The sequence below is a fragment of the Abramis brama genome (genome assembly GCF_963993115.1).
Source record: "Abramis brama genome assembly, chromosome: 3".
NCBI lineage: Eukaryota > Metazoa > Chordata > Actinopteri > Cypriniformes > Leuciscidae > Abramis > Abramis brama.
In genome coordinates, this window is record NC_139965.1 from 27040340 (window position 1) to 27184518 (window position 144179).

Consider the following 144179-nt stretch of genomic DNA (forward strand, 5'->3'; position numbering starts at 1 on the left):
ACTTTCCGCAGAGGAAGCAGTTTAAAAAAAAAAAAAAAACTGTTTTGAAGCATATAAATAATAATAATAAAAAAAGTTGTTTTATTTTTTTGGATTAATCAACTTGCCACTAATGCTACTTATTTGTTGAATGTTGTCTTGAACTTGGAATATTCCTATAAAGTAATAAATATTGCCGTAGTATTATGGGATATTCACAATAGCTTTCTTCATTACCTTAATTAAGTTGGGCTTTTATTGAATCCACATGAAGAAAGGCACCATGACAGCGTGTAGAACAAAACAATACCGGATTGAAAAACTGAATGGAGCACAAAGTGGAACTTATGCTGCCTTCATGTGTTATCGTAATTATTGTAAAAACTAGTTTTAGTTAAAAAATTGGACATGAACGCCCTTTCAAGTCAAATTTTGAATGCGATGTGCTTGTAATAACGACTTCAGAAATAGGAGGAAATTTCCAATAGCATGTGAAGGCAGCATTGAATATACAAGTGATGATGACAAAATAATGAGTGTCCATGGCAACTACTGACTGGCGGGAAACAGGAACACATGAAACACATGAAACAGGTAGGCCTAATTGAGGAATACAAACTAAAAGTCCATTAAAATGAAAATGAAACACACAAATCGTGACAGGGGAAAAATTCAGATGCATTAAAACAAATCAAATAAGCAACCGATTTGAAAGTATTTTTATATGAAACATTAGTTTAGCAAATTAAGTAGCGACATATTTGAAGCTATGTGTATTTGTGTGTGTTTGTTCAGATAAAGCTCTTGGTACTTTAGCAGATAGCGCTCTAGACATTTGACACCTTAAATCAGCCTCCTCATGAATTTAAAGTAGCCTATACGTTTAAGTCCCTTAAGCTATTTAGAAGATTCCACATACTTTAACCAAATAAAGCCTAATGTAATGTTCAGTACGTTAATTCCTAAGGCCTCTAAATTATCAACAAGATCAAAACATTTTGCAGAAAAAAATCTATGCCTTCAGTCCTCTGACTGAGTTCATACTTTTTTTGAAGAGAAAAAAGTGTCTTTCTTTTGTGAATTGTTTAAATTATTTTTATAAAGTAAACATATAATATTGTTAGTAAATTTCAAGATGAACACTTACTGGACTGACAAATCTTTATGTGATTCATAATCCATTTATTATGTTTTTGCTTGCAACATGCATGCTTTTGAGGAATGTTTATTGTACATCTTACAATCGTTTGTATTGCATTGCATCATGTGTTTTGCCCTCGATTCAAATTACAGAGCTCCGCTAAGACATATTATTGGGAGATGTTGTGACAACTGATATTTATATGCATTGTATGTAAGTAGACTGCTATAGTGTTATAAAAATCTCATTGATTTACAATCTATCAGAATTCCATCATTTTGGCCACATAAATAAAAACAACTGAACCAAATATTATATATTTGCTCAGTTTGGGCCTCTGAATAAAAAAAAATAAAAAATAAAAAAAATAAAATAAAAAATAAATATATATATATATATATATATATATATATATATATATATATATATATATTTTTTTTTTTTTTTTACTTCTTGCATGTGAGCTCCATATTTTCACAATATCATACAATATGAGCCATAAAAGCCTGATGTATCAAATATAGGCCAAAAAGAAAATTATATGACAAAACAAACTTTAAAAAAAAAGAAAATAATTTAGGGTGAATTCAGGTTGATTGGAAAACTGTTTTTGCCATTGAGATGACAGGGGAAAAATGTACATAATATAATATTGTCTAAAGGTTCTATAAACTGTTCCTTAAAAAAAGAAAATAAGATTTTTCAGACTATTATTTCATTTAGTTAATAGTTAATACTAATAGTAATAGTTAATATAGTTAATAGCCTGAGTTATGAGCTGGGCTTACACAACAACGCACTCTGGCCTGTCATACATGGTTGTAAAGTCATATATATAAGTCACATATTACACACTGCAGTTCCCTCAGAGTCTCCTCAATCTTGCGAACAAATTAGAACAGAAGATTGAGCTCTATAAATTACTCTAGATGTCGAGGATGTCAATCATATCGAACTGACCAATAATGCCGAACATGTCTTACCCCCGCTTTCTTATTGGACGACGTTTCTTGAGTATGATTGGTCAGTTCAGCGCCGTCAGTAGTGTTGTGATCTCGCGATATTTCAGGCATATGTTCTCTCGCTGCAGCGCTGTAGCGGGCTGAGTGTGGGTGCTTGACTGCCAGTGGAGCCACCGTCTCTCTCTCAAGCGAACTGCAACCTGAGACATTGAGGCTGTTTACACTGCCTTTTAACTTTTGAAGGGCCCGAGGAACAGTGTGCTTGAATGTTTCAAAGGTAAGTGATTACTGCTTCTCTGCTTCTTGGAGAATAGGAGTGTTTTCCTCATTTAGTTGCAGTGCTAACATGTCGACAGTGCGGTGCCTTTCAGTTGAGCACCAGGACTGCTAGCAGCTAGTCTCAGTCATTCTAGTTCGTTAAACTCTTAATTGCTGAAAATCAATAAATGACCAACTCTAGTTCCCATAGCAACATCACTGTACTCGTCCCTTTGACAGCATGTCCTTGCGACTCTCAGGGAATGTAAAGAAGTTCCTGTACCCTTGCTAATCAGTGCTAGTGTGGAATAAACAGAGTTAAAGCTCACATTTGTGTGATGACAGTTCCGTAACATTGACTGAACAACAGAAATGAGCTCTTCTATCTCTACACGGTCTGTCAGTGTTTGTCTTGCGTGTACGTGGCTTGTGTTCTCCTATCAGTGATCGGGACAGTGCTCTCTCACTGATAATGCATCTTTGCAGAATTGCCTCGTTTTGCCATATGGTTTTGTTTACAAGATAGTATAGATACATTGATAAGCACGTTTTGTTTGACTATCTGCTTTTCACCGAGATGACAACAGTTATTTGTGCTTTTATCAGCTGAAGTGGTCCTTGGCATAGTGCAGAGATTAACGTTACATGTTGAATGAGCACATAACCTGAAAATGAATTTACTATTATTATTTGATTACTATTGTATTATAAAGGTGTACACTGTACTGTTTCTATAATTTAAAAAAAAGTTTAGTCAAGAAATCTAGTTAAACTTACGTGTACATATGAGATAAAGACTTTAGACCTAGACTCTAGATCAATCTTTTCCAAAAAAAGAAAAGAAAAAAGACGTAGTTTTATTCTACGTCAACATGCATTCGCCGTGAGGGGACATCACATCACATGACCAGCTCCAGTAAGATCATAGCAACTACATTAATAATACGTCTTCTTTATTTATTACATGATGGCGCTGTGAAATACTTGATTCTGATTGGTCAATTGCGGTGAGATATTTTCCAATATTCGCTGTCGTTCACGATCCAGGTAACTGAACCTGCTCAAGTGTTAACTTATTTTAGTATTGTATATATTGATATACTATATTGCGATTTTAAACTAGCCTTTATTTATATTTTTAGTAGCTTTTTTTTTGGTCCTTATTTCTATAAGATTTTATTTAAAAATATTTATATTATTAACCGTTTAACTATAAAAGTTAGATATTTTAGTACTTCAACTTGCACTTATTTCAGTTAGTTTCCTACATTTTCTACATCCTACAGGCAACATTTCTAATTTTCTTAAATTTTTTCCCATCTATATAATATTTATATTTTATTTTAATGCATTTCCACAAAAATTAGCATCGTAAATAGTTTTAATTTTTAAAATATATTTTCACACAAAAAAAAAAATAATTTATAAACGTAACACTATATTTTGTGTTATATTACTCTGGCATTAAATTACAAAACTGCTGCCGTGAGGTTTGTAAAATAGCTACTGAAGGAATGACTGTAAATTTGGCATCCTCCTCTCTTCTCACGGGTATAACCCATCTCTCTCTTTATTATTTCCTTCCGAGGAAATGCAATGGCAACTTTTTTTTTTCTTGCTTTTGAAGGGAATGGGAATAATAATAGGCTATTTGCTATAGTCTCCATTGTAAATCTAAGTTTAGATTTTCAACCTGAAAATGTGAAATTGGTCCATAAAGTGCAAAACCATTCTGTCGAAAGGAGTCAGGTGTTGTAGTGAAGGACTTTTATAGCAAGAATGTTATGAATAGTTCTGTGAATTGTTTCAGATTGCCACTATAATAGCAGCTAGCACCCAATTTGTGAGTATGCATGCTGGGCTAACACTCTCATTTGTGCATGGCAGTCACCTGGAGCTGTAACAACTTGGCTGCGGTATGGGCTTCACATTAGCTAAGTGCTATCTGAAATGGCTACATGAATCGGTTATAGTTTCAGGGATCAGGTGTTCAAACTGGACAGAACGTAGTCATCATTTTTGGGCTGTGTGGAATTGGCAAATTGTCCATCTGATATATAGCCTCAATTGCAGAAAAGAGTTTTTTTTTAGTTCTAGGTTGTGCCAGCTCTGCTGTCTCCAGAAAGAAACAAATAGATAGCCTATTCTGTGCTGCTCTTCTTCAAGTAGAGAGTCTGGAGTCACCACTCGGGTGTCAATGGGGCAGTAAAAAGTAGGTGAAGTCTTCATTTCACAAGTATGTGATGTAAACGTTGGGGTGGTTAATTTGCGATGTTGTGTTTTTCAATGAACTTTGAAATGTTTCTCTAGAATAATGTCTGCATTTGTGTAGGCTGGTAGCAGTAGTGTGTTAAAAACTAAATAAATGATTTAGTGATTATAATTGTGATGGAAGAAAAGCTCCAGGGTTGCTGTGCTTGTTTGTAGGGCTGCACAATTTGGCCAAAGATGGTTGGCGCAAGTTGCATTCCCAACGTTCCCAGTTTTGTCAATGCACGTTATAAGCAACCCAAACTCAGAGCTGATTCAAAGAGTTGCTCTGAGATGTTAAGAACACAGTACATATATTTATTTATTTATTAATTCACAGCCTTTGTTATTTGATAATCACACTAAGCCATATCACGATTTTGTTTTTATTTCAATTAATTGTGCAACACTAATAGGGAGGGAGAGTGTCCCTGACTTTGATAATGTGTCTGTACTGTAACCTGTAACAGAGGCAAACAATTCTCAATGGCTCTGTCACGTTCCACTGTCTCTGATCAGCTTTATCACATGCAGCACATTTGCACAAAGACATGAATTAAAACAATCTAAATTCATTTTCTTACATAAGCATAACAAGTCGGTCTCCACTGATAACAAAACACCACCTTCAATTTTCCTGATCTCTTCTTGCCTTACTTGTCTTTTTTTTATCAACCTTTTATCACAACTTAACGAGATTACTTCAAACCCGCTATAGTTCAGTTTGATTAAGAGGCATATGATATTTTGTCACACTAATTATAGTGGAAGGTGCATGGGAGAATTCTAGATGATTTTGGCCAAGGGGGAAATTTGGAGCACAAAAGAGTGTAGTAAGAAAAGAGGACAAGTAAATTGGCAAGAGCTCGAACTCATTATGAGTCCTGGTTTTCGAAAGGCCGCTGAGACTATGTTGGTGTTCAGCTTCTGTGGCTGCATTGTTATGTGGGTGGAGGAAGAAGACCTTCAGCTGTTCGTAACAATAAAGCACTGTCATAGTCATCATGGGGAAGTGTCTACATAAAGTCACTGCAGAGAATGCTTTCAGGCTACTATTCACTACTATTAGTAGTATTCAAGCTTCAACATGAATAGGCACTATTCACCTGTTATAAAAAAAGTAGTTTGTTGATTTGGAAGGCATTGTGTGTGCCATACTCAAGCTGACAGAGTCTGTTAATGTATGGTTCTCTGTGATACTGTTGTAAGCAAGCACATGGCCAGGGCCTCCTGTGGGGACTAATAACAGTCAAATATGGGAAGTCGGTCCCACTTGGCCCTTGGCTGGACACTTCCTGAGCCCTTGGACACAGGGGGCACTCGTAATTTGGATCACTTGGATGCTCTTGATGACTGGAAAGCTGGCCAAGGAATAGTTCTGGTGCAGGCCCTCTGCCAGCATTGCTAATCCACCGCTGCCGCTCTCCCCCCACACAGGAAGGTTTAAAGGAAACTCGAGCGAAAGCTTGCTCTACCGAACTGGGACAGAAAACACTGAGTATGTAAAGGGCGCTAATGGATTTCAGGCATCCGAGATCAATAACACCAGGAGACAGAAAAAGGTTTATGGCTTTCTTGTAACCAATATGCTAACTGTGTTGCTTGCTTTGAAATTGACATTTTTCTCAATTGAGGAATAGAAGGTTGTACTTCAGCAGTGTGTATGTTCTTCTGTTTGTTTCCTATGAAAGATAATATCCATTATTTTTACAGAGGGTGTGTATTTTGAAGTAGGGGCCGCTTTTAAAAGATGAATTCACTTTCTTAATAGCTTTTTCATTTGCTGTATACAGATTGTGTGTTTTGTATAGTGAGATGCTCAGTTCTTTTCATTGTTTTGTATCTTTTGCACCAATAAGCTAAATTGGTGTTTTATTTAGTGTTTAGACTTTTAAAGTAAAAATTTTGTCGGACGCAAGTAATTTGTCTTTTTGAGATTCAAATGATATAAGGCTGGAATACACTACACCGCTTTTGCCCAGATTTTTTCTTCAGTCTAGACAAGCTGACTCTAGTTATTGCTGAAAGGCAGAGCCAGTGTGCAGATTTAGAGCAGTCTAAGATTGAACGATTCTACAGAAAATAGCATAGTGTATGATGGGCAGTTGGGCACACTTTGTTTCCGTCCAGTCGCACGATATCAAACACGTTTAATATTTCAATATGGTTTTAGAACACATTGTTTTCATTTGCACATGTCTCCTAGAAATGAGGCATATGTTTCTTGAACGTTTCTACATCTTGAAAGTCTGGTAGTGTGTGATACTCAGTCGTTTAGTGTATATAATGACCAATGCAATCTACAAAAAGCAGCGCAAATTAGTGTCTGGTTTAAAACATGCTTTTTTGGGGCGTTAAATAATGGAGCAAATACCAGTAAATTGACTAACGCAAAACCTTAGTAAATCACCTTGCATTATTCATTTAAATACTCTTCTCCCATAAATTTTGCGTCTGAAAGGGAAACTCCTACACATGCATATGCAATAAGGTCAGCCGCAAAAAAATAACCCTGTCCACACCTTTTCAGCATTGTTTTTTCACTGCGTGTCTTTAGTAAATCCTGACAGAAGTTTTTTTTTATGCCAAAAGAGGGATTGCGCTAGCGCAAGGTGTTATCTAGCCCATAGTGTGTTTAAAATTGGTTTTAAAAGTCATGGAGTCTATTCCAGCCTATGGTTGGACTGAAATCATATCTGTTCATTTTTTGCCAATTTGGAATATCAGACCTAAATAATGGGACTGTAGTTTGGCTTCATCAGGCATGTATTCACATTAATGGGCTACAGTTGGCCGTACCATTGTGAGCTTTCTCTGATAGACACGTTGTGTAATGTATTCTTAAACAGACAGAACAATGCTGTTGCTTACTGTCACTGGGGGAACTGGGTTTCATTTCTTCTCTTACTCTGGTCAGCAAGAACAATAAACTTTGTCTTGACTAGCCCTCACTCTCATATCCCCTTTTCAAATATGCATTGACAAGCCTCGATCTTAGTATTTCTCTCGGGCCGTCTTTTGTCCTTTTAGCTCTACAGCCAGTGTTAGCAGTCAATGCTGGATAATTTCTGTCTGTTTGGGAAATTACATTCATCTCATACCTTAAGGTCTGTTCTTAAAAGTCTTTTAAGCTCGGTATGTCGGAGGCCTTTAATGAAGCCGTTTTAGTGCAATGCTGCCTTGTTTTTTTCTTTCAGATCTAGTTTGCTTCTCTTTGAAATACTGTCTTCTGTAGACCACAAATTGGTTGTTAGATTCCTGACTAAATTGCTGCTCAAGTGTAAAACAAGGCATTTTTTTTCTTTGTTTATTTTAAAATAAACATGCTCTGCAAGTTTTTCTTTTGGTTTTCTGCTTTGTAGCCTAAATAAATAATAACAAAAAGTTTGTGTTGTGAGCTGAACTTGCAGAGGGACTGTAGACATCTCATCTTTTGTGCTACATTACATACAGTATGTAAGTGTCATTCATGGTCCATGTGGATCATTAGAGGGGGTTTGTTTATCCTGGCAGTTGAGCCCCTTGCTGTGTCACCCGGGGCACCTCTAGCCCAGTTCGCTTCACAAACGCACCCATTCATATTTGAGTAATGCCAGACTGTCCTAACCTCAATAGTTCAAATCCCACCAGCCATGCAACAGAATTTGGGCCCTGTCTACTCATCAAGAAAAACAGTATTTTAATAACAGTACAGCTGGTGTTGTTCTTTCTCTTATCTATTGTTTTAGCTGCTGAATGAACAAAGCAAACGGAGGGGGTGTCGGGGGGTCCAGTCTAGCAATTTTTATTTGGCAAAGCAGCCACAAGCCAGACTTTATAAGTGCGTGCCAGCTTTGTGACGTTGTCAGAGATATGGAAGTGATCAGACTGCACACACTGGGTTTTGATTGAGGAGTTCTCATTGGCCTGCTATGTTTCCTGCTGTCCAATAAGCTGTCAAGCTATTGACATGACTGTTGGACATGTCACACCCCACCTGCTCTGCTCTGCCACCCAGCTGAGATCAGATGCAAGGGTCTGGACCCTTCCCAAGCTTCTAATTCTTTACTCTCTTTAGTGATCCATATGGCTGGGCGATGTGTAAAAAATATTAGGGCTGTCACGATTCCTAGAGTAAATTTGAATACTGGATTTTTAAAAATCCTCGATTGTAATTAGTCGACTAATCGCACGTTTATAGTAATTTAATTACTTAAATATTGGAATATAGCCTAGGCCTATGTCTTGCGCTCAAGCGCACTGGCAAAAGTAATGATTATGAATGTGTCTGAAAAAATAGCAAGGAGACATTTTAATTGTTTATTAATCTAGTGTTTTCTGAGTCAGCGTTGGCTGCAAAGATGACATTGACGATGCTGACTCGTCATCTCTGTGCCTTTAGAGAGAAATGCACCTTTTATACGGTAAAACCTTACATAATCATAACGGATGATTTTTAGCATGCCCGGGAGCCACCATCATTGCGGAACATAAACAGTGTGACGAATCGATGCATTCCACATAAATCTACGCCATTGATTACGTTGACGCATCGTTCTAGCCTTAGATTAATCTATATAATTTATACAGCGAAGACTGACAGTTTACTTTTCTTTAACAATATTTTATATTTTTATGAGTTAGGCTAGTAGTTTTTGGTGTCACAACCTCATTTATTAAGGTTATGGGTCAAAAACAAACGAAGACAATAACTAGGCCTATTTTACTTATTACTTTAATTACTTAATTTTATTTTGTGAGGAGAACTGTTGAAGAAAATTGAACCGAATGTTAAGTTAAGTTCAGTTAATGTTAAGTTCATGGTGAAGGTGGACATTCTGGTGGGGATTGTAAGAATGATTAATGCATGCTGATGCCACATAGCAATGTCTTGCACAAAAATAAAATGGATTTCATGATAATATGTTTAATTTCCTTAATTATATCATTTGTAGCACTGGTTTTAAACTTGTTGTCAATCTATAATGTACTGAACAAAAACGGATAAGGTTATTTTTTTCATTCTGACAATAAAAATAAAAATAAATACTTTATTTATTTAGAAATAGAAGTAATTTAAAAATGTTATTTGTGTAATTAAATTTAAAAAATATTTAGGCTGCAGCTAAAGTATAACGCTCCCGAGCATGCATGAGATATTTAAAGCATGCATGAGATTAAAGCTTTTTGAGATTAGAGATTTAAGATTTAAAGCACCATCATTTCTTCATCTGCCTGCAACAAAGCTATATATATATATATATATATATATATATATACAGTGCAATGCATAAGTTAATACACCCATGCTAAAGTTGACTAAAAAGAGGAATAAAAATCATATTTTGGAAATTGAACTTAATGCCTTAATTTAAAAAATTAGGAAAAATCCAACCTTTTAGGACACCAATTTTCTTTGTGAATGAATAATGTATCGTAAATAAATAAATGTTCTTCCTTAAAATACATGGTGCATAAGTGAGTACACCCCTATGTTAAATTCCCATAGAGGCAGGCAGATTTTTATTTTTAAGTATTTTTTTTAAATTAATTTTTAGGATACTATGCATCCTGATAAAGTTCCCTTGGCCTTTGGAATTAAAATAGCCCCACATCATCACATAGCATTCACCATACCTAGAGATTGGCATGGTTTTATTTCAGTTAGCCTAAAAGCTAGTTTGATTTGCATTGAGAGATGATCTTATGGAAAGTACCCCATGCCAATCTCTAGGTATGGTGAATGCTATGTGATGATGTGGGGCTATTACCCTCTGTGGGGCGATACATTATTCATTCACAAAGAAAATTGGTGTCCTAAAAGGTTGGATTTTTCCTAATTTTTTAAATTAAGGCATTAAGTTCAATTTCCAAAATATGATTTTTTATTCCTCTTTTTAGTCAACTTTAGCATGGGTGTATTAACTTATGCATTGCACTGTATATGTGTTCACCTTAGACAAAGTCGACTGTGTTTACGGTGATATTTTGATATAATTTTGTGTATTTGTCCGTTCAAGCACAAGAAGACTAAGTATTTGCGCACTTTATGAGAGGCGGCTCTCTCTGCGCGCTAAAGTGTACAGCACAGAAAACAGAGCGCGAGTACAGTGAGGTTTCTCTCATATCTTGTGCTTAAAGAAAATAACATTAAAATACATACAGGAATCGATAAGGAGAATCAAAATTTGTATTTTATAACAAGTATTCGATTCTTGACCTTACATGTCCAGTACCAAAATTGCTTACACAATTTTGAAAATTAGAATCGATTTTTGATTCCCAACTAGGGCTCGGTATCAAGTTCGATACTTTTTAGGCCCCGACCGAATTGCCTCAATACCATCGAGTATCAAAAAATCTCTTGTGGTTCAGTTCCAAATTCCGATACCTAAGGGGTTAATCTCGTCAGTGAGCCAATAAGCATGCAGCATGATTGGCTGTGGCGAGGCATTAAGGAAAACACTAGTTTACTCCGGTTACGCCCAGAGACGTTGCTCACATGTGAGGCTGTAGTGTGTAACCCCCATAGATGTAAAAGATGTGAAAAAGATCAAAAGTGTGGCTACATATCACCAGGCTCGATGACAACAGCATGCAATGCAATATTTGTGACAAGATAATTGCTGCCAAGACCGGCAACACGACAAATCTGATGAAGTACTCGACTAATAAACTTAAGAGCAGAAAGTCTTCGACTGCAGGAAGAACTGGAGCACATCACAAATGAACTGAAACTCTGCGTATAGGCTTCTTGCCTCACAGACATGAGAAATAGGCATATAAAAAGCTTGAAATGTCTTTTAAACGAACCAATATGAATCGAAAACAAATTCTCTCTGATTATGTATCCAAATGAAAAGTGCATATATCTCTATAGGCGCATGCGTGCATTCACTATACTGCGGAGATGACGAGTCAGCAACGTCAACTGCATCTTTGCAGCCAATAGTGTATGCCTGATCAAGTTAGTCGCTGCACAGCTGTTGTTGTTGTTTTTTGTTTTTTTTGGACAAAATTTGCTGTTTTGAAACCAAAGTATATCACTTAAAAGAGTCCTGAAGATTTGAAGAGTTTTTTTTTTTCTTTAGAAAACATTGTACTTTTCCTGTTGTTTTCCAATTTTCAGCCAAGGTATGTTGTCCTCGGACCTCCTACAAGGATCTACTTTCACGCCATGTCGCCTCTCAATAGTTTGCAGGTATGAAGAGAATGCGAATGTCTATGAAAGACAAGGTGCAACTGTAGAGCTTTGCCTTGATCTTCAGCAAATATTGTACTGGTGATTATCTTGAAGCTTCTTAAAATCCATCAAAGGCTTGTCACATGAGAGCTTCGGTGTCTATGACAAGCATGAACCCTTTGATTTCAGATAATACAAAGAAAGTTTCACAAATCTGTATTGCAATTTTGATTTGATGTTGGCCTGTTTTGACTGAAAAGGCTGCATTTTTTGAAAAGGACAGTTCTGTCCAGACACTGCTAGGCATTGTCAATTCAATTTTGTTATTGCACCTTTTTAACAATGCATGTTTTCTGAAAGCAGATTTAGAAAGATCAATGCTTTAAACCCCCAGTGACAGTAGCAAGAAAACTCCCTTCCTTCCTATATTATCTATCCTCTGGATGATACTTATTTGTCCTTTATAGTTCTAGCCATATAATTAACAGACTACGGCAATAAAGAGTACTGGAGGAAAGCTTTGAAGTCTTATAGTGTTATTAAAGGGATGCAGAACGTAGATGAAGGATCTCCACACACTGTTTAGGTCTCACAAACACCTCTTGAACCAATTCATTTAGAGAGTCAGTTAAATATAGTTAAGAATAGTTTCTATAAAAAATCCTGTCCATTTTACATTTTTTAACAGGCAAACTATTCAACCACAACTATATCAAGCAATTCTGTTCTTGGCAACTTAAAAAAAACGACACCTAAATGTTTTAAAGTCTACAAGAACTGATGACATTATCCAAGATATTAGTGCATTGAATAGACATAAGATCACATTTAGCAGAATAAAGATATTGATCTCAAAAATCTATTTATCATTTCCTGAGCCCCTCAGTGTCTGTAATAAGACTGTCTTATGATAATTGATAATGATTTCATATGAATTCAGGTGTCCTTGTTTCTAAACTTCTATTTATAAAGTTTGCCAGTTAAACAGACTTTTTCCACAGGGAGAAGTAATGCTTTTTTACAGTGCCTCACAGGGGCTTTTGGAAAAATCCCATCAAAGTGCACAGCTCAATCGTCTGCACTTATTTGCCCATCTCTCTGCATGCATAATAGCTCTTTTTTAAGCGTCCTTTGTGCTGCTTTGTCGTCTTTGGCTGATGGAGTGCTTTGAGGTCAAGAGAACCATTATTTATCAGGCCTTCTTTAGTGAAACCTATAGGAGTGTTCTTGAAAAGCACATTTAGCCAGCACTTTGAAGCTATCCCTGAGCCTGCTGCCTGCCTAAAAGAAAGTCCTGTTTCATGAGGTCCATGTATTGGCCTGTTTGCAAGCCTTCGGTCTTTTGCAGAGAAGAGGAACAGTTAGCTCTAGGGGTCTAAAGGGCGTTGGGCAATGTCCAGGCCATTTTTGAGTGTCGGTCGGCTTAGTGTTCTGCAGCGTTGGCTATAGTCGGATGAATCGGCGGTGGAGCTTGTCAGTGAGAGAGATCACTCTGATTGGCTGGTTACCTTAGCCAATCAGCGCACGAGAAAAAAACAGAACTGACGAAAGCAAACAAAAGACGGAGTAAAGAGAGAACACAGTACACTTGTCATTCTTGTCATTTCATCTCATTTGAAAGGTGATTTTTAATAATAATAACATGGCTTTTTGGAATCAAGATGTCGAAGCTACACGAATCCATCTGTAATGAACGAGACTGGTGTAAACAATGGTAAAAACAAGCGCTGCTTGCTTTATATATCCACAGTTCTAGCTCTTCCGGTTTCTCTTTTTGAACGCTGAATACAGACTACTGCCACCTGCTGGTATGGGAGAGTTATATCCGCTCGCATAGGCGCAGAATGTACATGTTAGTTGGCCATCGGCTGTAGTCTGTGCTGTGTGTGCAAGCTCAGCTTTTTTGCCCTGACGCGAGACAACGCCACGGCTTTCATCAGTGCTAGTTCTTTGGCGTCGGTTTGTTGTATCCCTAAGAGCAGTTCATATGAACTTTTACTCACTTGAATGCTTCAAACTAAATTAAAAATGATCTGAACTGACAATTTCAAGCAGTGGTCTGAGTATGGTTTGCTGTAAGTGAAGCAAAAGTGTGGTGTGGTTAGCTTTTAACATGCTTTCTCAATGCAAAACCAAAGAGTAAAGCCACTTATTTTAATCTAACAAGATTGAATTTGCCTCTATATTCAAATATAGTGTGTTCTATTTTAATGCTTTCATTTTATCTTTTAGTTTTTAGAAAAGAAAATAATAAAGATTATTTTATTGATGCCAAACAACAATAAAAGATGGGCACCTGTGCTGGTCATTATTTATAGGGTGCTGATGAACTATTTACATTAATCCAGATAAAAAAATTTTTATGTGACTGTCCTTATTGAACTCAAATATATAATAAAAAATAAAAGTAATCATCATCATAATCCACAAAAAAGATGAAAGGAAAATTAACTGAGTCCCTGTCACAGGAAGTGAACAAATAATGAGATTTGAGGCAAGGTGTGGAACAGTGTGAGTGTAATAAAAAACCTTTTTCATTTCGTTCACTTTTTGGTTCATTTAAAGGAACTGTCATGACTATTTACTTGTTTGTGGTGTTACTGGCAGATCCATATCGTAAAAGTCTGTTTGCAAAGCCTCCGCCGAAATTTACCAAATAATCCACAGTGAAATACACCGAATACAAACAAAAAATGCACTGCTGAGACATTCACATTGTTGGGAAACTATCCTAGCATTAGGATCGTTTGGAAGGTAATGGTATTGATCCTGTATCGATCTTTTCTCGTTCTCATGTCACTGTTCACTAATGCTCCAGTGGGCGGGGCCAAAGCTGAAGTGTGACGTCACAAGTCTCCACTTTTTAGTGCAGATCCTGTTGTTTGCTGGCCTTGGTTTCAATAAAAGCAGTTTTTGGAATAACAAGAAAGTTTTGAGTTTTGAAACTTACAGGGTATTTTTATAGTATAACGAACTCTTAACTGTCAAAGGATCAAGGAACATTTGAATTCTCATTCTATGATCCCTTTAAGACTTTGTGGGAAAACATCCTATATCACCTCTTTCTAAAAAAACAACTCTCAAACAAGTTTGCAAAGTTACCAGCTGCGATAATGATCGGAAACGGAATTGTCTCTATTTGATGATTGCTTTCAAAATAAGCCTGTTGTCTTTTTCTTTGGCAAGAAACAAAGTTGTTGAGAAAACTGAGAGTTTTCACCAGGAAGTATTTTCCAAGCAGACAGTCTTGAATAACCCCTGCTGTGCATCCTGTCTTCAGATATTTTGCAGAGAAACACTCATATACACGGGCGTGGTAATCGTAAACCTTGCAAATACGTTTTTGTGCTCACTTTGAAGAGGAGCAACAGCTTAGAAATCTGTTATTGTGTTGAGTGCCCTGAAAGCCCTCTGACTGAAACATGTCATTTCCATAGGAAGTTTAGATTCAGTTCCAGCAGTGTACATCAAAGAACGCTCTGAAATCTGAAAAAGCTCTCTGTGGACGCAGGATGATATGACTCATATTGGTGGATGATTACTTTGCAGTGCTCTCCCGTTAAGTGCCCTTAAAATACAGCTGAGATTTTTCAGGATTAGATTTCAGCATTTCAGAATTGTTTTAATAATCAATATTGGCACTGTCTTTCTAATTTGCAGTTAGGTGCAGACAAGAGTGAGTTTTGCATTTTGTACCGTGCCAGTTTATTCCAGGTTCAGCGGGGCTAAAGCACATTTTCACCTTAAAATGACCCACGGTGTTTCAGTCATGCACTTAAATTCTTCACTTTGCTCCTCACAGTGCTGTACTGCAGGCACACACACGCTCTCAGAAACCCATCGCACCTAGTTAGTTGTCTCTCTCCCTGCAGGCCTGTGGAATATTTCAGCCTGTTTGGAGAGTGGGGGCTGGGGAGCCCAGTGTGGGCTCTCTCACTAGGGAACAGAGTTGTTCACATGCTCAGTAAGAGGATGTTTCTCTCTGTTTACTGTCATGATGCCAGGTAGGGAGCTCAGCAATGGGGGGTGGGGTGGCGGACTTTTATCAGAAGGTTTAGAAGACGAGTATGGTCGAGAAGTCAAGCGGCTTCCTTAGATCACCTTTTGCTCATTGCTGCTCCAGAGACAAACAGAAAGAAGAAATCTGCATTCTGTTTTATGAATATTCATGAATGTTTTGTAGCATCTCCTTGTTAATATCAAAAATAACATCAACTTTCATACCAGGGTCCGGTTGCAAAAACTTCCAAGACTAGTCTTACAAGTTAGTCATCATATTTATTTTCTGTTAGACTGTTCATAAACTTTTTAACTATTCAGTTATATAAAAATGTAGATTGGTCTAATTTGATACTGCAAGACTGCTTACCCCTTGGCTAATTTCTAGTTGGTCAGACTAGTTCTTAGGACACAGTCTGTTTATGCAACTGGCCCCAGTTGACGGAGCTGTAGCTCAACTCACTGTACTTGCGTTCTTGTGTAACTGTGATTTTGGTAATCATTTACTGTGGTTTTATTAACCAAGACATCTGGATCACATGAAACAGTTTTTTAATAGTTTTGTTGTAAAAAGTTTACATTATCTTCTAGACTGTCATAGTTTTTGTTTTTGAGTATGAAAATGAGTTGTAGTCATGCAAGTATCAGAAATATTTGATCATTATAAATAAATAAATAAATAAATAAATAAATAAATAAATAAATAGGCCATTTTTGGCACCATATAACGAAGTTTTCCATTAAATTATAGTTCATAAATTTATAGCTGGCATTGAGTTTCATTTATGAGTGTGAAATAGCTTGTTGTTATTGCTAATTACAAATAAATTATTGTGTATATAAAATATTCAATGCTTTAAATAATAAATAATTTATATATATATATATTTTTTTTTTTGTTGCCATTTCAATCCTCTCTACGGTAGCGCACACCAATAGAATCGCCATTGGCTAGTAATTTTTTTTAGTTTACTCGCCAGACTGAAAAATATATATCTCATCTCATTGAATATATATGTCAAGAGTGTATGTTCAGATACTTAAAAACATAAACTTATTTGGCGAATCATATATATATTCGCCAAATCAGTTTATGTTTTTAAGTATCTGAACATACACTCTTAACATCAGTCAATCAAGCATTATATTATGATTATCAAGCACTATTTAATGATAGAACTTTAGTAATTAGAAGTAAAACTTGGTAATGTATGAATACATATTTGTCATTTTAACTCAACAAGGACTGGTGATGCTTAAGATATTGTTTGTCATTCAGTTACTGTAAAAAAAAGATGATAGTAATAGATAATATAAATTATTATTAAAAGGTAATACTAGGCTACTACTACAAATTCTACTACTAATAAGAATATACAACGCACTAAGGATTGATTAGCTGCTGGGTTCATGAATATTAATCATGTTGTCAGCGTTCGCTCAAACTGATTTGCTGAAATCAAAACAGGGATTACCATCCCAGCCAATGAGATTGCCATTTGCGCATTAGTTCCGCCCACTACCGGAGAAACCGACATATCTTCTAGTGAAGGGCATTGCGGCTCTTTTTCATGAGCCGGCTCGTTTGACTCAGCTCACTTAAAAGAGCTGGCTCTTTTGGCTCACAAACGGCTGTTTAAAAAATAAATGTTTTAACTATGACTTTGACTATGATGGGTGTGAAAACAAATCTAATTATATTATTAAATTAAATCATACTCATAATGTCTTACAATTTCTTTAAAAATGCATTGATTTGTTATGAAAAAAGAATACCATTAAACATTTGCATTTAAATGTCAACTTTTTAATGTATAGAAACAACATTCAAAACAAATACAATCTGAATCTGAACGACATAATAGAACCCATATTAAAGAAAAATAAATAACTGAAAGGATTAAACTGGTCCCTCTTTTTCTCTCTTCTTTATTGCCATGTTATAACCAGCATGAACTATCTCACTAGTTATGTAATGTATAACTATAGCATGAACACACACACACACACACACACACACACACACACACACACACACACACACACACACACACACACACACACACACACACACACACAATGCTGACCATATTTTTATTTTATGAGAGATTTGCATTCAGAAATGCAAGCTGCCTCACTTTCGAGGGGCTGATGCGGTTTCTTCTCTCAGTAATTATTTGTCCTATTTTCGAGAAGACCCTCTCAGAGGGAACGGATGTGGCACTGGCCACTATGCAGAGTCTCCCTGTCATGACTTTAGTAAGCCATGGGTAGATAGAGGCCTTGTTCTCCCACCAGCTCAGAGGATCTGCAGATCTCTGCTGAGGGATTCCTTCGTGCTGCATCCCCAGTTGCTCTCTCATCAAACAGCATCCAAACAGCAGATGTTTGTGGCACTACTGCTAGTGCATCTGCTGCTTCTGATCCCTCTGCTTCCTGTTGCCCTGGTGTCTGAGCCAGCTGACTGCTGGGGCTGTCCCTCTCTGCTGCTGAGGTGATTCTTTGAAGAGCCTCATCAATCGCTCTGGCATCACTGAAGGCTAACTTCTTAAACCTGGGGTCAAGTGCAGCGGATTCACGTGATTATATTCCATTCTATGGAACTTTCTGTCCATTGATGAACATAGGGTGTCCATCAACTCTATCACTTGTCCTGTGGTAACATTTGCTTCTCTCTGGCGGTTGGCTGTGATTTGCTGCAGACCCTTACATAGGAGTATCATTTTTGAGGCTGTCACTATAGCTAAAAAGAGAATACAGATTATTTATTTATATATATATATATATATATATATATATATATATATATAAAATACAGGATAAAATGTTGAAATAACTGCTTACTGTACCTCTCTCCACTGATCTCCAAAGTAACCTGCTAAAAGGGCTCCAGGACTCTGCACACCTCCTCCACCACCTCCCATTCCTCTTGGGTCAGAGGATCAACAGGTGCATTGACAATGGTCAGGGTATAGATGATGGCATCCTTTGACTCAAGAAACCGTTTCAACATATAAAATGTTGAATTCCACCTTGTAGTGCAGTCTTGTTTAGGCCTTAGCTCAGGCATTCCCATCTGGCATTGTGTAGACTTCAGTTTTTCAGCACCTACTGTGCTCCTGTGGAAGTATTCCACAGCTGCTTTCACTTTGTCCACAGTGGGCTTCATCACCTTCAGAGCATCTCTTACAATCAGGTTGATTGTGTGGGCAAGACATGGATGATGGGTCCACGTTTTAAAATTTTCACGGCTTTGGTTATGTTAGCTGCATTGTCACTAACACAGCAGAGCACTTTTCCATCTATATGTGCCATTCTTTTGCCACTCTCAACAGTTCCAGAAGACAGCTAGACATTGAAAGATCTTCAATGAAGTGGCATGTAACTGACATGTAATTAGTGGTTATCCTTGATGTCCAGCACTCAGTGGTAAGGCAAACTGCAGTAGCTTTTTTGACTCTTTCCTGTACTGAAACCCTTGTGCTCTCATACAGTTGTGGAATAAGTGATTTTGAAATTACTTTCCTGCATCGAATTGTGTACATTGGATTTAGACTACTGCTATAATTTCTAAAACCTCTGTCCTCCATGATCGAAAATGGCTGGAAATCCGTGGCAAACATTTTAGCCAATGCAATATCAATTTGGCCTTGTTTTGCTACAGACATTTACTTTTGCATAAACTGGTCCATTATAGAAGACTGCGTTGCTGTGGGTCGTGGAGTAGGCCTACTTGACTGAGTGGATACATCTCCACGTGTGGAGGTGCTGGCTCCAGTCGCTCCACCACCATCACTAGCGGGACCGCTAGTTTCTCGAAGCTCCGCTAGCTTCACAGTTGGGTGCACAGTTTGCATATGCCATTGTAGGTTGTGTGTAGAACTGGCTGTATATGAGATATTGTTTTGGCAAATTCTACACTGTGCTTTAACATTGTCTACATCATTAAAATTATTCCAAATGCTGCTGTGCTTCCGACTCATTTTCCTGCTTTTGTTTTCACAGCTGTTTTTCCTCTCCTCTGAGTTTCGACTACTCGTCTGACTGTGTGTGTGTGTGTGAGTTGGCTTGGCCCTCCTCCATGCAGTATAATTGGTTGACACCACGTGTATGATTGACAGGAACAGAATGTGAGGCTGATCAGACAGTCGAAACGAATGTGTGTGCGATATGCGACCCTGCTCCCGACGTTCACCTACAAGAGCCGGCTCATTGGCGAACGACCCATCACTAATATCTTCCGCTTGTTCTTAAAAGCTGAATAATTCAAAATGAACTGCGTTATTTTGACAGGAGAATACAACAAAGAATATCGTTTACATGTAGCGCGTCGATTCTGCGTGGTATGTAAGGCTCTGGCTCTCACTCTCTTTCTCTTTGCGTGTGTGAGAAACCCAGCGCTCTCAGCAAATCGACCGCGAGTTGTGCGCCTTCAAATTAGAGTGTACTGTCTGTCAAATACAGGTACGCTGCACACATCCATTGAGCTGAATAGAAATAGTAGGCTACAGATCGCTTGACAGAGCAAAACTCTCAAGCGCTCAGTCTGGGTGTTCAGCGAGTGAAAATATAAACTTCTATTTATCCTCTAACACACACACACACTGGCGAGTAAAATTTAAGAATTTATTAGCCAATGGCTAATGATAGACATTACTTAGTCGCCCAGAGTGAAGATTTAGTCGCATATGCGAGTGATTTACTCGCATTGTAGAGGGTTGGGCCATTTGAAAATGTTGGCATTGGCAAGTATAAAAATCTGAAACACGAATCAAGCTTGCAGAAAGAAAACCTGAATAAAGTGAATATTTATATACATTTCATGTAGGGAGTGTTTTTGGGAGAGTTTGATGAGATGGAACTAAGTATAATGCAGATTTAGGAACTAATGCAGATTTAGCCTCCATGCGTTGATGTTTTTGCATTTGTGCTCATGGTTTCTGTCACAGTCACTCATGTTCGGCCTCTGAGAACTTGCCATATGCTGCTGTCTGAACGCATACCAAAGACTTTATATAGACTCCGATGTGTCAGCACTGTTTAATTCTGTTTTGTTTGCTAGTTTGTTGTCTCTAATTAATGTCTCTGAGTGGTTCTGACTAGTCATAATGGTTGTTTGAGTAAGCTCTGAAAACACTGGGAAAAGCTCTGAAACGTCTAGGCTATAGTGTTGCAAGTCCCTGCTATGGGATTAAAGATAATTCCTAAATGTCACCCTCTGTCATGCGCTTCATCTTATCCATCAGAAAGGACTTTCTTTGTTCAGTAGTTTTTCTTTTTGTCGCTGTTAGATAAGCTTGGCTAATCAAGCCGTGGCGGTCCTCTGAACGTCTGTGTCTGAACTCTTTCCTGATTTTTACATCGGTTAAAAAAACGGAGTCTGAGCTGCCATTTCATTTTCCTCTGGTTTCTATTGGCTGTATGATGAGAATTGGGGATGATTTTAGTGACACATTCATCTCACCTCTAATTTAAATGTAAAACGCCGTGAACCTATTATAAAATATTATACTTGACATTGTGCATTTGTGTCTCTGAATGTGTGAATTCTTGCATATACCTAACCTCATATTAATGTGCAGTTATAACAGCCTCCTGCCTTTTATTTGTGTTCTATATAGGAATTTACCAGTATTGACCTACAAATGCGACTTTTTATTGTTATCAGTGTTGGTCTAATATGTAAAATAAGCCGCCTATATTTAATCAAATTAATTTACGCACATGATTGTAGGACCCTATATCTCATATGACCAACCTCTTTTTTGTTATTTTATTTTACAGATGTTATATTATTCTTTGTTATAGACTTAACAAAGACATATAATATAAACAAAGGCACTTACTAAAACCCCTATTTATGTTTTTTCTTCTGCATTTCTAGCTTGTTTACTAATCTAGTTTATATTTTAAACTTGACATTGTGTAATTTTAGGTTTTGGCATCGATCAAAGTACTATTGATGTTGGTAGATTGTAAATAGTGGATTGGTGTAATGGTATATTTGTCCCGAACCGTCACGTTATGGACTAGGGTGTAGGCTAACGGTGCGGTACGCATTTGCACCGTGGTTCACCTCAGATCTGATAAAGGTTTGTTGAAAATAACAAAGCGTAAAACAGACAGTTCCGCTAATGTATGTTTCTTTCGAATGATGCACATGATGGCTCACCATAATAATACATTACAACAGCGATAATCAAAAAAATGTGAATTAAGCGGTCACTCTCTGTAAACATTGTTCAATGAGAGTGCCGTATGCTCGAAGATGACCAGTCATTTACGTCATCATCACCCGGGTGTTCATAGCGCGCGAACGCAGTGAGACCTGAACAGCACACGTTTCTATCTGTGTTTAAACTAAACTCATTCAAGCCCTGCCAATTTAAACATTCGAGCGCAAGACTTTAAAGAGAACTCGCAAGCCTGTGTTTGTGTGTGTGTGTGTGCGCGTACTCATCCGAAGCGCGCACACACCTCAGATAGCGTGCAAATATGTAGTTCGCTTTCAAGTCTTGTGCTAGAACAGACAAATTCACACAAAACTTATGTCAACATGCCCGTCTCGATTATCCCATTATCCTAGTCCGTTATGCCATAAGTGAATTTATACAGTTGAGAAAGACAACGCATATGTAACAGTATCAGTATTTTGGATATGTGGGTTATGACTTAAAGGGACAGCAGCCTAATATTCCTGCTGTCTGTGTTTTAATGGTAATCAAACAAAATACAAGGAAATCACTCACTGCTCTTTTGTAACTTTAATAAGGATTAGCCTAATCTTTATTTTATACAGTCAAATATGTAATGTTATTTTACATTTGATTACTTTATTCGATTTATGTACCTGAAAACTAATGTTAGACCTACCTGAAAAACCTGAAATGCACTGTTTATTTTATTAGTATCTTTGCTCTATTGTATTTATTTGTGCTGTTGCTTATAGTTAGATTATTTGTTCTTATTTTCTTTATTTTTATTTGACTGTAGTCCTTTTCCCCCTGAACATAGCACATACCGAACCGTACAGAAACCGTGAACTTAAAACCGTGATACAAACCAAACCGTGAGCTATTTGAACTGTTACACCCCTAGTATGGATGTCACAATTCGGTGCATACAGTCAGACAATGAATATGTAGTCAGTCACAGGTGAAGGGGGTCCGCACGGTAATGCAGCGCTGTTTGCTAATCGCCACAACAGGAAAAAGAGCAGAAGAAGAAGAGACAGTCTATACACCAACCCAAAACAAGAGTTCAGATGGCATGCAAGAGCTTGCTAGTAGCCTATACACTGAGTTACGATTACTTTTTGCGATGCGCTCCACTAACTTTAAAGAAAGGAATCCGGGCGGCAGAAAACGGCATCCTGTTTGTTTTCTTTATTGCACAAAGACTCAAAGACCCTTTACCTTATCTGTATGACCATAAGGACAGAGTATTTTAGGGCCCTTTCACACCTGAAAGTCCGCACCAAGGTCCGAACCAGAGTTCATGTTTTGATACTTTGTATACATTTGGTTAGTTTTGGTTTGGTTTCACATTGCAATTATGCGAGCGCACTAAAGAACTTTTCATGACGTACTTGCGTCCTGTCGTCATCATCTACATGGCTGCATATTGACATTGATTGGTTTGTACGGTAAACGGACGTGCGTCTGACGTCAGCGTGTTGTCAATTCGGCGGGTAACTTTGACAAGAATGAATGAACAGACGCATATCGTTGCCAATATACTGTTATTATTACGGCATTACTCCCTCCAGCACCAACTATACTCGACGCTAGTTCAAATTCGCCAAATGAACGTCCTCGTTGTGCGAACATTTTATCATCGCCGGCAGGACGCTGGCCAAATGTGTGTGTGTGTGTGTGTGTGTGTGTGTGTGTGTGTGTGTGTGTGTGTGTGTGTGTGTGTGTGTGTGTGTGTGTGTGTGTGTGTGTGTGTGTGTGTGTGTGTGTGTGTGTGTGTGTGTGTGTGTGTGCGCGCGCGCGAATCAAGAAACGCTGTGGGCAGGACTGACAGATCTGCACATAAATATTCTTCTTCAGTTGTTTAGGCTACGCGGGAACCACCGGGACTTCCTGTAAATAGTCCGAAAGTCCGAACCATACAGAAAATGCTTTCACACTAGAAACGAACCAAACCTTTGAACAGTTTGATCCGGACCGAGACCACCTCTTTTCGTCGGACCAAATTTCGTCTGTTTGGTCCGGACCGTGGTCCGGGGGAGGTTTCACACCTGTAATTTTGATTCGGACCAAACTGAAAAGTCCGAAAGTCCTGACCAAACAAGGTAGGTGTGAAAGGGCCCTTAAATTGTTTCAGCTATTATAATGAGACAAAATCATTTGGCATTGTGCCATCAGGAATCAGAAATGTACCGAACTCGTATCGAACCATGACCAAAACCGAGGTACATACCAAACCATGACTCCTGTGTGTGCTGCCTTTTGCATAGAAATAGCATTAAGAAACTGACAAATAGTACAGACATGCTAGAAGACTTCCAGCTGTCGTTTGTAGCCTCTGTGCAGAGAAAGCTTTGTCACAATGACAAGAATAGGAATTTTCGACAGTTCTTCTGTACTTTTGGGGTTTTGTTTCAAGCATTTGATTCGTGTGGTGTCAGCCCCAGGCTTGGTAACATCCATTTTCTGCACTGAAAAGACCTCTGGAGAGACTGATGGGAAGACTTGATTCCAGATGCTCGCTGAAGATCATCATCATCTATATCTATGAAACTGCTTCTTCCATCCCCATCTTCTTTCTCTCTCTCTCTCTCGCTCTCTCTCTCTCTCTCTTTGATTCCCCCTCCCACTGTGACAGTCTCTTCTCATGGAGTATGAATTATAAATCCTGATATGAATACCAAGCCTTTGATTAGTAAATAATGCCTGGCGCTTATGCAAAGTTCAGATATGGATGAATAATCCTCTCCCTCTTCCTGTCTGCTCCTCAGAAGCTCTTTCCTGCTGCAGTGCATTTTGTCCTTGCCCTCATATCACCCTTACAGAGATGCTGTGATATGGCCCTGGCTTTTTGAAGCACTCTTCGCTCAAAGGCTTTTGATTTCAAGCATCAGCTGATAAATATTCCATGCAAGTTCCTTTCATAAGCAAACAAGGTGCAGAGAATGCGGCGCTTATCTCTTTGTTAACAGCTGGGAGACGTAGCCTACTTCCGCTCTCAGGACTGACACAAGGGTCGGAGGTCACAAGATGCTCCTGTGCCTTTTTGTGTTTTTGTGTTTCGTATCTCTGTAATCGGCAGAAGGCTGCCATGAGTAACACTCTGCTCGGGCTGGTGGGTTGCGAGTGGGTCTGTTCGGTGCTGTCACTGAAGCATTAGCCCATCTGAACTCGTCATCAGTGAATAATCGCACGCATATCCCGGCAGCCAGGCATGAGCCCACAGCCGTCTGACCGAACGTCTGTTTGTTTTGTTTGTGCGATCCCACGTCTTTGGTTTATGAGGAGGATGAAACAGCCTCCCTTTAAACCAGAACTTTGAAATCTCAGCCTCAGTGCAACTGTTTAATATGTAAGAGTTCGAGTCTGGACTTAAAAAGGTACTTCTTTCTTTTTTTATTTGCCGGGCTTGGGGGCTTTGGTGACTCTGATGTAGAGCTGCACGATTTTGGATAAATTGAGAATCACATTTTTTTTTTCAAATAGAGATTCTATAACATGTAATTTACTAGTGGTTCTGACAAAATGATAATTGCCGCACTCTATTTAAATTGTTTAATGAATCTGAATGAATTATTAAAAAAAAAATTGGTTTGAAATGAATGATTCAATGACTTACTCATAAATACTTCATTGTTCCCGTTTAGTTGGTTCACTCAGTACAACACATGACTATGGGATATCGCGCTCACTTGTGGGCCGATCTTTGATCACGCGACACTGTTACTATAGCACTGGGAGATCCAGTGAGAAATCATTTTAATTCACCGCAGAATTAATAATATTGCCGCGAGATCTATTGATAAGCATTCAAATTCAGTGCAGAATTCTCTTTTATAAACCATATCAGATCAAACAGCAGTGACGTGGATACTAGGAGAAATGTTTTGCCATGAATGAACAAGTTATAGAAGACTTTCCTGTCCACAAATCACCAACATTCATCATGGATTTAATGTAGTAACGCTAACTGTAACCATTGGTAATTACATTCAATTCAGGGTTGGTACAACCTTTTGAGAGTGAAATTCAAGCACTTTTCAAGAACTTTCAAGCTCTACACAGCTTTTTCCAGCACTTCAAAGCTCTAAATGTGAATAATTTTGTTGCAGCTTGATTTAAGGTGTGCCCTTATACATTTTCAGTAAGAAAAAAGTCAGTCTGGAGCCCTGGCACTCTGTGTATATAGTGTTACTAATGAGTTGTCACTTGTCAGCAATCCACGTTTGCTTTTGGTGTGAGTAGCCTTTAAGCTTCCTTTTGAGCCATGTCTGCACTTGAGCACTCCAAGAGTTTCCTTCAAGGGTGTTATTTTTCATGGCAAGAGCTTTCAGGAGAATGCCTTGGGTCTTCAGTTCACAGTGGTGCTGCGGAAAAGGTCTCTTGTAATATGGAATGACTCTGCTTTGAATTGATTTGTACTTCAGCTGAACTTGATTGTGACAGTGCGAGATGTCAAAAAACGAAAGGAAAAATGCATTTCCATTGCATTCTTTTTCTCACTTGAAGGCAGCTGCCTAATTTACCATGCCTAACTCTTGCAGGGATCTGAGATTTGATAATGAGTGGAAAGAGAGATCACAGTTATGAGAAACCAAGTTAAAACATCTACCACAAAATCTGCAGAAGGCGAGAATGATGGATGAATGAGAGGGGGAGGTTGTGAGAGAGAGTTCCTGAAAATCATGAGATCTCTTTGAGACACTCGGCAGGGAAGCACTTATGAAGCAGCTGCTAAAGTGTCGCAGGCCTTCGATCGAGAGTGAGGATCTCCCTTCTCCATTTATGGAGAGATGGCAAGAGAAAGACCAGAGTCCAAAATTAACACACGCAAGCTCCAAATGCAAGTTTCAAATTTATTTATAAAGCACATTTAAAACAACCTTGGTTGACCAAAGTGCTGTACAAAATTGCCTAGATCTAACACCAAAATTAAAATAAACATTCACAAGACTTTAAAAGCTCAAACTTTAAATTATCAAAATACTTTTAAACTCAGACACTGTGGTCGCTGCTCTGATAGAAAGTGGCAATTTTTTCCATAACTTGGGGCCAGCTAGTAGTAGTCTGGATCTGGGTACCCATAGTAGATGACTTGTCTGTGATCTGTGCAATCTGACTGGATAGTGTTCAGTAAAAAACTCTGAAAGGTACTGAAGAGCGAGATTGTTTAACGCTTTGTAACAACTACATTTTGAATTCAACACGATAATGAATAGGTTTTGTTGAAATTTGTTTGTTCAGCTTTAGGCCACTATCCAGAATAAAACCCAGATCCTTTGCTACAAAAGAACGATATGGAGTGAGAGAACCCAAGTCAACAATGTATGAATTGACTTGAATTGTATTTCGTCATATTGTCCAGCCCTAAAACTTGTATAGTTTTTGTCAGTGTTTATTTAAAAACATCCAATTATGCAAAATAAAAATATTTAATTGATGAGTTGTCAATACAATATATAACAATGCAATCTATAGGGTTTTTTTTACCCCAAAATTCAAGATATTGACACAAAATGATAGCTGCAAATCCATGTTTCGCTGCCTGGAGTCCAGTTGTTTCTGTGAATTTCAGCGATCCATTTGCTTTCTGTAGCTTTCGGCAGTCTGTACAAATATACCTCAGATTTCTTGTCAAATCCATTTGTACAGTCAATCTCAAAGCTCTTTCCCGTTTTAGATGTGTTTTGTGTTTTTCGCGCCATTCACGCTGAAAACCAATGCTGCCACTCAGTGGGCGTAACCGCTGTCACTCCGTCATGTGCATACCCTCTATAAGTGACTATACAAATCAAACTGTCTAATTACAGGGCACAACAATAACAATGGCCTATACTAGCAATAAGAGCATTTCAGGCATGTTAACAAAACATTCACTTGCTCTTTCTAGTCACTTGGTCTGTGCTGCACTGCCACTGAAATTTTGACAGTCATTGATCTTGTACATCCCCTTTTATAAATTTAAAACTTCAATATGTGTTTTTTATTTATTTATGTTTTCTACATTATTATATTAATTACTTTTTGACTTTGCTGTTTTTTTGTATACACTACCAAAATTATAGGGTCAGTATAAAAAAAAAAAAAAAAAAAAAAAAAATATATATATATATATATATATATATATATATATATATATATATATATATATATATATATATATATATATATATATATATATATATATATATATATTTATTATATTATATTATATTATATTATATTATATTATATTATATTATATTATATTATATTATATTTTATTTTTGAAAGTCTCTTATGCTGATCAAACATACAGTAAAATGGCAATATTGTGAAATATTTTTTTTAGATATATGTGACCCTGGACCACAAAACCAGTCAAATGGGTCAATTTTTTTAAATTGAGATTTAAACATCATCTGGAAGCTGAATAAATAAGCTTTTCATTGGTGTATTGTTTGTTAGGATAGGGTGATATTTGGTTGAGATGCAACTATTTGAAAATCTGGAATCTGAGGGTGCAAAAAATCGAAACATTGAGAAAATCGCCTTTAAAGTTGTCCATTTATGTTCGCGATTGTGCTGCATTCACTCACAAAAATAAATGTTTTATATATTTACAGTAGGAAACTTTACAAAATATCTTCATGGAACATGATCTTTATTTAATATCATAATGATTTTTGGCATAAAAGAAAAATCGATAATTTTGACCCATACAATGTATTGTTGGCTATTGCCACAAATATACCCGTGTGACTTGTGACTGGTTTTGTGATCCAGGGTCACATATAATAAATGTATTTCTATTTAAATATATTTTAAAATCGAATTTATTCCTGTGATGGTAAAGGGGAATTTTCAGCATGACATGCATGAGAGTGTCACATGAAATGATCCTTCAGAAATCATTCTAATATGCTGATTTGGTGCTCAAGAAACATTTCCTATTATTACCACAGTTGAAAATGATTGTGATGCTTATTATTTTTGTGGAAACCGTGATGCATTTCAGGATTCTTTAAATAGAAAGTTCAAAAGAACAGTATTAGTTTGAAATATAAATATTTTGTAACATTTTACATTTCTTTACTGTCACTTTTGATCAATGTAATGCATCCTTGCTGAATAAAAGTATTAATGTCTTTAAAAAATCGCATTGACTCTACGTTTTTTTTTAAGACATTAATTCTTGACCCCACACGTTTGAACAGTAGTGTGTATTGTTAATTAAATCAATGTAAACTACATTTTCATAGCTGGTAAAAGAGCCAGTTACCCGCTGTTAGCATGTGTGGCAAAAAGTTAATTTTGGACCCTGAGAAAGACGGTGAGATGAGACTAAGAATCCCAGGAGGCAGTGCAGAGATAACGGGAGAATGTATGCAAAGCCTCTTCAAGAGCCATTGGAATTTTACAGATGAGCACCATATCCCTGAGAGACTATGACAGGCCCCACACATCTCCCCTACTGCGACACTCAAACTCCCAGCTTCTCTTTGTTCCCATAATCCACTGTGACGGTGAGGGTCGCATTTCCACTGCGAGAGGGCCTGACTGGAGGAGGGGCTGTCGGATCACACGGGCCATTTATAGGGCCACAAAAAAGTGCTGGGGCTCTGGTATGTGTCCACAGGGTCAAACAAAGAGGTCTTTCTCCTTTTTGAGACACTTGATGTTGCTTTTGTAGCTGTTGTTTTGGCTCTCTTATTGTTTTTAATGTTGTCCGTGGTATACATGGGGCAAGACGAAGTAAAGGGATGCTGGGCAATATTCAAGGAGGGGTCGGTTTCTGACTGTTTTTGAAAGTGTTTATTCTCTTTTTCTGTTTGAACAAAAGGCTGACCGCTTCCAGGCTCCTTCGAATCAGATATTAAGATGTTCTTGTCCAATCCATTCTCACAGGCTCTGAATCTGCCAGCCTGCAGTAAGTTAAGAATGGGGTGCTTTCAAGTGCACATCTGATAACTGGCCATATTTTATCCTCCGCTCCTCTTTCAGCTTCTTTCTACCGCACTCCCACCTTCCCCGCTTTTATTCTTTCTATCATCTGAAGCTGAAACCTCCATTACTCTCGAACACAGTCTACGCAGACAGAGCTGGGGAGATGAAGTGTGAGATGATTTCCTCCGAATGTGGCCATGTGCTGACTCTTGTTACTTTCGCTCTTAATGGATTCCACACTTCTGCACATTGTGAACGTACTTGACAAGGACTCCTGGATATGTCCTTGTTCTCAAGAACATCATAGTTGCTTTTATAGAGTAGACGTGTGTAGGTGTTTTTTGTTTTCATATTCAGTGCATGTCTACTGAGTCTCTATTGCTATGTTTGGGAAATTGAACATATATTGCAGCTGGAAGTAGGGGTTATGGCTTGGCGATATACCGGTAGACACGATTAACCAGTAGAAATTTGTCAACCGGTAGAGAATTTGGACTATGGTCTCTATCGTGGTTACGCTAACATGACGTTGCTGTGCTAAGCTGTCATGAAAGCTCATGTTTGCATGCATTTTAAGTATTGCGGTTTAAAAACAAGTGATTTTAAACCGTTGAAGCGCAGTAAGCAGCGAAAGACAACTTATTTCGCTATATGCGCATGCTAAACATGAAGCCGCTGCTTCTAAAGCGCGTGAGAACTGAACTGAGTGCTTTGAGCTTGAACTATTAAATGCACATACTTATGTGTCAAAGTGACCATGTCTTTGCAAGTAAACAGTCATTTATGTCTTAAGTAAACGTAAACAGTTGAGAAAGAAAGCGCACAAGTATTGGATCCGTGCAGTCGGTCTTAAAGTGGCAGCATCTAATTTACCTACTGTCATTATTAATGTTCATCAAACAACAAAAAGAGAAAATCTCTCACTGCTCTTTACCGAATCACTTTTGTAACTTTAATAAGAATAATTGTATAATTTACACAGTGAAGACTAGTTTTTTTTTCCATTTAATTACATTATACAATTTATGTAGTGTTTCTTATTTCTAGTGCTTGAAGTTTTGAAGGTAGGTCTATTTCATGTGTATTCTAATGTATTTTGTTTTCCTATATGCTTGTAATTAGTTTATTTGCTCTTTCTTTATCACTGTTTACTCGTCTTCAGTAAGATTGAGAGTTTTTTTTTTAACTTAGTCTAGTATTAGTTTTTTGTGATATTGAAAATGGTGACAAGAATTATGAAATTTCAATGATATCAAAACCTTATTTAAAGCAAAAGAAACTGATATCGTGAAATACAATTTCTCATATCGTGATGTAAGATTTTGGTCATGTCGCCCAGCCCTAATGTTAATGATAATTTTTCCTCTCTCTACAAAAGGAGAATTGAAGAAGCTTGTTGTATATTCTTCAGAATAAACTCTTCAACCTCAAACTCATGTTTTCCCCCGCCCCCAACATCTCAACTCTTCAAAATCTCCTCCTCTCTTAGTCTTTTAAACTCCACTCTCTTCTTTTGAGATTTGTCTCAGACTAATTTCAGTTAGCTTTTTAATTGCCTTTTGTGTGTATCTGTGCGTGCAGATGTGTGATGGTGGCTGGATTTAGAAGAACCTCAGTTCATTCTAGGGATAGACGTGACCTGAGGGAGCTGCCACGTAAATGAGTGCATCTCTCTCTCTCTCTTTTTCTCTCTATCTTTTTTTCAAGCATATGGCATGTGCTCTGAACAGTAACTAACCCTCTAGGGCTTTTAGCTAAAGTACGTCCTTATTTGGTGTATGGAAAACATGAAACGCTACACATGGACAGGGTTGACAACCTGTATTTAAATGCATCATTCATTCACTTTGGATATGTTTTTTTCCCCTTCATATCTTGACAAACATGAATGAATAACAAGTTTGTGTGTGTAGAAGAAACAATGGAGAAAGTATGACCTGTTAAAATAAATAGTTAACCCCAAAAAAAATGTCTATACTGTGTGTACTGCGAACCTATGTTTTGGTTGCTTGGACTTTCAGAGGAGGGACAAAAATAACATAAATTATAATAATAAATTGATAATTATTTTTGATTAATGATAATAAATTATGAGATTTTAAAAATAAGTTAATTTGTGTTGCAAAGATGAACGAAAGTCTTGCAGTTTTAAACGACTTGAGTGTGAATAATAACATAATTTTCATCTTTGGGTGAACTAACCCTTTAATGTCACCATGAAATCAAAATTGACAATCTTCTTTTTTATGGAAAATTGCAATTTATGACTTGTAGATTGGCGGGAGGGCTGGTCATAACAGTTGTCCAATAGCTCGACAAATTTCAATCCCTCCCCTCCAACAACCTGGCTCTCACATGAAACGATCATAAAAATGAAAATATGACAATTCAATTGATTCCTGATGGACAAAATCCCACCCTATGTTTTTTTTCTCGTTTGAGTGGTTTCACTCAGATGTGCCACAACAGGGAAGGAAACGGCATTCACAATTTCTTGTTTGTGCTGACTTGAAAGGGTAGTTGAATCCTAGTATTGAGCTAATTAAATTTGAGCTAAATAATTTTGTAATTTACTCACCCTCGTTTCATTCCAAACCCTCATATGATTTCTGTTTTCCAAATCTTCTGAAGTCATCTGGTAGTTTTGAATGAGAAACAGGATGAAATTTAAGTTATTCACTGAAGACTTATGATATTTGCACTAGCCTTTCCTTGGCATGTCTATGAAGTGATGTTTGATTTGTGAACTGATTTCTGAATCAGACTGAATTTGTGAATGGGATAAACTGATTAATTGAAAAGATCATGCTCAAAAGAATGGTCATTTCACATATTAGACAATGCATCATATTTAAGGGATTACTATCAGTAGCTAGAAGAAGTGACCTGGCACATTGAGCTTAGCTCAAGGCTCTCATTGATACGTGATGTCACGCTTCTTTTGTTTGTAGCCCTCCTCCTTCTAGTAGTCCATCAGAGTATGACATGGAGGAATTTCTAAATTGCTGGGATTTCATCTTTCAGCTTCTGTGATTTAGGTGAGAAACAGGCATAAGAAAAGGCTTTTAATAGTAACCGTCAACAATGCCCAGCAGACAGCCGCACGTAAATGAGGTGTTAACTAGCACTGACTCCAAGACAGACAACCTAAAGATCAGCATCTGTGAAGTGCAATGAGAAGCATTAAATACATTTTACCATGAAAATGTGTGTTGCTTGCTTTGTAGCCTTTTAAAACCCTACTTGGCTGAATCGTCATGAATTATCTACATCATGTCTAATCATTACTGGTATATCTATTTTAATATTTTTTTTATATTCTATAACATTTTTACTTTGTGACGGGTGGGAGCCCTGCCAATGAGCCTTGTATCCAACAGAATGTTATAAACTAGAAAATATCAGATTTAAGTGCTTTGTCAATATTCCCATTTTATGAAAAATGATCAATACCTTCTTTACGGTGTGATTTACTGCAGTTTTTAATTTAACAAGCCTCTCCTCGGGTGCCGGAAAACTGTTATGGTGGAGATTAATTGTGGGGTGAAGAGTTACAGTCACTCTCCACTCACTGTGGTTGATGGATCGTCACTACATTAACGACCAGGCTGTCGACAAGCCTGTAAATTCATCATGAATGCAATTACTAATATGTATTTGTTTCTTCTCCATCATTTATGGTCTATTTAAAGACTGTAACTCAGTGTTCCTTGACGTGAAAGTGTACTTAACGCCTAGGCCGAATGTGCTGTGCCAGTTTCATTTTCCCTCACAACAGATTTCATTTATGGATAACTGGCCAATTAGCTTGGAGTTGATCTCCTCTTAACATCTTACAACAGCATTAGCTTTGCCATTTTTTCATTTAGTCAACTAAAACAACCGCCAACACCATCAGATGATATTTGATAGTACATTTAATCTGTGGGTTGATTTTGTCCTCCTGTGGAAGCAGTTAAAGCTGTTTACAATCAAATGTTTATCCCAGGAAGTGGATATGCCATCGACGTAAACGAACAACAAATATACAGGCTTAGCTGGTGTTAATAGATGATATCTGAAATTGGCCACCACCTCAGAAGAGATAAGCTCACAGTGATAACTTAGCCTTCAGGTTGCAGAAAATATTTTAGTGAGCTCCTTCGTTAAGTTAGGTTTGGGTACTTTACCTTGTTTTGCAGTAAAATTATATGATAATAGCATCCATTCTTGACACAAAACACACATACACATAAACACACATACACATAAAACACATATAATATATGACAACAAAATAACAATAACATGATACATGTGCTCAAGACTCCTCCACTCAAGACGTATCATAAAAAATAGTTATATACATATATGCCCATATACATGTATACCTATATACATATACAAATATATACACACACATAATACCCCTACCGCTTATTCATCAATGTTAAAACGGCAGGAACAAAGCTGTTTTTACACCTCTTTGTTCTGCACCTTAGGACTAAAAACCTCCACCCAGAGGGAAGAAGCTGAAACTCACTGTGCAAAGGATGGGAGACATCATTTAAAATAGAAGTAGCCATCATCTGTAACTGTCTACAGGGATGCTGGATACAACTGTGACTCACCAACCAATCAACTAGACCATTTAACTATGTGGATTAAGGAATTTCTTCGAATGACCAAACCATACCACCAAGGAAAAGGACAAAACTGTTAAAAAAAAAAGCATGATAAAACATATTCATTATCATTTGGTCAATATGAAAGTGTGATAGTTTCCTTAAACAATTTAAGCGCTGGCGACCCTTTTTGCACATGGCTGTACTATTAGCTTCAAAGTTAAATTTTGCATCAATAATAGTCCCAGGGTTTGCACATACTCAATGGTCTGACCTTTCATTAAAGTAGCTTCATTCATGCTATTGTTCCTACTAAAATCAATGACCATAGTTTTTGATATGTTAAGCTGGAGGTAAGATTCCTCTCACCAGTGTACAAAATCATCAATAACTGGGCAGTGGCTGATCTCATTCTCCGGAAGCAGACTAACAATAACCGAATCATCTGCATATTTTATGATGGTTCCATTGTCATAACTGCTCTGACACATATTTGTGTAGAGAATAAATATCAAAGGTGACCACACACACCCTTGAGGAGACCCTATAGAAGAGCTTTTTCGGTCAGACAAAATACCATTGACCCTCACTCTCTGTGTCCTATTGGTTAAAAAGTCAAGAATCCAACCCACCAGATTATTACTTAACTCAAACTGTTGTAAGAGCCTTCTGGTTAAAATGTGTGGTTGGAATATATTAAAAGCCAATGAAAAGTCTATAAATAGAAGTCTGGCATGTGTCCCATTTCCATCCAAATGTCTAAAAAGCAAATTAAGCAATGTTACTGCATCTTCCACTTCTCTGTGGCCTTTATGCAAACTGCAAGGGGTCCAGTGCATGTTCAGTCTGCCTCAAGATCTCGGACCTGACCAGTTTCTCAAAAATCTTCATTAAAACTGAAGTCAAAGTGACCCGGACTGAAATACAACCACAGTATCTTTCCAGAGGGGACTTTTGAACGTGATTTAAGTAACCGGCCACAGATATTATCAGGACCAGGGCTTTTGTTCACATTTACTGAATTAAAAGCATTGATCCTGAAGATCAATGTTGAAATGCTGATTATCCATAAGTTTAAGACTCAATTCCTGAATTTCTTTGCTAAAATCCAAAATTATCAAAAAAGACAATTGAGAGTATTTGCAAATGTAATATCTGAGTTAAAACCATCTAACATAACAGTGAACAGTGCTGCTGTTTAAATTGTGAAGGCCTGCTATAATTTTAATACTCGCCCAAGCTGAACCAGAATTTTCTTTTTCTCCAATTCTACTTTGTAGTTTTGTTTAGTTTTCAATCTTCAACTCTTTTGTAATTCGTTACATTTATATAGCGTTTTTCTAGGTACTCAAAGCACTTTACATAAGGAAGGGGGAATCTCCTCAACCACCACCAGTGTGCAGCATCCACCTGGATGATGTGACGGCAGCCATATTGTGCCAGAATGCCCACCACACACCAGCTTATTGGTGGAGAGGAGACAGAGTGATGAAGCCAATCAGTGTATATATGGGGATGATTAGGAGGCCATGATGGACAGAGGCCAATGGGCAAATGTGGCCAGGATGCCAGGGTTAAACCCCTACTCTTTTTCCGAAGGACATTCTGGGATTTTTAATGACCACAGAGAGTCAGGATCTCAGTTTAAAGTCTCATCCGAAGGACGGTTACTCTTTGACAGTTTTAGGGGCTTTCGCACAGGATAGTTCTTAGTTCTAGGAACTTAGTTCCAGGAACTAACCACCATGATGGTTCCCCGAGAACTAATGGTTCCCCTAGGAACGTTTTCTGGTTGCATTCGCACCGCCAGGCAGTAAGAACTCTGAAGTGTTGTTGTGACTTTTATTTTGACAGCGTGATGGACCTTTATTTTGATGGCGCTGAGAACGCCAGAGCCTGAGCAAACAAACAATGCTTGCATTCTCCGTGTTCATTAGTTTACGATCTGTCGAACTGTCCTGTCCTGTAATATGTTATTCAATAGAACTATTATACATAGAAATTAGACAGTAATGAAAAGTTAGTAGCGTATGCCGTGTGGTTCATGTCCAGTGATGCTAGCTGAGCAGAAATACATAATCATGTTTCGCTTGGTCCCCTCAAAGTTGCGTTGGATTTTATCCTCAGCGTAAAGGTTAAGAGGTCCATCTATCACTGTTTTCCATGTTCGTAGAGTTAGTTTGTGGAGTAAATATATAATCTGTGTGTTTACACAGCCTTTTTAAAAATGGCGGGTACTGGTGTTTTGCGTGCGTTCGGCCAATCAGCGTACACTAATGTCACGGATATAGTGCTGGTTTAGAGCCTACTCTGAAGTAGGAGCTAAATTAGTTCCTTCAAAAGAGTTTCTAGAACTAAAATAGTTCCTAGTTCCTGCATTGCGAACGCGCCAAAATCCGGGTACTTCCGCCAATAGTTCTAGGAAATATGAAAAGGCTCCTCCGGTGCGAAAGCCCCTATAGTGTCCCCATCACTTTACTGGGGCGTTAGGACCCACACAGGGTGAGCGCTAGGGATGGGAACCGAGAACCCAGTGAATCGATTCCTTGGAACCGTTAAGGGATAGTTCACCCAAAAATGAAAATTATGTCATCATTTACTCACCCTCAAGTTGTTCCAAACCTGTATGAGTTTCTTTGCTCTGCTGAACACAAAGGAAGATATTTGGAAGAATGTTTGTAACCAAACAGATCTCAGTCCCCATTGACTACCATAGTATATTTTTTTCCTACTATGGAAGTCAATGGGGATCGAGATCTGTTTGATTACAAACATTCTTCCAAATATCTTCCTTTGTGTTCAGCAGAACAAAGAAACTCATACAGGTTTGGAACAACTTGAGGGTGAGTAAATGATGACAGAATTTTCATTTTTGGGTGAACTATCCCTTTAGCATGCCTGCTTAACGATTCCGCTTATCGGTTCCGCTCGTTCAAATGTGACACGACGTCACACACGTGCTGCGTTGTTTTGGTTCAGAACGTAGCAAACACTATGATACCCCTTTTCCACCAAGGCAGTGCTGGTGCCGGTTCGGAGCCGGTGCCTACTCGCGAACCAGTTCTTTGTGTTTCGACAGCCAAAGAACCGGTTCTCGGCCAGGAAAATTGGTTCCAGAGCGGCACCAACTCTTTACTGGACTAGAACCGTTCTTTAACCACGTCATGCTGGGGGCGGGGTTATTGTCGAACTTCTTCTCGAACGTAACCTCCGTCCGAGCAGCACAAATGTGTTCTAAACGTCTTCTTCTGACCCCAATATAGGATCGCAAAGCAAGGAGAAACATTTGCAGAAAGACGGTGTAGTCCGCCATTGTAATTGTTATGTTTAAATTTGGCGCAAGCGTTTCTAGGGAAGCTAAAGGGGGTCGCACACCGGACGCGCAGCTCAGCTCAGCGCCGCGCCACGTCTTTTAAATTCAAACACATTATTCTCTAAAAGTGTACACACACCGGCGGCGCCGTTCGGCGTCTGTCCGCGGCGCCCAGCAACGGCTCAGGACCGTGTTCAAAATCCTGCCGCGCAACAGAGCGCCATTTAACCGACGTTACATAGTTTTATATTAAATTTGCATGTATGTGTCTCATATCGTAGTTAATGTATACTGACTTCACCCTGTGCTGCAATATACATTTAGTTTAATATTCATTTACAGAAATCAAAATTGCTGATGTTATCGGATTTTCAGGTGAGAGATGTAACGTTACTAGACGCGGCGCTGCGCGTCCAGTTTACGACCCCCTTTGTAGTAGCCTATGGCAACGTACACAGTGATGACGTCGTTCGCTGGGCTCTCTAGTCAGTGGAAAAACAAACAGGTTCTGAGAAGGTTCGCAAGTTGAACCAACTTTGAACCAGCACCAGTTCCGAACCAGTTCTTTTTTGGTGGAAAAGGGGAGAGAGCATGGCATCGAGGCAGAAGCGCTCTGGCCGCGTCCTAACTACATGCGACGCGACGGCGCGACACGCGATAAAAAGTATCATTTTCCATGTTAATCAAAGTTTAACCAGCCGCGACACGCGACGATTCTATTTGAAACGGATCCTATTTTACTGCGACGTCGCGCTGGAACAACAATCTCAAAGTGTGGCAATGATAATATCAGGTACTATTTTTGTGCTTTATTTAATGTTAAAAGCGTGTATAATGTGACTGAATATCATTTAGTGCTCCCAGCTTTGTAACTGTAAAAACAACAATGGATAAGTCACATCAGATCTTGAAATTAAACAAATGGAAACAAAAACGTTCAAAATGTGAAGAAAACCCGTGTATTATTTGACAAAGATTGTTTTAGTAACTCAGTAGCCTAATCCAAATGAGCACTGTTAATATTCCAAAAGGCACAAGCTCTTCCTTAACTGTTTTCAGTCTGTGTTTTTAGTTTTTATGGCACATAAATGGCAGTTTTATTTATTTTTTTGTCTGGACCAATGAATGTGAAAATTATCAATTTCCTAATCCTAAGGCACTCTTCTTGATAATCTTTCACACACTAGCGTGCCATGGCATACTGGTTGAGAAACACTGCCCTAGGCTATAGGTCCCTGGACTTTACTTTGAGAAGTAGCTCACCTACTTTTAGGTTTGTTCTGAGGTTGCTACACATAATTTGTGTATACTCTGTGCTGTGTCTTCTGATCAGATATTAAAGCGAGTTAATACAAACAAATTTGTACTTATTCCCTCACCCAATAAGAATCGATAAGCAATATCGATAATGGAATCGGAATCGTTAAATTCTTATCAATTCCCATCCCTAGTGAGCGCCCCCTGCTGGCCTCACTAACACACCTTCTAGCAGAAACCTGGTTTTCCCAGGAGGTCTCCCATCCAGGTACTGACCAGGCTCAATCCTGCTTAGCTTCAGTGGGCAACCAGTCTTGGGCTACAGGGTGACATGGCTGCTGGCAACTAATTTGTAGCCATATGCAATCAGAGGCTGATCCCTGTTTAAAGGCGATTTTTATTTTTTTTAGCAGGACTTAACAGATTTAATAACCCATGATTTGTTATTAGAATGTAATTTAACACGTTTAATTATAGGGAATTTCCATGTCCCTGCAAAAAGCAACATATGAGCATGTTACATCCACCAGTGAATCCAAATCATCACCACAGGACTGTGTAAAAATGTCCCAATCAGTATAGCTGTAACATAGCTGTAACAATAGCTGTAACATTCCTGCAAGCAGGACATAGTTTCTTCTGACCATACTCTTATGTCCTTGATCTTTGATCTTTGTTCCTTGATCAAGAGCATGATCAGAAGAAACTGTGTCCTGCTTGCAGGAATGTTCATGGATTAGGTTACAAGTTTCTTGAGTAAAAGGTCAAATTATTCTGTAAAGATTGTCTTATTTTTCTCACCTTATTTCTGTTTCTATTTCATCTGTTTCAGGTATGACAAACTGTTCTGTGAAGCAGATCCCTAAATGAACCGGAGCAGAGTATCCTAGCTGTGGCATAGAGCACAATGACGGCACAGTCAGACGTTCACTGATGATTGGAGCTGGGTAAGAAACAAGAAACAGTATTGCCATTTACAAACCTGAAGTTAACAACTGGCTAAATCACTATTGTGTTATCCACTCACTTTTGTTAGACACTGCTTATGATCAGTTACTCACTCTAGTGTTGTGCCCTTTGAAATGGTTGAAATCACTAAATAGTTTCAGTACACTATTGTTCAATAGCTTAGGGTCAGTAATTTTTTTTTTTTTTTTTTCTTGTTTCAAGTTTCTTATGCTCAGCAAGGCTCCATTTATTTCATCAAAAGTATTTTAATGTATTTGATTCCTTTGATAAACTGTGATAAATGTTTTTCATTCTAACATTATACATTTATTTAATGCATCCTTGCTGAATAAAACTATTAATTTCTTACAAAAATTTTACTGACTCTAGAGTTTAGAACAGTGGTGTACTTGTATTTTACACTGCTTTGTTGTAAATATAGACAAAGCCCACATTTAATTTACATATTACAGATCTAAGCTACATAACAAGGTACTTTGCACAAATGAAGCAAAAGTAGATTTAGCAAGGAGTCAGTGGAGAAAAGGACTTTTATACCTCCTCAGTCAGTCAATACAGCACACAATTAAGTATATGTAAATGTGGGGTGATCTGATGTAAATTTAAGCCTCTCTACCCATAAAGTCTTGTTCACACCAACAGTGATTAAATCACTGGAAGTCGCAGTTTCTGTACTAATAGATGATCTAGCCTGTGTCCAGTCTGCAATTTTGGTAGTCGTTTATTGTGAGATGCTGCAAAAGACACAAGATGTGAGTACAACGGTTAACGACACCCGTCTTGCGCGTTTACATTGAAAAACAATGGAAAAGTAGTGCAGTGGAATGGAAAAACACATTCTGTGTGAACAGCCCCTAAAAGTGACTGCAGTCTGTTTGCTTGTGCTGTTTGTGTATGGGGTCATAATGACTCTGTCAGATGGTTTGCTTCTCCTGTCTTCATTTTATGAGAAGTGTTTAATCCCTCCGTTGGCCGTAAGATCGTAAGCTTTTTGGTAATATAACGGCTCTAATCCCCTGACTGCTGATGAATTTGATGAGGGGCATTACTTTAAAGCAATTTCTCTTCTCACCCACTGCAAGAAGAGATATGCCTTGAAACACTGGTTTATGACACAGACTAGTTTAAAGACAATTTATTGGTGCATTTGATTTGGTGAGGGTATTTGTTTTATTTTAGTATTCTGTAATTTTTTTTTTTTTAAAGATACCAGATAATGTGCAATCATAATATACCAAAATGCTGTCATCCTGGAAATGTCCTTAATAACCCTGTTTTTTTTAGTTACCCCAAACAAGAATAGATGGATTTTGGGATGTAAAGAACTTTCTTCCAATAAAGTGATGTATAGACCAGTGGTTCTGAACTTTTTTGATTAGAAGGCCCCCTATTGTCCAACACTTAGAACCTGTTTACACCTAGCATTACGATGCGTTTTGGACGATCGGATCACAAGTGGATGACCTACTCTCCGCCTACTGATCTAATGTGTAAACATTATGAGAAGCGCACTAGCCAGACGGGATTTTTGAACTTTGTCGGCTGAAGACGCAAGTTTGATTTGAAGATGAAAAAAGTAACAAACACTTTATCTCACCTTTCCTAATTTGTAACATGCACTGAAGGCCATGATATACTTCAAGCAAAACCGAAGAACGAACGGCTGTGACATCATTTCAAACAAAATCAGACCAAAACGAAGTTCGTTTTGAGAGTTCGAAACCACTTGCCTAAGCGAACTTCCCAGAAAAGTTTAAGGCTGGTAAATAACTTTTAGTCCAGTCATTTTATGAAAAAAGGTTGAACAAACTGCAACAGAAGCAAACTCAACTGATTTTGTATCCTCAATATGTCCTGAGTAAGGAAAAAAAAGCCCTGAAGAATCCCATTAGGGGAAGTTTTGAAAAAGACCCAAATATAGCCTATTCATACGCCTATTCATTCTTTTTCTTACGTGAATAGGGTAAAAAGTTTAACCTTTAGATATCACCATGACAATTACTGAGTTGATTACATCAAGTAAGTAAAAACACAAGTTTTTTTAAATTGTTTGTTAACATGAACAAACGGTGCATAATCTAATTATGTATGTGCTAATTTGTATAAATACCACAACAGATCTAAACATTGGGTATAGCCAGGTGAAAATGTCTTGTTGAATCTTGTTGACACATAACAGTAAAATACTTAATGTTAAGGTCTGAATGGAACCCATTTAGGTTACCCATGAGCATTAATAAACAGAGGCAGGAAGAAGTACTTTAAACCAGCCTTTAATTATTATTGCAGAGGTGGGGTTTGGGGCTGGGTCCGTGTCCTTACTCAGGACATATTGAGGATACAAAATCAGTTGAGTTTGCTTCTGTTGCAGTTTGTTCAAGGTTGACCCCCATTTTGGCTTAAAATGACTGGACTATTTGTACTACCATTGGTCCATAGCAGTTAGATTCATAGCTAGCATTTGTTTAAAGAAGCATGTGCAGTTATAGTATATATCGCTGGTCCTGTATTTCGAACTTCATTTTATCCCTAAGCAAAGAAAACGAAAAAATTGCTGTGCCTACATTGGGGTTTTCGGCGGGGTTTTTAATCAGAGCAGAAATTAAAGCTGCTTGTAACGAGGTTAGTTGTCCAGGGGAAGAAGGATGCGGGAAACAGCGAACATTTAAAGACTTTAATTATAAAATAAACAAACACAAAACGAAAGTAAAAGCAGCAGCCCCTCACGGACGACTGCCGCACACACATAAACAAAACATAGCCTAACATAAAATAGTTTAACTCTCTCGTCCTTTCCTGTTGTCACTCCTCATTTTATGCTTTCGAAGCTCCTCTGTGAGAGATACGAGACCGGTGTAGCGTGCAGGTGGCACTTATCATCAATCAGGCCACCAGCCTCGCGCCACTCTCTCACGGTTCTGCCCCGCACTGCTTGCCACACTGCTGCTCCTGGGTGTTTTTCTTCCGGATCAGGTCACGTTCATTTGTAAATCGGTTGAGCTCATTTCTATCATTAGAAAGATCTGAAAAAAAAAAACAACAACATACATTTACCTGCACATAGACCCCTATCCTCGAAGAAATCAGGACAGAAGTGGTTGAAAGTGGACAAAAGAGACAACACCTGGTGTAAACAAGGATGTGTCTCCCTCGTCTACTTATGATCCGATGAACACATCTTAATACCAGGTGTAAACGGGGCCTTACTTTAACCCCCATATAAGGTAAGACATATCCTCCAGTATTTCTGCTATAATTATGACAAAGCTCCTTGTTTTAAATAATTGGAAAATAACTGGAAATGAAATGGAAATAATAGGGGAAAAGCCTGGTCATACAATTAATACTCCACAGGATCTCATTGGCTTCATTAGCACACACTAGCAAAAAATACCAGTGGTTTTAGGGTGCTCAGAGACACTGCAACAAAGTTTTCCTCCAGGGATGAACAGCAGTATAGTCCTTGCAGTGTTCTTTTTCACAACAATCGCCTACATTTTACAGTATGTGGAGCACAAGAGAAGCTGCATATTTTAAGTTTGAATATTAAGCTCAAGATCTTTTTTTAATTTTTGTAATTTTTTTATACGGCATACATAAGATGCGATTCATAAAAATTGTCCATGACCCCATCTGCATTTCTGGTGTCTCAAAGGTTGAAAAACAAACAAACAAGGGGAATAATAGTTCTCTCTTTTAGTAATAGTAATTTCTCTCTTTTCAGTCAGGTATCTTCATGAATTGCACACCTCAGCTCTTTCAAGCTGTCTTTAGTGTTGCTCTTAATTGCATTCATGTAGAAACCAGTGTTAATTGACTTCATGTACTAGCCAAAGTTGTTTTTCTCAGGGCCTTCATGGTGCTGATGAACAGGTGTGTTGATTAGATCATGAATCACAGCCAGAAGGAGATCTTTGCAACATCTGCTCTTTGATCATCTTGCATTTCCAGCTATAAACTCTGGATTTGCACCGTAGCAAGAGAGTAAATGGCACTGTACCTTTGTCTAATATCAGATCAAACCTGCAATGAGGTTCAGTCCTAGTGCATCTGATTGGCTGCGCTTGAGCCTTACTCTCCTGATATTACACCATTATGAAGGTGTAATATTAAGACTTGACCCCAGATGCCATGTGTGTGTGTACATTTATGTGTGCGTGTCTTCTATAACTGCCGGGAGTTCTTCCATGCTCTCTTTCTAATGAGAATTAGACTAAATTACATCCAGTGCATTATTATTAGCCTGTCAACTGTGCTTATTATGGGCTGCATCTGTTACACAGGGGGGAATCCCTGTGGTGTCCCTCTGGCTGTATTTTTTTTTTCTGTAATGGGCCTAATAATGTAGCTGTTTCACACTGGAACAAAGGGGATCGGTGTGTTTTCGTTTCATTGGTTTACTTCTTTCATTTATTTTCACCCATCCTTTAGCTGCCAGGTCTGGTATCAGTAATAAGCTCCTTTTGAAGCTGCTGATTGCCCTTGATTCGTCCCCAGACTGATCAGCAGCTCAGAGGAGTTGAAATGTCCAGAGTTTAGTTAGATCTGACACACCTGAGCTCATACACATGACTCGCTTCTCAGTGCTGGCCAGAGGGCAACACATTTCCTTGGCATTGGACTTGTAATATTTCTGCTGTTGTTGGCAGATCAGACCCCTCGACTAGGAGCATGCCAACACTTGACCCTGACCATTGTGCCATGAAGTAAGTTTTGCAGGAAATTATTCAAGAACATTGCAGAATATTCTTATTTTGCAGTAAAGTGGAAGCAAATTTTGCTTCACTTTTTCACATTTCCTTAAAGACAAGATGAACATTGATCTTATTGACTTTAAACATTATTGTGTACAATTCATCAGTGCGCATTATTCTGAAATGGTTTTATAATTTTTTCATCAAAATGTGTTAACGTCGTTAACCACCTCTAAATTGACACGTGGATGGAGAAAAACGAATCAACAAAAATATTAAATCAAATCCTGATGGATAAAATCTGGCTGTTTTGTCAAAATGAATTACTCAGATGCATAAAATCTTGATTTTTTTTTAGTGCTAAGTAGATTTGTGTTGTCTTAAAGGGAATAATGATGGTTTGTTTATACTGAAAAAATAAAAACATCAGCTAACATTTTTCTAGTTCTCAGTTGTAAAGGTTGAAGAAAGAAAGTCGGTCATTAAGCGCTCACCTCTAGTTGGGTTGCCATGATCCAGAGCTGGATTCCGACTGCCAATTTAGCCAGGGATTATGCTAACAATTTTGTGCAGCTGTTTGCAGGCAGTTGGCAAATTGTAGTCTACAGCTCCAACCGGCCAATGAGTGACAAAAGACTTCAACATGGGCGTAACAGCCCTTCTGAGTCTTGCTCTTCGTTTCCAGAAGCCATATTGTGTATGATCGAAATCTTACCTCAGGAGACTTGAGGTAATGTCTTTCCTGTGTTTGGTTTGAGATGTACGAGCCAGCGCAATGGCTCATATTTGAGGTATTCTGTGATTAATATGTTGTGTAATAGAGCAGGAAATCCTATTCCCTGTGGCATTTCAAAATGCGGTTGGATACCATTTAACCCTTATTAAGTTTCCTTAAATAGGTCTTCGATTCGCTATCTGTTTTTTTCACTGCCAAACCCTTGTCACAAAACCTTTCAGGCTTGAAAGAAGTTTCATAGTGGATTAAACATGCACATTAGTAAATATACCCTGTGGTTAGATTTGTCACTTTGTTTCCCATTCTAAGATTGTCTAATTCTAAAGCCAGCATTTAAAGCTTTCATTCTCTTTAGCAGAATTGATTGTGATTACCATAACTTACTCATTATAACATGTAGCATAAATGTAAAAAAACAAAAAAAAACATCAGTGGGGCTCCAGCTCCTCTCTGCATTGTCTGGTGTTGCATGAAGAGCCTGTGGCAGGCAGGAGTAGGGAGGACAGGCGTGCAGTCTCAGGAGCAGGTCTGTGTGGGTTGTGGTGACAAATGAGCTGAAAGCTTGGTATTCATTGCACCCAGCTCTCCTGTGCCAGCCCTGTCCCCCCTTCACTGACGGCCTTTCATGTGTCAACAATACCTCCCACTGTTCCCTGAGCTCAAGGTGCCAGCAGAGGACAGCAGCCTGGGATGGTGCGGCCTAAGGCTGGGCGGTAAGACTGTATATACCATGCGATCGTAGACATGTCAACCAGTAGAGATTTCACTGTCTTTCACACTGTGGTAGATATATTATCAGTGGGCTAGACTGCTACATATGATCAATAAACAAAGTAATGTAGAAACAGATCAAGACAAGGAAGACTTTGCTATTAAAGGTACTTGCACACTGAGTCCAAAATTTTCGTATGCGTTTTTTCTTATTCGTGATCCTAAAAATTTGTCTCACACAGAAACCTTGCGCTCTGAGCCAGATGCATATTAAAAATCGCAAAACAGTGCAAAATGGAGTCTTCAAGCCTATGCTTTGCTAGCTATACTGGAGCCACATATTAAAAAAAAGACCACCAATTTCTGTGAACTAATTGATCCTGAACAGTTCTGGATTTTGGCGTTCGCTAATATAACTATTTGGGGTTTTTTTGGAACTCAAATGTTACATCATCTAAAGATACTTTTGCACTAATTAATACCATTATATTGATTAATTATGAGATTACAGTTATACTGCTGTTTTTGGATTGACCAGGGCAACTGTGTGTGTCAAGGTCCTGATCCAGGTAGCAGGAAACAACTAAAGATGCGGAGAATCGATAGCAGCCTGCATTAGATGAAAGAGCAGCTCATGAATCAACATAATGAGGATTCAGAGGGGGCGTGACCAGCGTCAGGTTGTCGCTGCGACTGAGACAGCGCTAAGCGCATTCTAATGGGGACCGCTCTGCTGAGATGGATGTGCTTGTTTTGAATTCTGTTTTTGAGAGCACTGCGTTAAATAAGTCAGCTCAGCTCTGTTTTCCTCAAAGGAGTCGCTCGGCCACAGCTGTGGCTATCGGGACGGCACAATGTTAAACTGCATTCATCCCTGACTCCTATTACCAGCTGTAAGCCCCTCTACAAAAAGCCATTTTCTTAAATCTAGCGTGGTATGATGCTCTCTAGGACATGGTGTACTCTTCCTTTAAGTCCGCAATGCCACTTGTTCAGAGAAGGGATTACAACCATGTTCCTCCTGTTTTTAGCTTGATCTCTGGATTATTCAGAGCTCAGCCATATCTCCTGCATATTAGTGGATTTGAATGCAAATTATCCTTGTACACAGATGCACCCTGCACTGCGTTGGGCCGCCTGATCCAGATGCTTCATCAGGCAGGCTTGATCAGGTGCTTTGCGGTAGGGTTCAGACAGCACTTTCTGAATATGTCCCTGAATCTCAGAGTAACGGCATGTGAACTCTACCTGTGAAAGCCAGAAAGATCAAATTATTTATAGCCTCAGCAAACAAGATGAGCTGCTTATCTTTCACGATGCAGTCAGACGCTGCTCTGCTCTGCATGCTCTGAACTGAGGGTGCGGAGTCAACGTGGGGAAGACGAAGTAAAGGGGAAAGAGATTAGAAAGAGATGAGAAAGAGATGGAGCGCAGGTCTGTGAAACAAGTGCAGACTCTGCAAAGAGGATTAAACGGGAAGATTGGAAGAAAGAATGATTCAGTTGCTCTGATCTTCCGTAGCAGTGAATATTTCAGAATTATATGAAATCAGGTTTCCACGTAATACACATGTAGGCCAGGATGAAGGCGTGTATGTACGGCTACCATTCATCACGTCTGGGTCCTTTTTGCTCGGTTCGTTAAGTATGGAGTGTGTAGCAATATTTGGCACTTCGTTTGGGTTGATGGATTGATGCGTTTTCGTTCTCTGTTGACCTTAGTCTTAGCTGTAGTTTGACAGTGGTGTGGACTGCTAATGATGGCATTGGCATGTTGTCCATGCTAAACCCAGCACAGTAATTAGCTGTAGTGAAAGGCAGTGCTGTTCTGTGTATTGATTTTTATTCTTTGCGAAGAAGATAACATGCCAAAGAGGGAAGAGATGATATGAGTTAGAGGCTGCTGATTTGCCTTATGAGCTACGTTTACGAAGTAATGTGATTCTCTCCCTAGTACAGAAACCGCAGAAGCACAATATGGTTTGTGAAAGAGGAAAGATGTGTAGAGAATATTGAATTCTTTCTTTCCTGTTATACTTGTCACTATTTCAAGAACAGTAGTCACAATAAACTACCTTTTGGCTTTGCATCCTAATATTTTTATGCAGAATTTGGGATATTACATAAAAAATGATGCATGTAAAAACCAAAATGTGAAAAGTATCTAAAAAGAAAAAAAACTTCTATGCTTTCTTGAAATGTATACCTTTTTTTATTTTGTAAGAAGACCACATAAACTGTGTTACAGGTTATATGAATGAATAATTTATTCTTAAATGAAAATATTATCAGACCAGTATCATTATATATCATCTCATAAGCTTTATTCAGATTATTTTTGTGATATTACGATTTTCTTGAATGGAAACATTGTTGACTGACTGGAATGCAGAGCTGTTATTGTTAACCAAACTTAAAATTATTTTTGTTCATTTAAATGAAGGCTAAAATAAAATACAAATATTAACTTTATAAATAACGTTGAATATAACGTTAATTTACAATACTTACATTTTGCCTAGGTAACTAACTGAAATTAAATAGTTTTTTAAAAATGTACAAAGAAAATAAATAAAACTGAAATAAAAAATAAAGCTAAATAGAAAACAAAACAAAACTAATCAAAAACAGAATTAATAATACCTAAACTAAAATTAAAATAAAAACAGAATAAAAAAATAAAAGGTAATGCAAAATATTGATAAATATTATAATAGTATATAAATAGTTCTTAAAATAACACTGCCGCCAACATTGTCAACAGAAGAGAATTTGCCTCTGACGCACAATAAATCCAGAAAAAGTCTCCATTGTGAAAGGCTACACATTATACCCATAACGATAAACAAACATAGAACAAAAAACAAATGCTTTTCCCCTGCTGCTATGAATTCTAAAAGCAATATGCAAAACCGTGTACACAGTCATCCAAGACAGATATTGAATTTCTCTAATGCTGCATTTGATTATTCATGCAGAGGGAAACATATTGATTGGACCTTTTAAACTCTGATTAATTCCATGTAGGTATGCATAAAATTTTCTCTGACTGTAAGTATATTATTGAATGTTTGCCAGTCATTGCAGTTCATGCAATGGGTGTTTCATAGAATGTGTGTTAATGTACGTTTGTGTTTACATTGTAGGTAAGCAGTGATGATGCGTTGTCTGGCAGCCCGTGTTCACTACAAGACCCTGATAGTGATCTGCGCTCTCCTCTCTCTGCTCACGGTCGTTCTGTGGAACAAGTGTACGAGTGAGAAAGCGCTGCGCTTCCTGCCCCGGCACCCCCAGCCCCCTCCCAGCCCGAAAGTAGACAGCCATCCGCAGCAAGCCCAGCCCCCCGAACCTCCACCTGTGGTCGGCGGAGTACGCTACGAAGAGATTGACTGCCTGATCAACGACGATGTCACCATTAAGGGCCGTCGAGAGGGAAGTGAGGTATACCTGCCCTTCAGCTGGATGGAGAAGTACTTTGAGGTATACGGGAAGGTGGTGCAGTACGACGGCTACGATCGATTCGAGTTTTCACACAGTTACTCCAAAGTATACACCCAGAGAGAGCAGTACCACCCCAATGGTGTCTTCATGTCCTTTGAGGGGTATAACGTGGAGGTGCGTGACAGAGTCAAGTGCATTAGTGGAGTTGAAGGTGAGTTTTGTTTTAATAGTGATACCTTTTCACATTTGATCGGTCTTATCTGATAATGGTTTCTTAGAATTGCTATTCTGTGGTGTCTGTTGTCAAATGTGGCCATATGCATGAACTAGGCACTGTTTACAACTGTATTTAATAGTGATTAAATATTTGACTAAAACAGCAGAAACATAAATATTCGGTTTCAGATGAAATCATATAATTAATTGATTGTTAAATTAGCACTTCTGTGATGATGAATGTTGACTTTTTTATTGTCTATTTCATGCACACAACTTGTCAACAGTGTGAACACACTTCACCAAAAATGATGGTAGAGTAGCAATTTAAAAGTATAATTTGTAAAATTTGTTTGGATGAAATATCAGGAGGCAGGTCGTTCCTGAAGAACTTCACTACGACTGGTTTAATTTATCGCGTTAGAAAACAATACCCCGAACAGCATACTGGGTTCAATTACCCAAATGTAATTACCGAAACTTTATTTTTTGGTATTGGTAAAAAAAAGTCTTTTTATAATTTTGGTGCATTATTAGTATTTAAGAATGCTCCCATGTGATGTCACCACCTGAGATGGATGTTAAAGGAGTAGTTCACTTTCAAATAAAAAATTCCTGATAATTTACTCACCCCCATGTCATCCAAGATGTCCATCTTGGATTTTTGGAAAAACATTCCAGGATTTTTCTCCATATAATGGACTTCAATGGCAACCAACGGTTTGAAGGTTCAAATGTCAGTCTCAATGCAGCTTCAAAGGCTCGACACGATCCCAACCGAGAAATAAGGGTCTTATCGTTTTGCTAGATAAGACCCTTATTTCTCGATTGGGATCGTGTCGAGCCTTTGAAGAAAGAAAGACATGGACATCTTGGATGACATGGGGGTGAGTAAATTATCAGGAAATTTTTATTTGAAAGTGAACTAATCCTTTAATACCAGATATTCAGTGGGCTAGGTTGCCATCGGTTGTTTGGGCTATAGGTGATGATACACGGGGCAACTTTTTGGCTAATGTTGCCGTCAACGGGCAACCAGGTGAGACACAGGGCCAACGACCGATCTAAAGTATCCAGATAGAAATTTGTTGCCCATTCTCAATGGGAAAGTGCCCGAGCAACATTGCCCAGAAACATTGCTCAAAAAAGTTGCCCTGTGTATCATCACCTTATACATTCGGTCACCAGTATGTATTCAGCTACCAATAAAAGTAGAGTATTCTCAGCATACCCGTTTTACCATGTTTAAATCTGTTCTGCTGGTTTTACCCTTCACAATTAGAGCAGAAAATGTGAGAAAAGTCAGCATATTCTGCCTGGGCCTACTCATAACTGGCTCTCCTAATGTGTGTCAGTAAAATCACAGTTACTTTCTCCCAGTCTCCCATCATCAAGATTCACCTAAATGCATGTCACATTAAAGCAGCACTTAATTGTGGCACACTGGGAGAAGTGAGAGGCAAAGCGACCTGCCTCAGTTCTAACACAACTTGTTAGTGGCCATTAATAGTCATTTAGTGCAGTCCAAGAGGAGTTTCCTGGAAGCCAGGCTTGAATGATCTACTTCTAGTTCTTAGTGAGTAATGCACCCTCAATGGACTTTACATTAAGCAAATGAAAGTGGGATTGATTCAGCCAAGAACTGAATCACAAGAGCTGATTTGATGACCTTAGACGTAATGGAGAATAATTTTGCACTCAGACTCACATGTGTCTTCTAGTGAATCTCAATGAGAAAAAGCAAAATCAAATTAAAGCAGAATATTTTGTCTTTTTTGTTAAAGAACCTAAATGACAAGCATTTCAAAATGAACTGAGAGATGACACTCCTTGACGAGAAAAAGCTGATTATGGTGGTCTGGGTTTTGTCCTTCAGAGGCGTTTTACGCCTCTTCAGAGACTGTGTCAGTGATCCATCACTGTTTCTCTGCCCTGACAGATTACTTTCAACCATTTCCTGCTGGCTCACTCTTCTCTCCATCTCTCTATCTCTTCGTAAGGACCGTCCTTCAGTAGACAGGGTTAAGTGCCCTGTTCAAGGCATCACAGTGATAGAGCTAATCTCAGTCTCACTACATTTCTTGGATCACCTGGAATTAAACCTGCAGGCTTTGTGTTAAGAGCTCAGACCTCTGACCATCAGGCTACCACCACCATCATATCAAAGCTATTAACACAAAGTTTGTAATGCTTTCTGAAGAGAATAGAGATTCATTCAGTGCCTTTCACTCTTCTGTGTTCCTTTATAATGAGACTGGGTAATGAAGTAATCACTTCTTAAGAAAGTATTGAAAATGAGGTTGGTCTGATCAATACTGGAGTATAAAGCCTTCCAAACCACAACATTACTATTCACTAAAGATGGTGAAGTCTCTCGCAGTGCTTCACAGGATGGCAAACAAAGTGGAAGAATTTTCTAAGAAATGAAAATGAATCAAATACAAAGAAGACTGCCTGTGTGTTTGCATATGCGAGTGTACATCGGTGTAACCAATGACAACCTTGTGAGCAAACCATTGCACACTTGCTTAAAAAAAACCTGAAAGCATTCTACAGTACTTTCTTAAAATGCTGAAATGCAGCACACCCAGGCATACTGCTCTGTAAAGCTTTCACTTTTTGCAAAGTTATTGATCAGCATTCTGGTGAAAGCTTTTAAAACATGTGGACCTTGTTCCATGTGCGCATTCTAAGAACCCCCTTTTTTGTAGCACCGCAAAGAAGCACATTCATACCATATTCCTGTGTGTCAGGTGGAAAAATTGGGTTGTCTATAAGTAGAGATGAAATCTTCAATGTCTGTGGCAGTCCAAAAACGATGGAGTTTGTACCAGCCCCCTTATGTTTTCTTTCTAGGTTCCTCTCCTCCATAACCAAGAGCCTGTCCATTACTCAGAGGCTGTTTACATGGAACCGCTCTCTGTTCTACATGCTACAAAGAAGCTCTGTAGCAGTAATGACTGTGTTGGAATGAAGGTGCCTGTAGGGAATCATCTGAGGTTTAAAGCATTGCCTCTGAATCTCCTCTGGTATCCATGGAAAATTAAAGCTAGAGCAGCCTCAAAGTACAAAATAACATTTAAGCTCAGGCTTGAGTCCAGTGTATAAGGAATGTTATGGTGCCGGTGTGAAGGTCGTGCGACCTGCTCTGTCTGTCATTTTTTGATCTCACTAAGGTAGTGTTCTGTTAGCATGTATTTTAAGGTGTTACAAATGCACAAAACAAAGATTAATTAGAGGTTCTGTTCCCCTCGTTCTCATCCCGGGCATCAGAGACACAAAAACAGTGTGTTGAGCTCCGAGGTAATAACCCACATGAGCCTGCGGCAGTGTGTTAGAGCAGAGCCTATTATCAGAGACAGCAGACAGACTCATCAGTCTCTACTGAAGGAGAGAGAGAGAGAGAGAATAAAAAGGAATGAAAAGGAGATGAGTACGGATGGTGACAGTGAAAGAGAGATCCTTTTTCCTCCTCCTTCAGTTTGAGGGATGGCATCTCCTCTAGCAGAGGATCAGAGTGCTCTGAATAGTATCTAGGCCAGAGAGCGCCTCCACAGTGCCCATATGCCTCCTGATACAGGTCCCACTTAGAGCCAGTGTGTGTGCGTCCTGGAAAGCGGGAGGCAGTCTCATTGGTGTGTTTGTCATCTATATTGCCTTGTTTTGTCTGTGTTTAACCCTGCATGTGTTTTTTTATGTGTATGTTTGTGAATAGACGCTTTAAGGCCAGCAATAAACCAGCAGCGCAGTCACAGTGTTTTGCCTATGGCTTGATTATTGTCATGCCAGGCTGTAGAATAGATGAGCTGTGGTTAAATGGAAAAAAAGGATAGAGAGAGAGTTAATGAAAGCCTGCTGACCTATAACTCTGACAGCACAACTTCATGCTTGAGATCAAGGTAACTGTTTGCTTCAGTGGCTTTGTCCTCCCAGTGTTCGCCGCTCGTTTGTACATCTCTGGCTAATTGAAGGTTTATGTTTTCACTTGTCAGTACTTGCCAGTAAAATTGTTTAGAAGTCATGAAACCAGAAACAAGATTATTTATAATGAATGAAGATGGCATCAGTGCAGAAACCACTGCTTCACATTATCAGACTCGAGTTAAAAACAAAAGACTCAACAGTAAAGCTATTATTATAAAACGGTTAACATCTTAAGACACATATTAAGCCTAAAATGGTCAAGCTAAACAGTTGGTATATGTACACTTGTTAATTTTGAATTTTGTGTTAATAAGGCAAGTTGCTAATGTTGCTTGGCAACCGAAAAGGAAGTCTAAAGGCTAATAACCTATATTACTCAGAGAAATACTTATTTATTGTTGTTTTTTGTTGGATTCCAATGTTGTATTTGGGTCTATATTGCGGTTGTCGCTTTCCAAAAGGTTTTTTAAGGGGGCTTTTAAGCACTTTGCTTTATTATGTGCATCACATTAGACTTCTGAGATAAGTTTGTTGGCCATATCAATGTGAGTACCACTGTGATTACTAGCGGCAGATGTTTACAAGTGTAACCGCCGTAAGAAGGTTTTGAATGGTGGTGTATATAAATTTGCTACTTTTCTCTTTTCTCTGTTTAACACCCAGTCTCTCATATCTCTACTTCTGTTTCTTCCCTATAGGAGTACCTTTATCCACCCAATGGGGCCCTCAAGGGTATTTCTATGCTATCCAGATAGCTCAGTATGGCCTGAGTCATTACAGTAAAAACCTGACTGAGCGGCCGCCCCACATGGAGGTGTATGATACAGTGGAGGAGAGAGACAGCAGGTCTAGCACATGGACAGTCCCTAAGGGCTGCTCTCTCATCAGAGTCTACGACAAGACCAGAGCCACATCAGTACGACAGTTCAGCGCTCCCGGTAAAGAAACAGATATTGAACTACATGTTTGCAATTTATTTCATTGATCTAGTATTCTTATGTTCTTCATACACTGCATTCTGTTTTTTTATTTCTGTAGGATTCTCTGTCCTCCAGCTTCACACTTAGTATGTTTACAATTCAATTTCAGTATCTTTTTAAAATGCCATGTAAATACTTTAGTCTGATGAAATCAAACCAGTACAGTTTTTTGCATCCCTACCTGTTTCCTTATCTCTTCTGTATTCTTCTATCAGCATCTTTGCATGGCCTCTTACAGTCCTGCTCCACTGGGTATTCACATAAACACCCTCAAAATGTCAAAACACACTCAACTAATGGTGCCTCATGCACTGCTATTCAAACTTTTAGGATCGGATATATATATATATATATATATATATATATATATATATATATATATATTAGGGCTGGGTATTGACACAAATTTCACAATTCGATTCAATTTCGATTCACAAGCTTGCAATTCGATTCCGATTCTGATTCGATTCAGTATTGATTATTTTGGATATCAGGTACAATACAATAGCGAATTTTGGCAAATCCAGGAAAACAAATCTCTTAACTAATGCTGTAAACTGGGAGTCCGTTGTTGGCAGGCTAGTAGGCTTCTTTAGCCTACTATAATATTGGAGGTAAAAATTAACTGATTTGTATACAAACACTTAAATTACACTTTTATTTATTTTTATAATAATAAAGTTATATTAAATATAAACATTTAAATGGTGGCTGTCATAAAAACTTGCCAAATTTATTCAAACATGCATTAAATATTGAAGAACATTAAACATTATAATGAATATGTAATATGGTGTATATATTTAGCAAAATGCTCCTTTCTAGAGTTAATTTTTCTAGCTGACTAACGGGTTTATGGTCACTAGATATGGTTTTTCTGAGGTAAATGTGACCTTACATGACATTTGTTTACAAGCTGTTTTACTGACGTCTTTCCACGGTTGAAACACTGATTGAGCGATTCCATGTCACATGATTCGGATTTCGGTAAGTTTTCAATCATGTGCTCTGCTGCTTCTCTTGAGCTGAGCCAGAGCGATCTCACGCCATAGCGCCAAAACGGTATTTATGTTTTTGAATTTCGTAAGAAAATGGACGTAATTTGAAATCTGAGACTTTGTTTCATATCAATAGTAACAAAGCACAAAGATTATTGCGATTTACTGGATGGGATGCGCGCTACAATGTTCCATTCATTCATCAACTGAAAACAGGATGACTAGACTAATCGATTCTTGATTTAAGAATCGTTATCGGTTCGTAAAATGAGAATCGATTAAAATATAATTATATATATATTTTACACTATCATATATGGCATATATATATGAAGAGTTCAGATGCAAAAGCCTCTAAGTGCCATCTGAAACTTTCTTCTAGAATGATAATTTTTATCAATCTCGTATATTTAAATTCAGTAATTTCACTTAAATGGCAATGAATATTACCTATTATTTGTCATTTAAGTGAAATTACTGAACTTAAATATATGAGCTTGATAAAAAAAATGATCATTCTAGAAGAAAATTTCAGATGGCACTTAGAGGCTTTTGCATCTGAAATCTTCATATATATATATCTTATTTATTTACTTACTTACTTACTTACTTACTTATTTACTTAATTTTTTTAACTTTTATTCAGAAAGGAGGCATTCAGTTGATAAAAAATGACAGTCAATGCATTTATGTTATGCAACAATTTATTTTTCAAAGAAATGCTGTTTTGAATTTTCTATTCATCAAAGAATCCTGAAAAAAAAAATCACAATTTCCACAAAACAGTTTTTAACATTGATGATAAGAAATGTTTCTTGAGAACCAAATTGAATGTTAGAATGGATCATTAGAATTTCTCAAGGATCATGCTGAAAATTCAGCTTTGCCATCACAGGATTTATATAAATGTATACAACCGCCACGGTCATCAACTAACAAAGAGGCTATTTAATGACAAAATGCTTGTTTGTCTGTAAAAATAGAATCATATGCTGAAAAAAAAAAAACTTCTTTCATCAGAAAACATATTTCTTTCAACATTTGTTTGCCAAATTGCACACACAGGATTATAGGGTATCGCAGGTAGTGAAGGAGACATCTATGCTGCCTTCAGAAATCGACCAGATGTAGGCATCACAGTAGACAGTACATTATGTTCCTCCCTCAGGATACTGCATGATAAGGCAGCATTTCTGAGGTCTTGGACACACCGTGCTGCTTTTTAGCATTGAGCTAATCAATAGCCATTAGAATTAGCAGGGCTGTCGTGCTGGCAGGCAGTAATTGGTGTCATCACCCAGAGCATTGATTAGAGCGGAGCCAACTAGGACACACTGGGTCCAGAGCTCCAGCAGGGCGCTGCCTCCCTCCCGCTCTCTCCGTCCTCCACATCACTGCTATTGATGCGAGGGTAATCAAAGCAGGACAGTACAAATCCACTTAGTCTCTACATTGCCTTAAGTAATGGATTTATGAGTGCATTAAATAGTGATAGGGGCTGTTTGAGCCAAAATGCCCTCTACTGCCTTTTTTCTTTTCCTTTGATTAGCTTTTGTCCTTTATCCCTCTCCTGTCCCATTATCTGTCTTGCTTTTATGTTGTTGATATTACTCTGTCTTGGGTGTTTACTCTTGCTTAAGTCTTCAACCTTATTCTTATTCTTTTTCTCTTGTTCTTTCATGCCTCCTTTTCTCCTCTCAGTTGAGGGTATGAATAGGTTTCCTTTTTTGTTCTGCATAACCTTGTCAGAAGGCAACACAGACAGAGGCAACGAGAGGGATTTGACACTAACAATGAGAGATGACTTTAGGATGAAGTGTTGAATGTGCATTTCTGTAAAAAGAGAGATAAAGTACTTTGACTGAGAGTTGAGTAACTGATCTGCTCGCTTTGCAGTGAGTTGCACTGCAGTGTGTACCAAACAGTCTCCTGGAGGAGAAATGAGTTTTAGCACTGTCCAATGTCAGATAGATTGTTTTAAAGTTATTTCACGGTTATTTCACTTTCTGCCTCTCTGACACCAATGTGTCTGTTTAATTAACCCCAAGAGAAAGTGACAAATGAAACCTTGTGGTTTCAAGACAACCTGTACCATCACTATTCCCAAGTACTATCTCTTAGTGTGTGTGTGAATCTGTACAAACAAGTGTGTCTATGCATATGATACCGTAAAGAAACGGGAGAACGTTTTTGTAGGTGTTGTACGGATAATAATACTGTGATGCAAACATTTTCAAAGATGATGTGATATCAACATTGCACAAATTTTGTTACCAGACAACAGTTTGGTAGTTTACATGGTGTGAAGTGCAGCACATGGTGATAATGTGAAATATGGAATTTTTGTGCACATACAAAACTAATATGGCGAATGCAAACAGACTCCATGTCATGACTCCAACATGACTCCATGTCATGCCAGTGTGCTGCTATACACAGGTTGACATTCATCAACAAATTAACACTTCCCTAATAATTTCAGAAAACTTTTTTAGTTTGAGCTGCATGTTTTATATTAATAATTAATCTAAAAATGAAAATTCTGTCAACAATTAATCACCCTTGTGGCATTTTATAATCAATAAAAAAAAAAACAACAGCGGAAAACAAAGTTTAAGGGTTATTGAAATTAAAATGCTTGGAAAAACATGCAACAAACCCTTGTACTTGCAATGGTTTTATACTGTGCGTATAATTTTCAGTTTAATCTTAATAGTCATTAAGGTTGATTATTTGTTGTTTATGGCATCGATTTAGTATCAGTACCATGAGTTTTTTGTTGTTGTACCAAAGCCAAAATTTTGCTATGGATCCAAGATTAGTAGACATCCTGTTAAATGTGTTGTAACATTTCCTTTTTCTGTTCCTTGTGTTTTAGAAAACTCAGAGGGCGTCTCACTTCCTCTTGGCAACACTAAAGATTTCATCATCTCTTTTGACCTGAAGTTCACATCTAATGGTAGCGTCTCTGTCATCTTGGAGACCACAGAGAAAGGGCCTCCGTTTGTTATCCACTATGTCACCACTACCCAGCTCATTTCTTTCAAGGACCGCGACATCACCTATGGGATCGGCCCTCGGACAGCATGGACCACGGTCACCCGTGACCTTCTCACTGATCTACGCAAAGGCATTGGCCTCTCCAACACCAAAGCGGTCAAAGCCACCAAGACCATGCCCCGACGTGTCGTAAAGTTATTGTTGCACGGCCACGGGACGATAGACAATATCACAATCTCCACCACTTCACATATGGCGGCTTTTTTCGCCGCCAGCAACTGGTTGGTGCGCAACCAGGACGAGCGTGGTGGTTGGCCAATCATGGTGACTCGTAAACTTGGGGAAGGTTTCCGTGCGCTGGAGCCGGGTTGGTATTCGGCCATGGCGCAGGGGCAGGCCATGTCCACTCTAGTGCGTGCCTATCTGATGACAAAAGATGACACGTACTTAAAGGCTGCCCTGCGTGCCACCGGACCTTTCAAACTGCCATCAGAGCAGCACGGCGTCAAAGCCGTGTTTATGAATAAGTATGACTGGTATGAGGAGTATCCCACAATCCCTAGCTCCTTCGTTCTGAACGGGTTCATCTATTCCCTCATAGGCCTGTATGACCTGGCGCAAACCGCAGGTGAGAAACTCGGTCGGGATGCAGGTCAGCTGTACAGCAAGGGTATGGAGTCTCTGAAAGTTATGTTGCCCCTATATGACACGGGGTCGGGCACCATCTATGACCTGCGCCACTTTATACTGGGCATGGCGCCCAACCTGGCCCGTTGGGACTATCATACAACGCACATCAACCAGCTCCAGCTGCTGGGTACTATTGACAACTCGCCCATCTTCAGGGACTTCGTCAAGCGCTGGAAAAGCTACCTGAAAGGAGGGAGGGCAAAGCACAACTAGAGCGGAGCACACCTCTAAGATCTCTTTAAACCCTCACGTCCTCTTCCTGACTGCCTCTGTGAGGGCCACTGTGTCTTGCATGAAGGAAAAAATGGCTGAACACTTCGGTAGTCCTCTGATTTTTCTGTTTGAGACAGTAATTGAAGTGCTTCTGGTGTCTGTGCTGAGGTTTTAATTAGGTACAAACGCAGCTGCTTGCAGCATGTGTCTGGATGAGGAAGAGGGAGGGCTTAGGTATTTAATATTCAAAGCTCCAGATCTGCAGGTTTTTTGAGTGAGAAACAACAGATTTGCCACATTTGGGCCCACTTCAGTCAAGATGTGGGATTGAAAAACAGCTTTCAGAACCTTCTTCCAAAGTACAGCTCAGAAAATAGTCAGTCACCAGACAGGCAAAAATATTGAAAATAAATTGTAGAGAACAAACTAAAGTTTGCTGCAGTAGTCATTTAAGTTCGTAGCCTGTGAGCTTAACAGTAATGCATATAAGCTACGGAGAAAAATGATGAAAAAGTGTAGCATTATTATGTTTCAGTGAAGGTTTACTTAATCGGTTTGACATTAGAAGGAAACACAGCGCCTTTTGTTCAACCTACTGTCCAGCCTTCAATCTGCATTTCATGATCCTTCGCTCTGTCAAAACCTCGCCACAATCAGATTGAGCTGTCACTAATGCGGCCCAGTCCTGCCCATAATGCACTTAAAGCTTTAGAGAGTAGGTCGTAGGTCAGTTGCTTCATGTTTACAACAGATTTCAGGAAACATTGCTATAGGTATTAAAACACCACTATCCTAGAATAGATTATCAAACACAAAGCCTAGATTATAACAGTTTGGTTGCTTTTTGAGAAACCAGAGGGAGTCGTGGTGGTCAGGTAGCCTGTGTTCACCCCAATAAGTCAAACCTCAGTTGAATTGTGCTACATGTAGACTGGTCATGCACTTTACTTGTGTGGCATGCGTGTGTGGTGAGGATGCCTTTATACAACCATGTGATGAATTGTGACTTAATTTCTGACATCAATCAAGTTTTTTTTCTCTCTCATGCCTTGATGGCAGTGAATCATTTTATAAGGGAATTTCCACCTTTTGTTTGCCGATTGCAAGGTTATTGTAGCTGTATCCATTTCCTCAATTTTCCCTCAATTATTATTATTATTTTTTTTTATATATATACAAATTGTTTTTGGGCAACTGTATTAGGTCTTGTAATATTTCTTTTTTTTAGGTAACATCTAATTCCCTTTGTTTTGAGTGTCAAAAACACAGTTGCCATTATGTAGAGCAAAAGCATGTTTCTTTCACATCCAGTTCAATAATTAGCATCTTAGCCAAGCAAAAGATGCAGTTTCATGTATTAAAATAAACACATTATTAGTACTTCCTCATTAAAATAGTGAAATGATTTGCATGTAAGACTATAGCATCTGTTTTGTTTTGTTTTATCCAAAAGCGTCTCCTCACATCAATATAATACTATACAGCCCTCTGACTAGTGCAGCCAAGTGTTTGAGACTGCAGATGGGAATATTTTCTCGAGTTCAAGAGTTTTGGCCGTGTCACTTCCTAATGTTTCTCAGAGCGTTCAGCCTCTTGACCTCAGCAGTCAAACCTCCACCTGGCTGAATCCTGTCGATCTTTATCTCACATAACTACAGCCGTTAAGATGGCGAGATATTATCTCATTATCTGACAACCTGCTGTTCAGAACCATCTCAAACAGATGTTCATATTCCAGTGTGGGCTTTTGGCTTCAGATTTTCAGAAAGTAAATGTCAGAGAAGAAAAATGTGACATTTCTAAATGTTTTATTTCAAAGCTTCTGGTTTGTTTGGCAGAGATAGCTTTTAGAGACTATGGGTGCTTTAGCCTGGTGGCATACCTTTGTGTTGACCTTTTTGGTTTAAAAATCATTTTTTCCCATTAAAATCTGGTTGCTCGTAGTTTCACCGACACGGATCTCACATATAATACTATGCACATTTCATACTTGTTGCTTAATGGGCAGACATATGTATGTTGAAAGGCAGAGAGCTATTTCATTTATATTGTACCAAAGTCTCTAAAGTTTGCGTTATTTTTATCTTAAACTTATATGGAAGTATGGAAGGCCATGGAGCATTTCTTCTTTTTTTTTTAGTTTGGAAAGATTGTGATTAATGGAACATTTTGAGGTGGTGTATACATGCCTTCCTCCTCTGAAGAAATGCCTTTTGATACAGTTGTTTTTTTGTTTTGTTTTTTGATCTCCAGTATAGATTTTTATAATATAGAATGAATATAGAAGGGAACTGGGAATTTAATTAATCACTGCTATCTATGGGCATGTGTGCAAATCTTGATGTAGAGTTAACGCTCAGCGCTACATATATCAAAAGGGAAAAGAGAGACTTGGAACAGCATGTCTGATCTTGAAAGCCTGGTTTCAAAGCAGCCTCCTTTTTGAGTTGTGTTTACCAAACGTTGTTTGCATTTTAGTGAACTCCTTTGAATAAGCAATGTTAAAGCACAACTATAGTTTCTTGAATTAATTTATTCTCTTTCTCTCTCTCTCTCTCTCTCTCTCTCTCTCTCTCTCTCTCTCTCAAAATATATATTTCCAGTCTGGACAATGTGCAAAGCCTTCCTCTGCAAGCTGCTGCATTGTAGAATTGTAAAACGGTAGAAATGTGGTTGATCTTTTTCCCTCTTCTTTTTTGTCACTTATTTTTCATTCTTGAGTTATAAATTGACATGTGTACTTCATGTGTATGCAATAAATGGTTGAACTGGATCGCAACAGCTGCACACCCAGAGGTTGTACAGACTTTGCAAAGGAAGCACAATATGCGATCGTTTTTATGCAGGACAAATGTTTATTAAAGTCTTTGTGCTTTAAATTGCTTTTTTTAAAGTTGTATAAATAAAGGCATTTCGTTTTATACATAAATTAGTCTACTGTGTTTATTTTAATAAAGCAGCATTTTTGACTTTAGCTCATTCATTTAGAAAGGATGTGGTTTATAATCAACTATAAATGTATTTAGTCCCTTATCTCATTTTTAAGTCTAATCCGGTCACTCATACATACTCCCTCACTAGCTGAGCAGAAATGACCGGTGTTGAACACTGCCTTAGGGGTCTACTGCATCATCCCCCAAAAACATATATCTTGGATGTCCCTGTTCACTATAATCCCTGTGACATTCTCTCTATCTCAGTCACACATATGGTCACTGTGGTTTAATTACTAGCTGCAGCCTGGGGTCTGATCCAGCACATTAAACTCCATTCTCATTCTTCTGTCCTGTCTCTGCCTCTCTCAGTAGTCTGTATGTTGTTTTAGCCAGCATTAGCTGAGCTCATACCACTGCTAGACTGTGGGTGAAGGCGCCCCATGGAGCTCATCTTTTAATGACTGTCTGATCAGATTATCACTGTTTTAACCCAGACTCAGCCAGCTGACGCTTGTGGTCTGTGGTTTATATGAGTTTTTTTCTTCGTCTCCTCTTTAATGCTGGGTAATGATACAGGTTTCAGTTTGATTCATTTTGGCATCTGGATTTTTAGAATGAAGATCTCAATTAATAGGCAAATAGATATCTTTCCCCCCAACCCTACAGTTTAGTCTTTTAAGGCAATACACTACAGGCAAAACCATAGGTTTAATCTAAAATAGGCATGTTTTGTTTTTGTTTTTTTAACACTTTTTCCCTATTTATTTCATAATAAGTATACTACAAATCCATTAACGTGTTTACTGACGTATCGCCTGACACTGATATAAATATTATAATTAAACTTTATTTGGAGTATGAGTACTTCTTTATTGCACATTTCTTAATATTAAGCCTAAAATGTGTAAAAAAATAAAATAAAATAAAATAAAAGCCACTAATAAGGATAGTATGATCTCTGTATAATATCAGTCTTTAAATGCAAGATATTTAATATGTCCACACACTCAATCAAACAGTCTCCAACCTCTCCACAATGGCCAAGACCAGAGAGCTGTGTAAGGACATCAGGGATAAAATTGTAGACCTGCACAAGGCTGGGATGGGCTACAGGACAATCTGGTCAATGACCTGAAGAGAGCTGGGACCACAGTCTCAAAGAAAACCATTAGTAACACACTACGCCGTCATGGATTAAAATCCTGCAGCGCACGCAAGGTCCCCCTGCTCAAGCCAGCACATGTCCAGGCCCGTCTGAAGTTTGCCAATGACCATCTGGATGATCCAGAGGAGGAATGGGAGAAGGCCATGTGGTCTGATGAGACAAAAATAGAGCTTTTTGGTCTAAACTCCACTCGCCGTGTTTGGAGGAAGGAGAAGGATGAGTACAACCCCAAGAACACCATCCCAACCATGAAGCATGGAGGTGGAAACATCATTCTTTGGGGATGCTTTTCTGCAAAGGGGACAGGACGACTGCACCGTATTGAGGGGAGGATGGATGGGGCCATGTATTGTGAGATCTTGGCCAACAACCTCCTTCCCTCAGTAAAAGCATTGAAGATGGGTCGAGGCTGGGTCTTCCAGCATGACAACGACCCGAAACACACAGCCAGGGCAACTAAGGAGTGGCTCCGTAAGAAGCATCTCAAGGTCCTGGAGTGGCCTAGCCAGTCTCCAGACCTGAACCCAATAGAAAATCTTTGGAGGGAGCTGAAAGTCCATATTGCCCAGCGACAGCCCCGAAACCTGAAGGATCTGGAGAAGGTCTGTATGGAGGAGCGGGCCAAAATCCCTCCTGCAGTGTGTGCAAACCTGGTCAAGAGCTACAGGAAATGTATGATCTCTGTAATTGCAAACAAAGGTTTCTGTACCAAATATTAAGTTCTGCTTTTCTGATGTATCAAATACTTATGTCATGCAATAAAATGCAAATTAATTACTTAAAAATCATACAATGTGATTTTCTGGATTTTTGTTTTAGATTCCATCACTCGCAGTTGAAGAGTACCTATGATAAAAATTACAGACTTTTACATGCTTTGTAAGTGGGAAAACCTGCAAAATCTGCAGTGTATCAAATAGCCTACTTGTACTCCCCACTGTATATTAAGTACATAAATATGTAAATATATTTGTAGTTTACTTAGCATAAAATAAATGTATTTCAAATACATTTTGGTATATTTATTTTTTCAATAGGGTTTCAATTACAATATGAGCTGTTTAGGAATTCTCCACTTCAGTAGCACTTACACCAGGCTTTCCAGTTGTATTCTCATCTATTTTCTGAAGGTTTTTACAGAGTGATTTCTTTTTCTTTTTCATATATAATTCGCCTGATTTATTTATTAATTACAATGTGGTGTTTTTTTCTGGCTGTATCATTCCAATGTATGGAGTGATAAAAAAGAGAAATCAATAATCCTCTTTGTAAAAACCTTTAACTCTGATATGTTAACAAAATTAAAAAAAGAATTTGAAGAAAATGGCTTTATCCAATGTTCATAATTGTATACTTCTTCTGGAAAGTTATGCACATTAGTGCATAAGACTCATTTGCTTATTTAACCATAGTATTTCAATAACATTCAAATGTCTAATACAAAACAATTATCTTAATGTTCTGTGGTGGTTAATCGACTGTCTATTCATTTTTTCTGTTTTGTTTTTACCTGTGGTGTACCTTTTTAAAACTCCACTTGCTCAGAGAAACACTTGCTCACCCAAACCTGCAATGCACAGGAAAAACAATTCCCAGACTAACACCGAGCTGTCAAATATCAGTTTATTCTTGAGTGTTTCATTACATTCAACTCATGTCTGCCTCCCCGATGTCTGCTTGGTTTGCCATTGTAACAGGACACAGTGAGTGATGTGTGCTTTTGTGTCTGTGAGAGATTCCCACACACGCTTGTGTCATTTCCCATTTATGACCTAATACCTCAGCTTATGCAGAGTTCAGACTCTTCTCATCTGAGATGTTCAAATATATTTTACCCTTGGTACACTTACTGTGTCCGAGGCGACAAAAATATCCCTGCTGCAGAGCGAGACAGACAGATGTGGAGGCAGGAGTTGACGCTTGCATATTGTGCCAGTCTGGGGGGTCGTATAGGCCATGCCCATCTCTGCAGCACTGTTTGATTCGGTCTGTCTGCATCTGGCCTTCACACCGCCGCTGCTGCTGATGTTTAATTATGCAGCAAGCAAGGCCGCACACACACACATAACCCTGCTTACTCCCACAAACATCATGTTTGCCCTCCAGACGATACACACACAAACACACAGACACACTTAATGAAGCAGAAGAAAAGTGTTTGAGCTGAATAGAGAGAGAGGGGTAATGAGAGAGCTGCTGCAGTGATAAAGCAAATGTCCTTCTCTGCTAATCTAGGAACACTGCACAAGTGCCAGAGTTATGGCGGATATGTTTCTTAAATAGCCTTTTGCATCTCGATTCATTTGCAACCCTCTTCTTAAAAGATAAACTCCTGATAAACTCCTGATAGGTTCAGTCTAGACTGGTTGCACTTTATTTTACAGTACATGCACTTTCAATGTTACAGTGTATTACCCACAAAAGTACTGAGTAGTGTAATGTAACTACATGGGTTAAGTCAAGGTTTAGGTGTAGGTTCAGGGTTAGTACCCAGTTATTACTCAGTTAGTGTCATTACTACAATATATGTTCATGTGATACCGTAAGTAAAGTGCTTCTGACAGTCTTATAACATTAAATTGCAACATTCTTAAAAAACGAAATATCATATTAGCATTACTGACGTCATATCAGTAAACATTCAGTTCTGCACCTACCAGTTTATATTCTTCATTGGAGAATATAGAAAGAGACTGATTTAATTACTAATGATGCTGTTCACTTCATTTAAACTATTCAGTTTAACTGCAGTTTAGTTCATCTCACGTGAAGTATTTGAGTGGAGATAACATCGGTTTCCATCATGTGGAACCACTGTCCATGATTAAGTCAAGTTTAATCAGAGTTTTTATAAAAATAAATATAATATTATATTAATATATATAATATATATAATATAATATATATATATTATATTAATATAATATAATATTAATAGTATAATGGTGGAACAGGGAGCAATAATTTTTTTCTCTTACCCTTATATATCTGTCCCTTTTAATGGGTTTAGACCTTGTATTTATTTTATTTATTTTATTTTATTTTATATTACTTTATTTAATTTGTACAGTATTTACAGCATACTATCTCAACGTTTCTGACTTTTAGTTATTGTGTTACATGCAGAGCAAGGTTGAAGAAAGTTCAGGGAGACATTCAGAGAGGATTTAAGAAACATAAATCAAACAAAGCCGAAAACAAAACTTGACAACCAGAGGAATACGAATTGTCAATTTTGACGCTGTATACTGTACAGAGAGATGTGATGAATATAAAATAAAATAAATCAGAAAATGCTGCCATCATTGGGTGACATTTGGCATTGCCGTTTAACTGTTTCATAACCACTAAAACCGCTTAACCCACACCTTCACTGTAATATTTAAACACCTGCTGTTGTAATATTTAAACATATTATGCAATGTCTGCTTTACAGTCATCCATCATTTCATTTCAAAATCTGCACACCAAAATCACAACATGCCCACGTTGATATGTTTTTAAATGGAAACAAATTCCATACTCGTTTGACAGGATATGGTTGATAGTATATTATGTATCCCCCCCCCCCCCCCCCCAACACACACACACACACACACACACACACCCTCTCTTTCTCTCTCTCTCTCTCTCTCTCTCTTCTTTATCCACCTTTGCCTGCTGTAATTGTGTTATTATTATAGGGATGGAGCAAATAAATAGCAGACAACAAAAGATAGAAATACATATAGGATGTTAATGATACTGACACACACCTCCTCTCCCCCCTCTCTCTCTTCTTTATCCACCTTTGCCTTCTAAGCCAAGTTCATTTTAGTTTACCACACTAACATAGGCTTACTATTCACTTCTGCCAAGGTAAGAGGTAAAAAATTATTTACCAATAATTACAGTTTGCTTAAGATACGTGTTCTTGAATGGAAATAACGTTTCTGCATTGTCATTGGATTAGAACAGACAGAAGAATGACATTGTCTCTGTTTTAGCGTTTTAGCATGTTACAATTAGCATTGTAAATATAAGTTATTGCACACCCTCCATTCACTACACACCTTCACCTGCACTGACTGAAATGCCTAAAACACCCCACCCTGAATGAGCAAGTGGGGTATGTCCCAGAAAAGCACAACAAGCTCAGTTTTCCATGTAGGCTATAGGTAGACTGGGGCAATCCAGTGACCTTGTTTGAAATATAATAATGCAAATCTTTGTTATTTTGTGCCAATCATGCATGATTAGCCTGAGTTCAAAGTGAGAAAGGGGAACTAAAGAAGGAGAAAGCGGGAAATAGGATTTTAAATATTTGTATTTGTCCTTAAACTGATCTTATATATGCTGCATTTATTGAGAAATATTATTACAATTTAAAGTAATGTTTACTATTTTAATATGTTAGTTTATTCCTGTAATCAGTGTATTCAGTGTCACATGATCCTTCAGAAATCATTCTAATATGCTGATTTGCTACTCTAGACATGTCTTATTATTATCTATGTTGAAAACCGTTGTGTTGCTTTATATTTTTGTGGAAATCGTGAGACATATTTTTTCAGGATTCTTTGATGAACAGTTGATTTAAAATGGATTATTTTGTTAGAACTTTTGATTTACTGAATGTGTTCTAAATACAAGTACTACATTTCTTTCAAAACATCTTACTGATCCCAAACTTTTGAACGTATAGTTCTATGCAAGACTGTTGTGTACACGTTTGGAGTTAAACTCTCGGATTCTAAAACAATGTGCTTCTGAATAGTTATTGTGAGCGTTCTCACCTAGCCGGTGTGTCAGGTATATGTGTGTGTTTGTGCCAGGTGTGTGTTTGTGCCAGGTATGTGTGTGTGTGTGTGTTTATGTTAGAGGTTGATGTCTTTAGGTGTGATGACAAGGGCAGGGCTAACCAAGAGTCTGGTCAGGTGGAGTGGAAGAGTGTCTGTATGTGCATTTTTCTCTGTATCTGCTGGTGTGTCTATGTATCTGCCTCTGCCTATCTATCTCTGAGGGCCATTCATCTGGGGAACATGTTCAGCTTGATCAGACTACGGCGTGTCTTCACCGTCCACCAGGTGCCCAAAGTAAGTTCCTTCATTTAACAAAACACAAAACAGATATTGTGAGATTTTAACTAGTTTAAGGTATTCTTTAAGTAGATAAACAGAAGGAAAGAATCACTGGATTTGTATTTTCTTTTATTACTGTGCAACCTGATGTGCAACAGTTTGAAGGTCTGTAGCCAAACATATCATCATATTCATATTAATGCTTTGCGTTATTTTGTTGGCTTGATATTTTACCTGTAGAAAGAGCTGGTTTGTCTTTATCTTACTAAATGAGGATTTTCTGTGACTCTTTTCCCATGGTAGGCATTTCATGAGGACAGTATCATCTCTGGATATCGACACCCTCGTAGTTCGGCCACAGACTGTGTGTTGAGTCTTTTTCAGCTGACCAATGAGACCCTCAATGTCTGGACACACTTTCTACCAACATGGTATGTTATCTCTCGTGCTTGCTTTCTCTCTATGTATGCATATCGTCCTCTCTTTGCCACTTTCTCAGTATGGCTTTTACAATAAAACTTGTTATCTCATAACTTACACAACTACAGTGATACAACCCTGGGTTCCATGGCAACAGTATGGGTGTGTATCCATGTGCGGTGCGCTGAGACTTACAGTAGTTTGAATTACTGTTAGAGATCCTCCACAGTGGATTCTCACGTCCCTCACCGAGGGTTAACCCAGCCGAATCGTTCTCAGGAGAGTTCACCTTGCTGGATGAACACAGAAGGTCTAATTCTCACCAGAGCTTTCTCCAGACGTAAACATGTCGAGAGCTGCTTATGTCACCTTTGATTCTTTAACCTGTGTCAGTCTATATGTCTTTGTTGTAAACATTTTGGTATGGTAATTTACTATATTAGCTGTAATGGTCTGTTATAAGTGTTTTATTTTAGATAAATGCCTGCTTGTTGTCATTGCATTGCTTATTTTTCCAGACAACTTCCATCAAGGTCTGTGAACGGAACTGAGATCATTCAAAACCTTATTCACTCATTCAGTTATTACATAAAATGTCTCAATCCAGCCTCGTGTTAACCAATGCTCTACAAAAAGTCACAGACATGCAAATGCTAACTTTTTCTTGGGCATGTAATGAATGGAACACATTTAATAATGAATATTATATTATTTTTATATTATAAAAATTATATATCTTATGAACATGTATACAGTAAGATATTATGGTATACTCCGTACTGGCAAATTCCTGCATGATAAAATACTTCAAATCTTCTTCTTGCTTTGAATAAAAGCATCTGCTAAATTATTAAATGTAAATGTAGTTCACAGCAAAAACACATTGCCATTACTCGTCTATTTAAAGTATGCCATATCTCAAAGCTAACACATCCTCTGATCCCACACAATGGTTAAATACACAGTCAACTGACAGTAAATCAATAGGACAAAACTTGGAATCTGTAACTTGACTCCGTGTTAATGTTTGGTTATATTAAACTCTCTGATCCCTCTAAAGCAAACAAGAGTAAATCAGACCTGTAAAATTCATCACTTAAGAATCCTGAGATTTAAAACCTAGATTTAGTACGACACCTTGTAATATCAAGGCAGGGCTGACATTGCTAAAGCTCTGATGCTCTTTGTATGAAGGAAATGTTATGTTCACGTGGATATAGCAAACATTTGAATGTTTTTTCTTTCATAAAAAAAATCCTCTTTGTGACTGCAAGCAATATTTGTTAACTTTTAATCTCTAATGACTGCAAGACAAAAGTTGACTGGGGTGCATGGGAACACTGAATGTAAGGAGTCTGTGCCATCTGTATTAATTCTTATCTTTACTGTATAGCTTAAAAACCAGCTTTACCGGTGCTCTTTACAGACCTATAGAAACTGATAAGACGGTTTGTTTCTGCATCCACCTGTCAGACACATCCCTAGAAACAAACTCTGCGAGCAAGTCAGGGCAGGTTAAATATTTCAATACAATCTTCTTACTGGCCTTTGTCATCCTAATCTTTTGTTCACTTGCCAAGATATAGATTCTGTAGTTTCAATATCAGCTATCTGGTGTGGAAACCATGCAAGAAATTGTCCGTCCAGTCTTTCTGTGGAAAAGAGAGGAAAATACATTTTAAATCTCATGCGTAGAATGTTGAATTCCACTTTTTTGATGTGAGTTGCAGCATTGCAGAGCTGTCAACATCATTGTCTGCCATCTCCCATCTCTCCGTCAGGTATTTTCTTTGGAAGTTGATGACAGTGTTGTTGATGGAGGATGCGTGGTATAACGAGTACACATGGCCTCTGCTGGTCTTCTTGTTCTCCTGCTGTGTGTATCCACTGGCCTCCAGCTGTGCCCACACCTTCAGTACCATGTCTACCCGCTCTCGACATATCTGTTACTTCTTTGACTATGGAGCACTCAGCCTGTACAGTCTCGGTAAGAGAGGAACACACAGACGCATTCACTTAAACACTATTAGTTCCTTGGCTTGTTATGGGAAATATTGCCATAAAGACAATAAAGACATTCAAGGTTGTGCAATGCATATATTTAAAAGACACAATGGATTTCTGACACAATTAACGCAAATACAATTTACATTACACAACCATATACAAAGTACATCAATTCTGTACATTATTTCCAAGAATGACCTGATAATAAAAATCCATCCAACACAGATAATTATTAAAAAATGTGGCCAATAACTAATAAATGTCCGAAATATAATATGTTTTGTGTAAATAAATAAAAACTAAAATCAACCATTTTAAATCACAATGTTATAATGTATACAGCATGGAAAAATAGATGGTTATTATCTAAAGCTCACTTAAATTATTCATTTTTAAAGTTAAAATTTAAGTGGGCTTTAGATGATGGCAAAAATGATAAATTATCTAAATTATAAAATGAGAATACACAATTAAATAAACAGATCAATTTAGAAATCAGCCAATAACTGGTATGGTACTGATATACTGTATTTTTTGCATATCTAATCATTTTGAACAGAGTAATCTTCATCTAATATGTCTATGAATAAATTCAATAGGTAAGCAAAGTACATACAGTAAGTACAATACAGACAAATTGTGACTGCACTATTTGGAAGTTATTAACTAATAAGTAGTATTTATGTGTATTAAACAAAAAAAATCTTACAGAATCACACTACAAATGAACACATTTTCACACGTCATTACCAAATCCTCCCCACCAGACTGAGATGTATTTATGTGACTGATTGTATGTTGATGCAGGTTCAGCCATCAGTTACTCTGCATATGTTTTTCCTGACTCATGGGTGAACAGCACATTTCATTCCTACTACATTCCTGTAGCTGTACTAAACACCATCCTCTCAACCAGCATGGCCTGTTACTCCAGGTAAGGCTCCTCCTTGCTAACAAACACGCCACAAGTTACACTGAATACAGAAATGCAGTTTGCATAATTGCAGGTTACGTATAGGTGTGGAACAACCTCTAATAATCATTACATCAGTTAGGGTGACTTTTAGGGTAAATTTATACTAAATACTACTAAAACACACTCATTTGTATAACACAATTTACATATATAATTCAAAAACTTAGTATAGTGCAGGGACTAGGAAATATAATTGGTGAATCTTTTTTGTCAATCTGTTTATTTGAGTTGTCTGTTGTTAACTGATTCACTAGAAAGATTCACTTCCAAGCGCAATGACTGCGTCCGGAATAGTGTTCACTCTCTGAGCAGGTACTTTTCGTAAGTACGCTGTCATTATCATGTGACCAACCAGGATCAGTTGCATCGCTTCACTGCTTTTCACAACTCCTCTCCCGTGGCCTTAATGGGATAGTAAAAAAGTCCACTGGATGCGCTCTTCAAAATCTCGACCCGAAGTATTAGGTCATTTGGGGACTGTTTGTTAGTATACTGTTTAATGAATATGAATTTGGACATACTGCTCTTTCCACATATTTTTCACCTGCTGCAGTATGCAGTACTGTATGCATATTCACATGCAGCCTATATATTAGAGAGGACTGTTTCCCTAAAATGAATCGACCTGAGACAGAGGACCGTTTAGATGAGTGTTTTACTGTTTCCTCAGATCAGATATTAGCAATGTAGCGTTTGATCATACATTGGTACTCGTTGGATAAAGTTGTTAATGGAAAATAGCTATGAAAATAGCTTAATCATGCTACTGTAGTTAAGTTGGTGTACCCTACTTTTTAGTGTAACTCCCCAACACTCACGCAAATAGCACCATGAAAGAAAATCTTCTACATTTTAAATAATGACATATTATGTCTGTTCTACAGTTACTTGTTATAAACATGATACAGCATGGCTGCTTCATAGATTAGATTAATAATATTTTAATTTCCGCTTTTTTGCTAAGGCTTGGCCTACCATTCCTACACTATAACCATGACATCGATGAAAGGTAACATAATGTGTCAGAATTCTCTGATACTCGCTAATGTATTTTCTAAATCTGGCTCTTTCTTTAAATGCCTTCTAACCCAATAAACAAATACTCTACAATATTATCAATGGAAAACACTTCCACCACATGTGGTTATGTGTTATTCTGATATGAACAATCACCCACTTCTGTCTGCTACTAACAATTACATAACACCTCACCTCTGACACTGAAACTTAGCATTAGTGAACATAGTGAACATAAAAATATGTCTTTCACTTCCAACCTTTCAGATTCTCGGAGAAACCGAACCCAAGGCTGAGTAAGGTGTTTCGAATTCTTGCCTTTGCCTATCCTTACCTGTTTGACAACATTCCTCTCTTCTACAGGGTAAGTTTCAGCATACTACACAGTACAAGTACATACTGTAAGTTTCAGCATACTGCACAGTACAAGTACATACTGTAAGTTTCAGCATACTACACAGTACAAGTACATACTGTAAGTTTCAGCATACTACACAGTACAAGTACATACTGTAAGTTTCAGCATACTGCACAGTACAAGTACATACTGTAAGTTTCAGCATACTGCACAGTACATAATTCTGCCTACCTGTTTTTAAACATACTACAGTGCAAGTGATGTTTAAGCATGTTACATATTTATAGTTTAAAGTGAATATGTATACACTTCATGGTGTGACCTGTAATTATTTTTGTGTTGCCTCTTTCCAGTTGTTTCTGTGTGTAGGTGAGGGTTGCAGTGATAATGAAGCAAACTCCATTCATGTTCCCCATATATTGTTTGCATTTCTAACCGCCTTCCTGTTTGCAACCCACTTACCTGAGAGACTGGCACCTGGACGCTTTGACTACATAGGTAAGTGATGAAAACATAAATATTTTGTACATCGTATATCTGTGCTGTGTATTTGTGTATATTTCATACATTATCTCTTTTAAGAAGACCCTATGGGTGTGAACTAGTTGATTACCGAGCATTTTTATAATACAGACAGTCTGAATTATAGTGAATGTTAAATTATCAAGTTTAAGTTTCAAAGTTTGCAAAGAAAATTCAGAAACCATACTTAAAGCTGCAGTATGGACTTTTTGCTTCTCTATCGCCATCTCTGTTTGAAACATCAAATTGCAAGTTGTCGCAATCCAGTCAAAAACCATGCCAATATTTACCCTCATTTTAGCACGGGCTCTGTCGCTTTCCCTTGGTTTTGTTTTGCAGTTTCTTGGTTTTGACAACAGAGGATTAACCAGATGTCAACAATGATTATCGTTTAGACCTTTCTATTAAAAGGAGCCATCTAGATGATAAGTGTATATCTGAAACAACTGCATCCTCAGCACATGCCATTTAGTACTCAGGTCTTTTTTTCTTCTGTAAATGGATGTGACGTTTTTAATTTATGTATTTTTTTATTTATTTATTTATTTGTTACATTTTTGATGTCTGATTGTTGTTGTTTTTTTGTTGTTGTTGTTGTTGTGAAAAATTCAATAAATAAATCTACATATATATATATATATATATGTATAAAAAAAAACATATGTGACGTAACCACGCAAAGGCAAATGCGAAAATCAGACCTGACAGCTTAAATTATAAATCATTTTTATAAGCTCACCGTTGTGAATCAGGGTAAGCTAGAGAGAGGGTTTTGAACACTTATGTCGTATGTACTTGCTCAATAACAGATTTTTGTTATTTGTTAACCCAAAAAAGTTACATATTGCAGCTTTATTTCAAGAAAAGTCTTTAACACAGGTCCACAGGTATTCCTTCAGTATATCTTCATTCAGTGTTTCTCATGTGAATGGCTCTCTTCTGACCCCTACAGGCCACAGCCATCAGCTGTTCCACATATGTGGAATAATTGGAACACACTTCCAGATGAAGGCCCTTGAAACTGACATGGTGCTTAGACAGTCACAGCTGCTGGTCACTGCTCCACCTATTACCTTTAACAACACATTTGGAGCAGCTCTGGTCTGTGTGTGCATCAGTCTGGGGATCATATGTCTTCATAGTCTACCTCTACTGTACAGCCACCCAGATACACACCCAACAAAGAATGAAGGAAAGAAATGCAAGCACTAAAAATCTCCTTAAAACAAGGAGTCTCTGAAAGATTCATTGCAGTCTTGCACAAGTTACCAAAGTTATTATAAAAGATATCTAGGACACTCTTATTATTACATTATTAAAATCCTCAAGAGGGGTTTGTTTGTTTACTGAAGCTATGCAACCTGAGATCGGAAAGAGTAATATAATGAATGTGTTAACTGCATGAACACTACTTCTCAGGGGAGAGCAAAAAAGCCACTGAATCTCGGGACAATATAAGTCATGGGTATAGTGAATAGAAATACACTCACTGAATTGAGTGTATCATGAACAATCATGATTAGGTTTACAGTATCGAACTTTAAAATGTTAATGTAGAGTAAATTCAACAGCAACATTCTAATGTATATAAATGATTAAATAACCTACTGTAATCCATGGACTAAAATTGGTGAATTTTAGTGAATCGGTTCATTTAAATGAATTGTCCATCCGACTAAGCTGCATATGAAATAGAAGATCAGTTGGGGTGACCTGATTCACTAGAATGAAACAAACTCTCCTATGATACATATGAGAGAGGAACATTTGGAATGAACCGATTTCACTAGAATGAATCAGATTTAGGAATGAGAAAGAAGGAACATTTGGGTGGGTGCGTTTTATTTTTATTTTTTTAGACATTAAAAAACAGTGATGTAGTTTTAGGTCGTAATCTCTGGACATGCAGTATATTAGGTCAATGGGAGGCTGTGTTCAACCTGGTCCCATTTCTTTTATGATGTACAGACAAACACACTCGTATACGCAGATCACAGACCTCAACAAATGAACTAACACTGTTGTAAGAAAAAAAAAAAAGTAGCAATGTGCCAAATCTGCCAAAGTCCACCACAGGGACAACAATGATTTATCATACTTATTTCTTTTTTGTAAAACTGCATAATACTTTACGTGGGATCAACAAAAAATAGTGTGGGGTGTATTACATATTTTCATAGCATCAGGTCACACCTTGTGTAGCCAAATCGAAACTATTTATTGTTTCCAGGATTCTTTATAATAAAATATTTATTTATTATCAGCCTAGTCCTGTTTTTATTCCTAATTGAGACCTAGCTATTTTTATAAAGGCGATGCAAAGAGAAGTCTATTTTATATACACTGCCCTCTACAGCCTGCAAGCAGCAATAAACACGTTCTGAGTTGATGAGGGAGATATATGACAGAAAGTCTGACAGGCTTGTCAGGTTAAGTTTCTGTATACATCTACTCAAAGCTCGAAATGCCCACATGTTCGACGGAGGACTGGTGGCAGTAAAGTATTTGTATTGGAACTAACAAAGGCCTTTTGTTTATGATGTCATACTGTATTTGCTTATCAATGGTGACACATTTGATAATGAACAGCCCTTCTCAGTATATATCCGAAATTTACTAGGCTAAAGTACACAATGTAGTCCATTATTTGCCTTTTTTTTCACTTTACACAATAGAACAGACAGATAAAAATACAATGCATAGATAACAAACTGGAATATAAAAAAGGTTAAAACAATCAAGTAAAAGGTAACTTAAAAATGTGTTTTTTAGATTAGATTTAAAAATGCATAAATTCTGTGCATCTCTAATATTAGAAGGAAGCGTGTTCCAGAGTCTAGAAGTATATGAGAAAGCTCACTGCAGAGTCAAATGACATCCAGCTCCTCCTCTCTGGACACCTAATGGGGTGGAGGGATAGAGTTGTGGGTAGGATTAGGGTGTGGTTGGATATTCTAGCTCCACCCATAAGGCCCAAATTACATACGCTCCTCCTCACTGGACGTCTATCAAGGGGGAGCTAGACATAAGCTCCACCCATTTGCTCTGCAGGCCTGACTCTACAGATCGCAAGCGTATCTGTGGGACAAAAGACCAGCCGCAAATGACGCTTGGGAGTATGAAAAGGGCAGACAGAGACAGAGGGGCTAGACTATGCAATGCCTTATATGCAAGCATAATAATTTTTAAATCAACATGGAACCTGACCAGGGGCCAGTGCAAGGACTTCAAAATTGGAGTGATATGCTCATTTGTCCTGACTCCAGCCAGGATCATAGCTGCTGAATTTTGCACACATAGCAATTTGTTAAGTGTTGTTTTAGGGACCCCTGCAAGTGCGTTGTAGTAGTCAATGCTAGAAAAAACAAAAGTATTGATAAGCCTTTCAGACACAGTAAAGGATAGCAATGTATAGGGCGTAGTCTAGCAATATTTCTGATATTAGAAAAGGAAGTCTTAATTTTGCACATGTGGATCAAAAGTAAAATATAGTCAAGTATAATTCCTAAATTCTTTTATTTAGTTTGAAACTCCAAAACAGAGCCATCCATGTTTAATATCAGTGAACCAGCATTACAAAGCTGATGAGGAGAAGAGCCAATGAGCATAATCTCAGTCTTATGAGTCTTAAGATACAGAAAATGTTGGGTCTTAAATATTTTTTATCTCAGAAATGCACTGTGAGAGAAAAGAAACATCCACATTTTGACCAGGCTTTGAGTGGACATAAATCTGAGTATAGTCTGTGTAAAAGTGATAATTAAACCTGGGTGATCTTACGAGCAACCAAATGTTAAAAAGTAAGGGGCCTAAAATTGAACCCTGGGGGACACCAGTATGGACAGCGCTAATTCAGACTCATTAAAACAAACTGGCGGCAAACAGAGATGTAAGATCTAAACCAGGTTAAAACAGTCTCAGAAACACCAAAGACAATTTCAAGACAGTTAAAAGGTTGTGATTGACAGTGTCGAAAGCGACACTAAGATCAAGAAGGTTAAAGATGGATAAAGAACCAAAATCTTAAGCTTTTTTTGTTATGCTTTAACATTATGCTTTTTTGGGACTGGGTTTACAGCAGTAGATTTCAGTGCTACTGGCACAACACAAGCATTTATAATGCTGAGAACAGCCAAAGAGGTAAAACAAGATTTAAATAAGCTGTTAGGGAGGGGGATCAAGTGTTTAAGTGATGGCTTTCATATGTAATACCTCCCTACTAAGCATAGCAGAGTCAATTTGAGAAAAATTAGAGAAGGATGTGCCAGAGTAACAAGGCAAGCAGAGTTTTGTTTGTTTCAATGCTTAAAAAGGTCTTGCTAAACTGGCACATTAAAAAAAAAAACCAAACGGCAAAAATCTGAGTAGGCCTAAACGTCCCTGCATCTATCTAACGAGGACACACATGTGATTAAATTGTTGTAATAATTGCCAGTAGTGGCATAAAAAGTATTCTTCATATCTTTGTTACATATTATACAGTTGAGCTGATTATTTAGATTCATCTCAGTGACTCGAATTTTTTTATTCACTGATGATTTGTTCAGTAGCCGTTCTTTATTTTACCTTACCAGTAGGTGGCGACCAGTGCATATCTTTTTGCAGAATTTAGTAACTGAATGTTTAATTCACGTCCTTCATAATTTAAACAATTCTGTTTGTCTTTTTGTAGGCTATGTCCAACTTTATGTCCAACTAAGATGCTTACAAAGTTTGCTAGGTGTTAGTAGGCTATATTTATTATTTGGTTTAAGAGCTCAGTTTGTATTCACGCTTTGAGTAGGCTACTTGATTTGAGATGTGTGTATAATTTGACAGATTGCTTTTGAATATGTAGCATATGATTAAGGGGAATCTACCTGCCCTTTGTGTGTATGTGTGCGTGTATGTGCCTCACGTCACCACCCCACACCACACGTACTCTTTTTGTCACATGGTTTAGCTACTGTGCACACACTCTGACTGATGCTGTTTGCTCAGCATTCTGCTTTGTTGGCAGAAGATGAAAAATTACTAAGTAAATAGTGAATTGCAAACACACATGCTGACAAAAGCACACATAAACACATTTGACAGTATATTTTAGTGCCCCACTAAGAACGGCTTGTTGGTGGAGATTTAACTGCTGTTCTCACTCTCACGCATTCAAAGAGGCTTGATGAAATGACAGCTTGAGATCTTTTCATTGCAGTATTTGTATGTGTTTGTTTTGTTCAAGTGCAAAATGGTGTGAATGGTTTGCTGGTGAGGAAATCCCCCCAAAAATTATGATCAAAATTAAAATTTAAAAACTTTCCTTGACAGAGAATATTGATCGTTTATAAACTAACCTAGGCAATTTCCTCAAGGACTCAGGATTAATCTGACTTCAAAGGCTTTGTAATTAGAAATCCCATCAGCAGGGGGCAGCATAGGACAGTGTTTGTTCTCTTGTAGACACCAAAAATCAGTTTGGTAAATTAATAAGGTTGCATAATTAGTAATTATTTTATCAAATTCTCTAGAATTAAAAGTAGGCTAAATAAAGTTAGAAATTTTCAATGATATAAGATATCCTTTACTCCAGTTTTAATAGGTGCTAATTTATCTTCAAAGTCCTTATTCACGACATGTAGGAACTGACATCCTGTCATGTTTGATCAGGGAACAGGGAAACAGCTGTCAGTTCTTCCTCTGCTCCATAGTCTCACTGTTCCAAGACCTCCTTGTAATAATATTGACCTTCCCTGTACTGTTTGCTCAGGCTGCCTTTAAACACAGCACCAGCAAATATCACACAGGGCTGCCGCTGTCTGCAGCACCATTTCACTCTCACACTCGCTAATTACTGCCTAAATAGCCTCTTATCTCCCTGTGCTGCCTGTTTGTGTTAGCACACAGCACACACATTTGGCCACTTAAATATCTACTGAAGCATTGTGATAAATATGACTGATTGACTCTTCAGTGTCTGCCAGCTGGGTGTTTTAATTTCTCATGTATTTGAGGGATTTAGGAACTGAATTCAGAGACAACAGATAAATAATGTGGTGGATGACATTTCAAAACAACAACGGTTATAATTAAACTGATTATAATAGGCCTTTGTCATGCCCTGCCTCACCAATTGTAAAATGCTAAAGAGATGAGTTAGCATATTTTATTGCTTACTCTATGGATTCATTTGAGTTGAATTATTTCGAGTGACCCATTTGATCAGTATAACTCAGGTAATTTGCATTCCAGTAGACTATATGCTGGATTTGCTCCAGAAAGCCACACTGCTGGTCCTGACGCTCTGTGTTTGTGCACGTTGATAGATTCAGTTTGGCTGTGTTTGTTTAGCCCTTAGCACACTACTCATATAAAAGCCTAGGACTCAGCGGTGATAGAAAATATATCCCCATCGCTTTCCTGCCCTCTTTCTGTTTTTCCTAATTACACAGTGTGTGTTTGTACAGCCAGCATGATGTTTTGAAAGTACACAAGCAGGTTTTGAAGCTTTTGTTGGACTTGTTTCCTGTCTTCTCATTCAGAGGCTGCTTTCACCTGTTAAATGGAACAAATCCCATGAGTGATTGGTGCAATGTTTCATTCTCAGGCTCCGTCAGGATAACTGTCACAGCTGTGGGCCAGCGCGACAAAGAGAACAGGTGTGTGTAAGCGTAAGTGTTGAAAATGACTGCAGAGTAGCTTATTCAGTGTAGATCAGTGGTGTTTTTTTACTCCCATTGTCCACAACAATATTCAAAAGCCCCATGACTTTTCCAGTCATTTGTGATTTACTGAATAATTAAGGATAAGATAAAAAAAAATAATAATAATTTTTAGTACTATTATTTATTTTACTCATTCATACATTAGTTCTTTCAGCCTATTTTAACGCGTGCTTTATCATCTTGAGGCCCCAGTAGTTCCTTTAGCTTAAACAGTGGGTGTTTGCACCAGAAAGGGTTTGATTCCCATGGAATTGAAGGTGCATTAAAAGATGCTTGGATAAAAAGTGTCTGGCAAATGCATACACATAATGTAAATGTAAATGCAAAATAAACAGGGTTTGAGAAATGCGCTCTAAATGCAATACACAAGTTGAAATGCACAATATATTTGTACCATGCTGATTACAGACTGATATTAGAGATTTTTTATTAATCGGTTTTATATATCGGAAATATAATTGTGCATGCTCATTTTCCCAGTTTTTACATTTATCTGTCTCTGCCATCATCTAGTGCTCACTTAAAGTTAATCTTTAAAAAAAAAGCAAAAATAGCAAATAAGTGTGTATATGAATTATGTGTTTGTTATAGTGCCAGACAGAGGCTCTGCATGTGTGTCTATGTATTGAGCATATTACCTTGGCAGTATTATCACACATCATAATGAATTTTTGAGAAAAACCCCATAACTCTTTCTAATCTGGGCTACAGATATCTGACTGGCTGCCTGTTCTGAACTCCACTGTGTATCTCTACCCCAATCACAGGCAGCTGTGACTATTTAGTGGGCAGGAAACCACCAAAAGCAGATAATTCTCCATTTATAACTTCTGGTTCGCTCTGTTTATTTTCTTGTTGAGTGAGTCAATGCTGGCTGTTCCGTTAGCTGGCATGTGTTGACCAAGAGCCGTTGTGTGCTGTCCTCTGTGTTGATTGCTGGATATTGAATATCCTTGAGCTAATATCAGGCAGGCCTAGCTTGCTTTCCATAGTCATTTGTCTAGTGAGGCAAACCACAAGTCTTATTTTAACCACCTCTGAAAGGGTTTGCTTTAAGTGGCTTGTTAAAAAAGGGAAAAGGAAAAGCATGAAAACTTTGGGGTTTTGGAGGCAAACCATAATAGGGCAAGCCACCAAGTATACCAATTAGCCAGCAACGCTAACTGTCAGAGTGACATGGGGACAGAGCTGTGTGAGAGAACGACACAGAAACCAGACACAGACCACACAGAGCAGCAAAGCACTGTGGGACATTCACAGGAAAGCCCAAATTAGATGAAAAACATCAATCTAAATTATGTTTGAAACATAAAGCACATATCCAAGCTGACAATTCAAAAGAAAAATGAACATGAGAGGTAAATATAGCAGGAAACAATACTGCGAGACTGCACACAGTCAATCAAGACGACACTTTAGAAATGTTTAAGTGTCACCTCAGTGACAGAAGAATAATTGTTTGCCAAAATTGGAACCACTGAACAGAACACACATGAGGTGACTGCCATTTTTAATGTGCAGTCCCTGTAGCAGAACCTGATTTCACCAAGTACAAAATGTTCCTGGATCAACATCTTTGTTGATCCTGGAACAACATTACAATCAACCAATCAGATTTAAGGGCCAAGTTTACAATGTATGTCAAGTTTAGGCTTACAATCAGGGTTTGGTGCTTATACATCAGTGTTATTCACCTATCATTTCCCCCTGATTTTAGGGATAAATTATGGGTAGGGTTATGTTTAGGGGTAGGGATGGGGTTAGGCTAATATTGTTTCTGGATAAAAAAAAAAATATATATATATATGTTGACCCAGGAACGCATCTAACTCGGCAAAATCAGGTCACTGTAGTATTCTGAAAGGACCCTATATATGCAGTGGACTCAGAGGTTCCCTTCTCTGTGGAGAATATTAAAGAGTTATTAAATTAATCTTTGATTAGTGGCGCATGTTATTGTGGAGGACAGATTTGCGGTGAATGAAGCTGTTAGGCTGTCGCTAAGCCGATTTATTAAGGTCACTAAATAAACCTTACAAGCTGTTTTTATTTTACATAATTAAAGTGAAATGTACTTTCCATGAAATCTGTTTCTATATGACTCCTTTTTTGTTTTCATATTTTGAACAAAGTCCATGTCAGGGTAAACTATTAATGAAGTCTTTATCCAACTGACAGTGAAAGCTAACCTAACCTTGAGTAAAGTAATTAACATACTTATTTTTAATTTCAAAGTAATTAAATATTTTGTCAGAATAGAAAAATTTGCACATTGCAAATTACATTGTTGCGTGGATGAATGAGTCATTCGAAAAAGTAGATCACAGAGTATGAAGTTAATTTCAATTAACTGTAAAAGTGAAGACTGCATGACAACACTTCACAATAACGTTCAATTTCTTAACATTTGTCTAAACGTATAAACTCTAAACTAATAATGAACAATATTTTACAGCATTTATTAATCTACAGGTTAAAGTTAACTTTTAGGCTACATGTACTACAAATTTCAAATCACAGTATATCTTAACTAATTAATGACAAGCTGTGGTTTAATATAAAATAAACATTTAAATAATGCTGACACATAAGTAAGATGGTTAGATGACCCTCAGAACTCCACTTTCTAATTTTAGTTTATGTGGCTGTTTAAGATCATTATCGCAATTAGGTGATTTCAACTTGTAAAAAGCTTTCATGTGCTCGTAGCGCTCGAAATTACAATTTCTTAACGAAAAAAGAACCTTAGTTTTTGGTTTGTACAATGTTATTGCAACGTTCCCCTAACGTTATCCTCTAAAGTTCCCCTGATGTTATATTCTAACGTTTCCCTAACGTTATCTTGTAACGTTCCCCTAATGTTATCTTCTAACCTTTCCCTAACATTATAATCTAATGTTCCCCTAACATTATCTTCTAACGTTAAGTATTCACTGAATTCACCATTAAGTAATGTAGTTTGTCTAACCAATATTATCACTTAAACATGTTTTCTATATAAATATTTTGAAACAAATTTCCATGACTTTTCCAAAACTTTCTGGGTTTATTTATTTTTCCAAAACTTTTCCAGGCCTGGAAATTGCTATTTTAAAATTACATGACTTTTCCAGGTTTTTCATGACCGTACGAACTCTCTATTTCATAAGCTATTAACATATGAGCATATAGATTGTGCATGCAGATTCAATTTCACATACAACCGAACCACATGCTCTCACACAGTAAGATGCGTATACGTTTTCAGGGTGTAAGGAAAATGTGTATTTATGAATTATAGATTATATCCTAAATTTGATGGAACCTGGCAAATTGATGACTGTAATATATATATATATATATATATATACACTAGGCATGCAGAGTGAGAAGGGGGTCTCCAAACTGAGCGGGTGGACTCAAATGATCCTGCACTGGGCCCGCAGCCCGAGTCAGGACGGATGGTGCTGCTGGAAAGAGGGCATCTGTGTTGTGGGAGCCCACAGTGACACAATCACTGGGGACAGAACTCACTGATCCAGGGCTGGAATTCAGCCTCATTTAGCCAACAGTATAAACACTTAATCCAGCGTGAGATTTCCAGGCCCCGATGGGTCAACAGTTTAGCTCTTTATTTCTCCCTCACCATCTTGTTATAAACAAAGTTGGCTTTCAGTTACTGCTGTGAAATTGTTTTATAGGGTACATGCATGAATGAATATTCATTATGTTAAACTAGGCACTTTCTTTGTATATAAATCCATATTAGATTTCGCTGGCAGGCTGCCTAAACCACATGAGATGGATTCTTTTCGTAAAAAGGCCCAAACTCCTTAGCAGCTCTTTTCTTCACGGTTTATTTGTTTTTGTACTGATGTAAATGACGACTTGTTGATATTTTCCTGCCCAACCTCTCGGCCTCCCCCTGTTTTCTTCCTCCTCTCTCTCTATTTCTTGGCCTAGGAACACATGGATCCTTTCAGAGAGGGGAAATGTCAGAATTTGTGGTAGGCATGGGAAAAATAAACAATCGTGTCGGTCTGTTCGGCAGCAGAGGACCGGTGCTTCATGTCTGGCGGTGGTGTGGGGGAAAGGAGAGCCAACAATTATTTTTCAACCAGGGGCCAGCTTCCTTGAAAATATTTATACATTATTTTTCCTTGTCGGCGAGCAAAATTTACCTCGGGATTGAGGAGCTCACCTCTAATACCGCAGTGAAAATAAACCCCCTCCTCCTGAGGTGCACTTTATTTGACGAGAAACAGCCGCGTATTCAGGCCTGTTTTACCTCAATAGACAATTTTAAAAAGCGTGTTAAAAAATCATACAGATGAGTTTCCTAAAGCAGGTGGATATCACATCTTGCAGTCAAAACCACAACAACCTTGTTGTACTGCCAGGTTTGAATATTCTACATCTGTTTTTCATTTTAAAAAGGCTGCAAACAGGTTCGTCAGTCTGGTGTTCCAGCACAGCATCCTACAGTAACATCTGTGACTTGGCAAGAACTGCAAGGCCAGACTGATTTCAAACCTGCACGCCGGATTCCTCTCTGGACAAAACGTAGCAGAGAAGTAACACTTTCAGAGCGGAAAAACTGAATGAGAGCATTTCGGTACCCCTGCAGGACTCGTTTTAAAGAAGAACTGCTGTTGTATGGTTTCTTTGTTTTAATGCCCCCAATCGTTTACAGATACTGAAAAAATAATTCTTCATAAAGATGAGAGATAATATTTTACAAGCTCTGAGTAAAGTTGAAGTTCTCAAGCAGGTCCTTGTCCTTCTCAGAATCCAGTAATTCACATCACTGGTTTTGAGCTGCATGGCATTTAAGGAGACCACACACTACGTCTGAGAGAGAGAGATCACATGACCCAGGGACCAACCACAGTTACAGACAATCACAAACATGTGGAAGAAGGAAAGGCAGGGAGAAAAAGAATTAAAAAAAAAAAAAAAAAAAAAAAAACGGTTTCTTTTCACATTTTGTATGTAAAATATTTAATTCATCACCATTAATGAATGTTATGCAGAATCAATACTTTGAGCCATTTGGTCACATAAAGTAAAACAAAGTAATGGTGTCACCTATGTTTTCTTGTTTCCATATTTTAAAAACGCTCTTTCCTGGTGAATGTGGAGAAAAGAAAATCAAAATAGCAGTTGCTTTACCTTTATTTGTCCTTGACCACAGTCCACAGAAAACAGGACAGAATAAGAATAAGAATTAAAAAAATCACATACAAAATGAAACTTCAATCAATGAATGTGTTAAGTACTGATCGGCATGTTTTCTCTCTCTTTATGTGTGTGCTCTAAAACCTTTGAATATGGACTAATATTATGGTCATAAATGTACAGTATGAAGTCAGGGACTTTGAGACTAATTTGATCTTTCTACCCTAATAACTTTTAGTTTTACCCTTTGAAACCTTTTCATTGACCCAAATAATAACACCCATCATTCCATAATTGGATGTTTCAAAAAATGTTCTCAGGTTACCAAATTCAAATGAAACACTATCAAGTCCTCTCTCTCTCTGTCTCTGTTTGCCTTTATGCTTTTATAGTAGCATTTATTCCTCAGTGATCTCCATTTAGATGTGTGTGGGTGCTTACGTGTGCATGTGACTGTAGGTAAAATTCATTTGGCTCATTAAGTTTCCTTTCTCAGTTCACTGAGCACAAATCTGTAGAACAAGGTCACAAGACTGTAGGTAGTTTATGGCACTCATGTTCTTAACTGTAAAAAAAAAAAAGTCTTTAAAAAAAGGGCACAATGTACTGTATAAATATAAAGGAATTTTCCTGGATGTTTTTTTTTTACAGGTGTTTTACCTGTATTTTGAATTATGCATTGCATTGTGTTGTGTTTTAGAGTTAATGGAAATATCCGTAAAAGTACTGGATAATGTCCTGGCAGGAAATTAGGAGTACATTTTCCGTTTTTATACAATATTACAATGAAATCATCTGGTAATTAATCTCAATCAATGCTTTAAATTTGTTAGATGGCGTTTCGTTTCCATATGTAGTAGACATTGTGTACAGCAGACTTGTGGTGTGATGTGAATAAGGAGGTCTAGTAGAAAAGTATTATATGTTGTGATTTATCTTTGGCAAACATATGGTTTTGTCAGAATAAACAGTGACTTGAGAAAAGTCCTCAATGGAAAAATACACGTTTTGCCTGGAAAATAGAATTATGGCATCCACCAGAAGGGGTTTAGTGCTCAAACTATATCCTGGGGTCTGGCAGTTTAGGTCCCTTGAATCGGACAAATGCAGACATTTTGACAATTTGAACAGTAAGCAATTATCACATAAGATAATCAGCATAATTAGCCTTGGGAGCAAAAGCTATTCAAGCTTATTAAGTGATTAAATGAACTCCAGTAAAGCTCAACTTGTTTTCTCAGAACTAAATACAAAATCACATGTCTTTGAGAATGGCAGACAAATTCTGGCAATTATTAGAGTTAAACCACGTTTCATTTGAAGCCATTAAATTACAGTGAGCGCAACACAATTAAACACGCCGGCGAAACATCACCTTTCTGCTTGAATTCACAATGTTAATTAGCTAGTGCTTGGATTTTTAAAAATGAATTATTGCTCTGCTTTATCTAAGATGTGGGTGAGTGAGGATTATGGGATGCTTCGCACAATAAGAGGGGACTGGATTTGGCTCAAGAAAAACTGACACTAGAATTTCTAATAAAATTGTGCACAATATCCATCTGTTCTACATAAAAGTGGATTGTAAGTGATATCAACATGTTTGCTATTGTGAACATTTAAATTCCTGTCTGTGTGCTAATGTTCAAACTGGCAACTTCTGGAAAAAATATGGAAAAATGTTATTTACTGATTTTTCTCAGACTGATTGAGCAAAGGATTGATTGACTGTTAGTGTTCACTGACTTGATATCTTATTTTAAACATTATTAAAATTATTTTTAAATCATTATTATTTAAATCATTATTTTATAACAGACTAGTATGGTATTTGGACAGACCTCTGTGCAGATGTGTGGGTGTACTTCTGAGGTTGCGTGAGAGCGTGTGGGTTCATGTGCATCAGGGAGGTTCACAGCAGGTCACCCGCTGTCAGGTCTGACCTTATGAGCGGCCAGCTATCATCTATCGGGATCTTAACTTTCACTGTGGACTCAAACACTCACAGGAGAGCAGTCGCTGACATTAAAACTCAATTAGGGTCCCACGCACTAAATAATGCAACAGGACAGTGCATTACCCACACGCTCAATGCCCACAGCCCTACATCTCAATATGTCAAAAGCTCTCCCAAAGCCAGTGTATTTGCATATGTGTGAGTGAGTATATGAGCATGTGTAAAGAAAAAACAACGATGATGTAGGGACCAGTGAGCTCTCTCAATTAGATGAATGTCATTTAGCAAAACTCACCTATTCATGGTAAATGTAACGAATCACCACACCCTCTTACTGTAGGCTTTGTTTTTGGCCTTGTAATCTTAAACAGTATGACATGCATCACTACACTAACATTAACAAGTTTTAATTGACATTGCCTATGTTAGCCTAAGCATGTATGGGGGTTGTATCAACTATTTGCACATTTTACACATGAATATACTGATGTATATATTTGAAGTTACACTGGTGTACACTGGTGCTCAAGAAACACTTATCAATGCTGAAAACAGTTGTGTCGCTTACAATTTCCACAAAAAATAGTGATACATTTTTTGTTCAGTATTGTTTGATGAATAGAAAGTTCAAAAGAGCAGCATATATATACACACACACACACACACACACACACACACACACACACACACACACACACACACACACATACATAATGACTTTCCCAGGTTTCAATGAGGCCTCATATAATTTTCAAACTATTCTACAAATTTAAAACCCAGTAAACATCTCCCTGTTGTATTTAACAACACTGAATAAAATGCTCTGCTGATTTTAATATAACGCAGGATGTATTTTGCCTGTTGGCTTGTCAGAGCTCTGTCTCCACAATTACTTCTATTAATGTAACTTTCATTACAGATTAATGTAATCACACAACCCAAGCATTTAACATCATTATGCGGAATGTTCTGTTAAAATAAACAGCATCCAATGAAACATCTAATAAAATATTTAACTGCACTGGGTAACATTTTATGGTGACTACCAATTGCAAATTAAAAGTCTACTGAATTTTGACTCTAAAATACATTATTATTAGGGCTTTCAAAACGCGTTAATTTTGCTATTATATTTAAAATATATCGTCTTTATGTAAATTCATTGTGAAGGTATTACAATATAAAAATAATTTATAAAAATGTCAATGTTATAGGTGCGATTAAAAAATAATTACAGAAAAAAAATGCGATTAGTTAATTTTTTCAATCAACTGACAGCACTAATATATATATATATATATATATATATATATATATATATACATACATATATATATATATATATATATATATATATATATATATATATATATATATATGGTATGTCAATTTATAAAATTAACATACCAATATACCAAGCTTTATTGTCTGTTAAGATGGACAGCATCAGCACTGTTCACACTGAACAGAACATTGTGAACAGCTCTAACATTTCCTTACATAACATCCTCTCAAATTGCTCTATGGGAATTAACGTCATGTCTAATTAACTGATGTAATAAACAAACTACAGTTTAAATGTTAAACGCCCTGGAACCTTTTCCGTTTGGAAAAAGCACTAAGTGAATATAACAGCCAACCACATATCCTGATGAAGTAAAACATTAATTTGAATACAATCTCACACGGTAATTTTATATCACCTTCTGCTGAATTTAAACACCCCCAATGAACTCTCTCTGCATGTGTTTGGAGAAATGGAAAACTTCCACTGAAATATCTCCTGGCATCTAACACAGATCACTTCATAACTTGATAGGAGGCCTGGATACTGCCTAATGTCTTATGAAACAACACATAGCTTAAAGTTGTCTCTGCACATTGAATTAATCACAAAAATGACATGAAGTGTTAAAATCTGAGTTTCTTTTTCATTTCCATTAGAAGGCGCTCATGCAAAAGAGTCATTTCAGAAGAAAAGAAAACAAAGCATCTAGAGGCAGTGTTTCGCAAAATGGTGCAAAGGTGTTAGCATGCATGATTTGAGAATAACAGTCTGTGGTTCGTTTAGCCGACGTCCACGTCAGTGGTGATACCTGTCTTTTGCCAGCATTAGATGTTTGGTGTGGTAGTCCTGGGAATCGCATTAACCTGTTTTCAGCGGCAGACATAGCACAACCATTCACAGCAAATAGATTAGAGCTGCTATCCGTCTTTCGCACAAAGCTCTGGCCATGTACGGCTTCAAAATGTGTTAATCTGTCTTTGTTTGCTAAGCTGTCCCGTCGTGCACCCCGCTCCATGCCAAAGAGTGTTCGGCTTACTTTAATACCCGCGCAGCCATGAAACAAACGATTGTGTTTTTTTCTGGCATCAGGACTTAGCTGATTTCAGTGGATAAACAATCCTACAGTCGAGGGCTTGTAGTAATGCTCTGCACTTCAGATGAATGACGTCAGACTTCCTGATACAAAGAGTGATGCAACTCCATTGTGGTAATGAATTGTGAAAGATAAAGACATTTATGCCGTGTAAATTTATGCGAGATCCCTTTTGTTGAGGATGGCAGAGCTGCCAAAAACAATACAAATGAAGGGTAGTTTTCACTACACATTGTTGGGAGGATAATCATTACAGCCCTCTCTCTCTGTCTCTTATTTTCGCTTTCACATTTGTCATATACTGTAACAGTGATTTCTCCCTCTTTTTCTTTCTCTCCACTGAATCACCAACACTGGAATCAAAAAAAGCCCAGAAAACACACAAACAAGTTTGACACGTCCCCCCCCCCCCAAATGTCTCATTTAATTTGTTGTGGATTCTAGTTTAGCATCTAATTCACTATATGCACGGAACGTTGGTCTTTCTGTTTAAAAGTTGTCCACTCATAAGTCTGTATTGTTATATGACGTTGGTTTATTATAAAATGTGATTGCCTATCTTCCCAGAATCTCTTGTTTCTTTATTGCTAGTTGGCCAACTTGACAAGCAGCTTACAGCTTTAATGAACATCAGATGCAGAAGTAAAGTTCAGCCTTTTTAACACTGATTGAGCGATTGCATGAGACACAATACTCAGTAAGTCGTTCTATATCTTCCAACATACCTTCTGATGTTCATTCATGCTTATTTCCTGCTGTAGGGGCGTAGAATTTAGTAGGGACGCTAGGGACGTGTCCCTACCAATATCCAGTGACACTGATATATCCTTAGCAATAATTTCGATCAAAACTTAAAATATTTTTATATTGATGTCCCCGTCCCCACCAATTTCAAAATCAAACCTATGCCACTGGCTGTAACTAATAGTAAAGGGGAAGAGATGATCAGTTCACGTGCGCTCTGCGCTGCAGCTTCGCTTGAACAACAGCGATTTGTCATGCCTCAATCATCAAAATTTGAATCGATTAAAATGTTGACCTTGAAGGCAGCGAGTACAGAATGACATCTTGACAGATGACAGTTCACAGGAAATGCCCGAGCTGGCTTATCAAAAACCAGGAAATAACCGTGCATATAGCGAATTGACCTTTAAGATAGTTAAACCAAAAATGACAATTCTGCAAATCATTTGTTTTGAACACCACTGACTTTCACTGTACAGACAAAAACGTTCTTCAAAACTTCTTTTATGTTCCTCCAAAGAGGGAAAAACAGGTTTGGAATGAGAGGGTGAATAAATGATGGCAGAATGATCATTTATGGTGAACTATCCCTTTGCAACTGTGCACTGCTAAACTTAATTTGTCAAATCCTGTTACTGGCTCTTCTAGCATTTCACAAGTAACTATTATAGCCTACCACAAAATTTGGGCAGTGAAACTCAAGTGGTCCTGAAGTATTTGGGGAATGTGTTTGGCTCAAGCACCTGCGCTGGGAGCTCACAGTGGAGCCTGTGCAGTGGATTAGTGTTCCTAGAAATCCCCTGCTGATTGTGTTTGGAATTTAATAACTGAATAGGTGACTCATTTATCTGTGAAAAAGAGCAAATCATCATATTTCCTTAGTTGTTGTGGTATGAGAGGAAGACAAAAAAGCTTTTGCACACAAAGAAACTTAAGGCAGCTTAAAAATGACTTTTTTTTTTTTTTACAGCTATTTTACAGCTGCTGTACAACTGGACTGATTGAGTGCGTAAGCGAGATAAGAATGTGTGCATGACTGGGAGGAAGAGAGATAATGAACATGCACACGACAACTACAGTAACAGTTCAATCCAAGTGAGCTTTAGTGTCTGCATGGTAAACTTTCCTCTCAAATGATAAGTTTAATAGTTGATACAGAGCATGTGCAAGAAATGGTTATTGCTTGTCATACAATAAATGTTTATTGGCCAATTGTGCGATTTAAAAAAGCTGTTTAGTAAAAATGCATAGCTTGTATTCTCCTTGCATTAGTTTATGTCTTGTATATTTTGAACAAAGATGTTTGCAAATAACTTAAAAATAACAACCTGATCAAGAAAACTTACTGGACCTTCTTGCAACAGTAATGTTTATAATGTATAATATCAAGTATAGACTGAATCCAAACCAGATGAAACTATTCCCAGCAGGTTTATATTACGAACATTAATGTTTAACTAACTGTATTTAAACCTCACCATCACAGACCTCATTTCATTCTTAATGGCAGGTAATGACAAGTTAACATATGTGTGTGTGTGATGATATAGTTCAAATGAAAACATTGCTTAAAGGACTAGTTCACTTTAAAATGAAAATTAGCTCATGATTTACTCACCCTCAAGCCATGTGTATATGACTCCTTCTTTCAGATGAATACAATCGGAGTTATATTAAAAAATATCCTGGCTCTTCCAAGTTTTATAATGGCAGTGGATTGCAACCAACAGATTGAAGCCCAAAAACGTGCATCCATCCATCATAAACAGACTTCACGTGGCCCCGGGGGGATAATAAAGGCCTTCTGAAGCAAAACGATGAGTTTGTGTAAGAAAAATATTCATATTTAAAACTTTATAAAGTAAATTAACTAGCTTCCGGCCAAACGAACATACAGATTCCACTTAAGTGTAAAGCGCAACTTATGCGAGTGATGCGGCGTACTGCTGATATTTACGCTACGCCATGACGCACTACGCTACTTCCGACATCACAAGTTGCGTAAGTTGTGCATTAGGCGCAAGTTGACTGCCATTATAAAACTTGGAAGAGCCAGGATATTTTTTAATATAACTCCGATTGTATTCGTCTGAAAGAAGAAAGTCATATACACCTAGGATGGCTTGAGGGTGAGTAAATAATGGGCTAATTTTCATTTGACAGTGAACCACTCCTTTAATATTTTAACATGCTTCAGTAGAGATTTGTTAGGATTACATCCAGAAATGTATTTATACTACACACATGCATACTTGTTGAATGTACTTCATCGAATTCAGTATACAGTCTTTCCTGAAAGTTCAGAAATTTGCAGCAAACCTTTTGCAAAGGAAGAATATGTGGATGGAAAATGCATTGTTTGAATTACCGAAACTTCAAGACAACGACTCTTAAGATTCTACAATGAGCCTTTCACACCCTCATTAAAATTAGTTGTTTCTATGGCAGCACACATAACAGAAAATAGATTCTTTTTACAATACTAAAATCACCTCTATTTTTTTCATATACATTTCAAACTACAATATGTGGCTACAGAACTACTTTTAACAGTTGAAGCTTTCATAAAATTTAGTTTCCAACATGTTACTGCGAATCCAAAAAAAACATGTAATTCTGTAGCATTACTGTAATAAAATCATGCCCCATACATAGTGCTAAACAGATTAGGTGTGTGTGTGTATGTTTGAGGAGGGGGTGCGTTTGGCAGAGGGAGCTCTGGGTCTGTTTGATCACCAGCAGTAGAGCCAGCTGCTGCTTCCAGTAGAGAAGTGAAGACCCTCGCGCTGGCTCGCCGGTGCCCCTCAGAGTCTCTCTCTCTCTCTCGTTCTCCCATATTCTACTACCTGCCTCACCTCAATCGATACCTACATCAAAGGGCCAGGAGGAGGTGGCCACATTCTTTGAAGCTGTTTGCACAGAGCTGGGTTTGCAGAGCTAACACCGGGCTGAGAAGACTCCTCCAATAACCCTGTTTGCACAGAGCTCCTCGTGTTTGCCAAAACACCTAGTGGATTCTAATGGAGAGCAGACTTCACTTTTAGGTCTCTGTTTTTCTCTCCATCATTTTTTCCCCAAGAATCCATAAACCAATCAATGGGGCCTCTTATTGTGCCAACCTGATGTGTTCTGTGTATGCTGCATGTTGCCAACTCTAATATTTATTCAGCATTTTATTGGCAGAAGCTTGTTGGAAACACTGAAAAGACATGCTGACTTTTTCAATAAGGACACAATTAAGACTGTCCATTTGTTCCCTCCAACTGCAGCTGAATTTGATAATTACTGTAGTGAACTACATATTATTATTTAGTTTTTTTCATATAATCTTGTAAGGATAGCAATGAGAAGACTTTGAACTTGATGACTGCATGGTTGCAACTCACAAATGGTTCATTCAGATAAGAAAAAATGGTGTGCAAATGATTCTGATATGTGTAACACATTTGAAATATGTAAGGTGATATGAAGTGAATGAATTGTGATAGCATATTTTTGTTATACAATCAGTTAAGATAAAGGGCATTAAATTCACTCTCTCCAGGAGATGGCAGTACCGTCTATCAGAGTTTCTCTCTCTCTCTCTCTCTCGCTCTCTCACACACACACACACACACACACACACACACACCCCATCTATTGGTCTCAATCCTAGTATTTATCCTGACCAGATAAAGCGGTTATAGCTTTATTAACATTAAGAAACATCTCAGCCAGAACACACTATCCTGGTCATTGCTCTGCAGTATAGCTGATAAGAGACTGATTATAGTGTTTACGCAAATTTATGGCAGTTTCAATAAAGAACGATACTGAACTGTACAGTTCCTCTTGTTAAGCATTAAAGGCCATAAACTGTTATCGAGTCTGTGGAAAATCATATCCAAACACTCACAAGGTTATTATTACCCATCCTTCTTCGAGAAATTCATCTCATTCATATCAGTTTCGATAGCAGTCATGAAGACAGGTAACTGAAGATTTCACAAAAAAGACAGTTTCAGAAACAGTTAACGTTCAAATGCTAGCGTCATACAGCAACACCTGCCCACTGTGACATCACTTCCTGTTCTGATCAGCCCCAGGCAGGGCTGTTATTCCACTGTATCTCTAATGCTCTTCAAATAGTATTTTAAATGGCCAAACTCAATAGTGGCAGTGTTTGGCAGCAGAGTAAATATTGGCTGAGCACACAGACAGAGAGGAGTTGCTATGTGCGTTACTGTGTGTTAAGTGTACGCTCCTCGCAAACCTGGCAACAACAACAAAGACGGGTAAAAAAGGGAAGGAACTCAAACATTCTGCTTGCTTCTTCATGATGTGATTCCTTGTTTGACAAAGAACAAAGAAAGACATTCCCTCTTTTCTACAACTATCAGTTGTGTGCATTGGATATTGTTAGCTTACATTCCTGCCATCTTTGTTGTGTCAACACGTCCCAGCTCATGTTCAGACAAACTTCAATAGAGATTCCAGGATTTTTGGGTCTTTGGCTTTGTCCTGTGAATGTATTCTATTTATACACAAACACATTTGGAAAAGTCAATGAACAACTGAGGGCATGTCATTGTGCGTCCTTGTCATACCTAAAATTCTAGGCAAGAAGCATCTTTTCATTGTAACTGTTTGATAAGAAAGGCTCTTGAAAAAACAACACTGGAAAAAAATATCTGGACTAAACTGGACTTTGGTGCAGTCAGAGTAAATAAAAGAACAAGCGTAAGAAAAGATAGCAGTTGTGAAATGTTTGTGGAGATCTTAATCACTTCTTGTCTAAGGCGCAAAAAAACAAACAAAGAGAAGACAGACAGTGTGTTTAACCCTTTGCTTAACTGACTCTTCAGTGACAATGTTGATCTAAGCCTCAGCTGCAGCTGTTGTGAATTTGTTCAGCTTTTTAGGAAAAGGCGGAGACGGTGAGAGAGATAAAGAGAGACAGAAAGAGGGAATCGATGTATTTCAATAATAATGTGAAGAATGTGTGTGTTTGGCAAGCAGAGAAACAGAGTTATGGCTGAGAGTTTTTAACTTGCTGTGAACTGACAGCACATAAACAAACACACCACAATAGATGCTTTTTGTTCTAAATGCTGTTTGGCATTTTGTAAACTCTGAAAGGATTCATCCAATCTTAATTCAATGATACGATGATATACATCACTAAATACTAAATGAACAATTAGGGTAGGCAATTTCAGAGAGGCTAGCAATAGCAAGCTAGCTTTGAAAGCATAAGATCAAAGCCACTTGAAGGCAAGTCTGCAACCTGGAAAAAGCATAACGCATGCTAACGCTGCGGTAAGCAGTAAAGGAGGCCATTTTTTATGACAGGAGCTTCACTACGCTGAATAAACCACTTTTGTGAGGAAATAGCTTATTTAATAAATCGACAGCCCATCGGCTAATCTTCAACATGTTTACTCTTAAACATTTGTTTACAGCAGAAAAAATGCTGTTTTATTAGAGAAATCACTGACAATTGAATTGCGTAACAGGTATGATTCAGTTTACGCCATTTATTCATTTCTATGGTATCCGCAAACAGTGACTGTCTGTCGTACAACTCTGAACGAAATTCAATGACGTCAAGGCTGTAATGCGATTGGTTATCGAGGCACACATGATACAAGTTAGCGGTTACGTTTTTTTCCAATGGTAGAGCCACGGACCCTCGTATCTCCCAATAATAAGACCATCTCTTATAAGATCCCACCCTCCTTTCAGAGTGTCTCCAAACTGAGGCCTCCTCCAAAAGACGTGAACGCACACAGCTAGAGCAGAGTCTGCAGAGCGTCATGAGAGAGACGGCATTAAATTATCTCATGTCTAAGCACATAACAGTGAACAGTGGAGTGAAGTTTTCTTAGGTTTCATGAAAATGGTTCCCTGTGAATAAGCAAACGCTGAAATCTAAAGTTACAATAAAATGACTGCACAACAACATGAAATGCCAAGTGTAATTATTATTATTTAAAAGATCTTGAAGTCAACAACAACATAGCCTACAATAATAACAGAAAAAGAGAGCTGCTCAATAGTAAACCATTCATTTTTGTCTCATATTTACCATCGAGATACTTTCAAATTTCACAAGCTTTTGGCTGGCTGGTAGCTGGTGCTAATTCCCATCTGTGCCTAGCTGTGACATTAGTGGCATTGATGCCCGGAACATGTCCATTATTTTGGAGCATTTTGCTGCCTCCTCCTCCATATTTTTTTTTCTCCTCCCTATTTATTTTTTTCCTTTTGAGTCTGACCTTCTCAGCACCACCTTTCCCTTTTCTTTTTTGTCTTTCCATCATTTGGGGCTGTTTACACCTGGCCACTTAATGCGTTTTCTCAGATCGGATAGCTATCTGATTTAATCAAAACGATTCCATTTACACCTGGTCACATAAATGTGTTTTTGCAAAAACGGATATAAATCCGATCTTCGATTCCCATGCTATACGCAGATTTAATGGAGTGCACGTCACCAAAAGCAACAGATAGCCTATGAACTGCATTTTATTCATCATTAGCTAAAATTTCAGGGCATTTACACCTGGTCTTTTCACGATCGGATAGCTATCCGATCACAGAAAATGCATTAAGTGGCCAGGTGTAAACAGCCCACTCACTCACACACTGTCTGTTAACGTTAGACTTCCAAAACGTGACGAGAAAAAAAAGAGCTGTTCGATGGCTTTACGTCATAGGCCGACAGGCTATGCCATTTGGGGAGGGGCCGATCACTGATCCCCCTATATTTTTGAAAATCCTAGACATGGTTTGGACCTGCACTTCGTTAGTGCTTTCTGATTAACCTGTGTTTCTATTGAAATAAGAGGCTGATGCGGTCCACCGTACGGGTTTAGCAAAGAGGCTGCACAGTTTGACCGGATGGTGTTGCTAAGAACTTGCAATGTATAACTATTATCAGACCCTCACGGCCTCAAAACACTTCCAGCCCACCGGGAAAAGTCCCGACTCTCCCAATTGCCACTCCGCCCCTGAGGGTGAGTAAATCATTGGCTAATTTTCATTTTTGGGTGAACAATCCCTTTAAAGAGCACCTGACTTGTACCACCTGACTGCTGCAGATTTATTTTGCCGTTGATAGTGTTGTCATAGAAACGCATAAATCTTAGAACATCTCAGAGAAGAACATCATGGGTTGCCATCTCTAACTGTAATTATGACATGGCGTGAACTCGGCATAAGCTTGTTGTTTTGGTTCAAGAGGAACTGTAAAAGGTGGATGCTGTTTCTTTCTGCCGCTCAGTGACTGTCTGTCTACAACTCTGCATAGCCTTACAGAACGCACTGATGATGTGTGATGTCTACGCGAGCAGGGAGTGCGAAATACATAGGAAATACATATGTTGACAGGCAGGTTGGACATCCTATTATTCCATTCGGACTGAATGCAATGATTGGACGAACATTTTTTGGTCCTGAGATTCCACAGAAGATATATGTACTTTTTTTTTAAATATTTAAATAAATTCTCAAGGTTCTTCTTGTGAAGCCATGTGGTAGCTTTTTGTGAGATACAGGTGCTAAACAAAATTTAAGTCCTTATTCACTGAAATTCAACAGAATATTTTTTTTAAATCAGATCTGTTCAGTGAATCAATTAGATTTGAGTTCAATTCACTGACTCGATTTGTTCACAGTGTTCACAAAGTGGTCACAAAAATTAATTTCTGTCTTTTCGTCACAGAAAGCTATTATATAACTTCAAAAGACCTGGAATAAGTACAGGAGCCGTATGGACAACTAATATGATAATTAATTTAACATTGTGTTTGCATCATTTTAAATGTTTGAAAGCTCCAGTCACCAGTTATCAGTGGAAACATAGGCTTGCCATGCACAGCGGAAAGATGTTTGTGTGTGTGAGTGGCACCTTTCAGAACAGCGAGCACAGTTAAAAGCCTCTGTTTTTGTTGGCCTCATTCAGGATTGCTCTGTTTAAACACCAGCTATCCACATTTCCTCTTCCAGTGAGCAGAAGTAGTCATGAAAATGTCAGTGGTTTTGCATGATTAATGAAGACCCAACCAGATTTTTGACATGGCGTTGACAGCATCAGCGGCCTAGCAAAGATCTCTTAATCAGATCATATGTGACCCTGGACCACAAAACCAGTCCCATGGGTCAATTTTTTTAAATTGAGATTTATACATATCTGAAAGCTGAATAAATAAGCTTTCCATTGATGCTATGGTTTGTTATGATAGGGCAATATTTGGCAGAGATACAACTATTTGAAAATCTGGAATCTGAGGAATCTGAAAAATCGCCTTTAAAGTTGTCCATTTATGTTCGCGATTGTGCTGCATCCACTCACAAAAATGTTTTATATCTTTACGGTAGGAAATTTACAAAATATATTCATGGAACATGATCTTTAATTAATATCCTAATGATAAGAAAAATCGATAATTCTGACCCATACAATGTATTTTTGGCTATTGCCACAAATATACCCGTGCTACTTGTGACTGGTTTTATGGGTCACATATAATAACACTCTAAACCTCTAGCTGCCATTGGTTTGCTTGTTTACTTCCCGTTTGGAACGTTTCAACCCATTCTTGCATTTTTCATGCCACCAAGATCAACCTAATAGTAATGCTCAAAGTCAGGTGAGAGGGAAACATGCCTGTCAGCTTGGTAAGAGTTGGCTAGCACTGATCAGTTCTGATGATGAAGCATAGGGGAACTGATATAATTTGAGGGGGAAATTGAAGCTCTGAGCGTGAAATTACCCCTCATTAATCATGGATGTCTTTTTAAGGAAGAAAATTGTAAATTAACTCTCATTCACTCTAATAATTCTCAGTCCACAGACACAAACTGCCAAAAGAAACAGCTCTGTGAATTTTCCATGTTCTCTTTGATCATTTTAAAGGGATTGTTCTCCCAAAAATTTAAATTTAGTCATCTTTTACTGACCCTAATTTTGTTCCAAACCTGTATGACGTTCTTTCTTCTATGGAACACAAAAGAAGATATTTTAAAGAATGCTGGTAACCAAACAGTTTTGACCATTTTCATTTTTGGGCGAACTATGTTTTTAATACAGGTGTTGTCCAACCAGTCTGACTTTTAGGAAAAACTCCAACAGTTTTGCTCTAAGAGCTCATTTGGGCACAGGCCGAAATGTTTGTTAATGCACAATATATGCAAGAATAGTCACACCTAGTTTATTATTGTTGAAAATAATTATGTAATAATAAAAACTTTACTCTGTTCATTTAATTATCTGGGAAAGAACAATAGGAACTTATATTTGTTGTAAGGGGAATTTGTTACTTCCTGATACATGCACTGTGGGCGATAAAAAGTTCTGTTTCAGGTTTCTGTTTTATGTGTGCATTTGAATACACATTGTTAAATACACACACGCCGTTCAAAGGTTTGGGGTCAGTATTTTTTTTTTTAAAGTAAGTAATACTTTTATTCAGCAAGGATGCAATAAATTGATCAAAAGTAAAGACTTCTACATTTTACAAAAGGAATCTATTTCAAATAAACGCTATTCTTTTCAAACGTACATCATCAATCTTGAAAAAAAGGCTCTACAAAAACGAGACAAAAAATACTACAAATAATACTAAAAAAACAATATTAAATAAATATGTGACCCTGTACCACAAAATCAGTCACATGGGTAATTTTTTTGAATTTATATATTATATATTTATTTCTGAATAAATAAGCTTTCCATTGATGTATGGTTTGTTAGGATAGGACAATATTTGGCCAGGATACAACTATTTGAAAATCTGGAATCTGAGGGTGCAAAAAAATTGAAACATTGAGAAAATTGCCTTTAAAGTTGTCCATTTATGTTCTCGATTTTGCTGCATTTACTCACAAAACTAAATGTTTTATATATTTACGGTAGGAAATTTACTAAATATCTTCATGGAAAGTGATCTTTACTTAACATCCTAATGATTTTTGGCATAAAAGAAAAATCGATAATTTTGACACAATGTTTTGTTGGCTATTGCCACAAATATACCTGTGCGATTTGTGACTGGTTTTGTGATCCAGGGTCACATATGAGAAAATCAAATCAGCATGTTAGAATGAATTCTGAAGTATCATGAGACACTGAAAACTGGAGTAATGATGCTGAAAAATCAGCTTTGTCATCACAGGAATAAATTACATTTTAAAATATATTAAAATATAAAACAGTTATTTTAAATTGCAATGCAATTTCACAATATTATCAATTTGACATATACATACGTACATACAGTGGGGAGAACAAGTATTTGATACACTGCCGATTTTGCAGGTTTTCCTACTTACAAAGCATGTAGAGGTCTGTAATTTTTATCATAGGTACACTTCAACTGTGAGAGACAGTTGTTCTCCACTCATTACCTGTATTAACTGCACCTGTTTGAACTTGTTACCTGTATAAAAGACACCTGTCCACACACTCAACCTCTTCACAATGGCCAAGACCAGAGAGCTGTGTAAGGACATCAGGGATAAAATTGTAGACCTGCACAAGGCTGGGATGGGCTACAGGACAATAGGCAAGCAGCTTGGTGAGAAGGCAACAACTGTTGGCGCAATTATTAGAAAATGGAAGAAGTTTAAGATGACAGTCAATCTCCCTCGGTCTGGGGCACCATGCAAGATCTCACCTCGTGGGGCATCAATGATCATGAGGAAGGTGAGGGATCATCCCAGAACTACACGGCAGGACCTGGTAAATGACCTGAAGAGAGCTGGGACCACAGTCTCAAAGAAAACCATTAGTAACACACTACGCTGTCATGGATTAAAATCCTGCAGTGCACGCAAGGTCCCCCTGCTCAAGCCAGCGCATGTCCAGGCCCGTCTGAAGTTTGCCAATGACCATCTGGATGATCCAGAGGAGGAATGGGAGAAGGTCATGTGGTCTGATGAGACAAAAAGGTGGACTGATGAGGTGGTCTGGCATGGCAACGACCCGAAACACACAGCCAGGGCAACTAAGGAGTGGCTCCGTAAGAAGCATCTCAAGGTCCTGGAGTGGCCTAGCCAGTCTCCAGACCTGAACCCAATAGAAAATCTTTGGAGGGAGCTGAAAGTCCATATTGCCCAGCGACAGCCCCGAAACCTGAAGGATCTGGAGAAGGTCTGTATGGAGGAGTGGGCCAAAATCCCTGCTGCAGTGTGTGCAAACCTGGTCAAGAACTACAGGAAACGTATGATCTCTGTAATTGCAAACAAAGGTTTCTGTACCAAATATTAAAGGAGCTGTATGTAAGAAATGTATTTCAATTAATCATAAAAAGGCCCTGATATGTCACTAGACATTAAGAAATAATGTTCATTTCAAATACTTATATCACTGACAACAGTAGTCCGGCCAGGATATTGTCATTTAAAAAGTGAAGTTGCAGCCCTCAACTGATGTTGATGTTGTCATGTTGTGTTTTGGCCTGAAGCGCCACCCTCCACCTATCTACCAATCACGAAGTCAGTTGTGTTTCGGCATCCGGGTTGCCAGCTCAGCTCTAGTTACCACAGCTGCAGCTACAAACGTTCGTGCTGGATCTGGCATCCTATCTGGCAACCTCGAGTCTGGGGGGAGGGGGAGGGGATACACCGCTCTACAGTAATTTGAAAGTGATTGCAGTACCAGTTTTGGCCACAATCTTACATACGGCTCCTTTAAGTTCTGCTTTTCTGATGTATCAAATACTTATGTCATGCAATAAAATGCAAATTAATTACTTCTGGATTTTTGTTTTAGATTCCATCACTCGCAGTTGAAGAGTACCTATGATAAAAATTACAGACCTCTACATGCTTTGTAAGTGGGAAAACCTGCAAAATCGTCAGTGTATCAAATACTTGTTCTCCCCACTGTATACACACACACATACATACATACACACACACATACACACACACATACATACATACACACACACACATACATACACACACACACACACACACACATACACACACACACACACACACACACATACATACACATACATACACACATACATACCTATTAAAAAAAGACACAAAGAGATAGCAAAGTAGTGCACTGGCAGCCTGACACCACACCTAGGTTGAGAGTGTGTGTGTTTAGTTAAAGCATGCTGCTGGCCCAGACCATGCATTAATGATGAGACTGTAGGCCTCACAGACCTCACATCCCCTCGGCCAAACTGTCAATCAAAGCCTCCTTACAGCCTGCAGGAATTACAAGAGCTACATATTCCAGCACTATCTACTGCATCTGCAAAGCTATTATGAATATATATTGACCCTATTTTGATAGCATACTAGCGTGTATGTGTGAGAGAGAGCCTCGGCCAGTGAAGCATACTTTCTACAAATTAAAGAGCAACTCTTGTGTAATTTGTGGAATGTTGCACAAGCAAAGAGGACAAAAAGGTGTGAGGGTGAAGAGAGAGATAGGGAGAAAAGTAGTGTGATGAAACATTAATAACATTTGTGTGTTTTTCCAATGCAATGTGGGAGTGTGAATGATTGGCACATTGTATTCTATTCAAAAGTTTTAATTGAGTCTGTCACACTCATTTCATTCATATTTTTATCCACTCATTCATAGACAATTACCCCAACCTAAAATAAAAACTTTTTTGCATTTTTAAAATTGAGAAAAACATTAGCTTTATTTATGAATTTAAACACAATTAAAAATATATGTATATAAATTCAATAAATGAATAAGTATAACGTGTCCCTTTGGGGACACCCGAGGACATCTTGACAAACTTTAAACAGGTTTTTGGAGATTTAGCAAATTTCTGTAGAATATTTTGTGCAAGTAAACCCACATCTTGCTCTTCGCCCAGAGATCACGTCTTGCTCTACAAATCGACACCTCAGTGCTTGTATTCTATGTTAAGTTTCAAGGTGAACCTGAGACAGTGATGTGGTGATCGTGTTCCTGAGCAGACGAAAGAATAAGTACACACAAACACACACACACCTCCACTTAAGTGTGTGTGTGTGTGTGTGTGTGTGTGTGTGTGTGTGTGTGTGTCTGGGTATGTCTGTCAAGACAACTGAGCTGACACAACCTCAGGAGGTGGATGGTTTCACAGGGTAAGGGTGACAGTTTCTTGTTTCAGCCAAGTTAGATTGGTGTCACACTAAATTAAGTCTGGCAAAGCCTCACATGCCACTAAATCAGTATGTAGAATTCCTGAGTTGCCAAATATCTTTCCAACAGCTCTTGAATGACATAATGTGATAGGTGGCCTACATATCTACTCTTATGAATTTAGCTGGTGGGAGAATAAAAAGCAAAACATACACACAATTTGATACTGTGTTAGTCGCCGTTTACAAGATTGACAAACAATAAAAAGCGTTATGCTTAAACCAACACTGTCACACTGCTGTTAAACTATAGCGTTATTAAATCAAGAAGATTGTTCTCATTTTTCCAGCTTGTTCCTCTTCCTTTAGGACTTACAGCTTTGTTTGTTTTGTGTGCTGGTATGAGGTATTTTGACATATGATTACTGCCTCATCCCACACCTGTTCTTCTCTCTCGACCCCTAAATGACCTTTGCGCTTTCAACCGACTTCCCCACGGCCAGCAAGAGCCTCAAACGCTCTTTCTAGCTCTTTAGCAGGTCTGCAGCTGCTCCAAAAACAAACAGCAGGGGAGCAGGAGCAGGTGCTGAAGGTTATGAGGGCTAAAACTCCAAGATGAGTGAGAGGAAGCCCAGCGTCGACTGAAAACACACCCACACGATGGGAATAAACGGCAGGTTAACAGTCACACAGTGATGTTCACGGGTCAATGAGTACATGGTTCACAGCCTGTATGTGCACGCGTTTTCTCAGAAGTCCTTGTGTAAATCACGCAGAAAAGCTGTTAGAATGCAGCTCTGTGGTGACTGACAGGAGTTTTGATTTGAAGTGAACCTTTTCAAGACTGTGTACATGTGGGTGTGAGACTTTCCAGAGCAAACTGACCTTTATCATGAAAGACAAGATAACTATCTCTAACCCTTTCCTTCCCTTCATGGTGTTTTGATTACGGTGGTTGAATTAGAGTGTCTTTCGTGTGGGTTGGACACGGCTGCTAAAACACCACAGCATTATCTGAGCACCAATCAGAAAGCAGTCTGCTGGCGAGGGGGATATGGGGGTACATGTCCCGTACAACAAACATACTGCGTTACAAAACACGCTCACCAGGAAGTGAGTCATTTTCAGGAAATTGTGTTTTAAGATTTGGAGAATGTTAAGATTACACAGATGCAAAAATGCACTGGAGGAGTGCAAGCGTGATGTGGATGAAAGAGAAATGTGAACGTGGATTGCTCAGTTTGTTGGCAACGTTTGTGCTGTTTGCTTAGATCTAATCTTCTCTGATCAGACAAATGCTCCATAAGCACAAAAAATGTCTTGACTGTCAGTCTCATTTACCTCCTATTGAGAAAGACTGTACGGGCAGCCCGTACAAACCATCACATTCCACAGACTGTGAGCGTGATAGTTTCTTTTCATCCGTGAGCTCTCTTTAACCTTGCTAAGATAGTGCACCTGCATTGATGTTGCAAAAACTTGAGTGGTTAGCCTCAGAGAAAGCAAAGCTTCTCTTTGAATTCCAGACAAAAACAGAGAGATAGAACAAGAAGCAGACTGATAAAATCCACTGTCAAATTATCATTCTCTAAAAAAAAAAAAATGCTGAAGTTCCAACCTTTGATATGATTTTTACATTAAATTCATTCAGTCTGTTAGTCTCTGTTACACAGAGTAATTAAAAAAATAAAAATAGAAATTAGAATCTGGAGGGAAACTTTTTGTTTTATAATGACAGAGTTCACAATTAAAAACAGATTCACACTGTGAGTGAAAACTATGGGGGCTATCTAAAATTAAATTTCAGAATAAATAGCATTTTCATGAATAATATATGGAGAGTAATACTAATAACACTACATTAATATAAACAATAATCAATAGTAACAAAATAAAAACAATATAAATTTACTACATTTATATAATTAAATATTAATTGAATTTTGAATTAAATATGAAATAAATTAAAAATATATATATTTTAATATAATCCGAATTTAATATAAAAAATATGAAAGAGTAAATAAGGAGTTTTAACACTACAACAATATATGCAGAGCCCTCTGCAGTAATATTAATACAAAAAAATATATTATTTTTACATTATAAATTATAAATACATTTATAAGAAAACAATGAACAAAGTGAAACAAGCAGTCCTGTTTTCTGACTTTAGAGAATGAATGTTTCAAGCTATAATAAGCATATTTCAGTCATTTATCATTACAGTTATTAAAATGTTATAGTTCCCCAATATATTATGCTATTTTAAAGGTTCCTAATTTTGTTTTGGAAGTCTCTTATAACAGGTAGGAGATTTCTCATAATATACATTACACATTAATTAATATACATTTTCATTAATTTTCTCATAATATACATTACACATCACCACATTTTTCATTGATTCTTAAATGACAGGATGGATGAATCAGTCTCTCTAAATCCCACCTTTCTGATTGGCCAGATAGCCCTGTCTGTTGTGATTGGTCTACCGCTTACAGTGCATCTCGGAAACAAAAAGCCCATTACCATAACTGAACATCAGCTTCGGAGGCTTCCTAAAGCTCAGCGATTGTACACACTGTAAAGACAGTAACGATGACATCGATTTTACCATATCAATCCGAAGCGAGTCTGATGATGAAACACTGAAAGAACAAGTTACTCAACCCGAACCTCCATCGCAAGAATGACTTGAGCAGAACGTTTCTCAGTGATACGCTACTCAGTTTGTCGTACATTATGAGGTGTTGAAACTGTAATTCCTCACCATCAGCATTAGCAAGAGTATGTCCATCAACAAACTGATGTGTATATTTCTAATTTATTGCGGTGCACATGTAAGAACTGTATCATTAACTGTATCAATAACAGCGCATATGGTTAGCCGGAGACTTACACAATATAAAACACAAAACGATGTAGAAAGTACATAATTAATTATATTTACTGTTATTCTGAGGAGCAAGTTGGTACTGTCCCATCTTTAATGGATAAGCATTTTGTAAATCCCATTTAGACCTCACAGAGATTTGAGAAGCAATTGTCAGAAGGTTATACTGCTGTTGTATTGCTGTGAAACTTTATCCACTGGCAGTCTTCACATCCTCATTCTTTGTAAGTGTTTACAAAGAGAATTTGCTTTTGCAGAGCAGAATACAGCATCTTCTCGACGTGTACACAACACGAACCAGCTACAGCGTTTGAGGACGGGACGCTGTTCGCGGTCAGCCAATGAAGACCATAGGTGGGCATTATTTAAACGTGTTACTGCGTTACGTATGCAGGTCATGGAAGTGAGGCTGGATTTCCTGACTAATCGTTTAGGCGGTTCAGAGCTGATTCTTTCTTTTGGGAAACAATACATTTATTTATCTTTTGACTTTACAACTTTGCAGACCGTTTACATTCACAGACAGCTACATTACACACTGCATAAAAAGGTAATATTCTAAAAAGCATAATAGGGGCACTTTAAAGCATTTGCAAAATGTTTAATTTCCTGTTGTTCAACTAAAACTCAAAAGTTCATAAACCCATTTCCTCCAGCCTTGGAGCAGTATGTGTGCGTGAGTAACATCTGCCGTATGTCTCTGCAGTGCAAGTGTGAATGTTTTTGAGCATGTGAGTCTGAAGCTGCCTATGTGTTTCTCATTAATAACTGTGTGGCTAGTGCTGACACTTGCTGATTGGAAAGGAGAGCCTGTTATTTACAGTACAGTAAGCTGCCAAACTACCGTAATAAGAGTAGTAGATGTACAGACACCCAGAGACTCTTGTCTTACACATGTTCAGTATTCCATTAACTATATTACAATTTACAATCATATTCAGATCCTAAAATCATGTTGCTGTAAAAATGATACATAAAATCAATCAACAACTTTCTGCCCCTTAGCTTTAACCACTACGTCATGGTACAAACACACACACACACACACACACACACACACACACACACACACACACACACACACACACACACACACACACAAATCATAGTTTAAGTTTCCTCTGCTCTTTGCAGCTTTGTACACTTTGATGAAACTGTCATTGTTGTTTATCACAAACATTTGCTCTCTGTGATCACATATCTAATGTTCTCCATCTTTTGAATCTTGAATAGTGAAAAGGGCAGACTGTGTTATTTAGTTGCTAATGCATGAAAGAAAGAACTGAAAGGACGATGAAATGTCTGTCAGTGCGAATGACTTAACAACACACTGCTGTATAAAGCAGTGACCATTGGCTGTCAAATCCCTAGCAAAAACAATGTAAGCACTTTCATCCTGCAGTCTTTTAGCTCTCCAGACACCTCTTCTGTGTTTGAATTGCTAATGTGCTCTCACTCTTTTGAGCCAAGTCTCTCTCAGTATTACCTATTCTGTTGGAAGGGCTGCCAAGCTACATGCAAGCTAGCTTCCATCAAGACACACAGGCGAGTTCTTTAATACAGCCTGAAAAACATGCATGATGCACAAGATAGTGCGAAATTCCCAGAGAAAAAATGAGAACTGTGATGGGATTTAACAAAAAGATTTTAAAAAAATAGTCTAGTAAAAGCTCTTTAAAACTGCCCTATCAGAATGCGTCACCTCACTATGGTTAAAATAAGTCCATAAGTGCCATTATTAGTGATATTTAGTATCCACATGATGTGACACAGGTGTTCTTCAATCTCAATAAAATCATGGTGTTTAAATCCATCTGCCTGTCTTATAAAGCTATAAATATTCCAACAAGTGAGTACTGCAGTATACTGTCAGAATAGCAGCGCTTGACACTTCACCGCAGTGAAGTTCACAGTGCAACAGCTTTTTATAACAAAGGACAGCACAGTATAAATACATTTAAAAGTTTGGGGTTGTAAGATTTTAAATGTTTTTGTAAGTCATCATTCATTTTTATCAAAAAACAGATATAGCCTATTATAAAATATTATTACAATTTAAAATAACTCTTCTTTAATAACATTTCTTTTTAATATATTTTAAAATATCATTTATTCCTGTGATGTCCAGCATTATTACTCCAGTGGCACATGATATGTACTGATTTGGTGCTCAATAAGCACTTCTTATTATTACTTTATTCTCATTATTTTTGTGGAAGCTATGATACATTTTTAGTGAAAACAAAAAATTATTTTAAAATAAATCGTACAGACCTGAAACACGTTTTGTTTTCAAGTTTTATGGGGACTTTCCATAGACATCATAATTGGTATACTGTACAAACTGTATATTCTATCCCCTAACCCTAAAACTGCCCATCACAGAAACCTTTATGCATTTTTAGATTTTCAAAAAACATCACTTAGTATCATCTTAACATCACTTAACATCCCGATCTCCACAGTGGAGGGCTTTTAGCGAAGGATCAAGTAGGTTCTTGCAGAAGTGGTAGGGACTACCTTGAAGCCTGAGCAGAAGCTGAAACTCCCCATCAGCAGCCTAAATGAAGAATTTATGCTGACCCGCACTAGGGAGGTGCTGCAATACCGTGAGTCCTGTGACCCAAAAGTCTCCCAGGCGGGGTTTGATGTCAGGACAGGGCAGAAATGGCAGTTGGTGATGGTGAATCACGTCAAAGCAAATTAAGTTTCCAGAAACTGTTGCCATAACGTCACTAAGGCCAGATATGGTGCTGATCTCAGAATGCTCCAAGCAAATTATCCTCTTAGAACTTACAGTTCCCTGGGAGGACCAAGTACATTGAGCTGGTACAAGAGTGCCTAAGTAACGGCTGGCAAGCAAGGTGCGAGCCCACTGAGGTGGGATGCAGAGGGTTCGCAGCCCAGTCTCTCTGCAGGGCCAATAATATGCTGGGCATCAAAGGCGCCAGTAGCCAAAGTGGCATTAAGTCGGCCACTGAGGTAGCGGAAGTCGCTTCAAGATGGCTATGGATCAGGAGAGGAGAGCTGTGGCTGGGGTAGTGCTACCTGGACACAATTCGGGGTGTGATCAACCCCGGCTGGGTCGCCTAGGTGTCTGATTGTCTCATTGATCCGAAACACCAGATGACCCAGGTAACATCACTGATGATGTGTCCAGGTGGATCAAATTGTAATGTAGGATAAAAGTATGATTTATAAGCAGTTTTTCTCAAGGGGACCAACAAAAGTCCACAAGGACAAGGATTCCAAATATTGCCATCTCTGTGGGGACATTATGTCCTCATAATTTAGGGTATACCAGAACCACACACACACACACTTTTTTGCAAACACAACCTCCCAAAATAAATCAATGCAATGTGACAAAGCATCACTGCAACTGATCATTTAAAAATGAAATATGTGGCCATAATGTGCCACTTAATGGTCTAACTTTTATGCCTTGCTTTTGTCCTCTCCTAAATTTAGTGTCAGAGAAATTATTAGTGCACAACCTATCAAATGAACTGGAAAATAAATAACTTTATCTGTCACAAACAGTATACATTCTCACCAAAACTGTGTGTTTTTTGAGGTATGAGAAGAATAAATCGAAGCTAAGACAAACAAACATGCAGCAGAGAACTCCAACCCACGTTTCTCTATCATTGCTGCTTGCTTGTCCTGACTTCAAATCACTTCCACGGTCTGCTTGTCATCCATCGCAACAATGCTCACTAATGACACACCAGGCCGCTGACATGTCTTATCAGTTTTACCGGCATATGTAACAGACATCTGTGCGTAATAAGGGATAAGGGACATTTCTCTCTCTCCTTCATCAGAGAGAGCGAGAGGCATCGCTGTCAACAAGACTGGGGAGCAAGAAAAGATACGGACCCTCATCACTTCTAAAATAGCATGAAACTGCCTTCCGTCACGGATTAGCCAGCCAACACTTTTCATTACCTGCCATTCAAAGAATGGTATTTATGGCGGCAGGGGGTGCAATTGTGTAGGCAGTGTATAAGATGAATACATGTCTTGCAAGACTTTTAGCTTGCTGCTTTCGGAAACCAAGCACAACTGTTTAATTCTGCAGCCAGAATTACGACAAAGACAATGATTATATACATTTAAGCATTATTAAGGATATATAACAGGGAGATCTTATAGACCTTATGCGCCAGAGAAACGAGGGCGCTGCCATCTTTAGAATATTGTCTTTTAACTTCCGTTTTGTGGTCGCTCTGTATATTTCTATGGCATTGCTGTTCAGGAGTAATTAGCTTTTGAAGTGGATTTACTTAATGTAAAGTTAACGAAAGTTATCATGAGGACTGTAATGTTTAAAGCAGATGACTAAACAAATGTCAGTCGACGGAAGATTTTAAAACGAGCCGTTCATTAATAAACACGCAAAATCTCTGTGAAAATACAGACCGGAAGTCAAAAGACAACGAGCGCAGCGCTGAAAAGGGGCGGGGCTACATAAGGTCTATAAGAAATATTTTTTCAGGTTCAGATGGTACATTGACAAGAAAGGCTATTATCTAGTGTTTGACATGTTTTACATGTCTAGCAGATGCTAACAGGACAGATTACAACAGAAGAAAATTTAAATAATAGCCCAAAAAATACACTAAAAATAACTAAAAAATAAAAATAAACCATCATTTCTGACCACTTCTACTAACATGTTCCTAATACTTATTTGATTATACACTATATTATATATTTTATTATTCATTATTCTGTTGACAACACTACAAATATATTGATGTTGTGTTTTGCCTGGTAATTTGTATTTATAGGTCATGTCACAAGAATTTATTAAGAAAACACACACACACACACAGTGTCACACACACAAAAATGTTTTTATATATACAATGACTTGAACACATCTCTTCTATGAGAAACATTTTCTGAAGTAAAATTTATTTTGATGTTTTTTTAAGTAAAAATTCTCAGGGTGATACAACAGTCCTGATATCATAACTGATATCGTAAACTTTACAATTTTTAAAAAATGTTTGTCACACACACATGCACGCATACACGCACGCACGCATGCACGCACTAACGCACACGCACACACACACAACATGAAAAATTAGCAATGAAAGTTATTTTTATGTTTGTGTCCTCAACAGACAAAGTGATGTGCACGATGTAGAAACCAGACCTAGAGAAGAGGGCAGGAAATGTTTGGGCATGAGGGGGAAATAGAGTGATGTCCACAGCAGTTGTCCTTCACCTCCCACAGCAGCAGCTGCCTGGATTTCTTAATGGTCTTTTCATGCTCTTGGACACTGAGTGTCTCTTTGTAGGCCGCTAGCTGTGGCCAGGGTATAATATTACTCCACTGTCTACTGCATACTCGGCACCAGGCGCACTAGCTGAGTCGGTGGCACTCAGTAAAGCATTACAGAAGCCCAATGGTGCATGGTTGAATTTAGAGCTACCGGTACTTCGTTCACTGGTGACCACAGAGAGTGTAGCATTTACACTTCTGGGGAAAACAAACATTATTTTAGTATTTATTGATATTTTAAATTAGCTTTTATTTTTATATTTTAAGTATTTTTATTTAATTTTAGTTTACGTTTTTATGTTCTATGTAATTTTATGTAAATGTTTATTTTTAGCTTCAAATAATTTGTTTTAATTTCAGTTTTAGTCATTTTAGTACTCAAAAATAATTTTGAAATGCAACATTTAAAAAAATAATTAAGTTTAAGTTTATTTATATTCTATTTAAGATTAAATTTGATTAATGATTTTTGATATTCTTAGGTGTAGTTAACAATAACAGTTAGTTTTCACTTTCTTTGACTCTAGTAATTGGCTTTTTATTAAACTGTATAAATATTTTCTGTCAAGGAGAAATATGACGCTGTGTTTCTTAATGCTCTGAAGAGCAGAGAGCAACTATAACACACACACACACACACACACACACACACACACACACACACACACACACACACACACACACACACACACACACACACACAGTTGGCCCATCTGCCAGGTGACGCTTGGTCTCCTCAGCAATCATACCTCACCATGGCTTGCCCAATCTGTCCCACCACAAGCAAAGTGGCAGTAAGCCACATACCACAAGCTTATTAACAAACTCAGCTAGAAGTAACTCTCCACAGCTCTCAACCAAATGCTAACATCTGATACTTCCAGCTATAAAAACTGGTGCACAAAGATCACATTGTTGTATTAACATACAAACAAAAGATTCATACTCTTCGCATGATACTATAATAATGTGTGGGAATTAGTCACTGCTGTTAATTTACTTTATTATCTATTTTCTCATTCTCCTTGACTGTTTATCTGTACCTATATGAGCAGGTGTGGCCCTCTCAATGGATGTTGAGCTAAATATGGTGACGCGGCAGGCATTAAAGAGTGCCAAGATATGCAAAAGGGAGACCTTGGCAGTAGCAATGACACCCATTGTTAAATAATCAGGGGAGTGGTCTGCACTTTTTTTAGCCAATCAGAAAACGGGCCAATCTGAAACATTATTTTGCACAATGATTGCTTTTTATATAGTTCAAGTTAGGAAAATGCAGACACCAGTGCTTTTGCATTATAGCATGTTGAGGTACATATAGCAACAGTCAAAAATGCACACTGGAATTGAGGAGTTTGGACATTAGAAAAATGATAAAATGCAATATAATCTATCATCCAAAAGTCTGGGGGCAGTAAGATTGTATTGCATTTTTTTCTTTTAAAGGGGTGGTATAATGCCCCTTTTTACAAGATGTAAAATATAATTTTTTATAGCATGTTAAAATGGTCCCTTTTTGAGGGTGAGCGTCATTTTGTGTGTGTCCCTTTAAATGCAAATGAGCTGCTGCTCCCAGCACAGTGGGTGGAACTTACAACAGCTTGTCCTTAGCAGCTTGCAGACACACAAGCTAGCAGCTTGCAGACATGCAGACACGCAAAAACTGTTCCGCCTTTTATGTTCATACCGGAGTCATGGATTTAGAATATATAGTTCACACTTATACTTCATACTATAATGCCCGCCTACGTTCCGCGTGGACAGGACATCTTGCTGTAGCTTGTTTGTGTGGATATCATGTCGTCAAGACGCTGTGCTCTCCGCTGTGAAAGTAAATTCCGTTTATTTTCACTTCCAAAAGATGAGGCCGTGAAGAATCAGTGGTTAAAATTCATCTTTACCACGGTACCACAGCAGTATAATCCCAAGCTTTAGCTGTGTTCCCTTCATTTTACTGACGACTGCCTCTCAAATCTCAGTTCAATGCGGGATTCGCAAAACGCTTGCTCTAGAAAGATGGGTCAGTACGGTTTATTTGGACCAGTTTGCTCTTCAGAATCACAACCTGTAAGTATGACTAATTATTGATAGCCTATATATATTTTCGACCAGGTGTTCAAAATACATAGTTTTGTTTTTTATATTGTGTAAGTCTCCTGCTAACTGTCTTACTGAAATACTTCTGCTAATCAGCTGTGAGCCACTATTACCTAAAACTGTGTATTAATGCAGATTGTCTGTTGTTCTTACTACTTTGAGTAAAGATAAAGGATGGAGCAAGATTTGTTTTACCAACGTTTATGTTACATCAGTCATTCACGTTAGAGCTCGGCTAACGTAGGCTATGCACTGTTATTGACTGTTATGTTCATCGAAATATACACATCAGTTTGTTGAGGGACATACACTGTTAATACTAATAGTGAGGAATTACAGTTGCAGTATCTCATAATGTACGACAAACTGAGTAGCGTATCACTGAGAAACGTTCTGCTCAAGTTGTCCTTGCGATGGAGGTTCGGGTTTAATAAGTTCTTCCAATGTTTCATCTTTGGACCCACGCTCAGATTGATATGGTTAAATCGACGTCATCATTCGTTACTGTCTTTAGTTTACGGTGCATAATCGCTGAGCTTTAGGAAGCCTCCGGATAGAGCTGATGTTCAGTTATGGCAATGGGCGTTTTGGTTACCGACATGCGGTGTACACAGTAGACCAATCACAACAGACTGAGCTGTCTGGCCAATCAGAGAAGAGAAGCTCTCGGAAAGGAGGGATTTAGAGACTTTGGCTGTGTCCGAAATTGCCCCCTATACCCTTAAATAGGGCACTATTTGAGGGGACAGCCATTTGTAGTGGTGTCCGAAACCATGGTGGACGTTATCGAGTGAGCTCATTCAATCCCATAATGCACTGCAATAACGATTGTACAACTGATGTACGCTCAACTGCTAGAGAATACCCATAATGCACTGTGACAGTCGCGCACTGAATGAATGCCCACGTCTCGCCAGGAGATGGCGTCTCAGCTGAATCAATCATCCATCCATTTTCAAACCGTGCTGGTCCAGCGTATTATCATACAGGTATAAATTCCTTTTTAATTGATTATTAAAATTAATTACGGTTTGTACATGCTAGTTTCCATAGCAGAGTTCAGGATAAATCTTTCAATTACTACTGGAGCTGCCAGTTTGCTACATTTCAATTAATTATTAAACAACAAAGCACAAAATATGCAAGCAGGAGCCCTTCCGGCGCACTTATTGTCCGAATTCACAGTGTTTTCATTCACTCCTTCAAGTGGACTATATTAGTGGAGTAATGTAGGGAACAGGGAATGAGGGTATAGGGGGCGATTTCGAACACAGCATTTGATTCATCCAACGAGTGGTTTGAGAATCATTGAAAAATGTGGTGATGTGCAATGTATATTATGAAAATGAAACCTTTGATGCATGTAAACCTGTTCTAGGAGACCTCCAAAACAAAATTAGGAGACTTTAAAATACCACAATAGGGGCAATTTAACTTGTTTACAAAGAAACTGTTTTATCATAGGTTTTCAAGAATGACTTGCTCATTCGTTAAAAAAAAGAAGAGGAAATAAAACACTTCATATGTGGGGATATTTCTATTTCCAAGAATCTCTCCACACTACATGCCTGTGGACACTATTTGCATTTTAATGACAACACCATAAAAAAGCAAAACAGTCATCAGCTCAGAGATGAGCAGTGTACTGAAACCACAATGTTTAGAGTATTTCTGTGAATGCTGCTAGGGGGCTTCCTGAGGCTTCAGAAATGACCTCACTAAGCAAAGTTTGGATACATTATCTGAAACCAAACAACAACACACCTTAGGATATAGCCAGGAGAACATTAAATATAGAGCTTTCCTTTTTCCTGATGTTAAGTCAGGCATTTTTTTTCCCCATTCTGCTGGATGTTTTTTTTTTTTTCTTTCTCTGACAGCTCCTGGCAGGAATCCCCAAACCTCAGCGTCTATCCACATTTTAACATTCTCAGTCACTCTCACATCTCTTTCTCTTTTACTCCCTCACTTTCACTGAATTGTTATGCATACTCTGAGCCAACTCATGGTCTGAGCCAAAAGAGCTTTATTCTGCAGAGTAAAACTGACACATAATAGTGTGTATATTATAATTATTGCTATTACCACTCACATTATTACAACAACCATCTATGGAAGATGCATATGATTCTGAATATTTGCTCAGAACTTTCTCTTTTACCTCTGAAAATAACAAAAGACAGGGACAAAAAGATACACTAAAGCACCTGTTGTACTTGCTTGCGGTGAGAACCAGAAAACAACCACACTTAGATGACATCTCATGACTCCCTAAGTGAGGAAAAACTGGTTTGTAATTACCATAATTGTGCTTTGAGAATGGTGTAAACATTTCACCACATCTGATTATGGCTGAAAACATAAGACTTTGGTAAAAAGCTGCTTGTCCGGAATCAGGTAGAAGGTGAGTGCGCTTTGAATCCCTCCTCCAGCCTGCTTCGGTTGATCACTTCACATGGCATAATGAGCAAAGATAGCAGATTAGACAAACGCTCATGAAACCACACACCAAAACACTCTCACAAAGAGGGAATCATAAGAGGCCAGTGTCCATTGTCAAGAGAGCATACTGTACCAGAAAAATGAGTTAATTACAGGATCAGCCCACCTGGAGCATTTTGAGGTTAAGAACACTTAACATGACTTACACAAATAGGACACTTTCCTGGATTAGCATCCTTTTTTTTGTTCCTGGAATAACATTCCTCTCATCCAGTCGTTTTAAGGTTAGGGTTAGGACTGTGTTTGGAAGCTTCCAGGAACAACAAAGGTTGTTTATCCATAAACATATTCTATTAAACACCTTCTTAAAGGGATAGTTCACCCAAAAGTGAAATAATACTTTCATAATTCTTTGATACTCTATAATAATTAATTAATATTATTAATAAATAATAATAAATACGTAGAATAATAATTATAATAATAATAATAATAATTCATATTAAAAATAATTATATATTTTTTTAATTACTTACAATATTTAAGCATTTCCCAAGCGGATATTCATTAAATCTTCTTTTGTGTTCTGCGAAAGAAAGAAAGAAAGAAAGAAAGAAAGAAAGAAAGAAAGAAAGAAAGAAAGAAAGAAAGAAAGAAAGAAAGAAAGAAAGAAAGAAAGAAAGAAAGAAAGAAAGAATAATCGTTCCACTGTAATTCTATAAGAAGAGTCCAACACACAACTACAATGATAACAACATAAGAGGAATGATATCACTGGAATCACTTTTAGAACTTTTGTTCAGCTAACTCTAAAGTGCCAGGGATCACATTTAACCATTATAAACCAGCATCTGTTTATAAATGCCACATACAACTTATGGGAAATGAATGTTATGGAATTACATCAGCTGAGATGACTCACAGCAGAGTTCATCTCCTCAATGAGAGAAGCGCATTAATGCATAAGTACCTAAGAGAGCAGCCAAAAGCACCTCATTCAGCTCTTCCCCTCCCTTCACTAAACAGACAGGTGCTCGGGGCGACCGTAACACTAGCCCTGCAACCCAATCAGCTGCTAAGCTATTACCATGCCAGTGACTGTGACAAAGACACATCTGTTAATACCCTCTGAGTGTCATCAGAATGTCAGCTGACGTCACAGCTCAGCAGGCCCATCGTGTCAGAATGCCCTTCTCTCCCAGAAAGCATTAAAGAAGGGTTGGGTCAAATGTGCTGCTCACACCTTGCAGTGAGATCAGGCACTGCGGGTTTCCAATAACCATTTACTACATGCTAACGGGCCTCACTCTAGTTTAAGAGTCACAAGCTTAAAAGTGCATGGGATGCCGGAGAATGGGCGCCAGTCACAGAATAACATTGCACTTTAAGTATTCGTGACTATTTTGTGATTAAAATAGAGATGGTATTGAAATATGTATTGGCCCCAAAGGATTTGTACGTCTACTATTTTCCTCTATAAAAACTGTGTTTTAAGATTAGGGATGAGAATGAGAAATTCATCAATTCCAGTTCCTTATCGGTTCCATAAAAATAAATGCAGGTCTTGGGACTTGTTTCTATCCATGGGTTTTTGATTGGATAGAGGCAGATCGGCTGAACGAGAGCTTGAAGTCAATTGTAAAAAAGGGACGGGGTTTAAGCAGACTGATGATTGGAGAAGTCCAGCATACATCACAAGTCAGAAGTTGTGGTTATGATCTTTTATCTTATATTCAACATAAATGGATGAATCAATCCCCAAAAGAAGATTAATAACATATATAGAAAATAGGCTGAATTTCTATTTCACAAAAATATGACAACCTATTTAATTCATTAATATTTTCAGAACACAACTGCATAAAGCTCAAAGTGTGTATCTAAATATTATGTACAAATGTAAAAAAAAGAAAATATTTCAAAAATGTTTTGCAGGAAGTACTGGTAACACTTAACAATTATTAAATTTGTTACTTTAGTTGCAAATAGAATATAAAATATTAAAGTTAATTTTATGAATCTATCATTGTTCATTAATTATAGTTCATTATACGTGAAATGTAACTTGAAATGTTCACTATTTCACAAACTATGCATTAACTAATGTTAGAATCTTATTGCAAAAAGTTACCAAAGTATTTTACGTTGCACATTCACTGTAAGATTGCATGTGTGCGGCCCTGCAGTAGCACCGTATCATAGCGGGAGGCTGCCGATTCTGGCAGTCTGTGTTCCTTTCCTCACAGCTGTAGCAGTGTAATTAAGACCTCTCTGGAAGTGACAGCATGAACTGGAGACATAAAACTCTCTCTTGCTCACTCCCTCTCTCCCCCACCCTCCCTCCGAGCTCAGCTGTTTCCTCCCTTTGCTGTCACAAGCTGTGCGAGCATGAGAGAGTAAAGGAGGGTGGAGTGCAGGGAGGGCTGACAGGTGTATTTATAGCATGCCAACACATTAAATTGATAGATGTCACCTTGCTGCTGTAGTCCTGAGGGCACTGCACCAACCCTCCTGCGCACTAACAAGCTGCAAAGTGCTTTCAGGGAACACCAAGCGAGAGAAAGAGAAAAACTGAGAGATGGTAAGATAGATAAAGAGACGGAGGGGGTGAAAAACAAGCGCTGCCGGCAGTTAAATGAACAAACAGAGAGAAGAGGAGAAAACAAGCGTAGTTCTCAGTTTCACCTGCCTGACTGCATGGGCTGCTCACTAATTAAAACAAAACCACAACTCCCAGAGCTCCTCTGTTTCCAGGAATAGCGTCACTCTAACGACCAGGCAATTAGCAGCGAGCCACTGAATGATGTGTCCTGTCTGGACCACTACTGTGTATGTCTGACAGTATGTTCAGCATCAAAAGCATTTACACTAAGTAACTTTTGCCGCTCTATAGCGGATAATAAACAAAACTGCCTGCATCTTGCGGAAGAACATTGTAGCCACTTCTCTCTGTTTATGGATATGGCGAGTCGTCCCGCCAGTCTAGAATAGTCTGAATATAAACACTTATTATAAGTGTACCTTAGTGATTCAGGATAAGACAATAAAGCGGTTTGGAAGATGGATTCATGATGTAATCGCTTATTATAGGCTACATTTTTTACATTTTGAACAAAAAAAAAAAGTTACATAGTGTAACAAACTCTGCAGTGCTGAGTTTAGCTCCAACCCTAATTAAACGCATCTGATCCTGCTAAGGTCTTTAAGATTACTAGAAACTTCCAGGCAGATGAGTTGGAGCTTAACTCTGCAGGATAGTGGCCCTCCATGCAGGAGTTTGATACTACTGCTTTGAAAATGTATACGGTTTCCACAAAAATATTAAGCATCACAACTGTTTTCAACATTGATAATAATAAGACATGTTTCTTGAGCACCAAATCAGCATAATAAAATGATTTCTGAAGAATCATGTGACACTGAAATCGGATCAAATCAAGAACTTGTGTTCCTAGTATTCACCATGATACCTCTACCTTGCCTAAGGTTTATATAACATTTTAATTTTTATTATTTAAAGTGCATGTGAGCATACTGAGTGTTATGTAGCGAGCGAGATGTTTTAATAGTGAAGGTCATGAGTGTTCTCTTGTGTTACATCTCTCCACAGCATTACAGAACACATTATCCCGTAAACACATTAGACAGTTTCAGATAAAGAGTGTCTGCGTTGAGCCGGTGGTGTTGAAGCTGCTGAAATAAAAGGCTGTCAGAATGATTGTGTTGACATTGCTTAAAGTCAGCATGTCACCTGACCCCAGTCTCCTGAGGCCGGCTCTGTCCAGTCGAGGTATTGGGTGTCAGCGCCAACGAGCTCTCTCAAAATACACTTAGGCTAAATTAAAGGGTTGGGGAGGCCCGGCTGTATATGTCAAGACCCTGAACTGTCATTTCCACACTTCTAAAGCCCACTTGGCTCACACTTATAACTATATCTATAGCAGCCAGGAATACACTGCCTAAATGAAACCCAGTAAGATCAGCACATATTTAGTTGCTGGTAAGCTATTAGCTTCAATAACACTCATAATGTCCCATTACAGTTGCTTCAACTGTTGCTGTGTCTAAACCTACGCTGTTAAAGGCAATCTGAATGTGTCAGTGCGTTTGTGTCTGTGAGTATTGACCTAGTTTGTCCCTAGATGGCATAGCAACATGGTACTTATTATCCACTGGGAAGGAAGTGGAGGTAGAAGAGAGAAAGAGAGAGGGGGGCGGCAGACAGAGAGGATACACTATCTCTGTGCTGACATGTGTCACCGGCCTCAGCTGCTTCTGGTACTGTCAGAGACTGAGGGAAAGAGCGATAGAAAGAGAAAGAAACAGTGAGTGCAGTGAGATATGAGGATATACCACAGCAATACAAATACCACCACCAAACACTGATCCATCTGTTAGTCCATCTGTCTGTTTGTCCATACACTCTACCAACCCCACTTTTTTTTTTGGTCTGTCCTCCACTGCCATTTTCTCTACTCCATGCTAAGCAAAATGCCATGCTATTCCTGCTGGCTCCACCAGCTCACACAGACATGAGCCGTTCAATATGTGCCACATTAACTACTGCTACACTCACATCCAAGTAACATTTATAGAAGGGCAAGTGTCACAGACTGAATATGCACTGAATGACTTTTCTCTTTAAGAGCACTGTATAAATAATATACCGCTTATCTGAGAATTGCTGAAGTTTGACTTTGAAGAATTGCTCAAAAGTTTAAATTATATGAATTGATCAAATTAGGCTGGAAATGACCATTGTATAAAATGCATCTATATTGATAAAATGCACTATTCAGGTTATGTAAAAGAAAACCTGCACTGTGTTAACTAGCTAAAAGGGAAGATTGAGTTGTGTCATCCCAATATCCTGAAAATGTGCTTAACATAGTAAACAACAGGAGTATGATGAGCATATAACCCTAGAAGCATTATTGTAAAACTAAAACTGCCAAAAATTGTTTTAGTAATGGAAATAAAGCTGAAATTAAATAAAATATAAAAGCTAAAACACAAACTGTTTTCTAGAAGAAAATAAAAGGTAATTAAAAATATTAATAAATAAACTACAATAGTATAAAATAATACTAAAACAACACTGAACACAGGAGTACAATATACATGTATATAATAATATTGAGTAAAATAATATTTATTTGCATAAATGTATAAATCACACATTTAGATTTACATATTTGTTGCCATCATTTCAAGTTTGCATAAAATGATTTTTAAAGCAACTTTTGGATTTACTTTACATTCAGAGTCGTGGATTCAGACGGGAATTAAATTACAGAACAACCTTGGTGTTTGCCCAAAAAAAACAGCCAGGAAAATTCTCACTGGTGGTAAATAAAACCCCCCTTACAGATTCTGCCAGCAATTCTCAATATAAAACAATTACTGTCCAAATAGGGCTCCATTGTGTGTATCGAGACATGATTAAAGATGAAAATACTCAAGTGAAGTGGTGAATGCAATGACTTTCCATTAGACATAAAAGTAATATCATCTCATGAGGTTGGGGCATCTCTGTAATAAAGTGTCACGTCGCTCATGTGAGCTCTGGATAGTGTTACTCTTTTGGGACACTGACCACATTACCATGAGAGCGGAAGAATGCTAATGTACTGTTAATTATGACCCTTGTAAATACCCTGCTCAAATGTTCTCCGTGTACCCCTACCTCACACAAACACAACCATAAGCAAACATAGTGCAAATCACAGTCCTGGCCAGTATCCTGGGCGCAGTGTGTAGCTGGTGTTGGAGAGCGTGTCCTTCCCCTCTCCATCAGAGCGACCAGTAGCATGCTGGGACTCCGCCAGCGGCAATCATAGTTCCCAGAAATATGCTTACGTTGTAGCCCCTCATGAAAAAGCATCTGGCATGCACACACACACACTCTCTCACACTGAGGGTCATGTTTGTCTCGGGTGTGAAAATAAGATCCCTTGCCTCGGTAAATACCTTTTAGCAGCAGGGCAGTTTAAAGCTTTCCAGCTATGCCAGGACCTCTCAGCCTAAACCCCCTCATTAGCAACAGGGGACCTCATATTTGCAGCCCAGTTTAACACCAGCTAGATTTACACTTAGTAGGCTGCCACCTCGCCAATTCCTAGCTGGGTCACCTCTTCAGACCACTTTGTATGCTCCTTGTGTGTATTAAATGTAGACTAAACTGTCTGCACATGACTTTTTTTTACAGCGTGTGTATTTCTAGAGTAAGTGGACATAGAAAACATAATTCGTTTTACAGAAAAATTCATTTTTGAGCTACACACTGTCAGAAACCAGAAATCAGATCGAAATCAGTTACCGTAATCGGTAACACTTTATAATAACGTTCAGTTGTAAGTCATTTACAAGTGATTAGTAAATGATTGACTAATTATTTACAAAACATGAATATGCGGTTCATAAATGTTTAATAAATTATGTTATTTTTTTTGTATGTATGTAGCAATTAGAGGGTGCAGAAAGTGTTGTAAATGCCTTGTATACACGTACAGATCATTTGTAACAGGTAAGTAACAGTGTTCAACACAATGATGTGTAAACGCATGAATAAATCATTTACAACACTTTCTGCATCCCCTAATCTAAAGTGTAAACTATTCATCACTTGTAAATGTGTTACACATCATTCGTAGATTACCCCTTCAATAATCAATAAGGCATAAGATCAACGAATCGTATCTACGAATGATGTGTAACACATTTACAAGTGATGAAGTTTACACTTTAGATTAGGGGATGCAGAAAGTGTTGTAAATGATTTATTCATGCGTTTACACATCTATGATGGGTGTTAAACACTGTAGTGTGTACTGCAGTGTAAGTGCAGTCTTTAAACACTGTGCACCTGATGTGAGCAAAACATAAAAATAAAAAAAAATTAAAATGTATTAAACATTTATGAAACGCATAGTCATGTTTTGTAAATAATTAGTTAATCATTAACTACCGTAATCAAATGTAAATGACTTATAACTGAATCTACAAAACATACATCAAATAATGAACATATCACTTATTAATCATTTATGAATGCATAGTCATATTTCGTAAATGATTAGTCAATCATTTACTAATCACTTGTAAATGACTTGTAACGGAATTTACAAAACATACATAAAATGTTAGTATATCACTTGCTAATCATTTATGAATGTTTTGTAAATGATTAGTTCATCATTAACTAACCACTTATATAAAGTGTTACCCTGTAAGGGTTTGTGAGATAAATGTAGAGTTGTGTCGCATGTATGCATTTAAGTGTTTGTGGATTAATGTGTGTGTGTGTGTGTGTGTGTGTGTGTGTGTGTGTGTGTGTGTGTGTGTGTTTAAGAGGAATAGAGATCTCAGTCTGAAGTCACACTACTGATGAGAGTGTCAGACATGCTGTAGTCTGATCCGCTTAAAGCCATTCATTCAGTTTCATTCACTCAACCACTCATCAGCTCAGAAAACTAAACCTACACACACCGAAATACATGACATGCATTTCAGTCATATAACACCTCTCTATCTAATGCATGTCCTCACTAACATCTCATACATCACTGTATGAGGATCATATTTTTACTTTAATATATATGACATGTAAATATACATTTCCATAATTAGGGTTAATATAACTTTATTAGTTATTTTATGCTATTTATTAAAAACCAACAACAAATTCTAATTTTTGTTTGTAAGACATCAGACCAATTTAGAAGTTTTGAGTAAGGACAAGAAGACTTGTGAAGCAATTCTGCGAAAAAAACAAACAAACAGGAAATATATAAACACTTATAAGCTGAATCAAGAGGGTGTTTCTTCAACACAGGATCTTATTAGAGATGCAAAAAAAGGTGTAAAGAAAGAGAAGAGGAAGCTATTCACGCACACATACACTAGAGTTTGGCAAGAGAGTCAGCCTTTTGAGACTGTCCTTCCTCCTGCATCCCTATCCGTATGACAGGATACTTTCAGACACAACAGGGGTGTGTTAGGGTTAAGGAGGAGGTCTGTTGACAGCACAGTTACACACTGATGTACAAATGCATGCACACACATACACATAATAATCTTCTGGCAGAACAAAACAATGCCCTAGTGAGTGGCTTGGCCCGGGCACCCTGGCATCCACTCTCCCGCATCCTCAGTTCCTGGCCTGATTGGTGCCAGCTCTCCTGACTCTTTCTGCCAAACGCATAAAGAAAGACTGTGAAGAGGGACCCTGTGGAAGAGATTGAGGACGTCTTCAGATATTCCGGGAAACAGAGAAAACAATTCTTCCAGAGCAGAAAACCAGGGGAGGCCACTCTGCCAGTCAGACCTGCTGCATAATAATTCAACAGCCGACGATAAAAACCTGAAGACATTAAAGTATCATCATTACATGCAGAGGGCTCTGAAATATTTAAAAAGGGTCTGATTGGCTGACAAATTATAAAACACTCAAACGAGTCTTAGCAAAGTTCAAATGCTAACACCAGCTCGTGAATTGAGATAAAAATCAGAATACTATAAAGCCTAGGAGGTTTAATACTTCTACCCTTTATCTCTCTCTCTCACTCCCTCCCTCTCCTCTTCTTGCTTCGCTACTCCAGGCCCAAAGTGCTCATTTGTGATTAAATAAGTCATCGTCTAGCAATCATTTATTCTTAATGAATTCCAGTCTCTCTCCAGATCACTCCGTCCTCCAAAACTGTTCCTTCTCCTTATCAATGTAATATAAGAGAGAGAGATATAAAACAATGAAAGGGAGATGAACAGTCTACATGCAGTGGATCCACAGTAGAAACACAACAATAAAATTTATTTTCTTTTCTTTTGACCTTTCAAATTAGCAGAAGTGGTACTGGGAAAATGTATGAATAAAAAAAAAATATATATATATAGTTTGAAAGAGAGAGAGAGCCATCAGATTACAGCTGTTGTTTGTTGCAAAATGCCTGTATCATGTGCATCGTCTGTTTTCAATGACTGCCTGATGACCTACCATCACCACAAAGCCCGTACAAATCGCTTTGATTCTTCATTGCTTTTCCTTCTTAAACTTCCTTGGCTGCATTTCTGTTTCACTTCTGCCAGCAAATCATTGAAAAAACACTGATTGCAAAGGAATCTGCATCTATTTTATTTTTCTAAACATTTGCTCAAGGCTACAATAAATAATATTTTTCAAGGAATCATTGCAGGATAGTATAATCAGGCATCTGTAAATTGGCAAACATCGTCATATCCATCAATGACCGGTAGGGATACTCTCACCCAGTGCTGTGGATTGATTTAATGCAGCACAAATTTCTGTGATCAAATTTCAAATCAAAAAGTTTGAAAACCCTTGAGTTAAGATAGGAATTCATAACAAGGGCATAACTTTGGTTATTAGCGTTATATTTGTTGCATTAAGTGCAAGAGGTCGCACTATGAGACCGCTGGCCCTGAGCTTTGTTGGGCTTGTTTTGCTTCTCATTGACGGTATGGATTTTCATTATACTTCATTGCAACTGTATAACCTAAATCGTCCCGACTCCCTCCCGACTGGAAACCTCTACATTTGATTAGTGTACTACCCTCGGAATTGCATGTCATGCACGTTATATCCATCGGTCTGCTAAACGTCAATGGTTTTATGATTGCAACTCCTCTCTATCAATACCTGTGATCTGGTCGCAGAGATCGAAACGTTACCATAGTAACAATGTGACTCTTCAGCGCACCAAGACTCTCATACCACTAACCAGAGATGCGGTCTATTCGTCAACGCATGTTCCCCATCGACACAATTGCGCTCTAGAACACTCGTTCCTTGACTGGCAAGGGTACATTGCTGAATGAAATTACAACTGATAGAAACCTGGATTTACTGTTTCTGACTGAAACCTGGTAAACACCTGATGATTTCATTGAACTGAACCTTTTAACCCCTCCTGGATATAGTTATCTGACAAAACCTTGAATTAGTGGCAGAGGTGGTGGTCTGGCTGTGCTCTTTAAGAACAACTATAAAGTGACTACATACGACGTTCTTGATGTTCCTAGTTTTGAATGTCTATCACTTAAATTTGCTGGTCCCGCTCCGCTTCTGATTTTGTTGATTTATAAACCCCCTAGATATAATACAAACTTTATCTCTGAACTGACTGAACTTCTCACTCTCGCCTGTGCCCGGCATGATAGAATCATGATGCTAGGTGACTTTAACATACATGTTGATTCTGATTGTACTGCTGCAAAAGACTTTATGTCTGTTTTGGATTATTTTGAAGTATCTCAGCATATTGATTTTCCCACACATTCTCACTCTCATACTCTCGATTTGCTTTGTACATTTGGTATTGACAATGTGCATGCTCAGGGTCATGATTTTGGCATCTCTGATCATAAACTAATTGTCTTCGACTTCTCACTTCCTCTTGTAAAACCAAAAACTAAAACTACTATATTTTACCATAACTTGAGATCTATAACTGTTGACAATTTCTCTGCTACTATTGCCGTTTCTGCTCTTCCTTCCTCACCCAATCTCCTGAATCCTGATGAGATAGTTTCAACTTATGATGAATCTATTTGTAATGTTTTGGATGATCTTGCTCCATTAATAACTAGAACTGTCCCGTCTACCCATTGGTTCACCCCTGAGCTTAGAGTTATGAAAACAAAATGTAGGCGTCTTGAAAGACTTTACAAAAAATCTTCCCTTCTTGTTCATGCCATGGCTTTTTCAGATTCAGTAGTGAAATATAAAGAAGCACTACATTGCACGTTCTGACTATCTTTCTACTGTTATCAACAAAGCCAAGTGCAAACCTAAAGCTCTTTTCTCTGAGATAAACAAACTGGTCAAACCATCCTCTGTAGCTATTACTGGCTCTTTTGATCTCTGTGAAAGTTTTCAGTCATTTTTCCTACAAAAAAAAAATAACATTTATCAAGCTTTTTCTCCAACTGCCACTTCCTATTCAACTCCATATCTCGTCCGCTAGACACTTTTTTACTCACAAATACATCTGTGGTTGAAAAACTGATTATCAAATCTAATTTTACCTCCTGGACACTTGATCCTATTCCAACATACCTTCTAAAAACCCTTTTGCCTTAACTTATTCAACCTATTACTCATATTATAAACCGATCTCTTGCCACTGCCTATGTTCCGCATGATCTGAAAGTAGCGACCATCACTCCAATTCTAACGAAGTCTGGCCTCGACAACACCATTCAGAACAATTATAGACCAATATCGAACCTCCCTTTCATTGGCAAGTTACTTGAGAAGGTAGTTGTGGCACAACTGCAGTCACATTTAGAGAAACATAATCTTTTTGAACCGCTTCAATCTGATTTTCGTCCCTATCACAGCACAGAAACAGCACTTTTAAAAGTGCTAAATGATCTCCTTCTGGTTTCTGATCCTGGTGCCCATAGTATCCTGGTTCTTCTTGATCTCAGTGCAGCATTTGACACTGTGTGCCACTCTACACTTCTTTCTCGACTGTCTTCAATAGGTATCACTGGTGCTGCTCTTCAGTGGTTAGCTTCATATCTATCGGATAGACAGCAATTTGTTAGGATAGGTGAGAATCGATCCTGTACCGTCACTATTTCTAATGGTGTACCTCAAGGTTCTGTACTTAGTCCTCTTTTATTTCTCATTTATGTGCTGCCACTAGGACAGATCAATCAGACGGCATGGTCTCAACTTCCATAGTTACGCTGATGATGTTCAAATTTATTTCACGGTTAAACCCAACTCAGTTTGTTCACTTCTGTTATCTCTTGCCTTCAGGAACTTAAAACATGGATGTCTGAAAACTTCTTATACGCACTTGTGAAGCGACCTTGGGTTCTTGAAAGGCGCTATAAAAAATGTACATATTATTATTATTATTACTATCGAGTCTTCTCAAATTCTTAAAATGAACATAAAATTCCATTTGTTTGTCCGCAGGTGTATATTAGTAACGATGTGGTTGTATTTTACTTTGTGATGTGGAATGAAATGAAGAGTGTTCCAATAAAAGATAGAGAAATGACGCTAATGTCTAAGAGTAATATTTAATGTATAGACTGGTAATGACTGACAAGGGGAGGATTTAGAAGGAAACAACCTCTGCAGATGCTTCAGCAAATGTAAAGAGAGATCACAATCACAGACTTCTAAGGGTGCAGATTACAGATTATTTGGGTGGTTTAGATGAAAGACCAGGCCAAAACCCCTCTAAATATGGTCCAGCAACATCTACAGTATGGTGTGACAGCTGCTGCTGTAATGAAGCATGTAGCCTACTGACTGTTCAATAGAAACACTTGTCATTCCTTCAAACTGTAATCACACTCCACTTAAAACAACAACAACAACAAATGTCTGGCTAGATATGTGATACATTCTTTGCGTGTCACAGACACATCAATGCTCAAACATGTTCTCACACACACAAACACACGTGCCATGTAGCAGAACCTGATTTCACCAAGTACAACATGTTCCTGGATCAACATCTTTGTTGATCCTGGAACAACATTCCATTCAGCCAATCAGATTTGAGATGACAAGTTTACAGTTTATGTCAGGTTTAGGCTTACAATCAGGGTTTGATGCTTCTACATCAGTATTATTCACCTATCATTTCCCACTAAATGTAGGGATCATTTATAGGTAAGGTTAGGTTTAGATTTTTAGGACTAAATGTTCAGACAGGAATGTCGTTCCGGAATTGACAAAATATTTTGACCCAGGAACGCTTCTAACTCTGCAAAATCAGGACGTGCGTACATGTATATGCATGCTCACATGGACACCTGAGCAAGTCAAGCAAAAAATAATCACATTTCTGACCTGCTGCCCACTCTTCACCCCAGAACATGCCCTTAGCAAGCAGATCATCTTCAGGAAGCATGAATGACCCTGCCGCCCTGCATTAGTCCCCATTAGTTATGCTAACTGCATCATTAGGACTCAACAACCATTCAATACGCAGGTGTGACACATCAATTATTGCTGATGACAGGGAGAGAGAGAGAGAGAGAGAGAGAGAGAGAGAGAGAGAGAGAAAGAAAGAGAGAGAGAGAGAGAGAGAGAGAGAGAGAGAGAGAGAGAGAGAGAGAGAGAGAGAGAGAGAGAGAGAGAGAGAGAGAGAGAGAGAGAGAGAGAGAGAGAGGGAGGGGAGATCCCACATAACTCCACTTGAGGCTGCAGTAAATGTCAGCCAGTGTCAGGGTGTGTTTGTCTCCCCCACTGCTGGTCAAGATGCCCTAGAGTAGCTATCTGTCACGACTGCCCTTTCTTTGCATGTGTGTCTAGGCATTTATTTGCTCACTCACACTTTCTGACTCCACACACATATTGGGAACATTAAGAGTAGTGGAGACCGTCAGACGGGGGTTGTGTGTCTCTTCAGGAAAGGTGACAGAAAGTTGTATATTGTATGACTCAATCTGACACTGTAGCCAAATGTCCCTGAGACACATGCTCGTATCTACACACTGAAAAATGAATGAGGGTACATAGCTGTCAGATGGTTATAAAGACTATGGGCCAGGATTTATGTAAACTCAAAGGGACTAAAGAAAGTCACTATAATCCAATTCCTTAACTATTCTTGCCATCCTTAATCTACCCACTTTATTGGAAAAGCAGACTGTGGTATCCAGCAGAGGGCACTCACTCTTATACGCACAAGCAGTGCTTCTTTCTTTCCAGAACAGTCTCTTGGGGACAGCAGACTGATTTGACCTCTTCTGCCCTTACGTCTGTTATTTCGGCAGTGACCTCACAGATGTCACTCAGTCTTCTGCTCGTGGGCCAGCCTGCTGACAGGAGGTCACAACCAGTGCTGACCCCGTCACTATCACTTTGCGAACAAAGAGGACATGCACACAGACTCTCACACGCAGGTCTCAAGTCTTTTGTCACAGTGTGGTGTGTATAGTTGCGGTGTGTGTGTGACAGTGTGTACCCAATGATTTCTGTTGTTGGTTTGTGAGAGTGTGTTTATGTGTGCAAGCATCAGTGAACAGCCTATTTTTTACATTTCCACATGCAGAGCTGCTTTGATTGCCATCTCGCTGCCAATGTGTGAAAACTGCTAATGAGAGAGAGAGGAAGGAGGGAGAAAGAAAAGGTGGCAAAACATAAACTGTTTACTTGCAAACCACCCACACATCTCCCGTTCTCCTCTCTCTTTACCTTCCTCACTATCTTCGTTTGTCTCTGACTTTGTCTTACACAGGCATTTAGCAATTATTTGTTAGTGAGGAGAGACGCAAGATAGTTTTGCAATTTCCAAAAGCAATGAATTTAAAAATCTCCAAACAAAAAGTTTGTCTCAGCTTGTCTCTATAATTACATACTGTTGAACTCATTCATTAATTAGGGGATAGATGAAATTGCTCTGGGTACATTCAATAACGTATTATGCAGATAAATAGAGCAATTATAATAAGTCATTCTAATTATAGACAAACATTAGGAAACAGCAGTAACACACCATGCGTCTGTGTCCAATTATGTTTGGCTGCTACTGTCCTCCATTTTCAATGCTTGAGTAGCCATGCTAGCCAGACCATAATCACAGCTAAACATACATTAAAAAGAGGAAATATGTGTGAGCATGCACACACACACACACACACACACACACACACACACACACACACACAAATAAAATGACTGGATGATTTATGAATGCGTAAATAAGTTAATAACACAGTGAGCGAATGAACAAGCGAATAAACAAATGATTGAAGGAATAAGTAAATAAGTTAATACCCCAACAATGAACGAATGACTGAATTAACAAATGAATAAACAAACAAATTACCTGTGATAGTGTATTTTTGTATTTTTTGTATTTGTATTTGTCTGTTGTTGTTTGTATTTTGTAATAATGTGCTTAATAATAAAGCTTTGATTGATTGATTGATTGATTACACTTAAATGAATGAGAAAAGTTAAAAAATGGTCAATAAATGAAGTGAACAATTGAATGAATGTGTAAAATAAGTTAATAACTGATGGATGAAAGAATGAATGAATGAATGAATGAATGAATGAATGAATGAATGAATGAATGAAAGACTGACCATTTGAATTTATAAGTAAATAAGTTAATAACCTATCAATGAATGTACAAAACGAATGATACATTAGTTAATAAGTTAATTAAAAATAAATTAATGAATGAACGAACAAATTAATGTTTAAATGAACGAGTAAATAAGTTAAATACTAATTATTGAATTAATACATGAACAAAATTGTTTGAATGATTGAGTTAATAATCAATGAATAAAAGAACGGAACAAATGAATTAATGAACAATTACGATTGAATATGTAAATAAGTTGAATGAACAAATGAGCATGCAAGCAAACAATATATTTGCACGCGATATATTTTGCAGGTTTATGTTGCTCAGTGAAGCTTGTTCTAAGTGCCTTTGTCATCACAGCTGAACCTGAATGATCCTGAAACAACTATATTCTCCACTGTTCTCTCTGTACTCTCTCTCTCTGCTTTAACCCTATGGGTCACATCTTTACAGAGCAGCCTGTAATGGTGTTTAATATTAGGCTATTTGCTCCCTCCCATCAGCCCTCTATGATTTCTCTGATCCATTAGCCTTGGTTTTCAGGGCTCCTGCAGCTAAACACATTTTCTCCTCTCTCGCCCTGGATCCCACATGAGGATTCATCCCTTTGCCCTGGAGCTAATGTATTTAATTCAATCACAGCAATCCATACCAGGACCTTGTTCCTTTCAGCCTCTCTGGAGGGGGAAGAAAGAGATGAAGGGAAAAACGGAAAGAGAGAGAGAGAGATAGGTGAACGGGCAAATAAACAACCTGACCCCCCTACACACACACACCCCACTGATCTTCAGGGACAGGCCTGTCGAATCTCGATAAGAATAACCATGCAACCACCCACTCGCCAGAGCAACACACACACACACACGCTCGATCACAGACTCTCAGACAGCCAGTAGTGACAAGTGTACGAAGACTAATCTCTGAACCAATGAAATGTCAGACAGACAGCGAGAGAAAGCAAAAGGAAAAAGGAGCGAGTATAACTAGAGAGAGAGAAAACAAGAGCAGCAGCAGTCGTGTTGGCTGTCCTTCCTCTGTCAGCCGGAGGGTAACTGCAGTAGCAGCTATAAAAGTTTCACAACACATCTGTGTCTGTGCCCTCTTTTTTTTTTTCATGCCTCCTTTTTTCAAGGCCAGTTTGCCAGCGATGTCGAGAGGGGGAGGTGTGAACGATACGCCGTACGCCGCGCTCCCCCCATAACCCTCCACTCCTGTTTTTGCTGCTCTAGTGCTCATCAGACTCAGTCACTTGTGCAATGTGTTTTTATGAATTAATAAACGGCACTTTAGAGGCCCGGGGCGGGGGGAGCACGAGGAGGCGGCGGGGAGGGGAGCAGGCAGTCGTTGGCAGCTTAATGAGCACCATGGGGACGTCTCTCTCTCCCCCTCCCTCTCGCTCGCCCGCTCACTAACACACGCACACACAATGCTCTACATCACTGTCACCGGCATGCAGAGCTTGGCCGCAGAGCGCCAGATGACTATCATTACCCAGATAAATACATCTGCCCTCAGCTATACCCCCTCTCACTAACACAGCCCTCTCCATCCATCTCTCTTTCCTGTTCTCCCCCAACATTCCTATCTATCCCCCTCTCAATCACTCCCGTCCCACCATAGCTCTCTCTTGGTGTCGACCACACCTCTCCGCTCCATCCGTCTCTCTGTGGCTTTGGCTCGGGCGTCCCCGAGGGCCGTCTTTCTCAAACAGGTTCATTGATTAACAGCCTGCCATGATCATTGATTGAGGCGGTTCAGGTCTCAGCCGCACGCAGAGTCATTTCGGCTCTCTGTGTAGCTAATGATGCTTGTGATGTATGAAACATTGTCATCCGCCGCGACGACACCTCCGTGACAGAAAAAGTCGTCTGAATAATTTTCATACATATTCGCTTGTGTTACGTGCTACTGTTGCAGGTATCGGACTGCCGCTGCTAATAAGGTTCACTCCGGCTCATCATTGCAGTAGCAGTTTACACCGCATTGTGACAGGCCGGCTGAAAAAAAAAAAAATACATTTCATTTGCCAAATTAGGCCTGAAACAGCCCTCCGTCTCAACTGAGAGGGGATGGTAAATGGTCTCATTAGAGTAGTATGGGCTTTCTCCAGACCATAATCACTGCCATGACAACCGTTTCCTTAGAAACTGGACCGGTCGCCAGGCAGCAGCACAAATTCCTTCTGTGGTGTCGACCTGGGCAAAAAAGGCCTGGAGCCAGAAGGAGTGAGAGAGAAATGACACTGTGACACCGTGCAACAGGCATGAAATCATTAGAAACATTTGTGCAGCAAATAGTAAAGCACAAATCACTGTTTATTATTCATTTGTTTTACCAAGATATTTTTAAATTACGTGTGTGTATGCACAAACATTAAAGATCTGGTCAATAATTGTCATGCTATGTATGATCACCAATAAATAGTTGATATTAAAACTGTAAATGCATCTGAAGTGAATTTAGGCATTATAACATCAATGTACAATACAAAAAATGGATATTCATCTTAATATTTATTAAAGAATACATTTAACAGTGTTATAAAATTATAAAATTATTAGTGTTTCTAAAAATCAACTTAAAGTGAGCGTTAGATGACGGCAAATGTAACCTAAAGGTAAAAAAAAAAAAAATAGAAATGCACAAATAACCACCATCAGCCAAAATATTTCCAATACTGATAAATAATTTCCAAAATCAATCAATAATAATAATAAAAAAAATCCTCTATTTTATTTGAATCTGAATCAAATAGGGGTGACATCAGGATATCAGGTTTCTAAGCTGAGGGTCTTACAATGGCTTCATGGACAAATGAGAGAGAGACTAATTTAAACAAACACTCGAAAATAAAGTGACTTGTTTATTCGGTCTCATATTCATTGTATAGCATGCTCCTTTTTCCTTCCACTCTGCTCCTGCACCTCAGTCCTCTCAGACAATATGCAATTTCCAATTCTATATCTCTCTCACTTGCAGTGCTTTTGAAAGACTACATTTCACTAGTCCTCTCAAACTGAAGGATTACAATTTAGTGGTGTAATAAAGGATTGCCTAGATAGATGCTGGTACTCTAGACCCAATAAAGAAAGAGCGAGAAAAAAAAGCATGAAATCAAAAATACAATCCTTCTGAATGATACATGTCTGAAAACCAAACAATGTTCTACTAGATAATGCAATTCACTTTCATTACACACCACCTAATATAGCAACCACAATAGAAAAACACATTACCCACCATTTCATAAAGTGGCGCAGGGAGAGATGGAGGGAGTGTGTGAATGAGGAGTTTATTTCGACTAGTGCGTGTTGAGAGTTGACCTAGCTGGCTCTGTAATGAGGGATGTGGGATTAAAAAGTGCTAGCGTCTGCCTGAAGAGCTCCTGTGCTTATTCTAATGGAAGCTGTTGGCTGACAGCAGCACCACTTGACTGCTGCAATAGTCATTCTGTCATAATAAAACACTTAACATCAGACCCTGCATACTCGCTCCCTCGAGTGCCACCACTCCGTATCTCTCCGTCTCTCTCAGTGTCACTCTCATTCACTACTCCATTCTGATTCTCTCTCTCCTGCTCATTAGTGTCCTCTTCCACAAAAATATTAAGCAGCACAGCTGTAACATCGATAATACTAATAAATGTTCTTGAGCATCAAATCAGAATGATTTCTGAAGGACACTGGAGTAATGATGCTGAAAATTCAGCTTTGCCATCACAGGAATAAATTACATTTTAAAATACATTCAAATAGAAAACTACTGTAAACTGCAATAATGTTCAAATAATGATCAAATAAATGCAGCCTTGGTGAGCATAAGAGATTTATTCATAAACATTAAAAAATGATTACTGACCCATAACATTTCAATGGCTGTAAATCTCAAGACAAACACTTACGTAAGTCTAGATGTCAATTGTGAGACAGAAATGTATGTTATGCACCCTTTCTCCATTCAAAAAATTCAGCTGCTCAACAACATACAACAAAAGCATCACCTTTTTTTAATACAAATCCAAAAGAATTAATGCAAACGGCTTGTTCCTCACAGAATTTCTTAGCGAGTCAACCACTCAGAGTAAACAAACTTAGACAGTGGTCTGTTATCCTGTCTTGTCAAATAAGTCCCAAAATTAGCCTGTTTTGCAATCTTAAATCATAATGCCATTCGTCATTCTTATCGGTCTGTATCCAATAAAAAGGCACAGAAGACAGATCCTCTGCGGGCTGATGGTTGTGGCATCTGGCCCAGCGGGGTCAGGCCAGTGGCACTTGGCCCATGTCATAAGCTGTTTATAGGATTGGTCTGCTGTTAATATTATACCATTCATCTACAGATTAACAACAGATAATGGTGATTACAGGTTAAAATAAGGTTAAACTACTCTGGAAGTGACAAAAACATACATAAAATGTAGGCTAATGACCTCTATAGCAATAATGCGTATGCATTATGCGTAATGTCTGAAAAAATAAAAATAAAAATCGATTTCTGGACAACATAATCTCCTCCTTATTTAAAATAGATTATACTGCTGCTAAATACATCTAATCCATGTGATAAAGCTCTAATGTCAGAGGGAGAAGAATTAATATTGATTCTAGATATGTTTGTTTAACATTCTGTCTTGATTCAAAGGCATTTCTTTAAGTGCACTACTATTCACAAGTTCAGTTCTGGGTTCATAATGATTTTTATTTGAAAGAGATATCTATTTTTATACAGCAAGGAGACATTAAATTGATAAAAAGTGACAGTATAAAAGTACATTGTTACAAAAAAAAGTATTAATTGTACACTAATACAGACAAGTACACTTGTCACTATTGGCTGCACACTGTAAAAAAAATATTGTGTATTAATACACTTAACTTAAAAGTAAGTTACCTGGTTGCCTTAATTTTGAGTTCATTGAAATAAATAAAAAATCGAGTTAATACAATAAAGGAGATTGGTTTAATAAAAAGAAACTCAAAATATTGTTATCTGAACCACATTAATATTCTAAGTTGATTTGACAAAAGTTGTGATAACAAATCATGAAAATAATTTTTACAGTGTAGTTTTTTTTTACAGTTTCCACAAAAATATTAAGCAATACAACTGTTTTCAAAATTAATAAAGAAATGATACGCACTAAGTCAGTACATTAAAATTATTTCTGAAGACTACCGAAAATTCAGTTTTGACATCCCAAGAAAAATTTCAATATTTATTATAATAAAAAGAGTAGTTTTAAATTGTAATATTTCATAATATTACCGTTTTGTGTTTTTAATCAAATAAATGCAGCCTTTATGAGCATAAGAGATTTCTTTCAAAAACATTTTTAAAAAAGTTAGCGAGTAGTGTACATGTATAACTTTATGTTTTATCCTAATCTCCTTGCTGATATATATCTGATGAATTCATCAGGGATTGTGGATCTTTATTCTTTTTTTCTGTCTGAGATCATATTAAATGTGATAACTGCCCACTATTCAGTGCTCTCTGCCCGTTTCTGCTCTATGCTTACTCCTCACTGGAGTAAATGTTTGGCCATCCCAGCAGTGCATTTAAAAATCCCCATGTCTGGTGTATGTGTGTGTTTAGAGCAGTGGCTTTAAATATGTCTGTCTGACAGCAGCTGCTCCTGATTTAATAGTCTTGGCTGAGGTGGCAGGCCTGGGATTCAGAGACCCATAGTAATCAGTGTCTCTGAAACTCGAACGGTTATTTAAAAATCAATGGCTCGTCATTAGACCTCAGCCCCCTCATTCCCCGCCTGCACATATATCGATCTGCTCGTACGCTTACTGGTTATCGATCAGACCGGTAATTTGCAGATAAGTGTACATGATGCATGGAGGGAGGGCCAGCCGGGTAATAGCGCAGCACTATTAATACTGAAGCGCTTAGCCACTATGGTCAAAAGGGGGACAAAAATGACTGAAGGAAGGATGGTTTCAGGATGCATACTATAATGATTTTGTGATTAAGAAAAAAAACATGAATTGGGAGTCACTAAAGCAACAGATTTCAGATAATTAGTCACCTACTGCTAGCAGATGAAATCAGAAATATTAGGACTAGGAATTATTACAGCATCCATCTGACTTGCTGCTTTGTAGTGTCATCTAATTTCTAAAATAGCAAATGACAATAATATAATTTAACAGAATACAATTTCAGGAAACTCGAATGCTTTTATGCGAGAATAAGTAATATACATATGTGAGTTTACACAAATCACACAAAAAAGAAAATGTACATAATGGCTAAATATGGATTACTCAAAAACCAAAAATAAATAAAGGTAGTCTTATTATTATTTACTGTTGTTATTATTATTGTTGTTGTTATGAAAAAGAAGATGATCATGATGATGAAGACAAAGAAGGGAGGAGGATTACAACAGTAATGATAATGATGCATTAATTGGTCAATCAAGGTCAGGCGTGATCCATCACTCTCCTGATGATCAATAGAAAATGCTGTGGGGAAAAAAAAGGGAGCAGGTGGTAAACAGAATGAACATCGGCCTATAATGTATCCATTTCACACAGGAGTGTGACTGGAATCTGAGTGTCAGACGCAAACACACTCACAACTCTCAACCACACACTCTACATTCACAGAAATTTCCATTGTTAGCATTAGAACAATTAAAGCTTAAACTGCCTCTCCCTCCCCCTGTTCCGCTGGAGGGTTTGTGTTTGAAGAGTGTCTCCTTTGTCCTCCGCTGAAGCGGAGAAGGTTAAGTGCAGTATGCCACATCACTAAAAAAACAAGGGAAAGAGGGCTTTCACTACCACAGCCATTCACTCTGAACTACTGCCCCAGTTATGGAGAATAAATTCAGTGGAGGGATGGATGGTAAGAAGTGAGCAGAGAGACCATTGGAGAGCTCTACATAAAGAGCTTTTAGATATAATTGTTCCGTTTTAGGTGTCTGTAAAAGCTTAGCAACATAAGAACACTTGTTATGCTAATAAACTGTTTTAAATATAAGGCTGGGGGTAAAAAGGGAGACAAAAACAGACAAAAGAGGAAAGCCACACGCTGTTACAGCCAAAACCACTCACAGAATAAACCTGTCCCAAGATCATCTCTCGCTCTTTCTCTCTCTCTATCCGAGTATTGTTTCGGTCCTAAAGGGACACAACCAACACAGGTTCACGAACTTCACATCAAAGTCTCAGTCAGAAACACTACAGGCAACATTTGCATAATTTAAGTTTGTGTACAGTTTCTCTATGACATTGATGTATCAGCCGCATCTAATGTCCGAGTTTGGACGCACCCCTTGAAACAACCACACCAAAATAGCTTCCTGGTGTTTTAAATGTGCTGTGTGCACAGGGACAGCAAGCTCAATTTATAATGTAAATAAAGTATCTCACATCTGACTATTACTTGGAGGAAAATCCGCAGAAATAATCAATATGCAGCTCTGGTGAAGTTAAAATACTCCTGGTGAATACAAAGATCCTACCCAGGTTTTTCCAGTAACACTTCAGGCCACCCTTCCTCCCCCCGCCTCCTCTTCTGCTTTGCACTGATTCAGTACCCATCCCATCACACCCCCATTAATGACAGGGACCCTGCTGGGCTTTTGTGGCTCCATCCACAGACTTTGCTCCAAACTGCCACCCCAGCTACTCAGACCCCCACAGTCAGCCCACCTAAACCCTCCGCCCTGACGCCAAGCCTCCCAGGACCCATTCAGCTGAGGGAGGAGTCCCACAGTGACCCTTTCTTAGGGGCCATTATCAGGACTCGTAATGGCTGCTGGGCACGGCTACACACTGCCTCAGAAATGCTATAGCTCTTTCACACCACTGCTGGCTGGATGTGGCATTTTGAATGTGGTGGGTAATGACGGGGAGAGAATGAGAGAGGAGGGAGGGATGCGTGTGCGGTGAGAGTCTGTTTACATGCCTAGTTATAGACATGAGTGCACGTCTACATGCAAGATTGAGAGGAAGAGAGATGAATGCTCTTCTGAGAGGACACGTGCTTTTATTAACAAATGAGCGTGGGTTCGCAGGCCTAACTGCCTAACCGATGGTCAGATTAGCCATCGTGAAAACTCGCTCTTCTATTGGTCCGCTTTCAACCGACGGAATGGAGTTCCGCTTTTCCACAATGACCATGAATCATCACTCATTGCTATTACGGCAAACCCACATGCATTACTACTCAAACACAGGTAAATGTGGGCAGGCAAATCAGTGCGCCAGCCTGGGATTTGCATTAGTGTGTAGTGCGGCGAAAGAGAGTTACACTCGAACACGCTGCACATGGCCATAATGTGCAAATGAGGCGGTCCTGGCACCTGCTGCAAATTTGCATGGATTCAGGGAAAGCACAGGCTGTAAATAGGGAACCAGATAAGAGAATGGTGTTGACTTTATTATTTCAATATGTTCCGACAATAAGGTTTTATTAGACGTAAGGGTGGGGCTGTTATGAGGAACTATGGGAATTTCTATTCCCACGGAAATGTACGCATTACAATTTAACACCTTGCACTACATGCTTTATCTGTTTTATCCAGCTAGTGCTCTGATGTAATCTAGCCTCATGCAAAATACTACTAAGCACAATCAAACTAAAGTATTTTGCATATGTAAAATCAAATGCAAATACAGAAGCATTGCAGAAGCAGGAACAAAAATCAGCGATGTTAGATGAGAACGCCTTTGAAAATAATATCAAACGCATCAGACACATTTAAGATAAGAAGCTGTCACTGGAAAAATAATGGTGCCGATATGCAAAGGTCGTCTGGATGGCTCGTTTTTATGTACTGTGTGAAACGCTCAAAGGATTTAAAAAAAGAGAAGTTATGAAGGTATTTCTCTGAGATCAAGGAGCTAACACCTCTTCATAATTCAGCTGCTTTGATCATCTTGTCAGTTGTTCTCATCAGAAAGTTTCAGAAATGCATATCTGTTACAAGGCCATGTCTACAGCATTTCCCTTAGTGGAAACTCTTCTGTTTTTTTGTATAGTATTTTATTTTCCAGTGTTTAAATGTCTTCAGAGAGAGTTTATAGAAAAATGTAAGCCTGTTTCCACGTCAGAATAAAAAAAAAAATATTGTGAGAAAGTTTAAAATAAGAAATAAAAGACATTTTGTGAGAAATAAAGTTGTAAAATACAGTCACATTGCAAAATGTACATTTACAGCTGACATATATAAGGCTGCAATTAATATTTTATCCTTTTTACTCAAAAACAGGCTTCCATACTAAAGTGAATTGTGTATTGTGAAACACTGGAATTTGTTGTGCTGAATGCAAGACTAGTTCATATGATGCTTACATCGCATACACAAAACGCACAGAGCGAGAAAGAGAGAAAAAGAAAAGCACACACACACACACACACACACACGTTCTCACACATATTACACACACCACTGAAATTTGCAAAAACACAACCCGGCAAAGCTAATACACAGAATGGGCTTGGGGGATAAGCAATTTCTGCTTTGCCCCGCAATGAGTTTGCATAATAAGTCATTAGTTAGAATAATACAGTGCTTTCACAGAATAACACATTCTTTGTGTTGGGAGCTCTAAGAGAGTGCTAAAATATTTAAATAAGGGGAAAATGAATCTGTGAATATCCAGCCTCCAAAGCTGTGGGTGTTGAATGTTAATCTCTCGCTCGCTCTCCTGCAAGCAACGAGTTTAACCCATACCGATGTTTATTCCTCATAAAACTAGGCCACATTTTCCATGCATGGGAATTTACATATTATTTACATTTGCTGTAACCTGTCTCTTCTCTCATGTTGTCTAACAGACTGTGAGAGGTCGTTTTCAAGCATTGTGTAGTATAATATAACTTGGCACTGCATGTTGATAGTGCAGTGGATTTATTCTGTATAATGTGTAGGAGTGTAGACATGGTTAAAAAAGACAGTTATGTATTATGCTCCATTATTTATGATTTCACTTGTTGGTGTAAATATAACACTGTTCTCTGATACAGTGGGGCTAGTCAGCATGCTGCAGATGTACGGTTTGGACTGAACTGTGAGTCATACAAATACCCAACATACACAAATCTCTCTCTCTATCAGTGTACGTGTGTTTCTCTTGTTCTGTACACCATCAGTCTTGGTTGGCTCATTTATGGATTAAGGCAACATATCATGGAGAAGGAATTTGTGCTGAAATAACTCAACAGGACTGCCATGTGCTGTTATGAGCCCAACAGAGCAGAGGCACTGCTGTAAAACTGAACACTACGCTAACCAATGAACATTACCATTCAGAAAACTCTAGCAACTTCAAAACATCCACATCTCCATGCAGTAAACAGAACTAGAAGAGCAAATAGGAAATTGGATTAGAGTATGTATCCAAATAATGGCATTACCAGTCCTACTAGTCCGGTGGTTTCTCAATCTATAAACCCTTCCAGAAAAACTGAAAACCGATAAAATCCCAATAATAAAAGTCTTAGTAGTAATAGTATACTATATTGTCAAAAAACACACACACAATAGAAATAAATTAGTTGTTGTAAATGCTAGTGAATTTAGGCATCCAATCATGTACAGTAAGAAAAAAATGGCTATGTAGAAATATTTAGCTATTATTTAGAATTTTAATGATTAAAAGTGTTATTAAATTATTAGTGTTTTTAAAGATTAACTTTAAAATCAAAGGCTATCTAAATGTGCACACTCATTAAATCAAAAATTATTATTATTATTATTATTATTATTTTCATTTTACAATTAAATATATTGTACTGGCCAAAATGAGAAAAATAATTATGATAACACTTTAGAATAATGGTCCGTCATTAATTATACAGGAAATAATGCAGAACAAATTAATAGTTCTACATTAACACTTCAGTTACTATTATTAAATTATTACTGTTATTATATTACAAGATTAACTAATAAGCAAGTAATATCAAATTTCGGACTGAGATAGTTCCTTATTAGGTTATCAGTAATTACTGAATAAGATTGGCCTCATTAAGAACTAATAACTATGAAAAATTATAAAGAATTAGCAATTATTTACCAATCACAACATTAACGTGTCTGAGATGTAAGTAATTGTCTTTTTTACTCTAAACATGGTCATAAAATAAATTACATATTACTCAAGTGTTACCTAGTCACTCTTCAAGAACTATTAGTGATGTGGAACATTATTTTAAAGTGAAAAACCTCGCTTTATAATAATGATCCAGATCATTAGTGGTAGTAGTTGAAGATTGGCTTTTTTAAAAACATGTTTTTTAAGAACATGGTTATAAAATGCATCATAATTACTCAGGTATTATCTGGTCACTCTGCAGGAACTACTGATCTGGACTATTATTTCATACTTTTTTCTTTGCACTTTAAAATAATAGTCAAGACCACTAGTAGTTTTTGAAGAGTGACCAGGGTAACACTTGAGTAAATTGTAATGCATGTTATGACCATGTTTTGAGTAAATAAAGGCAATTGCTCACACTCATTTAGTAATAATAATAATAATAATAATAATAATTGATTACCTATTAATAAGGAACTATCTCAGTCCTAAATATTACTTACTGATTAGTTAAACTTGTGTTTCCATTTTAGTTAATAGTATAGCAGAAGTGTTATTTTTCCTGCATTACTTCCTGTATATAACATATTAATGACGGACCATTATTCTGTTACAAAAATATATTGGTCAGTAACCATTAGAGGGCTGATCCCTTGCGCTTCCCTATAAATATTTATAATGATGCTATATATATGATGATTCCACTTCTCTGATGGATCTAAAGACAAACTAATACAGCACCCAAGAACTAAGCCAACAGGATACTGCCAAAAGGAGTTGCCCACCCCAGAACTCAAATTCAGCATCACTCTGCTGCCATTTCCCACATAATCACATTCCAGAGTAAATGACAAGCAAAACAATTAAGCTAAAGCCTCACTCCTATTCTGATAGGCTTGATGCAGTAAAACCTAGATGCACCTGCCATTTAGCCATGCCATAAACAGGGCAACAGACACAGAGAACACTGCCAGTGCAGGAAGTGCCAGTTCTGGGCCCTGCACTGAGCCAGCGCTGGCTCCAGCATTTGGCTGAAGCTCTGATGCATGTGTCCTGCAGTCAGAGCTGCTCTGGCCCACAGATTCATGCTCACATGCACAAATGTGATATTATCAACATGGATATAATTAATCCCAAAGACATACACATGTCTCTTGGTAGTGGCTGGATCAGGGGTTATTAACTACAACTTA

General features: G+C 38.0%; 2 protein-coding genes across 3 annotated transcripts; both read left to right on the plus strand.

Moving 5' to 3' along the window:
* The first annotated feature begins 2226 nt into the window (after window positions 1-2226).
* Window positions 2227-62545, plus strand: glceb (glucuronic acid epimerase b). Of its 2 annotated transcripts, none has more exons than XM_084108278.1 (5): window positions 2227-2359; window positions 39878-39992; window positions 49301-49806; window positions 54434-54673; window positions 58592-62545. In XM_084108278.1, the coding sequence occupies exons 3-5, from the start codon at window positions 49311-49313 to the stop codon at window positions 59614-59616; spliced, it is 1761 nt and encodes a 586-aa protein (XP_083964404.1). In that variant the 5' UTR covers window positions 2227-2359; window positions 39878-39992; window positions 49301-49310; the 3' UTR covers window positions 59617-62545. The 2 variants fall into 2 exon arrangements, with proteins under 2 accessions (XP_083964404.1, XP_083964405.1); XM_084108279.1 differs by lacking the exon at window positions 2227-2359 and adding an exon at window positions 38377-38581.
* A 6119-nt stretch (window positions 62546-68664) lies between these two features.
* Window positions 68665-76339, plus strand: paqr5b (progestin and adipoQ receptor family member Vb). The gene is made up of 8 exons (XM_084108643.1): window positions 68665-68792; window positions 69081-69208; window positions 70979-71184; window positions 72012-72138; window positions 73145-73189; window positions 73465-73561; window positions 73909-74053; window positions 75030-76339. The coding sequence occupies exons 1-8, from the start codon at window positions 68739-68741 to the stop codon at window positions 75287-75289; spliced, it is 1062 nt and encodes a 353-aa protein (XP_083964769.1). The 5' UTR covers window positions 68665-68738; the 3' UTR covers window positions 75290-76339.
* Window positions 76340-144179: the final 67840 nt, after the last annotated feature.

Coding starts and splice junctions, on each gene's coding strand:
- glceb (XM_084108278.1), top strand. CDS start 49,311: ATGATGCGTTGTCTGGCAGCCCGTGTTCACTACAAGACCCTGATAGTG. Junction 49,807..54,433: donor GTGCATTAGTGGAGTTGAAG/GTGAGTTTTGTT, acceptor TCTTCCCTATAG/GAGTACCTTTATCCACCCAA. Junction 54,674..58,591: donor ACGACAGTTCAGCGCTCCCG/GTAAAGAAACAG, acceptor CTTGTGTTTTAG/AAAACTCAGAGGGCGTCTCA.
- paqr5b (XM_084108643.1), top strand. CDS start 68,739: ATGTTCAGCTTGATCAGACTACGGCGTGTCTTCACCGTCCACCAGGTG. Junction 72,139..73,144: donor AGCATGGCCTGTTACTCCAG/GTAAGGCTCCTC, acceptor TTTTTTGCTAAG/GCTTGGCCTACCATTCCTAC. Junction 73,190..73,464: donor AACCATGACATCGATGAAAG/GTAACATAATGT, acceptor CCAACCTTTCAG/ATTCTCGGAGAAACCGAACC.